Here is a 144,179-nt window from a genome sequence, read left to right on the forward strand (position 1 = left end):
GATAGCTCGTTTATAGGCACAGTTTCTTAAGACAGTGTGCACATTTCGCTATCAATTCTGCGTTTTAATACTGCATTTATGTCACAGCTATATCTGCTTAATATTAAAACGACATGGAAATTTGACTATTTTCCTACATGGGACCTTTAAAACACTTGTTAGTACCATGTGATTTTGAACATAGGAACTTAAAAGGCGGGACAAACTGAGCTCTGCTGGAGAGTGTTGCATTTGCTTTGAAAAGTGAGTCACGTTTTTTTCCCACCTCAAAAAAAGCATCTCTACTTTTACTGGCTACACATACACCCTGTGTGTGTCGTGCTGGTGCTGCTCCTGGCCAGGTAAGCACTAAACAGCAGCAGCACTGGCAGCAGCAGGTTCAGCAGGTATATCGACTGTCAGCAGGGAATGAGTGAAGGCAGATGAAGTGTTGGTCCAGCCCTCTCCACCTCCGCAGCAGCAGCAGCAGCAGCAGCAGCCGCCGCAGGATCTCAAGATGGTAGCAGCGGCCACTTCTTCGCATTCGTCGGAATCTGCCGAGTGGATTATTTGTCTGGATAAGAGGTATTTATATCATGTCTCTGCAACTCATTATAGGCTACTGTGCGAGCGACGACTGACGGAATATTAACGCGATTTTTATTTTCCTTTGGAGCCTGGGCGGTATGTTTCAGCAGCTGAATTTAAACATTGTCGGCTTTGTAGTTTTAATTCCCCAAAGGGATTAAAACTTGATGCTTCAGAGTTTGAATGAGGGCGTCAGTGAACGCGCCATGTGTAGTCAGTAAGGTTACTGCGTTCAGGACACGGTTTGGATAAGGGCTTCAAACAATAACTGTAGCCTTTGGCAAACTAAATGACAGGTGAGATGTTGGAACAAGGCTATGTAACAAGGCAAACTTTGGGCAGGCGTCTAAATGCTGTCAAAGGGTTTATTTATACCACATTAGTCACAGACTGTAAATACGACATGACCCTCCAGGTGTTTCCAGTCACTTACTTACTGTGATTATTATTAGTGTCCAAGACAAATACTGTGATGCCTATAACTGTGTGCACACAATAGGCTACATGTACAGTATGGATTAATAAGAGCAACTAAGAGTTTAAAAAACACATGTTAAAAGAAGCTCCTATGTCATTATGCTTTTTTAATAAACAGGAAAGGAGTCAAACTGATGCTATTGCTGTTGATGCTTTGATAATGCAGTATCCTGACCCAAGGGCGTAGCCTGGGGGTGGGTTGGGGAGGTGAGGGGTCTACCCCACAGAAAATAATTTAAAATTTAAATGTATCTCTTATATTATTTATCATAAGCAAGCACAGCTATACTGTGTAGCTACTACTGTCTACATGAATTACACATGCAGTGCAGCATAAATGATTGACGCTTTACTCAGACTTTACATGAACTATCGGCCAAACATAACCATGGGCGGATAATGAGACAGTGGGCCCCTGGGCACAGGCATGCAAAAGGCCCCACCACCTCTCCCCCAGAGGAGCAAGACACACAGACTTTGTGGTGGCTTTGCCTCTTTTTATTGTTGTCGTTGTTTTGTTGTCAGCATTGGTTTGTGGTTTCCTGTCTCTTTATGGACAGTTATTTTTTTTTCCTTTTTTTAATCATTTTGTGTCTTTATGGTCATTTTTTGTCTCTTTGTGGTCATTTTGTGTATCACTGAGATCTTTTTTGTTTCTTTTAGTTCATTTTTGTTGCTTTTTTGGTTGTTTTTTGTATCTTTGTGGTCATTTGTGTCTCCTTGAGACCATTTTGTTTCTTTATTTTGGACATTTTGTTGTCTTTGTGGTCATTTGTGTGTCATTGAGGTCATTTTTTGTCTTTTTGTAGTAATTTTGTGTCTCTTTGAGATCATTTATTTGTTTTGTTTTGTTTTATCTTTGTGGCCATTTGTGTCTCATTGAGGTACTTTTTGTTTCTTATTTGGTCGTGTTTTTTGTCTCTGTAGTGATTTTGTGTCTCATTGAGGTCATTTTTTGTGTCTTTTTGATAATTTTTGTTTCTTTTTTTGGTCGTTTTTTGTCTCTTTGTGGTCATCTGTGTCTCTTTGAGGCCATTTTGTTTCTTTATTTTGGTCTCTTTTTTTTACTCTTTGTGGTCATTTGTGTCTCATTGAGGCTATTGTGTTTCTTTGTTTTGGTCATTTTTTTGTCTCTGTGGTCATTTGTGTTGCATTGAGGTCTTTTTTGTTTCTTTTTGATCATTCTTGTTTCATTTTTGGTCTTTTCTTGTCTCTTTGTGGTCATTTTGTGTCTCACTGAGGTCATTTTTGTTTTTTATTTGGTCGTTTTTTTGTCTCTTTGTGGTTATTTGTGTCTCATTGAGGTTATTTGTGTTTCTTTATTGGTCATTTTTTTGTCTCTTTGTGTGCTTTTTTGCTTGTTATGCACTGTTTTGCAGGTATATTATGTAACTTGGCAGTTCTTTTGCATCTGTCTGTGGTATTTTTGTGTCTCTTTGTGGTCTTTTTAGTCTCTTCCTGGCCAGAGTCTTTGAGTGACATTTTGCAGGGCAAGGCCAAGGGGGGCCCTGACATTCTGGGCCCCTGGGTGTGGGCCTGGTCGGCCTTTTTAGTATTCCATCCATGAATATAAGAAAACAAAGACATTAATTTCCTAATAATTGTTACAGATGGGTGTGCATGTTTGGCTGTAGTAGAATAGCAATTTATTAGTAATTTATTTTATTGTTAGTTTTCATCAACATATTTTAAAGGATTTGGTACCTTATGTATAATCTAACACAGTTCAGGATGGCAGCCCTGCATATTTCTCTTTCAATACACAGCAAGATGACTCCTGAGAGCAAAACTATTGACTAAAATCCATTAAAATACTTAACATGCCATGTGGATAGCTCTGACTAAATTCTGCCCTGTATCACTGTACAACACTTGACCAGCAGATGAAACTGCATGAACACCTGCCAGAGGAGGTATTAACTCATCAAGCAGCTGCCTGCAAGAGGCCGCTTTAAAAAGTGATTTAATAACAAGAGCTGATTTTGAAAGCTACAACAGATGAATAGGGTCTTTCATGTGTTCATGAATCATCGTTTTGCATCACCACTGACAGGTGCAGTGTTGCAAAACTGTATTGTACATGTCTGTCATTAACAGCAAGAAATTACAATGTGAGCGACAGTGTACAGGACATGCACATAAACTGATTGACTCCATTGTGAGGGATTTGTGAGAGCACTTTGTGGTGTATACATTTTACACTTTGAATCCACACACTCAGACTCAGAATAGTGGTAAGTGAGCATTAGTGCTTTAGCAGTCAAACGGGCTGGACGTTGGATACAGCCCAGGTGTAAGGGGGAGGTCGTGACATAGAAAAGGTCCAAAGTGCATCAGCTATAAACAGCAAAGTGACGCAGTGTGCCAGACGTGTTTACACAGTAATATCCTCTGGTTAGTCCTAGAAGCCACCTGGGTCGCTCAAATCGAATGCTTCTTTTATGACTCACCTTTTCCGAGCAAATACCTGCAGCATGTACACTTCCCCTTCGTGGTCTGTTGCTAATTTTAAAACGCATTTCCTCACTCCATCTGAAAACTTGGTAAATTTGATACAAAATATTAACGGCCACAAAACCCACAAGTGTACCTTAAACTGCTTATATTGTCACAGTTTGATGCAGAGATCTCACTCTTTACACTCTGGAGCAGTTTCCACATTGTGTTGGAAACATCTGTCCTCACTTGGACTCAGAATCAGCACTTTTTCAAAGCTCTTGTTTGTTGACTTGGTTGGTTTCCAAATAGACACCTTGGCTTTGAAACTCAGGCTCCCACACATCTCTCTGTTGCCTCGCTGTCCTTGCTGTGTACCGTGTTTTGGTAAAGTACGCAGTGCTGAAATAATGCAGGCCTCCCCAGTATAAGATATGGGAGATGACCAGGGGCTCTCAGGTGTGATTATATGGTCCAATCACAACAAGCAGTAAAGAGATACTTCAATGTGACTACTGTGAGTTGAAAGGTTGCCAGGGAATACACAATAAAGCATGATGAAAACACTCCATTGTACTATGACAGCATGGATAACACAGTACAATAAATCATTTTCAGGGCTACATTAAGTCACAGGATTATTGCAGCGGTGAAGCAAGCGCTTGTTTCCCTTCCTGAATTATTGATGCTGTTTGGTTTCATGTCTTTAAAGGATGGAGATGGATATGGATTCAAAGGTGATGTAAGCTACACTGCAACCACCCACACGTTACATCAGAGGCTCCAGATTGAGTGTAACAAATTTGGGGCATACAGGCAGCAGAGGAATGAGATGGATCAAAAAAAAAAAAAAACCCAGACACATCTGTGATGACATGATAAGCGTTCGTTTTCTGCCACAGTTTAGGTCCCTCACATTGTTAGTCTCTTTTTGCATGATCCACCTGAAATAAATTGTCAGTGAGCAGCTTGGTGAGCAGCGGCCGAAAGTGTCATGTTTCCCAATTTAAATGAAAACTAAAGGAGATATTTACAAACACTTGCAAAGCTGTTTGTGACTTTTCAATAGTAAAATCCTGACTTTTAATGTTTTGCATTGACTCCATAAACACTGAAACAGCTTTTATCTCAGCCTGAGACCCTCTAGAATGACTGATGGTTGCACCTGCTGCCACACAGCTAGTAGTCATTAACCCTCTTGCACTCACTGTAGTCTTCTGTAGTTTACACTTAATGGTTAATTTTCTCCTCCATTGAGTTTTTGACCTTTTGACCTCATGCACATAGCACACCCATCAGCAAATAAATAAATGTCACAGAGCTTTAATTTATTTAGGATTGTCAGCATTAGTTTTTATCTGTAGCACACATTTAGTTCTTCTATACAGTCTTTGTACAGTCACACATATGTTTGCTTTTAGATACGTTTGCTTTGAGTCATTCTAATTTAACAGTTTTTAATGTTACCATTGCTGAGGCAGCTGCTGCTGGAGGGAGATCCTGGCAGGCTGGAGCAAAATACGCGCACCTTAAAGCAGAGCTCTTAAATACTGTGTACAAGTGTGATGACATCTTCATCTGGATTGCTAAGTGATCAACAATCCAGTATCATCAATGCAAAATGAAAACATTGCTACATATCATCACCTTTAAGACATATCTTTATTCTGAAATTCTGATGGCCTGTCTGTGTCACCATTTCTGTCCAAGCAAAAATCTTTTTTCCTAAACATTCAAACAGTGATAGCGGCCAAGCACCAGGCAGGCAATGGTAAGCAGCCAAGAAAAAGACAATAAGGATTATACTGATCGTCTCATATTGATCACAGGTCGGTGTATTAAATTGAATCAAAATTGTATCATGGCAGATTTTGTGATATCAGCAAATATGGTATTGTTGTCCAAAGAATCCACACAATAATGTATCATTACTTGTTATTTACACCCCTATTAAATACAGGAAGTGGCCAACTAGACTTTTGTGTCCACCACATCATGGGGGTATTAGGATTTACTGTTTAGAGATTTTGTTTATTTCCGTGGAGTATATTAGTGTATTTGTACTTTATTTGCAGTCTTGGCAGTAGTGTTTGTCTTTGTGTTACCCCTTTGTTTCAAACATACTCTGATCAGGACTTTGGTGGCTTAGTGGATAGAGCAGGCACCCCACATACGGGTTTGATTCCAGCCTGCAGCCTTTTGTTGCATGCCATTCCTTCTCCCTCTTTACCTTTCACACCACACTGTCCTGTCAATTAAAGGTACTAACTATGTTCCCTTTTGTCTTCAGTTTGTGAGGTCATCGAGGGTTAGTTTAGTTCAGTTTCTGTTCAGATTGCATTGTTTAGCTGGTCTCTCTTGTGGACCCAGATTGTTGTTGCTAATGATTCATTTTTGGTTTGAAAACAACCTCCATTTTGACTCTCAGATATTAACAAATTATTTTATTGATGTCAACACACGAAAGGAAAAGTTAAAGATGCGTGTGTCTTTGACGATTGGACTTTGTGTCATAATTTCACATTTGACAGCAACAAGATTACTGGCTCACAGAGCCTGAAATCTGTATGGTTGAAGTGCAAATTGTGAACACCCTCAGAGAAAATACTCCTCCTCCCCCTGACTGAAATTCCGCTAAGCTTCATTACACTGGCATGTCACTGCAGTGCTGCACAGGAAGTGACAAATGAACAGAAATCATTAAAAACACTGTCATTAGCATTCTGTGTGTGTTTCTTTTTCCACTGCTGTTTGCAGCACACACTTGTTTGTTGTCCAAACTCTTGAAAACCACAGCAGAGTACAGTTATGACATCAGAGATAGTGTTCCTCAGGGATAAATTGGTGTCACATCCCTCCTGCAGAGCTTCACATGTTTTCAGAATCCAGGCCATAAAGCAGTTATGCTGACTCAGGCTCTGCAGCCTATTTAGGTACCTCACTGTCTGTACATTCATTTTCACTGTCACCTGTACATTGACCATTTTTCTTTTATTTCTCCAGACCAGCAGAGCGCTCTGGGGAAGATGTTGACATAATCCTGGCACGCCTGAAAAATGTGAAGGCCTTTGAAAGATTCCACCCCAGTTTGCTGCAGCAAATTTGTCTGTGTGGGTTCTATGAGTGCCTGGAGAAAGGCATCACCTGTAGGTCAAAATACAGGCTCTGAAACAGCCATGTTGTGTATCTGATACCAGTATAGGAGGGTGTTACTTTTAAAAACATGGTCATTTTTTTTGGACTGTGCTGTGTTTTTCAGTGTATCGCCAAGGAGACATAGGCACCAGCTGGTATGCTGTCCTCTCTGGTTCAATGGATGTCAGAGTCTCAGAGACAGCGAGTTATCAGGTACGACTGATACACATCTGTCTCTTTTAAAATGAATGGTAATTTAGAGTGCTAATTTACTAAATATAGGCCTAAATTTGCATCATCCTCTAAATTCTACAATGCTTCTGTGAGGATATGAATGATTTTGTCTTGAATCTACTGGGGTGAAGGAAACCAACCATTCAGAGTTGATGAGTGTCCAAAGCCCCTTTCCCACACAATAAACCCACTAACACCTGCTAACATCTGGCTTTTGTATGTTATCAAATGACCCTTGAGAGGTCACAGGTATTTATAAACTCCGGGTCCAGTTGGCAGAAATTAAAATACTAGAGCTGGGTGATGTGCTAATTTTAGCCCCTTTACCTACGAGATGCAATGACACACTGCCACAAAATACCGTCAGTCTTTGTCCAAGCAGCGCTCAAAAGTTGTTCCAAATTAGTCTGCACTGAGTTTGAAAGAGAGACTGAATGAGTAAGAGATATATAGAAAGAAGTAACCACCATAACATTTTCCACTGGCCTCCATGCTGTTTCCGTCTGTTTACTAACCTGTTTCCTGGCCTGTTGGTGACGTTGAACGTGACACACCAGTGGGAAAAAACAAAACAGAAAGGCATTCTCATCTGCAAGTTTTCCTGTGTTTAAAAACACGTAAACTTACACTATTTTGGAGAAAAAAGGGGTATAATGCAGCTACCAATCATGTCAGTCACTGCTCGTGAATTGTCAAACTGTCAAACTAGGCAGTGCTGATCAAATATGAATCAAGCTTCTGTTACTGCATTGCCTATTATATTTTCGTGTACTGTTTAGCTGTATAATGAGAAAGTTGGTCGGTGGGCGGTGCTTGGTACTTTCGTCAACAGTTTCCAACATGGCAGCTGGGCCACAAACTTTCTTATTTACAGCTAAACAGTGCACTGAAGTATGTGTCTGAAAATATCTGAGGCAAGAAGAAGGCAATGCAGTAACAGAATTCTGTTTCGTATTTGATCAGCGCTGTTTAACCACAGTTGACAGCTGCTTTGGAGACTTTTTGGCTCTGATTGGTTGTTTTTCTTCATCTGCAGTGGATTCTTGCAAATGCCATTAGAAGCAGGATGAAGAGGTGGATGAGCATGATTTTCCTCATAGATTATCTGTCACATGTAATGCTATATGAGTATAGTGACAGTTATCTGACAGAATATTATTTTTAATAAAAGTTACCTACTGTAGCTTTAAGCTGCACCTGAAATTCATCACACATGCAAAAGAATTCACATCAAACCTTCAGCTTGTTTGGAGTGTGGGCTGGAGAGAGCATTTTGCTTATTACATTAGGGGACATTACTGAATAGGTTTTAACACTGCAGCTTCACACACTTCGGCCTGGCTGCTGATTGGGGTAATTTCTTTGCAGACTGGAGTGTATCCATCTATCTAGAACAAGTGTTCAGATGATTGCCTGAACACCCCTTTCCAGCAGAATAGGGATATTAGCATTTTACAGGTTCCTTGTTTAGCTGATTGTTTTGTCCTCATGAAGGAATGATCCAGGTGGAGCACCATCACTCTTTCTGTTACAGGATGCTGTTACTATATGCACACTGGGCACTGGCACGGCATTTGGGGAGTCGATCTTGGATAACACCCCTCGACATGCCACCATTGTCACAAGGGAATTCAGTGAGCTCCTACGCATTGAGCAGAGGGAGTTCAGGTCTTTGTGGGAGGTGAGTATCTCTGTCTGCTCCATCTGTATCATCCTACAGATATTCTCTGGCTCCGCTGCAGTTTGTGACACATCTCTGAGACTAACTCAAGGTTGGTGCTTTGAGAGATCTGAAAAGGCTGCTAGCAAAAGATGTCCAAACACAGTCTGACATTTCCTTTTAGTCATAGGACTAACATTAGAGACATTACATAAAGATTACACGTCTTTGAACAAAAATGCCAAGGATGCATTTAACATCATTTTCTAGAATGAAACTTGCCCAGTCCCAGATGTCTGAATCTCTCCTGAATTCTCCCTTTTTGTTTTTAGCAATTAAGATAAAGAGGAGAAAGAGGAGATAAAGAGGAGAAAACAACTCAGCCTGATTATAAGACAGGAATAAAATGGATATTTTTATTTATTTGAATTAAAAATGTTACTCTTTTTACGTCATTAAAAAGCACAAAGGAGATCCTTAAAGGGAAATTTCAGTTTATTTCAGCCTGTCTCCTATCGTCCTAAATTTGTTTCAAGTGACTAGTGACATAAAAATAATAGTTAGCATGTTAGCCGTTAGCCTAGATACAGCTGGGGCGCATAGTAGCGTCAGACCTGTTAAAACGTAAGTGAACGGCCAACCTTCAAGTGCAAAGTTAGTCCACTAAACAAGCTTTTTTTCCACCAAGACCACCTCATATCGTTAGGATAAATGTCAGAGAACATACAGAAAACGACATGTAAACGTGTTGTCTTACCTTACCGGTGTGGTGCCATGTTAGCTCTGCTTTCCAAAGCGCGGCCGAAATATATCTCGCGAGCTCTAGATAAAACCCAGCTGGATACTAACGTTACTCCAGGTGGAGGTGTCTCGTCCTCGGTCACATCCAGACCTTGAAAATAAGGCTTGCAACAGAGGCATTCCTCTTCTGTGGGCACTAGGGCACAGCATTCACAGGTACACCACCAATCTCCAGAGCTACGCAGCCTTGCAGCAGCCATTCCTCCTCTCTCGTCCTCTACCTGTTACGCCTCTCTCTCTCTCCTCCTCCGTTCTTCAATTTCACAAAGCTCTTCGTCAGTGTATTCTGGCTCAAATAAATAAGGGCGGCCATCAAACTCTGCAAAATCAAATTCCTCCTCCACAAAGTCGAAGTCTGGCAAAAAGTCAGCCCTTATTCTATAAATTTTCTGCCTTCCAGCTGTTGCTGCTTGTTCTCGCGATATTTCGGCCCCGCTTTGGAAAGCAGAGCTAAATGGTAAACAGAAGAGCTTCATGAAATTGAAGAATAGAGGAGGAGAGAGAGATGCGCAACAGGTAGAGGACGAGAGAGGAGGAATGGCTGCTGCAAGGCTGCGTAGCTCTGGAGATTGGTGGTGTACCTGTGAATGCTGTGTCCCAGTGCCCACAGAAGAGGAATGCCTCTGTTGCAAGGAATGGGACCGGTTGCAGCCTTATTTTCAAGGTCTGGATGTGACCGAGGACGAGACACCTCCACCTGGAGTAACGTTAGTATCCAGCTGGGTTTTATCTAGAGCTCATGAGATATATTTCGGCCGCGCTTTGGAAAGCAGAGCTAAATGGTAAACAAACATGGCACCACACCGGTAAGGTAAGACAACACATTTACATGTCGTTTTCTATATGTTCTCTGACATTTATCCTAACGATATGAGGCGGTCTTTGTGGAAAAAAAGCTTGTTTAGTGGACTAACTTTGCACTTGAAGGTTGCCCGTTCACTTATGTTTTAACAGGTCTGACGCTACTATGCGCCCCGGCTGTATCTAGGCTAACAGCTAACATGCTAACTATTATTTTTATGTCACTAGTCACTTGAAACAAATTTAGGATGATAGGAGACAGGTTGAAATAAACCGAAATTTCCCTTTAAGAGAGCTGTATGTGACACTCAGAGCATATCTATGATTGAGAGTCTGGGCCGGGATTGTCTCCATACGGCTCTCAACATGGAGGTGGCTGAGCTGGTGGATAGCAGCTAACAGTGCTAACAACATGAACAGTGCTTATAGAGCTTCTGTTGGTTGCAATCTGCAACCTCACCACTAGATGCCACTAATCCTACTCACTGTACCTTTAAGTGCAATGTCAGGAGTTGGTTAAGAATGAAAATAAACCTAAAAATTTAGAGGAAAAATTACAGGACATCCTTTAGATAAGTCTTTAAAAGTGATACAGGTGGAGTTCCTCAGGAAGGTCGTTCCACAGCTGATGAGCCCTAACAGCAAACGCGCGTTCCCATTTAGTCTTTAAGCATGATGTGGGAACACTCAGCAGGGTCCCGTCTGAGGGTCTCAGGCTGCGCACTAGTTGGTATGGGGTCAGCAGTTTGGATATATATTCTGGGACCAGGCCATGAAGAGCATTAAAAACAACAAGTACAATCTCCACATTAATCCTAATGGATTACTAGAGATGGCTGGTTAACAAGGGAGGTGCATTTTTTCATTTTTTAACAAGGGGGTATTAAGAAAATGCCTAATGACTAGCGTGGTCAGGACAGTGTCGTTAGTGGTAAGCACCATATGAGCACAGTGCAGAGCAGTGGCAATTTGCTACCCAGTGGGACACACACACAGACTCACATGCACTAACATGCACACGTGGCCAGACCAGCAACCACAACAAAGAACATAGAAGCTTGGACTGCAACACACACAGAGGGAGTGTTACTTTACTTTCTGCTCAGGACGCCATCACTCCACTATATCTTTACATAGCAAGTAGTTGTTTGCTGCTACATTAATGCCCTGAATGTCATATACAGCTCCTTTAACAGCTGTGTGGGTTGTTTAAAGGCAGCAGGCATCTCTCTTCATTCACCCTGTAATTTCTGATGGACTGAGGGGGCTGCTGTGAGCCAGGGAACAGCCACCTGTCTTAGTTTGTTCTTGTTGGAACTGAAGTATTGAATGTAAAACCTGTGACGAATTGAGCTAAGTGCAAGCCAGAGCGTAGGTGGCATATAGGCAAGGTGGCTTGTGGATTTGTGGAGGTTTTATTGTCAATTGAATGTTGGCCCCCCCTGCAGGAATATCATGAGCTGTCGATTCATTTTTACCTCTAACCTTCAGCTCAGGTTTTATCAGGGTGTAGAGATTTTATGCTGTTTGACCACTAGATGGAGGTGCAGTGCTGAAGAGAAAGATTGTTTCTGCTTCTGTGTGTTCAGTGGAGTCTTTATTGTATTCATTAGTTCACAACGCAAGTACAACACAGACCAGACTATTTCAATAACATATGAAGGTGTTTGTTGCAGTCTCAGGACAAATATGAAATTCAGCATCCTGTATTTGTGACAACAAAGATAGTTTGAAACAGTGTTGTTTATGATTGGTCACTATTCATCCCTGAATCTTCTGCATGTTAGTCGTAAGGTGTCATGCTGTGTCGAGGCCCCTCTCCTCCCTCAGCTCCCCTCTGCTTTAGTCGCTGTAATAGGCTGGTTTACAAAGAGACAGCCCATTTCCTCTGGGACTGAAGGGCATGAGGGGCTGTTAGATTATTAGCTGTGTGTCTGTGTCAGCGTGCTGGCCAGCAGCAGTGTGACTGGAGACTTAACCCTGTTTGGATGTGGGAGGATCACGTGGAAGTACTACCAAGCTACACATTTCACCCCTGCCCTGAGGCGACCTATTCAGTAAGGTGTGTTTCAGATGAGGTTTTATTGCTTCTGATTCTGGGCGTCAGAACATTGTTGTATCTTGTTCTCAGATCTCTCTGGGCTTGGTTGTTTTGTGATAAGATGACACACTGTGAGGAGACTGTTAAAATGTAGTTTGGGTACAGAACAGATATAATGGGGCTGCTTTTCTTTGGACTGTGTCTGGAAAGGTGTAAAATTATTTTTCAGTCACAAGGTGCATAGAAGATGTAAAGTATAAAGAAGCTAAGACCCTCTTTGTATCACAAGCTTCAATGCAGCTGCAGTCCTCTTATTTTTTGTTTCTTTCCAGCTGACTTGCTTAAAGGAATACTTCACCTCATGTTACATTGAATTTGTGAAGAGAATTTTGTTCTTCCTTCATGCCTTTACAGTATACGAAGAATCCAAAAATGGACAAAAGTCTTGATGAATTGAATAAATGAGACTTGGATTATACTGCGCAAGTTGTGTGAGAGTTTTTTAAACAGATGTTTTGATACAGTTTAGCTATTGTTTAATGCGGCCCTTTTACTTCAGCCATTTTTGGATTCTTCGTTCACTAAGGAGGCATGCCAGAAAAAAGTTTTCCCCACAAATTAGACGTTACATGGAATGAGTAATTGATTTACAAATTATCATTTTTGGGAAGTGTTCCTTTAAGTGACTAAATCAAACTGACCATGTTATCACCCACTGTATCAAGTTACAGTCCACCTCTACTCAAAAATGCATTTTAATTATTGTTACTTCACTTGGGTGTATGACCTTCACTGTGCAGAGTGCTGCATGTTCAGAGCTTGACACTAGAAGACTGTTCTCACTTTCATCTGCTGAAGGTCAAAAGTTTCTCTGTGCTCATCTTAAATCGGATTTTAAGACGTGTGTGTGAGCAGGATTTTGTGACATTTAATTTAAAGGAGCTATATGTAAGAAATCTAAAGCAAATAGTCATAAAATCCTCCTAATATGTTACAGAGACTAAGGAATAATGTTCATAACATACTGATCTCACGACAACAATAGTACAGCCAGAATATTTGCATTTAAAAAACATTTTTACAGTCCGCAAATCATGTTTATGTTTTGAATTTGTGTTTTGGCCTGTTGCACCACCCACCTCCGTCTACCAGTCACACAGTCAGTAGAGTCTCAGCATCAGTTACAGTTACGACTGAGCTACAGCAGCACGGCAAGCAGCATTAGCAGTGTCCCAGTACATAGCATTGGCAGTCGGCTCCTCCTCAGCTGTATCCTGGCAGCAGCGTTAGCAGCAGAGAAACTGGACTTGCTCAAACGGTCCGCTGGAAAACCGAAGATCAAGGACGTGGTGACGTGGCCTTGCCACGGCAGCCGTCCGTGGGCAAACAAATCAGTCTCCAGTGTGCCACTGTCCAGCAACCTTGAATCTGTAGGGGAGGGGGGGCGGACATGACTCGCGGCAGTATTTTGAATTTGAGTGCAGTAACCGTTTTGGCCACATTCTTACATACAGCGCCTTTAAAGATGCTTTATTTGTCAATCCACAAGAAACAGTTACTACACAAGGACATTTTTATACAGTGCAGCTGAAATGTGACTTTTTTCGCATATTTCTCTTTCTACATTCATTTTTAGAGGGGTAGGGTGGGGTCAGCTCAGGGCACCTCAGCAGTGCTCAGGAGGTGAACTGTCACCTCTCCAGCTGCCAGTCCACACTCCATACTTGTCCGTAGAGGGACTTGGCATGGAAGTCTGAGGGTTGCCAGTCCATTGAGCCACTGTCGCCTCATCATTACAACTAGTTAGTGTGCCAGTCATAGTTCAGTATGCATCTTACAGTAGTGGAGGAGGTATTCAGATTCATTACTGAAGTAAAAGAACTGATACCACACTGTGAAAATACTCAAGTAAAAGTCTTTCATGCAGAATCTTACTTAAATGGGAACACCACCTAAATTAAGAATTACAATATGTTATTTCAGTGGCATAGTAAAATTAAAATAATATTTGTGAACCTGAGCTACTCTATCAAAGACAGAAACCACAGAAGTAAGTCTCAAACTTATGATGTCATCAAGTATAAAGTCTGGAGCTGCTCCATAGACAATGTATGGGAGCTTGATTTTACAGACCCACTGAATGTGTGTTTTCTTTTTTATACCCAAATGAACTTATTCTAGTGTTCCCAGCTCTGAAATAGACTTTATATCCCTATAAGATCACACATTTTAGTTTTAGCACTCTACTTTTGGGATTTGGGAGAGAGTTGATCATGTTTCCTAATCTTTTTGGGCTGTGCAACATGGAGTGTAACATGGAGTCTTACAACAAACTTCATCATATTACATCATGGTCCCCCACCCAGTGAATGTGTTACAATGTCACTATCCTTTTCCATTGAATTTCTAATAAGCTGTACAGTAAAATAACATGAAATCTGACATGGACAGAGTCAGCGTCATCCTGGACAGGAATCCTTTGCAAATTTGACCTATCGAGTATTTTTTTACTGACAGTTCAAATGTGAAGAAATAATGAATGTTATAATGTAATTTGAGCTGACTTTTCCTTTGAGTTTCTCAAAAACTGTGCAGTTAAACCATATGAACATTTGTATTGTCATAATTCAGGTCATCCTAAACAGGAATTTACTGGAAATTTCAACTAACATAGCCTATATAAAAAAAGGTTTTTATGTAAGGTCAAATATGGTTACTTAATAATAAACTTTGGAGCTCAATTTTTAAATTAAAGTACAATAGAATAACTTCAAATTATAATTGGATTTCATAAAATGTGCAAAAATAATGTCATTTTATTTGGCATAACAAATGTCAGAAATTATTGCTGGACTATAGGTATTTCTTTGTCCTTTTTGGCCACTCAAAGAACCCATACTGTAACGCCAAGAATAGATAAGCATCAAAATCCATGTGGTGGCTGGCTTGACCACTTATTTACTATCAAATGTTCTTCTTGATAAAGGCCAGGGGCAGGCCTTAACAAAACAAAACAATATAAAATATGCCTTGATGAAAGGGCACTTCGGACATCAAGGGACAAAGAGGCAGCCCCCCTCCCAGTATTAGACCATAGACATAACATGTATGAATTTTAGAATGGATGTAGTTCCCCTTGAAGTAAAGGTATGGAATAGAATAGATTAGAATAATACTTTATTAATCCTTGCGGAAATTACTTTGTCAATGTATATAAGTATTATCAGGTCAGTTTACTAAAGGTGTCAAAAGTAAGTATTTATTCTGCAGCAAAATGTTCCCAGTGAATTTTTAATATTATATATATATATGTATATATATATATATATATATATATATATTAGATTAATATTACTTCTGCATTAATGTGTTGCTGTAGATGTTAAAGGTTGTGCTAATTTTACCTTCTTTATATACTGTCAGGGAGGTTAATCTACAGCAATGCGTCATATTCTGTAAGAACATCATATGTTTGTAGCGTTGGTGTCCTGTGAGAACCACTCATCTCTGAAAGGTCAACTTTTCACCGTGTTAGAAAAACAGTCCTGTTTTCAGCTCTGTGACGATGCATTTTACAGATGATCCAAGAAGGTGTATTTCGCCTAACATACAGGATGATTTTCTTAACATATAAAGGAACATTTCAACCTTTAGTTTATAAAAAAAATATTCAAAATCCACACCTCTGGATAAACATGATTTTCACTGGACAGGAAGGGTATGAAAACATGTAATCTGAAAAGTAACTGTCAGTTGTCAGACAAATGTAGTGGTGGAAAAATACAATATTCATCTCTGGGATGTAGTTAAGTTGAAAGTAGCATAAAGTACAAATACCCAAAGTATAAGTACCTTGAATTTGCACTTAAGTAGTGCTCGAGTAAATATACTTAGTTACACTCCACCATTGGAAACCTGAAGCCTCCAGTGCACATACACTGAGAATGTAATTTAATTTTTGTGTTGGAAAAATTTTTCAGAGACATTGCTCCAAGCAGAGTCCTTAAACATATGTTTCCCTTTAGAGATGTTTGCATCAGTTTCATCACTCCTGCAGTGCAGCACATACTCACTCTATTTGCCCCCAGAAGTGTTTTCAGATGTGTTTTGCCCAAAAACCATGACAACTATTTACAGCATTAGCATCAATACATGGATCGTCTGTTGTTAAATGTGCTGAGCTGGCTTTGCCTCACAAGTTGGCCAAGCTGTGACTGAAGGGCTATCGAGTCAACATTCACATAATCAGCTTGCTGACAGAAAGTCGTTAAACTAGCTCCCAGTATTTTACAATTTGTTGTTAGTACAACAGTTCCACCAAATTATTCTGCCTGCCACTAGTGCTCATTTATTCCTCCCAGTGTTGCCGCAATGCAGAACAATTGCTTATGTAGTATCTTGTTACTGGTGGCATCAGACTTCAGACTTTATCTGCCAGTTGTGATGCACTGTGGCGACAGACTTCCCTGGGTGTCTCCTCTGACTGTTTAAATAAATGAAATTCATCTACACCATGCAGGCTTTTATTAAAGCTGAAACACATTTTGTGGTGCATGAAAAACCTTAAGCTGCAGGAGATCAGTGTTTTTATTGTTTACAGCCCCGAAAACCAGGGTGAGCAGAGAAATACTCTGTTGACTGATGCCAGCTCATGTGGGGAGATGGCAAAGCAGTCCAACAATATGAGTACACATGAACAACTCTCTCCTTAATCCAAAACCTAGAGTGCTAAAACTCAAATTTATGATATCATCAAGTATAAAGTCTGAACAGCTACATAGACAATGAACTGTGAAAGATGTTTTAGATGACACTTAGAGCACCCAGGGGGTTTGAGTATATGGGTACACAGCTCAGTCGGCAGAAGAAAACATTGGCATTGTACGTTTCTGTGTTACATTCATATCAACATTTCTCAACTGATGAAACATATAAGCTGATTTTGTCACAGGGAAGTGGAGGGAATTGCAGATGGTGTGTCACCTAAGCAAGATGCCTGTCAAGCTGCAGACCACTGTTCGAAACCAACAAACGATAACAAACGGATATGAAGACGTAAAGATGAAGTTTAATGTGAAGTGTACAGATTAACAGATGATTTGTGTCTTCAGCGCCTAGACGCCAGAGGGAGATTATTTGTGATCGTGGGACATCCGAGCGGCAGCAAGATAAATCCCCCCCATTGAGTCCAGACACTGGTGGATGTGGTGGTGGCTGATGACTTTGGCTGATGACTGTTGAGGCAAATAGAGGCTGCATCCGAGAAGACTAGGAGATGGAGAAGTGGAGGGCACAAACAGCCGCAGTATGAAAGGACTGCAGGCAGAAAAAGAACCATATTTAAAATGAGGAGCAGTGAGATGATAGGCTGAAGGAGAGGGTGTGTTGCTGTGTGATTGCATGATTGTGGATCAGCTATTGACAGCCCGAAAGCCAGAGATAGAGCGTGAGCATGCGTGAGAGGAGTGAACAGCAGGGTGAGGAAGAAGGTTACAGCCTAAGAATAAAAAATATTGACTTCCTGACTGATCTTTCGTTAGAGCTTCATTTGTGGCACTGAACCTGGGTGTTTTCAGCAGCACAACATGACGTTTCCCAGAGGCGGTTGTGGAACCAAACCTGGGCATTTTTGACCAACCCATCCCTGCTTTTCCAGTGGCTTTTGCGCCACCAAATGTTGGAGTCAGAATACAAAACATGATCTTTTTCTAACCATAACCAAGTGGTTTTTGTACCTAAATCTAACCACACCTTCACCAGTGTTGTTGTGAGATGTAGTTTCAACATCTGCCTCCAAGATAATGTAAAAATGGAATGCATTTGTGGTTTGCAGAAACATGCAATGCAATATATTTTGGGGGGTTGGGCTGGGGGTACATTTTCTGTTTCAAAACTGAGAACAAGACAATACACTGAAGTTCATTTGGGTATAAAAAGGAAAAACATTCTGTGGGTCCACAAAATCAGTCTTCACATCATTGTCTATGGGGCAGCTCAAAACTTTATACCCTATGACGTCACAAGTTTTATACATACTTCTCTGATTTCTGGCCATGAGAAATAATTGATTGAATGTTCCTAGGCCATGGAAGTAACACCTTGGAATTCTTAATTCAGGTGTTGTCCCTTAATGGAAATGTACCACCCATCCTGCTTCAAGTTGAGGAGGAAGCCCTAAAACTATCTGTGTGTTCCAGTGCCTGTACTGTAATACTGTTAGTATGCCAGAAAAACATAGTATGTTCCAGTACGTAGTATGTCAAACATTCCAGGATATCCTACTGCACCCGATCACATTTTGCAGTCTGGAAGCCAGCATGCTCTTCTGGCTATTCCACAATCCTGGGTGCAACAGAAGATTCGTCACACACTGTAGACAGATGACAGCTCACTTACAGCTGACAGAAGCCAATTTATCAATTAATCAAGCAATCACAAACAACGGGTCATCCACCAAACGCAAGATTGGAGGTCCAATCCCTGGCTCCTCCAGTCTGCATGTTGAAGCATCCTTGGGCAAGTTGCTGAACCCCGAATTGCTCCCAATGGCTGTTCTATCGGTGTGTAAGTACGCGTGAATGTAAATGTAAAAGCGCTTTGAGTGGTCAGAAGACTAGAAAAACGTTATACAAGTGCAGTCAATTTATAAGTTAAAACTACATTTATTGCAAAATAACAACAGCAGAGCTCTCCAAGTTGACCTAGGTCTCGAGCGACCTTTGCGAATGGTGTTTTGTTGTATCTCCAAGGTAACGTTAAGTGGTAACATTAAAATCTGCTGAAATCTTTACTTCAAATATCATGCTACAGACTGCGACGAAAATATAAACAAGAGGGTCAAAGTTCAAGGCAGGATTTTATGAGTATGCCCCAGTTGCGTGCGTACTCCTTGGAAAACTATGTACTTTGTAAAGGCAGCTGCAGCACGTACTGAAAGTAAAAGGAAAAAGTATGCGATTCAGAACGCAGAAAAAGTTCCACGCCTCCTCCTCCTCCCACACAGCTCTGTCCTCCTGTGGCCGAGCACTCTTACAAAACTATGGCAGAGTGAGCACAGCATTGCCCTAATGAACCAATGGATGATATTATTTATTCATGAATGACCATGTCAATTATTCAGCGCATATCTTTCTCCAGTTTTTGCTCTTTCCCCCTAAAATCTTTATGGCATTGTTCAGTAAATTTGAGGATATGTATTCGTATTTGTTTCAGTGTTTCTTGCATGTTACTGTGGTGTAGGACAAGTACACATGGCAAAGTCCCTGCGTGTATTAGTGTCTATGAGTACCACTCATGCATGCAACTTGAACATTTATTTTCTTATGCTGCTGACTGTTACAACCTCTGGGAGCGAGCAGCCGTGTGCTGTTTGTTTAACAGAGCAGACATGAGCCGAGCTCAGCACACACGGGCACGCTGACCGAAGCTTAGATGGCCTGATCATCAATTTGCTCTCGCCTTTGTTTCCTGCTTCCGATGGGCGCTGTGATTGAAACAACACAATTGTGATTTTTTTAAAGGCTCATAAGGCAGCGGTCATACAGTCACGTCATCCTGCATGTGAACAGACCAGCTTTCTGTATCTGGAGGCTTTGATATTTTGGTTTAGATGTGACAGATTACACATCATAGGAGGTCAGTTTTATGAGCACTGCACATGTTTTGAGTAACGTTGTGTTATAAAAGCTTTGGGTTGTGTGTATTTCACATGTTTAGGCTTGAAGCATATCTTTTGGGTGCTGAGCAGAGAGAGTGGGTGGGATTGGTGTGTCATCAGTCCATAGAAGAAGCCTGGTGGGCAGCCAGCGGAGAGGACTGATGAAGAGGAAGTGGCAGGGACGCAGCGTGCCCTCTGGTGTCTGAGGATTGGGTGGAGGGGGTTTGAAAAAACAAGGCCACATGGATCCTCTTGTGTCTGAACACCCAAGTGCCACAACCAGGGCTGGAATCCCTCAGAGCACACAGCGGATATGTGCACAGAAAGAGGAGGAAGATTATATCAAAACATTTGTTTTATTCCCTTATCTGTGCTGGCAGAGTTGTTACAACATCAAAAGCCCAGAATCTGAACTCCAACATGTAAACTGCAGCTGGCTGTGCAGGTTTTATCATCAGCTCAGTTTTTGCTTCGGAACTCAGTCCGCAAAGTGACATGTTCTGTTGCGGCTGCTTTTACAGGATTTTTGTTTTTTGATTTAGTAAAATTTAGATAAATAGATGATATAGATCAAAATCTCTTTTTCAAAGGAGCTCTGGCCATGAGAGCTGCAAAACGCTACAGTCCTCCAAAATAAATACAAACATTAAAAAAATACATAAATAAAAATATGCGCTTCGTCTATTTTTGACACAGCCAGTTTGTCCTGTACTATATGTGAAATATAGATACAATATAATTATGTGGATAAATGTATTTTAAATGACTAAAACAGCAACAAATCCTTGATCATGTCAATCACAACAGGACTTTGCAGGTATTAACTTCTTCTGTAGACTTTAGCACAACAACATAGGAAATAATAAATACAATTTAAACAGATAAGATAAAGAAACCATTTAACTACATTAACCTACTGACGTTATTATAGTAGAAGCACATTTAGGACAAATGACCGAATCAACAAAATCTGCAAGTCTAAATCGGGCAGGTAAAACTCTCCACTTGTAAAACACTCCTGGTGTGGACCGAATGACACTGGGTGCCCTTACAGTCAAGATGGCAGCGAGATGACAAATACAAGTCAAGTCAAGTCAAAATTTATTAAAGAGTGCCGAAGTCCTGCCCCTTCCGGTAGAGCTCATGGGACCTTAGATCGGAAAAAGTATGAATGGCAGTGAATGGGGAGAGCAATATTATCTTTTGTTCCCGTTTGAGTTGTGACATGAAATCTAAATATGTCGTTAATGAATTTAAAACATACATTTTAAGGTCAAGAAAGTCATACTTTGTGGTGAAACTGTTGATATATAAGCTTTTTAATTAGAAAGACTCAAGAGTACACAGGAGGAGTATGTGACGTCATAGCTTTCGCTCACTTCCTGCAGCTTGGCCTCCCCGCTGAAATTCCACTGTTTTATGATTAATCGATTTGTGATTGAAGATGTCTGTGTGTTTTGTGCCAGGTTGCAGTCACTCCAAGCTGCAGGAAGCGAGCGAAAGCTATGACGTCACATACGCGACTGCCTCCTGTGTAGTTTTTCTAATTACTTAAAATGTATGTTTTAAATTCATTAACGACATATTTGGATTTCATGTCACAACTCAAACGGGACCAAAAGATAATATTTCTCTCCTCATTCACTGCCATTCATATTTTTTCCAATCTAAGGTCCCATGAGCTTCAAACAAAACAAAACAAAAAACAAAACAAAAATAACATTGGCACTTGTATATATAAAAAACTAAACATAAATTGATGCGCACAATGACTGAGGGATGACAATGACTAATACAGGGACTAATTGATCTCGGAACGTCCTTAACTTCAGTGGATCATAACATGTACAGTAGGGAATTAATCTGCAGTTGCTCAGGTTCATAATAAAACCAAACTCTTCTATGGATGTCAGTTTTTTTAATGACTTTGGATGTCAGTTAAAGGCCACCAAAATGTGGCCAGTAACTGACAGTAAAGCTTGTTGTTTTAGCTAAGATAATTTCCGATAAAAAAAAAAACACCCCCTACCAGCTGTATCAGAGGAGTGAGGAGTCAGTCAGTAACAATATAAAACAGTCAATTTAACAGGCTTTTCAACAATTGTGAATTGCTGTAACCCCAAGAGGTCCTTGAGCACACAGTCATACATGTGTGCACAAAATATGAGGCTGATCGGTCCAGTAGTTTGCAAGATTAGCTGCCGACAGACCGATACACGTGCTCACCAATACTCTCTCTCACGCATGCACACAGGTGACCAAGTGCATGATCCCCTCTGGGCTTAAACTTGGTGGAGATAACAAAACACACAGTATCAATAAACCGTATGCCTAAAAGTCAGACAAGAAGAAACAGATCTAGCTAGGGGAGCAATATCAAAGTCCAACTGAATTTGAGTCCTGATCCTTCACTATGAATTAGCCTGTTCAGCTTCAAATAGCTGCTGAGACATGCCCACAAAGATACGAGGGAGGCTGACCATGGATAGGTCACTTCTGGCTCCAAAATACCAAGATGGTGATGGCCGAAGTGCCGAACTTAAGGGAGTTGACAAAGCAATGGGTGACGTCACGGTAGCTATCCATTATTTTATACAGTCTGTGGTCTGTGCAGGACTGATAAAGGCCACTGAACTTTGGCGTAAAGGGTGCAATTGTTAGTGAGAACTTATATCCAGCTGTTGCGAGCATTGGGCAGAGGCATGAATGTATAATAGATCATCATAGTCGAGCAAGGGAAAGAATGTAGCTTAGCCTGTAGTGCAGAATAATGCTGAACTATAATCATTCGGCTGGCACACAAGCTCAGCTTTCATCTTTCATATCATCAGCTTGTTTATGCGTTTGCACATTTGTGTCATTTGGCTTAGTCGATCTGTATCTTCAAGTCAAACCGCAGTGTGCAGGAGCTGACTAAAGTGAATTCAAACAATAAAAACACTAAATCAATTTCAAATGTCAAATCAAATTTGTTACTGGCACGGAGCGTAAAGCAGGAAAATTGAATAGTATGTTCTCTCTCCAGTGCCTCAGTCCATCATACTGACATCCAAAATACATTTTTATAAAATTGCTTTGTCTTAAATTTGTGCCTGTTCAATACATGGCTTAATTCCATCAGATTCAGGATGACCAGTGTCAGATAGAAGATTAGACTTTATTCCCATCACTCGCAGTTTTACTGAAATGTAGCAGCTGAACTGTTTGGGTTTGTTCTATCAGTCAGGAGTAAGAAGTGACAAGGTGTCAGACATGTTGAGTCAGTGACGCACATCCACACCTGCTCCGGACCGTCTCTTCGTTTCCTACACATCCATTCCTCTTATATATCTCATGACTCAAAATCGGGCTGATGGAAATGCACTCATTTATCACTTTTTGGATGTTTTTACTTTTTGTTAATGTGACAAATGAAGATTGTCATATTAAGATAACACCAAATGCTTTGTATAAGGTTATATTTAGAATTTTTGCAATACAAATGCGGTATGAAGATTTGTCACCTATGAAAAAAAATGAAAATAAATAAATAAATAAATAAATAAAATAAAATAAAATGTCCCAATTTTAGTCAAATTTGCTCCGTTTTCTCTTATTAAATTCACTGTTGCAACCTTTATCAGCACAACGATGAAGCTACATGTAATTTTTAAGTGTGAGTGTGATTAGGGTGATTTTAATTGTTTCTTTTCTTTAGAAATGTTCAAATATTTCACTTTTAAAGAAAGTTAAGTTCGTTTATACTGTCCGTTTTATTAGAGATTCAACATTTCAACATGAACCTTCGTCAGCCACCAAACTATCAATACAAAATAAGGACAACTGGTTGCTCTGTATATACAAACATGCTCGTGGAGAACAAGAAACAACAGGATCGACAGGAAGGCAATCCAGGCACTCTGAAAAAATGTACAAAAAATCCTCCAACAAATCAAAAAGACGCCTGAGGGATCGCCCCGCTGAGTATAAATTAGCCATTAGAACAAGAATTTGCGACTACCCCATGGCTAGACATTTCAGTGAACTTCATACTGCTAATGATTCCTAATTACGCATAGAGGGCATTGAACACATTAAACCTTTGGTCAGGGGGGTGATAGAATTCAAGTCAATCAAAGGGAAGCTTTTTGGATCCATCATCGTATCCTGGTCTCAGTGAGGCTAAAGACTTCAAATGTTTTTTGTGGTTCGTCGTTGTTCTCCACAAGCTTCATCATTTTTCTCACAGCCCATGTGTTAAGATAGATGTGCATATACTATATTTATCTCATGTTACTTTTCATTATTGTCTTTTTGTTTCACCTGTCATGCCATTATTTGGGTTGCGTGATGGCCTCCGATTGGTTCCTGCCACAATATAGATGGGGAGCCCTGACGAAGACCTGCAGTGGCTGAAACATTTCTTTCAATGTTTTAGCCACTACAATATAGGCTTTTTAATATTTCCTTCCTCGTTTTTCTACATTTTTTCTGAGTGCCTGGATTGCCTTCTTGTTGATAAATTAACGGCATCTTTAAAGCCACACATAATCTTCCTAAGCAGATAATTGCATATTGCAGATGTCTGTCGGCAGCATTATGCCGGAAGCATTCTGGTTTCCGTTTGTAGTCAGAGTAGTATTGACCAATCGCGCTTGAGTGGCAGGTTAACAGTCCATGTGAAGAGCAAAAGCGGCAAAATGCAACCTCAGAATTCATTGACAGTTGTCTGACAACAATTAAGCTTTTGATTAGGTTTTTTTAAAACTCATTTTTTATTTTCAAAATTCAGGACCACACATTAAAACATACAAAAGTACACTGTCATCTTCAACGACCCCCCTCCCCCCATATCTTCCCGCTCCCCACATCCACATTCAGCTTACATAATCCACTTGCACTTTATGGTTGGGAAAAAAAGGAAAAGTAAAATAAATAATGATAATATAATAATGAGAAGGGAAACTGAAATTACAGATAAAACAGGGTATACAGGTCAATAATTACAAAGGGTCAGGCATAATTATACAGGTCTCCATCATTTATCGAATGTTACTAAGTGTAAGTAATGAGTGATCTTTTCCATACGATACAATTCCTGTATTTTGAAACCAGACTTTATGAGTAGGGGGGTCTGGATCCAGCCAGCTAATAGTGATACATTTGATAGCTGCAGTTAACAGAATCTGGAGAAGGTAAGTATGAGCCCGTCCTTCAATACCGTCTGGTATTACTCCAAGTAGTGCCACCATGGGGTCCCTGGTCAAGTCAGTACCAAAAACATCCCTGAGCGTTACATATATATGTTGTCCCGAGTCTTAAGCTTTTGACATGCCTAGAATGTATGAACATAGTTAGCCGACATCTCACCGCATGCCCTCCAGCAAGCACCAGAAACAGAAGTATCAACTTTACACGTTATATGAGGTGTTCGTACAGTAAGTTTCCATCTGAACTCTCCACATTTGTTTGATCTGGTGACAATGTGGGGCCCTGAACAGATCTTATTCCAGGTCTCAGTGGGAATTGGTTCCGGTAATTGTGGCTCATTTTCCCATTTGGATTTAACATAGCGGGAGTCAGTCCTATCCATAGACAAAAATGCACTTTACATACTGGAGACAATTTTGCCCACTGAGTTATTCATTTGTAGTTTCATGAACAACCTTTCAATTGCCTTAGGAGCTTGAATTGTAATCTGTCTGTGGAATATTAAATTCATTTCTTATTTGTTCGAAAGACTTCATAGTTAAAAATGTATTTGCATTTACACTCAAATATCTGTATAAAGAGATTAGCCAAAATTAGCGGGGCATGGAAGAGGAAGTTTTGGCCCAGATATCTGTTGCCTACACCAGAACCTCCAAAATATTGGTTGTTGCCCTCAAAGACTTATCGTCGTCAGACTGATAGCCACACGCTCCACCAAAAACAACCCACGAAAGATAAAAGCAAATCTCCAACAGCTGATACAATAACCACATCGATTAAAATGAGACAAACAGTATATGTCAAAATATAGAACTTTGAAACTTAATGTTGGGGAGGCTGACATATTTGAAGTGCTTGATTAATTTCTGCTCAGGGAGTTCAATGCAGCTGTCTTGTGGCTTTGATAAGTAACAAGGTCAAAGATAAGACGCCATCTGGTCTCTGTCCTTGAGAGGAAGGAGCTCAGTGATAGGAACAGGATACTGGATGGTGCCGTCTGTACACTTTAGAGTTGGATCGGATGCTCGAAGGAAAATTCATACGTTTAACTGGATTCTGAGAAAATGTCTCCCTGAGGGGTTTTAGGTCGATTACAGCAGCAGAGACACTTCGGTAATATATGTTTTTTATACATCCTGTGAGACTCTGTTTTAACTCTTAGTTTGTTACGGTGGCTCCGCTGAAACTGAGAACTGAACAGCTACTCTGTGTTATGTGTGTAGATTGGCTGATGCTTGAGAGAGAGAAAGAGGGAGGGAGAGTTTGAGCATGCTCTCCTGTGCGCTCACTGACTGGAGTTGAGTAATCACCTAGCAACTGCTGCTCAGAAGAGTCAGCGGCTGACTGGCACTCTGCTTGGCTGACACAGTCTGCTCACTCTGCTCTCTGAGTGGCGGTGACGGAGCTGCTGGATCATGCTGGACCACGCTGGATGTGACCCATGACTCTCAGAGATGGACTTACATGCTTGGAGTGTTTGTTAACGCCTGGATTAAGGTGGCTTGGAGGACCTTCCAGTCATTAACAACAATAACAGGCTGCATGGGACGCTGGTAGCACCTTTAGGTAATCTTTGCCAAACTTTTTAACAATGCAATGCATGTTTTGCATGAGGAACGCTGGATAATATGCGGGGAAAGTGAAATAGGATAGAGATTTGTGCAGAATTGTTCTTGTTCTTGTTGCAGAACTATCTGAAAATTTAGAATTTTCAAGTGTAAAAGTTTAATCAGTGTTTTTCATTCCCTACTACATATTAGAATTGAAGTGTTTCTCTGGGAGGAAATCTAACAGAGCAGAAGTGACACCCTTGGGAGGGGTTTTCCTCCCAATTGTTCCCCCCAAGTGGCCTGAAGTGTGCCTGTCAGAGTTCAGAATAATCAGTGACTGCTTTGAGAACAGTTTGCACTATGTAAGTTATGTAATCCGGGGTGAATTATTCAAAATACAGCAGTGCATTCATGCACATTGATGCTCACAATGCAATAACGTGCTCAAGCATGAAAGACCGAGGAGGAGCTTGAACTGCCCTGAGACGACTTGGTTAATATCTGTACCGATCTGATAAGACTAAACTTATCTGTGGACTCTTTAAAGCATGGCAACCACATGCATCACATAGGGATATTATGGACTCCATGGTGACAGCCTTCACTCTGTTTTTATACATGAGATATACAAGGGAAGAAATAGTATAAGACAGGGTTAAGGGATATGTAAAAGCTGTCCTGCTGCTGGGAACAGTGAAGTCAGTGTTTGGGAGCAGATAAGCATAAACAGTTGACCGAGCTTCACTGGAGGAATAAAGAATGGCACATCTGTTATTGCAGACATTTGTAAACCCCCTTTTCATGTAAGGATAATAGCCGTGTGGTGATGAATGCAGGATCATACGCTCGAATGACTCTGAGACATCCGTATACGCTACATTTACCTGATTATTAGTCAAGAATATAAAGTATTACATATTTAAACTGTGTGAACTTACTATGTCTCAGAAAATGTTTTTTATTTTGAAATCATTATAAAAAAAATTCCCTAGCTAAGTTGATGGTATTAATGTCGCCTGTAATTATTGGGCCAAATATGTTCATTGAAATAATTTTGTCAGCCAGAAAATGAGTCTCCTTTGAGTCAAGTTCTAATGCTTTTCAACTCTTACTACAATACCCATGGTCTATTTACTGTATTTTTCTGAAGCAAGTGCCACAGCCCAGCCACATGCTCCCAGTTATCTCCATGATCACAGCAGTACATGGCTGGCTGTGGTCTGGTAGTTTGAGCCCTTTGGACGGGTGTGACATTTCTTCTGTTTGAGTCATTGTTAAAAGAAAAATATAAAAAAAAATATGGAGCTGTGATAAACCGTTAAAGGTACAAGACTGTGAGCTGTTTTAAAATGTCAGAAGTCAACAAAGACTTTAAAGGAGAAAAGTAAGAGACATCAGTCACCAAGCTTAAAATTGTTGGCTAATGTTAAAGATGACACTCTGAAGAACCCTGTTACATCCAGCTGTATAAATCAGTTCACTTTCTGGGTTAATATTGGATGAATTTAGCGACACAGTGCAGTGACTTTTTACCAATTATTTTTCTGAATTTGCCACAGCTCTGACTCACATGTCTGTCTGGCACTTCTGCCATGCTGGTGTTGGTGGGTACTGGATTTAAAAGCTACAGAATTTATTTCTTAAAAAATAAAGCTGAAATCTTCTAAAGCAATGGCCAGAATGTAACCATTTAAACAGCTGTTTACATGTGACAACCACATTTGTTCACATAAATATTTTCAAGTTGCTTTAAGTTGTCCCGACTTGATCTATAAAGAAATTCGTCTTAATCCTTTTGGGGTCCGCAAACCACAAAACCGTTTTGCTGTTAGCAGCCAAGTAACCACAGATGACATGAATTAGCCAGAAAAAGCTGAATTTGAATGTGTTTAAAAAATGGAGACACATGAGTCTGGTAAATGTAAAAATTTGATGTTGTCATCTGTCATCTGTCATAATGTTCACATTGAACCATAGGCTATATAAAGATAATTGGATGTAGCTACCATGACATTACCCAGTCTGTAGACTCCTGTTTTGAAGCCTCAAGTTCGGCGTTTTGGGTGTTGCCATCTTGTTTTTGTTGGGGTTTTTTTTTTTGGAGCCAAAAGTGACCATATTTGGATGAGAGGGTGGAGCTGTGGAGGACCGAGGGGTGGACTCATAGACTGTAAAGGTCCAGTGTGTAGGATTTATATTGGCAGAAATATAATATGATATGATAAGTAATTTCTCTTTTCTCTCTTTGTTTGTTTATGTATAATCACCTGAAAAATAAGAATCATAAATTGATCACCTTAAAATGAGCCGTTTATATCTACATAGGGAGCAGGTCCTCCTCTACGTAGATTGCCACTTTGCACCACTGGGGCTCTACAGTAGACACTTGCTCCAGATAGGGCCATTCATGTTTTCATGTTTTTTGCATCAGTCACTGTAATTAAAAGCCCATCTGCAATGAGCGTTGTCAGAGAAACGCTGATTTGTAACGTGGACCTGCTTTATTCAGTGCTTCTACCTGTTTTAGTCACAGTTCTGTTTATTTTCGAGAGGAAGAGATCTCTGCGGATAATTTGGCTCTGAACGCTAAGGAAATCTTACTGGGAGTAGTTTTAGCTGGTTGCAATCTGCAGTACCTCATCGTTTGACGCCACTACATCTCCCTAAATTTTACACACGGTATCTTTAGCTTTCATAAAATGTAAACAGATGAGTTATATAAAAATTCACCCCCGTTACAGTTGTCATAAATGTTTTTTTCACGAGGCTGTAAACATTAGGGTTGGGTCGGTATGAGAAAAAAAAAAACGGTCCGGTTTTTGTAAAAAACTGCATCAAGTCGGTAATACCGGATTTTCGCCACTTGGGGGTGCAATTGACTCATTTAAAATAAAAAACGACCTTAGGACAACAGAGTGACAGTAACAAGTTGTTTCTTTTATTCCTTACAAATAAATTTTGCAGCTTACTCAATCAGTGCAAACAAGGGTTGCCTCCTTCGTCTGGCTCAAAGCCAAAGTGTTGCCATAGTGGCACATTCCTTGATTTCGTCGAGACTCGGCCGTACTATAAGCGGAGCGGACTCCATGTAAAAATGTCCGTGAAAAATCCCCGCGATGTGAAAAATACATGCCGAACAGTCTTTTGTGTGACACTGGTGCGTAGAGCGAAGTCCGCGCGGTTGTGCTTTGCGCGCACAGGGCTTGTGGACCTCCGTGGCGTCCGCTCCGTGTACGTTCTGCCCGAGTATGCGGTCCGGTCGGTCTCAAAAAATAAAACCCGGTCCAAGATGACCGAATTGGTATCACCGAGAACCTACCCAACCCATAAACATGTTTATTTTTGCTGTAAAGTTCGGCATTTCTACATGGGGCTCTGTGGGGATTGACTCGCTTTGGGAGCCAGCCTCAAGTGGCCATCAGAGGAACTGCAGTTTTTGGTGCTTGGGTGTTGGCTTCATTTTCCAGCCACGGATGCTGCTTGCATTTAGCATAACTCTTTAGCTGTTGTGTGTGATCATTTCAGTGTTTCTTTTTTTATGTGTTCCTGGATCACTGCCTGTCATATTCTTTGAGCTGTGTGAGCTGCTAATGATCTAAAACAATTTTTTGGTTCTCCAACTCCAACTCCTCTCCTTGCCAAAAAAGGAGGAAAATATGTGTTGATGTTTCTGCTGTCTGTCAGTGATGGATTTTATGTCAGGTTGAAGGGTCTGTCAAAGATCTTCTATTGGAAAACACAGATGTGATGGTGTGTAGACTCCTACCTGTCCGATCGTATCACTTCAAACACATCCTTCTCATTGTGTAAGTGTTTGTAACACCTCTCAGAGTAAATCAGCTTGAAGCAACAGATCATGATCCGCTCTAATGTGCTGGAATCAGTTTAAAGAAATTACACAACAATGCGTAAGATGCTATAAGCCGTCTGAGGTAGCTGTCTGGATGTCAGATCGAGACGGATTATTCGACCCAGTCGAACACGCCTAAAGGTGTATCTGTGCTTTACACAGCGTGTGCAGTCAGGAACATTTCACCACTAAAACAAAGGTGGACGTTCTGTTCAGAGCTGTCTGTGAGTCCCTGAGGAGCTTGTTTGTGCCTTATGACTATTGACTGTCCATTTGTCAGTCGATGCTGATGTGTAGTAGCATCTCGGTGGCTTAAAAAGCATTTATAGGTCTGTTTTCCCTCTTAATACCCTCTCTGTCAGTATTATGGTTATAAAGTGGGAAGCAGCTGCACAAATCACACCAATGGTTGTTTTATTGTGACGTGAAGCGTTGTCATGAATATTTGAATTTGCGTTTTAAGGGAACATGGTATGCTTAGTTAGCAAGATGTACATCTTTAAGTTGGTGTTTCTGTTTGTCGCAATTCAAGTATATCTGCAGTTAAAATATCTCTACTTGATATTCAAAATAATTTAATGCTCTAATGATCTTCTGAGATTAAAATGATGAAGGCTAATGTGCAAATGATTCATTCAAAATAATAGACTGACATTTTGATACCACTGTCTTGACTATGAGGGTGATATGATGAAGATGAAGACAAGAGCATGACTGCATCGTATGATTATTCTGATTATTTTATTAATCTGCTGATCCTGCTGGTCCTCAAAATCTCAGAACGTTGGGAAAAAAAACTCCCTCCTAGTAAAGCCCATAATTACATCTTTGGATTCAAGGTATCCTCATGCAACTGTTGGTGTGACATCCTACGAATTAGAGCCCGATGAGTAATGTCTAAAAAAAAAAAATGATGTAAGTTATGTACTTAATGTAAAGTTACATAGGCTAGGGTTCGGTTTAAGAAAAGAAACATGGCAATAGCGTACCTTAAAATAACTCACACGTTTCTGAACACTGGTCTCTTTGGTGGAAATCGTGTGTTTTGTGACCTATCCATCGCCCCAATTTGCTCTTTATAGGGACAGCTTCCCTCTTCATTCCCATCATCTTACTGGCCTTCCCAGATAACATGGGTTATAGACGAAGTCCTGGCTCATGATTATGTAGGATATGTATGAATTGTGGTGCATTACATTTCATAGGAAATTGTACGAACAGTGCAAAAAACCCCCAAACAAACAAACAAAAAAACGCCTGTCAAATGTCATGCGTTGTCTGACCAATGACCCTAAAGATATAAAATATATAGAAAGGCTGAATTCCCTCATTTGAAGAATTATGTGTGAAAAAACTGACCTTTAAGGATAAATTGATCTTGAACATTGTTTTTTAATATTTCTGTTGATCGATTAATCGATCGATAGATTTATCGACTCGAGGTTTTAGGGGAGACAGATAATGTATGAAGCATAAAAATAAATACATGCATAAATAAATAGGGAAATAAATAAATACCTGTATAAATAAATATGTAAATAAATAAAATTACAAATAATACATACATGGATATATAAAGAAGTATAAATGAGTTTAAAAAGATGCATGAATAAATTAATAAATTAATAAATAAATATGGAAATAAATTAAAAAATAAATAAATAAATAAATGTTGAAATAAATAAATACCAAATGTTGAAATAGATAAATACCAATGTATAAATAAATAAATGAATATATAAAAGTTGATGATTAAACAGGACATAAACAAATAAATACCTTAACTTTATTTCAACATTTTTGTACAACTTCATTTATTTATTTATTTCTGTTTGTACGTTAATGAGGTAGGAGATCCTAACATCTGCATTTTTTTATTTCCATGTTTATTACAGCATTTATTCATTCATTTCTATATTTATTCATCTTTTCAATTTTTTTCTGTGTTTATTTATTGATACTTATGTCATTTTCAGCCTTGATACAGATAAAATAAGCCAATAGACAAAATAAAAAAATAAAAACACACTTAAAAAGTCAGTGCCTTAATGGCGAGCTGGAGGTTGTAAAAGAAACAAATGTCATTAGAGTCAGAGACATCATTACTAACAAAATAGAGACTGAGTGCTTTTTACACACCTGATGGTCCTAAGCCTCCTCTAAAACACCATCTCCACCCTGCATACAGAATTCAACCCCTCAGAGAGCGCAGCTTTATTGGCTCAGAGGGGCTGAGTTCATTTGTTCATGTGCTGCTCAGTTTAAGTGCTCCTCCCTAATCCTAAATCCTTTAATTGTCAACAAAGATACACAGATTATTGACGTGACTCTGCAGGCTTCAGTTCTTTTGAAAAACTTGAAACATTTAAATCTGTTGTTTGCATGTGTACAAATCCCCATCTAAAAAGACATTTTAATTATCTAAGTGTGGCATTAGTTGGCTTTAAATTATATCTTTCAGTATCTTAATGAGCAGCCAGTCACTCCTTAGTTTGGATTAGATGATGTGGTTTAAAAACTGAGGTCACTGAGATGTTTCTAAACTGCTTCTTAATTGAGGAGAAAGAGCTATGTGCCCCTAAAGGTTTGCTAAACTGATTAACTGACTTCAGGGGGTAGAATTGAATTTAAAACATGACCTCTGAGAGTAAATTACACATCAAGGAGCAAATGGCTCTGTAGTTGTAGCTTTCGTTCAGCCTCCTCTGACCAGATGATAGGAAGGTACAGAGAACTGGTCGGTCGCTAAGTGGTCCTCAATCAGCTTTTTATCGACTCACAATGTAGTTGCTGCAGTGCATAATCAGTTTTTGTTTGTCTTTTACCACAAATTAATCTCGAAACATCAGTCAACATGACAAATTATTTAAAAGTCAGATAGATAATGGAGTTTTAAGAATCAGCTTGTCATATAATATATGCTAAAAGTAGCAGGGATGCCTTTGTAAAGATGCAGAGTTGAGGTTTATTGTTAATCCAAATATGTTGGTGTATTCTGTTAGCTAACATATGCTAAACCCAGCTTTTAAACACTGCCAAGAGGCCATCAGCTATAGTGTATAAGGCAATATATATATTTTACGGCTGATTGGCTCTGGTTGGAGTGACCCATTTGTACACTGTGTCATGAACAAAACATGACATTTACAAGAGTGCATGGATGCAGTATGATGTTCGTTACATAACATCTGTGGTGCCTCAGGGCACAGTGATGGTATAATGCATATACAGTTATACTGGCGTGCTCTGTTGGCTCTGTGGCTCTCTGCATCTTGCACGACATTTAGAGGCAGTGCTTTAAGACTGATCGAGAACTAGACACTGATACTGAGATTTAGAATTGAGCCTAAGTTATATTTAATGTGCTGCTGTCACATTTTTACAATTTTTACAATAAGCATAACAATGAATCAAAATGATTATTACTCATTGACCTGTCTTCCAATTGCATGTTAGGCCAAATGAGGACGAAACATCAAGACACAGCCCACACCCACATCAGCTTTGTTCTTTGTCCTCAAAGCCTGGAGACAACTGATGTTGATGGTTGATGTTTTTTGGGTGGTGGGGGCCGGGAGTGGGGACTGTGCTTTCATTAGACAGCACAATAATGAGAGGCAGAGACAGGAAATGTTAAAAGACAACAAGGGAATCTAGAACCAAATTGGGGACATTTACACAAACCACTGCCTATGGGTTAAAAATTGTGTAGCAGTACTTAATTTTTTCTCTAAGTAAACGGTTTCTGTTGAAATTGTTCAGGGGAGATTATGATCATTTTGGAGGCTGGCATTTGTTGTTTGTTATACTGACGGTTGCTTCTATTATTTTGTCCACCCCATTTATATCAATGTGAGTGGACTAACCAATTAAAGGGATGGTGCACCCAAATATGAAAATTCAGCCATTATCTACTCACCCATATGCTGATGGAGGCTCAGGTGAAGTTTTAGAGTCCTCACATCACTTGGGGAGATCCAAGGGGAGAGTGGGTAGCAACACAACTCCACCTAATGCAGGCTTATGGCGCCCCAGATTCAAGCGTGCACATGTGAACGCGGTGCCCAGAGAGGCAGTTAGAGCTACAGGCTACAATGAGGCAGAGTTCAAATGACGTTTTTCCAAACAACTTTTTATGTCGGGGCTTCAGGACACTTGGATCACTACGGACAAGCAGCATGGAGATATTTTGTGGTTTTAATTATGTGTTTTTGGACATTTGAATCTGGGGAGCCGTAAGCCTCCATTGTGTTGCTATCCCCTCTCCCCTTGGATCTCCAGAAGTGTTGTGAGGACTCTAAAACTTCACCTGAGCCTCCATCAGCATATGGGTGAGTAGATAATGGCTGAATTTTCATTTTTGGGTGCACTATCCCTTTAAGGAAGTATTTCTTTCAGGGCTGTTGTATGAGACTGCATAAGTTTTACCTTGGTGTACGTAATAAACTGGCAACAGAGTGTATAATAATATGACAGTCACAGGGTCATATTGTACATTTTGTTGATGTGTTTTACACTGTTGTATCGATACTTTTACTTAGCGGAAAAATGTGAGTACTTCTTCCACCACCGATGGTGTCCCGTGAGGCAAACTTGAAACAATATCTTCAGCCAAAATCTCAGTATTTATCAAAAGAAGTACCAGCTGTGAATGTCGGCTGATGAGTAACAGCGCGTTACCTCAGACACATTTGGCCATGGTACATTACCTTGGCCTCAAATGGCCAAGTTGATAAAGCAATGAGACACAAAGACAAAGTTTTCTTTACCTGATTTAAACACTATTGCTGTTTTTATGATGTTACAGTTGTCTTATTGTCACATAATGTACTGCAATCTTTGTACCACCATTCTATAGCAATGTGCATGTTTTATATTTTGTGTGTGGTTTAGAACAGTGGTTCCCAACTGGTGGGTTGCGGTCCAAAAGTGGGTCGCAGGTCCATTCTTAGTGGACCAAAAGTGACTTATAAAAAAACACACTTTATTTTGAAGTACTGTGAATTTCCAACACAGAGCTTTTATTTTCCAGTGCTGTTTCCTGATGTAGAGTGAGTGACTAATGGACAGCTACAAAGTTGAGGAAGGATCCTTAATTTTAAAGGATGCATGTTTGTTTTCCACAATTTTTAGTGCATAATTCGCTAGAATTAAAGACAGGGCCTCGTCAATCACGTACACCTGAGCACTTGCTAGTCTTTTCCAGTGTGTGTTCACTGAATGCTATAGGAGGGAGTCTTGCCTAGCCTCTGTAGGACCCAACTTGGAAGGATCTGTCCTATCAGGGAAGCAACCTTGACTTTGAGAAGCACGTTAGAGACAGCAAACTAGCTTGATGACATGGCCAAACGCAAGTATGACGCTGAATGTGTCAAACTGTGTGGACCTTGAACTGATGACTAAGGAGCAATCTGGAGCCTGTGGCTGGACCAGTTGGGAACCACTGGTTTAGAGCACATGCTTCTGTAAAACTGGTCATTTCTGCTCTAACTAATTTGGTTTTACATTGTCTTTATTTTTCTTTATAGAAATATCATCAGTGCATGGCTGGACTGCTCGCCCCACCCTATGGTGTGATGGAAAGCGGTTGTAGTGCCGACAGTAAGTATTACATTTACATTTCTGACTGGTTTAAACTCAGAAAATTACACATTTAATTCATAAGTTTGTTACAGTTTTTTTGGTTGTTGTATTAACTTGCCATTGGAGATCTGAAATTATTATTTGAACATCAAATCAAACTTCTCATTATGAAGTAAATGTTGATTGCACAATGTAATAGCTATAGAAGAATGACACCATCAGCGTTTACACTGGTTCCCTATAAGCTTTGTTCTCTGTCTGCTACTGTGTATGATCTCCAGGAAAAACAAAGACGTGATTTATAGCACAAAGGATGTGCATCAGCTTTTGTGCAACCAAAACAAGAGGTTGCACAAATGTTCAAATGTTGCAGCTGGTGCATAAAGTTTGATAGTATGTTTGGTAACAGTGTTACATCATCAGAAACAGGTACAGCCGTCCATGTGGTTTACTTTAGGCTGCTTTTATATCAGTTCCTCAAAAATTCAAAGGTACAGATGAGAAAAAAAAGTAAAATTAAATGTATTTCAAGGTTTGTTTGCAGATTGTCCTCAATGTAAGAATTTATCAAGATGAAAAACACTGTTTACAGTAAATGGCATCACTTTACTTTATAAATCTTCCCAGAAGTCTTTGATTTAGTTTGTGTAATGTGATTTCACAATTTTTAGATAGTTTTATGTAAGATAAATCAAACCATACTTTTGTCTGTCTAACTCCATTACTGCCCGACCCTCCTTCATTATTTTGCGTTGTGATAAAGGCTGATAGTTTGATGTCTGCTTTTCTGTTGCTAGTTAACTTAATATTAACTTCGTTTTGCTCAAGCAGAGCACTTTAAAGTCATGCACCATAAGAATGACAAGCGGCAGTGAAAAAATCCAGAGTCTGTCGGCTTCCTGGCAGCTTGTTCACTGTATGCTGTAATGTATTTTTTAGATCATAAATGATGGGCACATTTTAAAGAAAATGCTTCTCTAGTTTGTGTTCTGATCAAATAGGATGTGATTGACTACTGTTGCCCTTTATGCTGCTTTTAAAAGTTAATGTGTCTGCTTTAGTATTCATCATTGTGACGTGCTGTGGAGCAGCACTGTAAGAGCAGAGCTTGGAGTATGTTTTCCAGTATACAGTACAGTACTTATGGCACTTACAGTTTGTACGCTATGCATGGATACACCAGAACAGAAATGACACGAGCATCAAGCAGCTGGAGGCTGATGCACTCTCCTGTGCAGTGCATCCACAGCAGCTTAGTGGTTTTGCAACTGTAGTGGCAAAGTCGAATGAATTAAACATATTTTAAATAGTTTTCTTAGTAAGAACAGCGCAGCGTTTTTACAGCACTTAAGAGGTGGAGCTTTTAAAGTCAGCATTGTTTCATTCAGTCATGCATTCACTCTCTGAGCACCTCTTGAAGCACATGTGTTTTTCAACACTCAGCTGTGACATGCCAAAACTAAATTTGATCTTTCTCCAGCAAATTCAATTTTAGATTTTTGTGACTTATCTTGGACTCATCTCTCACATGCACACTGTTTACTGCATTTCTATCGATGTGATTAGATTTATGTGACACTTGAATGAGAGCCTTGATGTCACATGGACCAGCGTGGCAGCATCACAATAACGTGATGGACAGCTGTGGTAACTTCCCAAAAAACAATAACAATAAACAAGCACAGATTCTATTCAGGCCCACAGTGTAAAAATAGAAATGCAGTCCAAGAGTGTGTAAGAGGATGAGAGTTTTCAAAACAGCCAATAATAGCGATGTATTGATTATAAAGTGAAGACTATGTGGTAACCTACAGAGAATCATCAGCACCAAACAGATATGACTAGAATCCAAATCACGTAGGTTTTCTCGAACAACGAATTTGCTCTGATATTTCTGGCAAATTTGACAAGACACTTAAATATAGGTTAGAAAAATTACTATAAACGTAAAAAAAATTACTAAAAAGATTTTTTAAAAAGATTTGTGAATAGCTGGTGAACATAGTGGAGCATTTAGCAGCTACCGAGGCAGATATTTCCTTCATGAGTTGGTAGAGACCAAAAACAGAGCTCAAAGAGAGTGAATATTGGACTAAAGGCCTTGACGCACCAAGCTGGCGGTCGGCTGTTGCTCAATGTCGGGCCGTCAGTGACCAGCCCTGTTGACACTAGTCAGCTTTTTTTATATATTTTTTAGCTGTTGAGCTCTTTAGCAGATAAGGTGCAGAACGTACAGTATGTGTTAGTTGGCTGTAGTCTTTGTGATGTGTTCAAGTGCAACATTTGTTTGAGACACAGGCAACAGTCGGCCTATGGTGTCACCAGTTCTTCAATGTTTGTTTGGTGTGTCTGGGCCTTTAGGTTCATCAGAAACATGTCTCCAGATAAATGATAACATTGTCCCATAATGGCTGGATGTGTAAATAACTGTTTACAGACAAGAAAGGACATAAAAGATAAAAAAAAAAGATAATGTTGTGTACAACTTGTTTTTCGCTACCCCCAAGTGGCCAAAAAATGTAGTATCGCAGGTGTAATGTAAGTATTATTCTCAAGTTGAAAACTGAAGCTGACATAAAATTTCCATCATAACAAAATGCAGCAAATCCTTGTCATTGTTTTCCCAGATGACAAATGTAACTCATATTGTGATTCATAGGTATATTTTGATTAAATTAAGGGCAACTAAAAAGAAAAGTAGTACTTATTACTGTAGTCTCTGTTGTCACCACTTTTCCTTCTTTGCTCAAACATTTCTAATGTTATCAAACCTTTACTAGCAACATTAATAACCTTGATTTTATTGCTGAATGTGTCGGGCCTTGTTTTAAAACAAACTGTCAGTTCGTAAAGATAGCAGCTGACCCTTTTCTTTATATTTGTATTACATTTCTTTCCCCAACTTTTCCCTGTTGAAAATTGTTCGCCCAGTGGTTAGGTAGTTTAAAAGGCTAACACATGTTATGCAACATGAAGGTAACAATAGAAAAATCTTAACGGCAAAGAACTTAAACTAGGAAGAAATGACACAGAACACTGTGAACAAAATTGTACAGATCGAGATACAGATGAGTTTCATGCCTGGATGTGTAGCCAGAAGCTTGATGTTACACTTCCAGCTATGTTCCACTTTCCATGAATTGTGTGGATTCTGTGGTATCAGCAGTGCAAGAGGCACATCTAAGAATAGCAGTTTTCCCCTGCAGATACAGTTGTGACTGAGCAGCTCTGACTGATTATACTGTTTGTCCTGTAGAGGAACTGTACAAGCTGAAAGCTCCTCTGAGGAATAACCACTGAGAGCACCCTACAAACCCTCTGCTGGACTGTCACATCTCCTCATTGATTTCCTTTTTGCTGCCCATGTACAGTAACAACAAGAGTGACAAGAGTCTAACAGCATCTTTATTTAAGGAGAACAATAAATTAGAACAAAATTTTCAGTCAAGTTTTGTTAAGAAAGGAAATTTTCTCCCAAAGGTAAAGCCTAAATTATGTACAATGTCAGGACAATAACTGAAAATGAGAAAGTCACTGAAAGGAAATTATATTAAATCAGTGACTGATAAAGTTATGGGTATTTTTCTGGTTGATAACAGAAGTAAATGGCATATTTGTGCAATTGGAGAAGCACAGAATAGATTTAAAAGGGCAATACAATACAAGACGATGATCTGACAATTAGAGATAACTGATGTGAAGCAGGGCTGGGCAATAAATTAGTTTTAATTTGATATTGTGATATGATTGGATATTGCTATATATATTTCACGATATTGTAAGTGTTGTCAATTTCTTATTTTAAATGCTGCATTACAGTAAAATAATGTAATTTCTTGAACTCACTCAGCCTGGTCTAAAAGAAATACATGAAACAGACACAAAGTCACATTATGTAGTGGTGGAAATCAGACTGACAACATGAAAAACAATGCTAATGCAAAGTCAATGAAAATCTTTTGTCACGGTGGACACACAAAAACAGTATAAAGCTTGAGAAACTTCTTCGTATGACAGGTGAAAGAGGCGTTGGGATGGGTCAAACAAATATTAACTTTAGACTTGGACAGCATTTTCATGCTGATGTTAAAACAAAAATCAACGTAGTTATGTGACATGTTAGACTTCACATAACCACACAATGTACTTTATAAAGGTACTTTACATAACTATACAAAGTACATAAGTTTATGTCACTTACATCTCATGCGTAGTTATTTTAAAAGAAGCCACAATCTTTTCCTAAACCTAACCAAGTCATTTTTTATTATCCAAACCAAATGTCGTTCTTCCTCTAAACCCAACCAAACTATGATTGTTTCACAACAAAACTGTGACCGTTCATAATACACCTTGCATTGACATTGTTTTTGTGTTCATCCATTCATTCATTTTCCGTAACTGCTTATTCTGCTGGGGGCCACTAGGGGCTGGAGCCTGTCCCAGCTGACATTGGGCGAGAGGCGGTATGCACCCTGGACAGGTTGTCAGACTATCACAGGGCTGACACATAGAGACAGACAACCATTCACACTCACATTCACACCAATTCAGAGTCACCAGTTAACCTGCATGTCTTTGGACTGTGGGAGGAAGCCGGAGTACCTGAAGAAAACCCACAGTGACAAGGGGAGAAGGAACCCCCAGGAATCTTCTTGTGCTTACCACTGCTCCACCGTGTCGCCTGTTTTCATGTTTCAATTTTAACACTTGCCATTTTGCATATTTTGTGAGACTGTGTCGACTTACCAGACTGTTCTAGCTGTTCTGTTATTTGCCTTTACCTACTTCCTCATGATATCCACATTACTGATGATTATTTATCAAAATATTATTGTGCAAATATTTTGTGAAAGCACCAATAGTCAACCCTACAATATCTGAGCAATATCAATATCAAGATATCAAAAATACCCTGATGTACGACTTCCCTCACATCACCCAACCCTACTCTGAAGTTTCGAACAGCTGATCATCAGAAGAATCTGATAGTTTTGCATTAAAACATGAGGAATGAGGACACTCTTGTTTTCAGCCTTCAACTGTCAACTATTTCTTTATTTTAACATCATATTTAATCTGATTATATAAACAATATTTTGTGGTTCTGTACCAACTTACTTTTAAATTCATTTTCAAGTGGACTTCACACATGAACAAACAGATGCAGCTTGTTGTGTACATTTTTGCTATAGGAAATCTTACTTGGTGGCATGAATTACTCGATACTGTATGCTCTGGTTTTTTCCAACACTTGGACCTGCAGGTGCTCCGTACTGAACATTTCATCTGGGGTCAGTTAGAGAATAGGGCTCTTTTCTGAGTGATCTCTGTTTGTCACTTAATGATTATACTCTTTATTTTTGTTTCAGGAATGCCGGACAAAGAGAACATAAGCAACAACTCGTTTGTCTCAGTCTCCAAGCATCAGAATAAGGTAGTTTGCCTGGCACACATGAATTGTTTAAATTAATTATTATTAGTTTAAAAGACGTATAGAGACTGAGAGGATGTTGGCTCATTGGGCGTGTTCCTGTCTCACAGGGAGTTATTGTACGTAAACATTTTGGCACTTAAACCTTTAGGCTATAACTCATTCTGTGCTGCTGTTTCGCCTGACGTAACAACATTCTCTCCCGCTACTCGCCTCTCCAACAGAGGATGGAAAGGAGTGTACCATGTGAAGTTTGTTTAAAGTTGGTCTATATATAAACAACGTGACTGGAGTTTTTGTCTCCACTCGTAACACTTCCTGTCCCACCTTTCTCCTGTTGTCGTTTCCTGACTGCTGGGCAGATAACGTGGCACTACGGCAGATTAATGCCGCCCTGTGCTTTGCTTCTACACACTGTTTAGTCACAACATGGAGACAAGATTGCTCTGTTATGTAAAAGCTTGTTTTTATGTAACAAACAGCTTTAGTTTACCTTAACACATATAAATAATAAGTATGAAAGCCCAGCCTCTTTGCGTACTGAGTGGACTAATTTTCTTGTAAATAAATGATGAACTTTAAAGCCCCCACATAAACGCACGAGTCACGCCGCTCTCTGAAGCATGCTGAATGCACTTTAAATGTCACAGCCCCCCCAGCCCACCCAGTGGCCCCAGTGGGGAAAAAATAACAAACAGAAACACATTTGCATACAGTCATTCATAATATCTGTGTCCCATTTGAGCAATTGAACACATCAGTCAAGAGACTGGTAACAGACTGTTACTTTAACCGAGAAGCAATACAGAAAGCCACAAGTTCAATTAAAGTTGACCGCTAATGTCAGCTGTGAGTTACACAGACATCCTGCGGCCCACAGTGAGAGAAAACCACTTGACTTGTCCGACATGTTGTTGTTCCCCTGATGTCTTTTATTGCCAATTACTGGACTGTTGTGTTCCACATCAACAAACCTTTCATTTCACCAGATTTTTGTGATGTTGAATTTTGTGTCATCAGAAGAGCCTCAGTGTCATTGTCGTCCGTGATGTGTTTTATTTCAACTCCTCTTATATTTGGTTTCATTTTATTTTGCAGAAGTCATTCATTGAAAGTCCAGCCAAATCCCACCTTAAATGCATTTCTCAGGTAGTAAACACGAACAACTTTGTGTACGAAGGGACCATTCATTACCTGTTTATGGAGCAGGCTCTCAGTAGGACTCTACTGTGCTGAGGTTTAACTTGAATCTGCTGTGCAGGTCCCCTCTGAGAAGATACTACGGGCGGGGAAGATTCTCCGTAATGCCATCCTCTCCAGGGCACCTCACATGATCAGGGACAGGAAGTACCATCTGAAGACGTACAGGTTAGTTGGCACCTTAATTTGTTTTTAGATTTCTGGGTGATGACATCATTCAATTCAATTTAAAATACAATATTTGTTCCTCAAGAGGCAATGTGAGGCAAACAAAACACGATTCATTTACACACAATCTAAAAATACAAATATGGAAAGAATCTGACTGAAAATCCCAAATCAGATATTTTATTACACATCCTATTATTTTTTCATGTTATGTAAAATAACCAGCTGTAAGGTTATGGTGGAGAAACAGTGTTTTGCCCAATAACTCAGGGTTCTGAAAAACTTTTGAAGACAAACTTGACAAAATTATATAACTGGGTGTCCCTTCAGATCTATTTTTATTTTTGTAATGTTCTAAGAGACGTATATCACACATCAGAGGTATATGCTGCGGATTATGGATGCACGATATTGTCTTTTCTGCCATTATCCGATATGCTGATATATATATAACAACTTATCTGGCCAATAACCAACACTGATATCGATATATCTACTTTTTTCCCCACCTAATTTTAGTGATCATGAAGTCTCTTCTGTAGTGGAATTAACATCGTATCATGCATGCATACTCTTATCGTTATGGCCCAACAGCAGATGAAGACATGAATTAAAATGCTTTTCAGTGTATGTAATATTCAGTCACTGTGCAAAATAAGAAAAAGCATGGCAGTGCAGGAGCTAAGCCTATTACTTGCAGCTACATGCATGTTTCCCCCGGCCTGACCTGGCTGATGTGCTTCACACGGTTGGTGCCACAGCTTCCTTGGCTGTGTCGAGCTCAGACAATAAGCTGCAGGTTACAGCTGCCGAGCAATCATAGTATTTATTCACACCACCAAACACAGGTTGAATAAGTGACCATTTCTTTATCTTTCACCTGAACTGAATACACAGCTTTCGGCACATTGCATATTGTCCCGCGCCACAGCAGTCAAATCCTTTTGTCCTTCTGTTGTGAAACACCTGATGGCAACAATGTTGTTCCTACCTTTAGACACTAATGCTCAAAATACCCACACAGCGCTGCTCAGTGTACATATATGGTAAATACAATTCATGTCTGCAGAATAAAATAACATTCGGCTCTTACAGGCCGGTTCTAATAGCTCATTTTAAAGCCAGTATCGGCCGATGTGATATGATATGATATGAGCATTCCTATTATGGATACTCTCTTGATTGCCAAGAAAACTACTTGGACCACACCCATCTTCGGACTTGGCCTTCATTTTGATCTTAGCTAGACACCTGCACAGTTGCAACACCTGAGAAAATGCTTGAAACAGCTTCTATGTTAGTTCCTGGGTCACCAGGACCACATTTTGCTATGATGACACACACAAAGAAACACACATGATCACAAGTTGAAAACAATATCAGATGCCGTGACATTGGCATGGCTGGTAATGATAACTGTGGACTGGAAGGATGCAAAGCCACTGACTGTAACTCAGTGGCTGCCAAGTTTGCAGCCGAAAATGGACACTTTTATACAAAGGTGGACCTGTGTTAAATTGTACCGAGGTGTTTCATCAAGTTAGATGGGTCGGTGTATCAAAACTGGGATAATATAATGGAGTTATGCTCTGCTGCAGATGCCCCGTTCTGTTAATGTCTATTTTTTTTAATCTGTTTATTTTATTAAATTTAATTTAATAGTTGTACTTAATAATTTATAATAATAATAACAACAATAATAATAATAATTTGATTTATTTTATTTTATTTTAGGGAATATTCTGCTCTGTTAAAAACATACAATAAAATAAAATGAAATTACATAAAATAAAATAAGATATAAAAATGAAAACAGTGTAAAGATTAAAGGAAGAGCAAAAATACAAATGATAATAAACACAATAAAATGTAACATTTTGGTATTTATTTATGTTATTTAAACCCCTGCTTCTTTTATGACAATACCCTGTTTAGAAACGACAGAAACAAGAACAGGCAAATTCAATTAATAAAAACAGACGAAACATATTATAAATCCACTCAGCCTTGTATAAGATCTAATGTAGACCTTTCCTGTGTATTCCAGGCAGTGCTGCGTGGGGACAGAGTTGGTTGACTGGCAAATGCAGCAGAGCTCATGCGTCCACTCTCGTATTCAGGCCGTGGGCATGTGGCAGGTGCTGCTGGAAGAAGGTGTTCTCAACCATGGTGAGACTCTGTGTGATGTCTGCGTCTGCACCACATGTACACGCCAAGCACGTGTTAAATGAATTCAAGTCCTGCTGTCTGTGCCCGTGTTGTTGTGACGCAGTGGACCAGGAGCTGAGCTTCCAGGACAAGTACCTTTTCTACCGCTTCCTAGACGACGAGCAGGAGGACGCTCCTTTCCCCGGCGAGGAGGAGAGGAGGGAGAGCCAAGAGGAGCTGCAGGACACTTTGCTCCTGCTCTCTCAGATTGGACCTGACGCCCACATGAGGATGATTCTGAGGAAGCAGTAAAGCGATCACCTCCTCTAAAGCAGTATTAAATCAAGTGAATCAGTGTGATGGTGTTGTGATTTTGTTGACATATTTCCTGTTTTCCAGTCCATCTGAAAGAACAGCAGATGATTTGGAGATCATTTATGAAGAGCTGCTCCACATAAAGGCGCTATCTCACCTGTCCACCACTGTGAGTGCAGGTTCTCTATCTTATGTGGCCATTTGAACCCTGTCGTCACTGTGCAGATGCTTCTGTCTCTTGTGGCAGTAAAAACCACACTCAGCTCCCCAGACTCTTGCCACACTTAAAGGTCCTGTGTGCAGGATTTAGGGGCATCTATTGGCAGAATTTTCATCAGTGTATAATCACCTGAAACTAAGAAGTATTGTGGGTTTTTTTACCGTTATGTTTGCAAGCTAAATGCTACACAATAGATCTTTAAGAGCAGAGTGCAGAAAAGCACATGCAAAAACCTGATCATCACATATTTATACATGTTTTAATACATGTTCTACAAGTAAAATCATCAGTGTGCTTTGCTGCAGGGATTAAGTCAAAATGAAAAACCAAGTTATGTGAGAGCTGCTGCAAACCGCATCCCTGTTTTTTATGGATTTTAACTCATATTCAGTTTTAGGAAAAATCTGTTTGACATCGGCAGGGTATTGACTAGCAGGAGAGTAAAACTTTGCATGATTGTACTTCATCCTCTGTTGCACTGGTAAGTAAAATGATTTGTGTTTATATCGATCCTCCTGAGTTATACATCCATCTCCGCCCTGCAGGTAAAGAGAGAACTGGCGGGAGTGCTGATCTTTGAGTCTCATGCAAAGGCAGGAACCGTGTGTAAGTAATGCACAAAAAAAATAAGTGATGTGACAATTAAACGTGTAAATACATTACAGAGTCAGAATTAATCCTTTGTGTGTTTTCTCTGCCAGTGTTCAGTCAGGGGGAGGAGGGCACATCATGGTACATTATTTTGAAGGGCTCAGTCAATGTTGTCATCTATGGAAAAGTAGGTATTTCTTCAGATTATATCATTTTGATGACTTGTTCTGGATGCTCTTATCAGCAGATTGAATTATTGGTCAATAGCTGATCAGTATATGTGTGTGTGGCAGGGCGTTGTGTGCACTCTTCATGAGGGAGACGACTTTGGAAAGCTCGCTCTTGTCAATGACGCCCCCCGTGCCGCCTCTATCATTTTACGAGAGGACAACTGCCACTTCCTGAGAGTCGACAAAGAGGACTTCAACAGGATTTTGAGGGTGAGTTTAATATCTGTTGAACACCCTCTGATGCTTTTACAGTAACATTTAAAAGAAGCTATACTGCCCTCTGTTGGCAAAAACTCAGCAATACAGCTCAGAAACTTATTCAGTGTGTCCTTTGAGATGATACTCCGGCCCTCTGCACACATTAGCTTAGTCATCTAAACATGAAATATGTTGGTAATGACTTGTACTTCAACTTAGTAATGGAAAGCAGATTTGGGGTTAATTAGCTGTGGATGCAAACTTGTGTGGAAAAAAGTCCATCTGGGAGTTCATGAATTTCCTGTTGAGGCTCAAAATAGAGCAGCAGAGATCTGACAGTGTGAACTTGGATGTGAAAGAATGTGATGCTCCGCAAGGTCATTGATGTAAAGACATTAGGAACGTAGCAACAATGATCATGAGAAAAAATCAATTTTAAATTGCTTGATAGATTGATTGATTTTCTTTATTTTTGTCATGCTCACAAAGTATCCAACCTACATGGACTAACAAGACACCAAATGTACATTACAGTGATATGTGCATAATTACAGGATATTTTACTGCTCAGTCTAAACAAAATGTTCTGCCTTCTCTCTCAAGCTTGCCAAATAAAATCTGCTAAAAAAAATCCCTTCCTGAAGCAAAGCTGATGTTTTTCATAGCCAGGCAAAAAAAAAAAAAAAAAAGACATATAAAAAAAGACATCCCTCATGAATGATAGCAAAGCAAAAAAAATGAATCTCATTCTCATTTTCATCACAACTCCTTTTTTCTCATTCAGTATATTTATGATTATTATTATTAGTGTTCCATAGTAAGAGCACATTTCAATAATTCATAAAGCAACAACTGTAAACAGGAACAGAAAAATACATTTATTAATTTATGTGTTTATACAATATCCCACTCCCCAACCACCCACACCTAACCTGAGGGAAACAGACATGTACGGAGGACACTACAAATGACACCTCATTTATGCAAGCATGGATGAAGAACATACAACAAGTATTAACATGTCCACATGCGCCTACATACACACATACACACTCACACTTCCACTCACAGGAAGCAATATTATAATACATATCTTAATAGTAATAACAGTTACAACTCTTCTAAATAAATCTTGCCTGTTGGCGCCGTCCAATGGAGACCACCCAATTCTAGAACATGGGGGTCCTGAACTTCTTAATATGGCTTAATGTGGGAGTGTTTTCCCATAAGCTGAGACACATAACACTTCCCAAGCTGCACAACCAACAACAAAGCCAGTAAACCAACTGAAAAAATACATTAACACAATCCACAAACTTCTTTTTTTTTTTTCAAATGAAACTTTTAACCATCAACCAATAAACCCCTTGTAATGGCTAAGTCCTATACTGTAGCCACTACTGGCTGCTAATGCTAACTCGGCTACGTTAACTGTTTTGATGTGCACTCAAAGAAAGCGATGCGAGTCCTCCTTTAGAAGTTAAAATAATCCGGTAATTTATTTTCCACAAAAGTTTCAGAAAATCCATACAGCAGGCAGTAACGTCACATCCCACAACACAAAAATAATAACGCGGATTACTTCACAAAGTACAGTGAGCGCAATTTAAAACTATTTGCTTCCCCCAAATTAGCATGGCAAACCCATAGACTGTATAAAAATACCAAACCCTGTACATTTGTTTGAACCCGGTTAAATGGCCTGAGTTGACCCCAGATCAGCAGCAGCCGCCTCGACACCACATACAGCCCCCTAGTGGTACGGAGGAACCAATGGGTAAATAATAAATGATAACTTAAATATGGCTCATACACCCCTTAACATACAGTTTCAGCATTTTTTCCCCTGAAGCTGCTTTAACGTTGCCAAAACCATCTTATTTCACACTGTCTGACATCATCACATTCCTATAATTTATAGGCTCTTCACTGACGGTATTTTATGTTTACACTGACTGAAATATTTTAACCCAGGAATCCTATTTTTTTAGCATTATTTTTTGGCTATTTGCCTTTACTGGATAGGATAGTTTAAGCATGAAAGGGGGTGGGAGTGGAGGGGGGGGATGACATGCAGCAAGGGGCTGCAGGCTGTTGTGGCAAGGATATTGTCTTTTGTAGTTCCTCTACTTACTAAGCCACCAGGTGCCCCAGGACTTCCAAATTTTAGGGTTGCACTTTTGCACCAAATCGAAATATTCCAGTTGCATTATTTTATACACACTTCACCAAAGTTCAGGCTGACAAATTTGTTATCTTTGGAAACTTGAACAATGTTTGGCTGCACAGAGTGACTTTGTAAAGCACTGACCTCCCCAGTGTGCCACTTCCTGTTCAAGAGGTTAACCAGTCTGCTACGTCATGAGAGGTGTAATGTTGTGTGTCTGCAACAATAACACTGAGAAAATAATACAGCACCTTGCAAAAATGATAAGAAGTTATTATGTTTTTAATCTCTTTTTAAATAAATTCTCATTGCATAAGAAGTAAGCATCACCACCTGTAAGACTCACAAATAATATTTGACATCACCTCATAATCATGAACTTTGTTTAAGCCTCCTGCTGGCTGCTGTTAGCGTGGTTGTGTGCTGACTGTACACCAGATCAGCCGACTAATCCGCTCTGCTCAGTGACCAGAGCCCGATGTCATCATGCCACTGTCTCTACAGCAGGGAAAATGACGGTGAGAGGAGTCAAACCTCTCTGCAATTTTTAGATGATTGTGTGATGGTGTAAACAGTGTGCTCAGTTTATGACGTGCTATTCTCGGTCAGTTGTGGAAGAGACAGCTCACATTAACTAAAACAGAAATAGGCTCAGATAGAACTACACACAACCTCCCAGGGTTGTAAACATCATTACAGCTGTTTCTTAGTCAGCGTGCACATCATGTTGCTCAGACTGTGTATTAAAATGCATCACTCACGTGTGTGTGTGTGTGTGTGTTTGTCTGAAGGATGTGGAGGCCAACACGGTGCGTCTGAAGGAGCACGGTCAGGATGTCCTGGTGTTAGAGAAGAGCCTCGGCAGCAGTCGCACCTCCAACCATGGAGCTTCGTCCTCCAATTACAAGTAAATGTACACATAATCCACTGCACCTCACGTCACACAGGAAAGCTTTAAGTACAGTGTGTGTGCCCATGTGTGTGTGTGTCTGTGGTGCATCTTATGTAAAAATTATGATCCATTGAAATACTAATTTATAATTGGCAGGTGCGTCTTATAATGGTGTCACTTTGAGTTCCCCTATTTAGCATCCATTTTCTGACCGCTTATCCTCTTGGGGGTTGCGGGGGGGCTGGAGCCTACCCCAGCTGACATTGGGTGAGAGGCAGGGTACACCCTGGACAGGTCACCAGACTATCACAGGGCTGACACATAGAGACAGACAACCATTCACACTCACATACACACCTACGGACAATTTAGAGTCACCAGTTAACCTGCATGTCTTTGGACTGTGGGAGGAAGCTGGAATACCCACGAGAGAAAACCCACGCTGACATGGGGAGAACATGCAGGCTTTAGGCCCCCCCGTGACCCCTAACAGGATAAGCGGTTAGGGAAAAAGAATGAATGAGTTTTGGTCTTTTCTTTGGATCTATTGACAATAACGAAAAACATAGAGCATCACCAGTCTTATCCTTAAAAGCATTGAAAGTATCTGGTGAATACTGGACTCAGTCAGTGTGACCAGCAGATGGAAATGCTCCCCGACTGTGCGGGCACGATCCTGTGCACTGCAGTCAGTGAGATTTATCTTAGTAGAGGCATCTGTCACTGTGCCACGGTCGCTGTAATATTGAGAGACACATTAATGGTAATGATGGCCTCAGCTCCTAGGGGAAAAGAAGGCCTGGCAAGTCACAATTACTTGCTCGGGGTCGCCCTCTAATCAACTCAGCTCCTCACACATGAAAGTGTAAAGACTGCGGGGAAGACACAACATGTCTCGTGCAGCTCCCTCTTGTGATGCTGTTATCAAGTAATGAAAACAACCGAGGCTGGATTGTGTTGATTCCCCTTCACTGAGAAGATGCCCCTACATTTTTATTTTAGCTTCTCTGACAGCTCTTAGCCCAGACTCCCCTTAATCTTCAGCCGGGCCAAGAACCCTGTGATTGTAAATAGGATTGTTATCAAATGAAGCAATCACAGACACACGTTGGAGTAAGACAAATCAGTCAAGGGCCAAAGAGGTGTCACGGAGCATTAAGAGCCAGTGTTTCTTGATTAGTGAAGGGTGTGTTTTATCCCGTGTTCCTTCAGATACAAGGTAATGTCGGGGACCCCGGAGAAGATTTTGGAGCACCTCCTCGAAATGATGCGATTGGATTCTCAATTCACAGAGTCAGGTACTGCTCAGCATGCCACATTTAGCGTGTCACATTAGTGCCATCTAATACAATCTATCAGTATGATGATCATTTACTGTGAAGGGTTTTCTTCTGTGCAGTATTCTCTCTGGCTCCAAGTTTCTCTCCCCAGTCCTCTGCCTGCTGCTCTGCACTGACCTGTTTGTTCTCATCTATAATTAGCCACACGTCACAGAGCTGATCTAATTACTCTCGCTTGTGTGGATACATATGGTTTTCATTTTCCTGCAGAGGTGAAAGAGACAGCGCCACGCAGGATCAAGGCCTTGTGGCTCTGGATGCTCTTTGATCTGCTCTTACGCAGGTGTTTGACATAACCATCTTTTTTTAATTACAGACTCAGCCTTAGATGACTTTGTGCTCATGCACTGTGTCTTCATCCCGAACAGTCAGCTATGTCCGGTGTTGATGGCACAATATCCTTTCAGCACAATGTTACGTAATGTGGTTAAATGTGAAACTGAGCTGGAAAAAAACCCTCTTCCTACTCTGCTCTGCTGAGATTGTTTTGATCTTTAACTGCTGTGCACCTACCATGCCCAGGCCTCGCAGGGCTCTGAGCAGGAGAAGCTGGACTACACATTTAACAACAAGCGCAGGGTGATCCGCCTGGTGATGCAGTGGGCTGCTGTACATGGAGATCACCTGCAGGAGGAGGACGTCTCTGTGGCTTTCATAGAGGTCAGTCTATTAGGGTTTTCTTGATACCAAAAGATTTATATATCAGTACAATACTAGAAAAAAAAAAAAAACGTGATACCAAATATCTCCTCTGATACAATGCCAAAAAGAAAAATAAGTCTTCTCTTTTTTCTTATTAACAACTTGCACACAGTGCTGCCACAGAAAATGTCCCTGAACACACACATTGTGGGTTTGTTACTAAAGAGATCGTCATAACAGCAACAGGATGAGAATGCGGTTGATTTTCTTCCCCGTTGTTTCATCTGTGCAGCCTAAATGAACACCTGCCAACCAATCAGATTAAAGAATTATCAGTGATAAAAACTGATTTATTTCAGGATTGGTTTGGGGATTCAGAATATGAAGAACTCTTATTAAATGTTACATCATGATATAATGTTTGCAGAGTTATGTTGATTGTTATTGCTGTTTATACCTGCCCTGAACAATAAGGCGGGGCGATGACTATTAACTGCATTTTCAGTTATTCAGTGTCTATGATATGAATATGGTACTTTTTGTTTACTAAATGCTTATTTATATTTAGAGCTTGTTTTGCTTTGCAGGAGTTTCTCATGGCGGTATCTCATGATGCCAAAGCGATTCCAGCCCTCAGGGATCAACTAACAGAACTGGAGAGAAGTGTAAAGCGAAGGTAAGTGAATGAATAAAGGAATCTTAATCCTAAAGTTGATCATCTGTATTTATCATTTTGTAACCACCATGGATTTAAATAGTCTGGTAAGACCATCCTGGTGACCTTAGCTCAGAATTCTGTGTCAGTCTGGCCCCGGGGTCGCCCCAAACACGTTCAGTGGGTGGGAGTAGTCACCTTGACAGACAAGGACCTTCAGCCAATCAGTGCAACAAAACACCAGGAAATATCTTCATGACCAGAGGAGCCAGCTGATAAATCAAGGACTTGCCAAATCCACTCGGAAGAATGGCGAAAACTTCGTTTACTCCGAGAAACTTAGCGAGTGTATACTCCATGTTCTTGTTTAACTGTTGTTACTGACTCAAGTTCTTCAATTACTTTACTTATTGCTGTGTTTACTCTACTAGGGAGCAGGTGCTGCCATTACTGTTCTGCAAGCTGCGGCCTGCATTTTACATCCTAAACTACAACACAGTCCTTGGTTGGCTGCTGATGTTGTCAGCTATGATGCCATTCCTTGATTGGCCACAATCGGTTTTTAATTTCTGGAAATTGTTTAGGGTGGCAGCAGGGCCAGAGTGATACAGAGAGCGAAACCATAGACTGTATATAAAAATGGATGACACGTCTCCACTTACCCTCACCATACAAAAGGGCAGCGCCACTGAGTGCGAACCCACCGACTGGCTCACATAATTGACAGTTATGTTGTTGATGAAGTTTCTTGGTCATCCAGGTCATATAATCTTAAGTGCTATATTGTTATTGTTATATTATCCAAGGGGCTACCTTATATCTGACTTTTGACCTCTTGGATGAGAGGCGAAACAGCTTCAAGAAACTCAAGCAAGTCCAATTACCTGCAAAACAGCACTTAAGAATGTCGATCAGGTTTTAAAACCCTGGTTATATAGCATTAAATAACTGCTTAAATTCAAACTTATAAGAAAAACAACCACTTAAACAAACATCAGTGTGATAAAAACTACCTTAAATGACAGAAACCATATTTGGAAAATATTTATTTTATGTGTACTTTGAGTTTTTAGTTTGGCCCATGTCCCATCCACTAACATGGAGAAGGTGGGTTTTATGACCCATACTGCAGCCAGCCACCAGGGGGTGAACAAGATATTTCGGCTTCACGTTTGGTGGGGAACTGTCATGCCATCCATCTTTATTTACAGTCTGCTTGTAAGAGTTAAACAGGGTGTTGAGTTATGTCACATCATTTGGATGATCTCACCAGGCTAGAATTTCAAAGGAACAGTCAGGATGCTTTATTGTTGCTTATTTTTTCATGTTGTAGTTCTGAAGATGCCAGAGTCTCACAGAAAAAGGTAAGATACTGAATCTTTCCCTTTCAGGTACAAATGTATGTGCAGATTAAAATGTGTTGTGAAAAACTGTCATGATGCCTGAATCTGTTCAACTTTGCTACAGCACAAAGTCCTGCTGCGGCAGTTCAGTATGGGAGACGACAAGCTTCAGAAACGTCAGCCCATCAAGGGTAGCGATGAAAGTGAGTAACAGATATGTATCATACAAGGTTTGTCCCAGACTATGGATCATAATTGTTGCTGCCAATGTTATATCTGTTACTTGAAACTTCTATTTAGTGTGTTTACCTCATCAGTTCGTTATTAGGCAAACATCCACGCCTGTTTGGTTTGAGTTTGGTTGCTGCCTGCTTCTGTTTACTATTTAAAACTACGGAAGACAGAGTAGTTGTGCGCACATCCAATCCTGCTTTATGTCAGGTGCTGGATAATAGGGGTCCGTGCAGAAAGAAGAAGAAAATCCGCACACTGAATTAGAGCTCCCAGTAAGTTTTTAATGACTAAAAAAGCAACATTTCGACCCAAATGGTCTTCCTCAGGCAACTTCAAAAGAAAACTTACTGGGAGCTCTAATTCAGTGTGACTATTTAAAACTACACACCCAGCTCTGTTGGCAGAAAGGATTTCCTTAGTTAATGTCGATTCTATTTCTGAGTAAGAGGATATGAGTCATTGGTTATCTTACCTTCCTCTGCATGGTAAAAGAAAGAAAATAGTTCCTAAATGAAACAGCTCACAACAAGGTCTGTGGATTATCTTTGGTAACCAGGTCATGATTTCTGGAAAGAGACATTGCTGTTGAGTTATTCAGATGTACAGTATTTCTTGGTGCTTTGAGCACCACAAGCTGAGTGCCATCTAATTCCATTATATTTGAGAGAATGCAGACATCTCTACAGCCGATATCTCCACCGTTCGGCAACTCACACCAACATGATCTAGATTGATAGAAAGCACTACAGTTAAGAGGAAAAATATGTAGTTTTGATTTTGGAGTGAACTGTCCCATTAACCTAGTGAATCCTAATCTTTTTGGTTTATGACCTCTTAAGATGAGGCAATGTGTGTTGTTTTATTTTGGTCGAACTGTCCAGGCTCCAGCAATATTATGACTATGGTTAACTATTAATCTTGTGAATCATCCCATGTCCCTTAGGATTTACCCAGTGACCCTAAAACTACTGCATTAAACCAACTGCTTCAACACTCCTTCTTTCCGTCTTGCTGACATTCCCATATTTGCTCTGATTCATGCCTCCAGTTCTGCTCAAAGTCTACTGCTGTGACCACACCTACACAACGATCCGTGTCCCTGTGGCCGCCTCCGTCAGGGAGGTCATCAGTGCTGTGGCTGACAAGCTGGGGTCGGCAGAGGACCTGCTCCTGGTCAACCTCAGTTCGGCAAGAGGTGAGAGCGGCGGCAGCTACATGTTAATCAAATTATTGGAGCTGACACAAGGGAGAGCCCGAGCAGGATGATATACTAATGAGTCCCCGGCTGATTTAGTAGGAAATTAGCTTCCTTTCGCGGGCTGCGAATGGCCGTGACAGTAGGTGCTAAAGAATGGCCTTTAAAGCAGCTTGAGAAAACCCTGAGCTCAGTTTTTGTCATGACATTCAGCACAAGGCTGTTGATGTTTGTGGCTGCTCTGTACTGGAGCGCTGTTCCATTGTTGTCTGCCAGAAAGCGCTAATGCAGCTCTTACTGGTCCACACTTGACCTCGCACTTTCCTTATCGAAGGCAAGTAAACAGATACAGAGCTGAAGCTGCTCTCTTGGTAAATGGTAAAAGTATGTCAAGCCACTGTGGTGATTTCAATGTCTTAAGTCAAGAAAAGTGTCCTGCCGACAGATTTGAGGGTGTAGGTTTTAGGGAATGTGCCATCAGTAGACTATAAGTTGTACAGTAGGTGCGTGATGTCAACATATTGACCCAGGGAAACATTGAACATTTTACTGAGGGAAAGACATTGCTGGGAACCTAAAACCCCTTAAGAGGTCTCCTTAATTAGTGACATTAACCCTTTGAAAAGCAAATCGCCTTGATTTCTTTCAAAAACCTGGAAAGAAGACTGAGCAAGGAGAGAGGAAATTACCCTAAAAATTTGTAAGAAATTGGTAAAAGGAGAAAATTCAAAATGTGAAAATTAGTAGGGTAAAAAAGGAAAGAAAGTTAATGACAAACAAACAAACAAAATAAACAAACAAGGACATGACCTGGACAAGTGCTTAGAAATTATATTAAAGCTACCCTGTGGAGTTTCTACATATAAACCAATGTCCGTTACATTACAGCCACTGCCAAACGAGTTATTAGGATTATCATTGAACGCATCTCCACCACACAACAGTCTCTGGTTTGCTTAGAAGCGCTATTGCCTCTCAGGAGCGACATTCCCGCGCTGTCGCACAGGAAATGACACATTTGACGTAGAGTTCAAAGAGCGCATGGAGGCGACGAGGCTAGCAGAGTAGCTACTTTGTAACATAATTTTAAATATGTAATATTAATAATATTTCTAGATATAGTATTTCTCTAGTTTTTAAATTTAAAAAAAAATCTCAGTCCATTATTTTTGGCACTCTGTGTGACATTTCTCACCATGTTGCTCATTTTCTTTTTTCCCATGTTGGTTAAAATACTTGCGAAAGGCATCTGTAAGCAGCACAAGAAAAGTGGTGTCGCTCCAGGTTTCAAAGGTTAAGAGGATAATAAGGGGAATGTAGGACCCTGGGAAAATCTCTGATCTTATGATGGTGCTAGAATTTAGGTTTATTTTAAATTTAGAATGTTAAATTGTCTATGAAATATACATTGTAATGTGATGTAATTTCAGATAACGTCCGCATTAATTTTTGGCCTGCAGCCCTCCGTCCTAATTCATTTTTTAACCTTTTTGGGAGGAATTTATGCACATCAAGAAGCTAGATGAAAAGTTAAGATATCAACAAAGTTCTTACAATTCATCCTAATATTGATATAAATGTCTGTATAAGTTTCATGGTAGTCCATAAAGAAGTTGTTGAGGCATGTCACTAATAAACAGATAGGTTAACCTCATGGTGGCGCTGGAGAAAAAGTCAATAGATTACCAAAGTCTTTAGGTTTCATCCTCTGGGAACCATGAATGAATGTACAAAATTTGGTAACCCATCCCACAGTTGCTTTATAAAGAGATCAAATGTTACATTAAGCTGAGAGTGTGTAACATTTTCCATTAATTAGCAATTAGAAATTTACATTTTTTTTAACCCTCGTGTGTTATGTTTTTTGTTCTGTAGAGAAAGTCATCTTCAAGCCCAACGATGTTTCAGTGTTCTCCACTCTCAGCATAAATGGACGCCTGTTTGCCTGCCGGAGGGATCAGCTGGATTCTTTGGTGGGTTAATCTCTAATTACACATCACATTGTTATCATATAAAAGAGGGCTCACTGAAGCCCTGTGCATAGCTGTACATCTCTGAGACCCACTTTTTTCACATTATATACTGCAATTGTTAATGCTTTTAGAATCCGGCTAAGTTTTAGCAACTCAACAGATTTATTTATATGTATACATGGGAATGTCCTTATTGTGTGTATTTATTGTAAAATCAAACAACAGTATTTACTCTTATAAGTAGCTCAACTGCCATCTTGTCTTTTCTTTTTTTCTTTTGGCACATATTTATGGCACAGGAAGACACATGCCTTTGGTGGTCTTTGCATATATATTTTTAAATTGCAAAACAAGAGTTCCTGGCATCACTTGCAGAATTAAATATAATAAATTGCACTTAAGGGAGTGGACATTTTTTCAGGTTTCAAAGTAAGAAACCCTGTATAAAATATAAAAGGCTGTCTCTTGTTTTCTAGACCCCCTTACCCGAGCAGGAGTGCTCTTCTACAGGGTTGTTGGCCAGCTTTGAGCTGATGAGCTCTAAGGATGTGGCTTACCACATGACTTCCTATGACTGGGAGCTTTTTCACTGTGTACATGAGGTATGACTGTGAGACCAGGTGCCATCAGCAGAGCTGGTTCAGTACACCTGGCCTGTTTGAATGTTAAACATGACTTAAAGTGAATTTGGTTTGGTTAACTTTGATTTGATCCACTATTTTGTGTTTGTGTCTAATAGCTTGAACTTGTCTACCACACATTTGGGAGGCAAAACTTCAAGAAAACCACTGTGAACCTAGACCTGTTCCTGAGGAGGTTTAATGAAATCCAGTTTTGGGTGATCACAGAGATATGTCTGTGTACTCAGCTCAGCAAGAGGGTGCAGCTTCTCAAGAAATTCATCAAGATAGCCGCCCAGTAAGTGAACGTTGTTTCACTATCTGTTCTGCTTTTTTTTGACTCAGCGTGCAGTTTTGTTTATTCACTACTCTAAAATACCTTTTCATGTTTTCTGTCAAAGCTGCAAGGAGTACAAGAATCTGAACGCCTTCTTCGCTATCATCATGGGACTGAGTAACCCAGCAGTATGCAGATTGACTCAGACCTGGGAGGTGGGTATCTGTCTGTGTCAGTGGTGTAGTCAAGACCACCTAAACCGAGACCAAGTCATGACCAACACCAGTGTGTATTGAGACTGAGACAAGACCAAGACTTTGAGGGGTTTGAGACCAAGTCAAGACTAAGACCAGACCAGTCCCACACTACATGGCACATACAGACAATAAATAAAGATTCCTTTTATGTAGTCACATTTCATTACTGAGGATTTGGCTGGCATTTTCCCCCCAGACAACCACAACTTCTTCTTTTGTCTCCTGTATTCACTCTCTTGGAGTGCGTGTGAAGGGAAAATTCAAATTAGAAATGAGTCAAGTTATTGTTTGCATTTGAAGCGTGAAGTTTTACATCCAATCACAGTAACGCCGTTAACAAATAAATCAGACAATGTACAGACAGTTTGTTATTCTGATGAACTTCTGGTTAACTTTAAGTGTTGTCTTTTTTAACAGAAACTTCCCAGCAAATTCAAGAAGTTCTACGGGGAATTTGAAAACTTCATGGTAAGTTGATAGGACTCATTTCGTTCGTCAAAGCCTCTCCATCTTGAAGTCAGAGTGTTTAATGTCCAAAACCAGCAATTCTTGCACTGTCAGCTAGTCATGTGTGGGTTTAGCTGCATCATCCTCTGCTGGCGCCGTGATGGATTTGTTTCACACAGTGACGGCAGATCTCAGAACAGTGTGATTGTTTCCACAGGACCCGTCCAGGAACCACCGGGCGTACCGACTGACAGTTGCCAAGCTGGAGCCTCCCATCATTCCCTTCATGCCGCTGCTGATCAAAGGTCAGTGTCATTCATTTAATGGCTGTTTATTTTTAATGTAACGTCATTTTATGACGCAGTTGTTCTGTTGTAGCATTGCTTCTCCAACAGATTTAACCATCTCAACAATTGGTCTCTTCTAGACATGACATTCACTCATGAGGGCAACAAGACGTTTATCGACTATTTGGTCAATTTTGAGAAAATGGTGAGGCTCTGAAGGTGCTGGTTATTGTGTAGATGGTGTAATTTTTTTAGCCACTCAGTTACTTGATGATATCTGTCGCTGATTATAGCTCTCTGTCTTCCAGCGGATGATCGCTAACACGGTGAAGATAGTGAGATACTGTAGGAGCCAACCGTTCAGTAAGTGTGCATCCCACATGAAATATCAAATGGTTAGATAACAAACAATACAATTAAAGGTACTGAATGTAACTTTTTACATATTGAGCATAGTGTTAGTTCAGGCAGGACATGATGTCAAGCTCATGCCAGCTACATCAGCTGATCTCAAACAGCCCAATCAACTGATGGAGCAGCTGATTGATGGAAGGGAGTCAGCTTTAGCCTTAGGCTTTCTGTGTAGGCGCATGGAAGGGCAGGGAGGATTGCGCTCTCTCTCTCTCTCTCTCTCTCTCTCTCTCTCTCTCTCTCTCTCTCTCTCTCCGCCTTAGGCTTTCCTTGTATACGCATGGAGGGGCAGAGAGGTGAGCTCTCTCCGCCTTAGGTTTTCCGCTTAGGTGTGTGGAAGAGGCTTTTTGCTTAGGCCTATGAAAGGCAGAGAGGCCCCAGAACAGAGCCATACTGCCAAATATAATACTGCAAATGGAAATAAAGTTTTCTTTGACTAAAGTTCCTGACTGAAGTATTAATTGTTTTTAATTATCAATGGATAACCTAAAAACTGAGTTACCTGACTTTTTGCCTGTGATAGCCTGTGGATTGACTTCTATATAAAGGACATGATGAACCTTATTTTCCAGTATTATATCAGCAGGATGCTGGTCAATCACTCTCAGTCCTGTTAGTCACTATTGGGGCTGATGCAGGTGCTCCCTTGCAGCTATGGAGGGTGCTAACTGCAGTCCATGTAGCAGCGTCAGAGGTGTTACTAAAATCAAGTTAAATACAGAACCTTTAAATTACATTTGATTTCTCTGATGACGAGTTCTCTGCATTTTAACATTTTTACTCTTCCTTGTCATTAAATCAGGTCCAGACTCACCTCTAGCCAGCAAGAACCACCCAGAAATTCGGACTTACGTACGTCAGCTCAACGTGATCGACAACCAAAGGACACTAACTCAGCTCTCTCATGGACTTGAGCCCCGCAGGTCTTGAAACCACTCAGGGACAGAAATGTTACACTCTGATGCTGCTTCACTACATGACATATGCTTACATTGGGATGAATTTACTCCAACACAGGCAATCATGTGGAGGACCTAATGACGTATCAGATAATGAGATATTGTTTGAGATGCCTGACTTGTTAAGCCTTTTATTACTGTAATTTGTGATACTTTAACAACAGTAATTGTTGGCGGGTGAAGTACCTCTCATATCACTGTGCTGCACCATCATCTCCAAGACAAACAAGAACCACAATTGAAGGAATTAACAATCTTTGGGGGGGATCTCATTTATCAGATTAACATTTCAGACGTAAACACTATGTGATGCTTTAAAAACTGCAAAGTCTTGATATTCCTGATATTCAGTTGTTTCGTATCTTTTGTATCAAACAATATTTATACATATTTAAGGTTGTGAGAATCCTATGTGTTGTAAACTGTACACAAATATTTATTTTGACATCAGCATGCAAAGAGTTACTATGATTGTTTGCCTTTTTATTCATGTGAGCACATTTCTCTTTACGGTAAATGTCTGAAAACCTTTTGTGTGCTGAAAGTATTAAATATTTTAGACGTATTTGTGTCACATTTTCATTATTGTTCTGTTTGGCTGTTTCATTAGTATATTTTTTTTATAAACATAACATGTTAAGACAGTAAAACAGTCGTAGTTTGTTGTTTGATTTCCTAAACAAAAAGTTCTCAGTTTCCAAACATCTCAGACTGACTTGTTAAGTTACTGTATGAGCCAGTTTCATTCAGGTTTGTCAGAGCACAATATTTGAGGCAAGAGAAGGAGAGAAGGAGAGGCGTGATTTTGATCTATATTGTCCTGGTCTGAGAAGCACCGACTTCCAATTGCAGAAGGGCTGAAGCGCAAGAGATTCCCTCTACCAAAAAAAACAGTATCCACCAAGCAGAACAGCCGATTTCACTCACTGGAATAACCAGGGGTGTAGCACCAAAGTTTGGGCCCTATGCATAAGCAGTCTCTGTTGGCCCTTAGCTCCTTCTGTCTTGATTCATATTTTCTTTTTCTTTTTTCTTTTAACAAAGTCAGTTTGCTTTCTTTATATTTCCTATGTTTCTTTTCATTTTCGAAACCCTGATTTCTCTTTCCTGGGTAAAGACATGACAGTGTACACTGGTGCCCCAGCTGCATAAGCAGTCTCTCCCTTGGCTTTCCCTGCATTAAGAGATAATCCCATCTATGACTTTCAGGGGTGAGAGGGGCCTCAGAAAGCTTCCACTTTTTATATATAAATATAATATACTATGTATATTGTTTTAATATAGTATCTATATTTAAATAATAATATACAGTAATAATTATTATAATAATATAAACAAGACAATAAAATAATTATTATAAATGAAATGATATAAATAAGCAAATATGAATAAGCTTTATAAATAATTTAAAATATAATAAATTTAATATATTTTCCTTGGGTAGCTGAAAGGAAGTTAACAGTGACCAATGCTGTTCTCGTAGGAACAACATTAGTATAATGATGATGATGATTATAATAATAATATATGTAACATAATATATAATAATACGTATACAATACAAAAGAATTAAATAATATTTGCATTTGTATAATATGTATATTTATTATATTTATATAATCTTTATATTTAAATAATATTATGAAATAATAATAATGATAATATAAAATAATTATTATAAATGAAATAATAATATAAATAATCTTTATAAACAATATAAAATATATTGGAAATTAACAGTGACCAATGCTGTTGCCGTAGCAACGGAATATTTCAGCGGGACTGACTGGTCCGCGGCCTGCACTGGAAACACCACCGTCCCAGGACTGTGTCTAAAAACACACACACTGTAGGAACCTGGAGTGAGTGTGTCCCGTTTGGTCCGGCGGGGGGAGCTGTTGCCATCGGGATAGTGAGTGTAAAGGAGTCCAATCCAGTTCATGCTGTCCTGCTGCTGGGAGAAGTTGTGCAACCAGTAAAACAACCGCGGAGAGAGTGGAGACGTAAAAAAAAAAAAACGTCACACGAGATTTCCCGGAACTCTGAACTTCTCCGGTTTTCTCACTGAGCGGTTGTAGGAGCTGCTCTGAAGACGGAAACTTAATGTCGGTATGTATGTTTACAGACGTCAGAGAGGAAGAGTTAGACACAGTATTTCAGATGGTAGCTTACAGGCATCCATGTGAATAACACTTAGTATGATGGTCGGCATGTTAATGTACAGTAACGTACACATGCTATATGTTATATTGTGGCTGTTGAGTGTGAAACGTAAAGCAGTGTAAATCATGGGCTTAGATAAGATAACAAATACGGTCATTATAATACTGAAAGTGATAGCAATGCATGTTAATTACCACTTTCTTAGTTGTTGATACAGAAAACTATGCCCTTGGTGTTTTCATTATGACATGTTTGCAGTGCAGCATGTCTTTTTAAAGCCATGTAATGTTAGTAATGCAAATTACCCTAGTAATCTAAGCTACACAGAGCCTGATCAATACCTAACCATGCACTCTAACATCATTGATTACTATTTATGGCAGTGTTACTAACATCTGTATGTGTCTGCTGGGAGAAGTTGTGCACCACGCTGCGGACTGTCACCCTACTATCTACCAGCTCTGTGTGATTTATTTTTCATTTAGTTTTGATTACATTAACAACCTGTGGTTTGACATATGGCTATCAGGCCGTCATTGTTTCAGTGTTTGCTATTAGGTGAGAACTGGCAGGAAGGAGAGCAGGAGTGCTCCCATATCCCAGTAACCCTGGCTTCTTGAGTGGACGGACAATGCTGTGGGCTGGTCCACTGAGCAGATTGCTGTGAGGCTAAGTATAGCATGAATACAAGTATATCAGTAGAAAGCAATGGGCCCCCCCTTTGTGACAATGGAGGTATTTCCCGCTGGGACAGAAAGCAATCCCAATGAAGACCCAGGTAACAGCCTTTTAAAAGCCGTAATTGCTCAGCTTGAAATGGGAAACCTATGAACAATACCAGAGCTACAATTTCCTGTAATGATGGAATTATGTCTTTTACAAGATGCTTTTATGCTGTTACAGACAAACAAAAGGGTGTGATAATCAATCTGTGTGGACTCCAGTTTGGGAGCATTACGTTTCTAACCCTGGTTTACACAAATAACGCATGTACGGTCTGAGAGAATATGAGATTTTCTCTTTGTTTTTGTCTTGAAACAGTCAGAGACAGTGTTTTTTTTTTTTTGCTCCCTTCGCTTGTGGCCTTACTTGTACCGAACACAGTAGACGGTGCTGGAATAGTGTGTGACTTTGGCTGCACGATCACAACATACCAGGCATGCCATCGTCCTTATACAAGCAGAGTCTGGACCCTGAGCTCATTGCTTACTGGTACTGATGATGAGGAGAGTGTTGTGGAGCAAAGAGATGACAGAGATAAACCCGGGGATATCACACTGATACATGTGGAATAATCCACAGTGGCCCACGTTGGATCGTCGTCTAACCTTCTCACTCCCCAATGGGCTGTTTCAGAGTAAACTATTCTTTGAAGCATCTTGAACAGCAGGAGTACGTTTGTTTTACTCTACAGGACTTTGTTGAGTGAACCAGACTTCCTTCCTTCCCTGTGACCCCCCTCCTCAGAAGCAGACTTGGTGCTGAGCGTCAGTATGAGATGTCGCCTCCAAGCGCCTCTTTCGTGCAAATCAAGTTCGATGACATCCTCTTCTACGAGAACTGTGGCGGCGGCAGCTTCGGGAGTGTGTACCGAGCCAGGTGGATCTCCCAGGACAAAGAGGTGGCGGTGAAGAAACTGCTGAAGATTGAAAACGAGGTAGGAGTCATAATTGCCTGAGCTTTTCATATACTTTTTAATTGTCAGCATAGTAATCATTTTAATTGCTACCCCATTTAGCGGGATGTGGTGACTTCTGTACCCCTCACTCATGGTCATTATACACTCCCACTCACGAAAGACACAGTATTGCCAAATGAAAGAATGTATTTGGCCCAATTACAGCGGTTCTTGAGATCTCTTTGAAAGCTCGGGCTCATTGTCTTACAGACAAAAAAAGAATTATCTTTGAAATCTTTTCAGGGAAATTGCATTACATCTGTTGGCCCGTGATAGGATGTTCAGAAAGTGATTTATGGTTTCTTTTATGAAATTGTAAAAGATCACAGATATCCATTCAACTTCACTCAAGTGTTGGAGAGATGATTGTTCACTGAAAATAATAATGTAATCCTTTCACATTGAACCAATTGTTCATTTAATTACAGTGTTTGGCTACAATTAAATGAATTGGTTTTGTCAGGTTTCTCTTCATCCTAGGAGTGGTTTCACCGTGATCTTCCTGGGCTAGTATGTTATAGTAATTTGTTACGCAGCTTTGTTGAATATTCGATTCTGATTGGTAATTACAGCATTATATGGTCTGGTATTTCTAAAGAGCAGACCGTTGCTATGAATAACAGACCATTGTTATGGACGCAGGTCTGATCATAGATGCTTAGCGGAATCAATAAAATCATTTTGAATAAGAAGTGGCAGTGTTGGTCAGAATTGGACAGTCCACTACTTTGGTCTCGATCAGGGGTAGGCAACCTGCAGCTCTGGAACCATATGCCCCGCTCCAGTGGCTCTCTGTGCCTTTGACAAAACATATCACATGAATCTTTTTTTTTTATTTATCATTGTTATTGTCCTAAAGAAATTCTTACCTGCATCATATGTCACAGCTTGGCACCTTTTCCTTTAAATTTCGCCAAACCTCAACAGCGGTGGCTGGTCTTGAGCCTCGCTAACTAGTCTAGCAATGGATTCCATATCCATAAAAGTAAAAGTCTCAGAGGAAAATACAGAATTTAACAGTGCATGGACAGATTTGTTTTCTTTCACTGCCAACGCTGCAATCTTCAACTATCAAATAATCATATATAGCCCACTGCAGAGGCGCCATCTTGTAGTAAAACATATTTTTGAATGCTCATTTAGACCTATTCTTTATATTGATAGGCTAATTTAGACTTAATACCTAGTCTTACCATAAGGCTTTAAATGTGTTTTGTGGCTCCATGTTTTATAGATTGCCATGAAATTTTCTACAGATGGTTCCAGGTGGATGACTATTACTGACTTTGGTGATCTCCTGGGTTTTTCCTCTAGCGCCATCATGAGGTTGACATATGTGTTTTTTGGACTGTACTTGACTCACAATTATGGCAGTCAAATTGGATTTGGCCGTTCAATTGAAATATTTGACTGTTCATTCCCCTTTTCCACAGAGAGTTCTAGAGTTTGAGCAGGGTTCTCTGGGATGTTGAGGGTGACAGCAACGTTTATATGGTAAACAAGCCAAGTTAGCCCTCCGAGGGAATGCATGCTACCTACATTAACAACGGATTGTAAATGTGCAACAACATTTTTTGCTGAAATTCGTATTGTATGAAGTTGCTGTGAGCTGTAAATTCACCACGTCTAGGCAGAAGGCACAAGATAACATTATCTCATAGCCTGACCGGGCAACTGCCTCGGTCTCACTTAGACTCCCCCTGGGTCTGGGTCTGCAGCTGCCTGTACTGGAGAGCAGTGTAAAAAGCGATGAGCAGCTAAATCTGGGGAACCGAAACGGTCTCAGAAGTACACTGCACACTGACTGACAAAAACAAAAAATGACTGCTCAATTCAAAGAGTTTCAGTAGACTGAGGGGTCTCAGACTCATGATTCAAATCTCCAACTATCAGCCAGTCCTTGGGTTTTTTACTGAAATGTCTTAATAACTATTGGAAAGATTGCCACAACATTTGGTACAAACATTCATGATCCCCAGAGACCAATACTTTAACCATTCATCCAGTACCATCACCATGTCGGAATTTCATTAATTTTTTCAATACTTTGGTTTGTGACCAAATACCTGCAAAAGTAATGACACTGACTTTCAGTCAGCACCCTGTAGCAACTCAGATTCAGCCAGGTGAACCCCACTGCCTGGGGTTCAGATCCTAGACTGCTTGACTCCCTGCCAGATCAGCAAACTTTCTGTTGCTGCTGTTACACAGGTGTGACCCAGACCTTAATCTGGAGTTTGCACTGGCTAAATTCCAGTTGTTACAGCCACTATGGAGGTCAGTCTTCAGAGCTGTGGCTTGCTCTTCTCCCTCTAAAGTAGTCTCCTGGGCGGGGAGTGAGGCGTAGGGACTGCATGGTGCACTAGCTAGCTAGCTGAGCTCATTTATCTTGTCTTATTTGTGTGCGGTTAGAGAGAGAGCAGGAGGGGCTGAGGGAATCAATTTGTTGCACGAAACTCTACAATGAAATAAAATGTATCCATTTTAAATACTAAAAAAATAGAAAGGCCACCACAAATAAAAATAAATCAATGTATGGAAAACACTGCACTGATATGATGATGTTCAGACATTTGCATAGTAATCTGTTATCATTAAAAAGTCCTGTTTTCTTCTTGTGTGTTCATTGTTTAGGCTGAAATCCTCAGTGTCCTCAGCCACCGGAACATCATCCAGTTTTATGGTGCAATTGTTGAGGCTCCTAATTATGGAATCGTCACCGGTAAGATGTTTTTCTAAAGCCTTCATATTTTCACCCTGTTACGAATACAGTACGTCTCAATGATAACGGTTACACTACAGAGCTAGTGGGCTATTACGATAGAAAATGCAGCAGCTGAATCTGTTTGCATCAGTTGCAGTTTGCTTAACACTGAATGGTGCAGAGGTTTCTATGGAAGCATTAGTCAATGCCAGAGGGTTCAGGAAGTGCACACATTGATACAGTAGTGGTGTGCCCCTGTTTTTGTGTGTGTGTATTTAGGGTGGAGGCTGAGAAGAATAAAGCTCATGTAGCAAGGGGCCCTCAGTGTCACTGCACAAACTTTCACTTTACTGTGGATGTATCATTTAAGTTTTATAGCATTTTAAACCCTCTTCTGCTGCTGTTTTGTTTCTTGTTGTAATCGCAGTGATCTCCCTTCTCTCTTCTGTAATGATAAATCTCTACAAATCTCAACTGGGCTCTTTTGTTTTGGGAAGTGTTTATTTTTGCAGTATTGCCTATCATTTTTTATACCCACATACTGGGCGCTGTACTGATGATGCCCCAAATTACAGGTTAATGATAATTAACTACACAGGAATATTAGTATATATAATTAGGGCTTTAACTACTACTTTCCAATTATGATTAATCTATCAGCTTTTTTTGAAGATATGTCAACTGTTAAGTCTATAAGATGTCAGGAAACAGTGGACAGGAGTGCCTTGGTAGCCAAATGGTTGCAGTGCACCCCCCATAACTGCAGTGTTTGATTTGGCCGGGGACTTTTGTTGCCCCCTTGTTTCTTGCCTTGCTCTTCACTGTTTTCTGACCAGTGAAGGCAAAAATGCCAAAAAGTTTCTTTAAGAAGAAAGAAAGAAAGAAATTAGTGACCAAATGTTCATCACAGTTCCTCAGCACCCAAGGTGACATCTTCAGATTTGTTTGATCTTAAGCAGAAAACTCCAAGATACTCAGTTTACAATGACATTTTGAGCAAATGCACACATTTCAGAAGCTGGAAACAGTAAACGTTTGAAAATCTAGCTTGATAAATGCATTGGAACAATTAATGGATGGCAATTAGTTTTTTGTCAATTGACTAATCAAACAATCAACAAATCATTTCAGCACTATGTGTAACTGAGATTTGATTTCTAGTTGCACAAATAAAGAACATTCCATCCATCTAAAAACAAAACAAACAAACTCTTAGCCTTCATGTAGACAGGAAGTTGTGTTATAGGCTCACATGTTTACTCACTCTACAGCACAACTTTAGAGTCTCTTGGGGTGGATGAAGAAATACCGTTTCTGTTTGCCATAAATAAAAGGTCTGTCACATTCAGGAAACCTTGTGACTCACCACAGGTCATATGATTTTAATGCCATGTCCATAGTGATTGCTCGCCTTCCAGGAAAAAGTTAAAAACACAGTCAGGGAAAGTCAAAGCAGCCCTTACTCACATCCTGAACAGGGAGTATCGCCTACCTAATCTTGTGCACTATACACAACATCCCCCATAATAATACATTAGATGACAGACTCTTTTGTCTAAAACACTTTATTCTAAATGCATTCAAACTTCATAGGAACAGCAGCTAGATGTCATCAAAAATCTCAGCCTAAACAAACAAGTGCTGTAGAGATACAGCACAAATAAGTACAAGAGATACAAAGTGTATATAGTATATAAAGTATATAGTGTGCAAATGAAACTACACGTTTACTGAGAGAATATAGCTTAAAATTTAGTTAATTTTAGTTTATTTGTATTAGCTTTCTGGCTAGTTTGGCAGTTGGGCTGAGACTTGGATATAGGAGTGTTAGACAACTTTTCATCAAAGTCAATCAGATCGATTTCCGTTATCTGTTAAGCTGAGCAGCCACCACAGACTCTACAGTTACTTCAGTTGTTCCACTATCTGCCATTTCTGCTACTGTGGTTAGTTACTGCAATTAACCTATTTTGATTCTCTTCAATAACTGGGGATAGCTACCGATATCCTCTTGCTATTTTGGTTACACAATGGTTGACGCACTTCTTTTGAGCCGTCATTTTCCTGGGAGATCGTACCTGGTGGCAGACAGTATTGCATAGTGAATGTGAGGCTCATAGGGAACAATTCTAAACACCGATGGGGTCAATATTTTGTTGCTGTCAACATTTACGTACTTTATAATGATAAGTTCAAGCAAAAAATGTCTATTTCCATTTTAAATGAAAGTGCTCAAATTATAAGCCCATGGTAAATAAAACAACAGTGGTAAATGAATAAAGAAAACATGTCAAGTAGATAAATCTTTTTTTCTATATTGTCCCATGAAGTGAAATTCGATATGCATACATAGTTAACATTACCACACTTACAAATACAACAACAAGTCAGAGGGGTTCCTTAAGACCACAAGACACTCATAGATAATAAAAACCATAAACCATTAAAACACTTTAAATAACAAACAAAAAACTGGTATCATTTAGATGTGAGGTCCTTTAAACTGTAATTTAATTTGGCAGTGTTCAGTGTTCCTTTATTTTGTGGATTAATTGTTAGAAACACAAACACCAAACCTGTGTTTCAGCTGGCAAAACTACAAATAATGCACACACAGTGTTATGTTTTCTACATTTACAAATTGTCCTCAGTCAAGTGAAAAAGATAAAACACACCATCATTAAAAAAAAAAAAAATTGTTTTATGCAGTATAACTTTCCTGTCATTCACATCAGGATATATATTATTTTCTACATCACACAAATTTAAAAAAATCTTCCTGTGTGATGAGGTCATGCATCTTAAGCATGACCTCAGTCATCTCAGGTCAATTCCACAATTTCAATAACCTGAAATATGTCCTTTTATTGAGGAATGGAGAGTTGGAGAAATATTATAAAACCCAGCAGCAATTGTGCAAGGCAGTAACTGCTGCCTTGCACAATTTTACACTGGAACTGATGTTAGGCAACTGCTGCCTCGATAGAGTTTCCCATCATAAACTCACACAGCTGTATGCCTTCCAGGTGTATATCTTTTTATGCTTTAATTTTTAGCAAACGCAAGGTAACTTACCTGCTGTCAGTTTTCATGTGACTTTACTCAGATTATGGATTCAATGGTTTTGTATCTCTGCATATTCATATACTCTGTGTATGAGCCAACACAAGTGAAACAGATTTTTCTTAAGAGAAAAAAGTGACATGACTGTCATGTAAAATCATGTTCTCAGTGTCTGCAGCTGCATTAAACTTTATGCAAACCATGCTTTCTATGTAATAGCTGTTTGTAAGAGAACTGTTAAAGGGCAACACCACCTAACTTAGGGATTCCAATATGTTATTTCTATGACCTAAGAAAGTTTAATCAGTATTTGTGAACATGAGCTACTCTCTCTCAAGGACAGAAACTAGAGAAATAAGTCTCAAACTTGTGATGTCATAGGGTATAAAGTCTGGAGCTGTGTTTTGTGGACCCACAGAATGTTTTCTTCCCATCCATCCATTTTCAACTGCTTATCTGAAGCTGGGTTGGGGGACAGCATGAGCAAAGTATTCCAGACGTCCCTCTCCCCAGCAATGCTTTCCAGCTCCTCCTGGGAGGCATTCCCAGGTCAGACGAGATATGTAGCCCCTCCAGTGTTTTCTGGGTCTGCCCCGGGGCCTCCTTTCAGTTGGACGTGCCTGGAACACCTCTAACGGGAGGCGCCCAGGAGGCATCCTGATCAGATGCCAGAACAAACTCAACTGACCCCTCGTAATGCGAAGGAGCAGCGGCTCTACTCTGAGGGAACTGCAGTTACCGTGCCAAAACTACAGATCCATCTCACGCTCAATTCTACCCTCCGTTGTGAACAAGACTCCGAGATACTTGAACTCCCTTGCTTGGGGCAGTAACTCACTCCCAACCTGTAGGGGGCAATCCACTGTTTTCCGCAGTAAACCATAGCCTCATACTTCGAGGTGCAGACTCTCATCCTTGCTGCCTTACACTCTGCTGCAAACCGCCCCAGTGCATGCTGGAAGTCATTGTGTGATGAAGCCAACAGAAAAGCAGATGATGTGGATGCAATTCTGAGGTCACCAAACCGGACCACTTCCTCCCCTTGGCTGCATTTGTTTTCTTTTTTATACCCAAATTAACTTTATTCTTTTGTAGTGTTCTCAGTTCTGAAGCAGAAAATGTGCCCATGTACTCAGGACATTCCCCTGCCTGTGCTCAGTGTCATCTGCAATATCTTTACTAATTAATTGTCAATGGAGCAGTTTCAGACTTTATACCCTCTGACATTACAAGCTTCAGCACTGTAGTTTTTGGATTTTGGAGAGAACTGTTCATGTTTAGTAATATTTTTGGACTGTCTCAGACCACAGGAATGACATGTATGAATCTTGGAAATGGGTGTAGCTCCTCTTGAAGTGAAAGCATTTGAAGTTGTGATCGCTAAAAACGATGCACATGGCACATGGCAGCTTATCGGCTGCTGCAGTAGTGAAAGAGTTCAGTTTTGTTGTCAAGGAGCTGGTCACTTTCTCTGTTTATCAAAGCAGAATCTAATTAGCACCAGATACAGGAAAAATGTTTATGGCCATCCTGTTCATGCCATGTGCACATTTATCAGCTCTGTTATAAATTTCCTCTGTCTGTTGACACACAACATCAGACTGGGCAGTTCCGTCTTTCTGTTTGAGAAACCTGTTTATCTCTGTTCAACTGCATGAGTTTAACCAAATCCGCTGTCACTCAGGAACCTTATAAACCTAATGAATGAAGGTTAGTTGTTGTTTTGGGGTACAGGTACATTTGCTTGTACAATACACTGCAAGGCTGTTGATGTTTTTTACACAAACTGATTCAAACTTGTCTGTGACATTACACTAATAAATGATAGATGATAAAATGGAAGTGCAGTTTACAACGGAGCCACAGGCAGCCATGTCATCCATGGAATGTTGATGAATGTGTTAAAGTACAAAGTGCAGAAGCAGACAGGTCTTCACTTGCACACTCAGGTGAAGTCAGCTGAGTTGATTTGTATGTCTCCTGTCAGCCAGCTTTTGCTGCAACGCTAATAAAAAAGCCATGCAAAATCTACACTCGTGATAATAAAAAACATTGGTGCATTTTATGATTGTTTATTAGACTCCTGTCGCGGCGCCCGTGCATGTTTACATTACTGTGTTGGATCATGATTGGGTTATTATGCACAAACAGAGGTGCCCTGCTGTTTCAGCTGGTATGATAGTGCTTGTTTATTTTTATTCAAGGGCTTTACCTCACAAGACGTCTGTCTGGATTTAGCAAATATGTTGATTTAGCTGCTCTCAGTATCTTTGTGGTTAATCAAATCTTTAATCTGTATGTTTTGCACAGTTTTGTGAGGGGGTGTTGGAAAAGGCTGCATGGTTGTCAAGACCCATAAGAAGTGCCCTATTTGAAGTGTATGAAACTTTAGAAAACAGAGCAGAAGGGCTGTTATTTTGTGTTCTAGATATAGCTGATAACATGTGGGCTCCTGAGGGAACAAGATGGCTCATAGCGTTCACTTACACTGTGATAAATTGAGCTCATCCCCAGCGACAGGTCAGTGACAGGAGCAAACTGTAAACAACACATTGTCAGCTGGCTTCCAGCAGGCGTCTGGCAGAATTTCAATTCTCAATTGTTTTCACGTAATGCTCTTACATACTGCACTCACATGTACAATGTAACGCCTCAAGAGAACAGTTTTGTCACTGTAAGACATTTTAGCATCACAAACTGTTAGTCTCTCCCGATGATACAAACTCAAACATAATCTATGTCTCCACAGAGTATGCGAGTGGGGGATCGCTGTATGATTACCTGTCCAGTGCTGAGAGTGAGGAAATGGACATGGGGCAGATCATGACATGGGCTGCAGAGATTGCCAGAGGTAAATGTGACAATTATTTTTAGTCAGTAAATAACACCTGAACAATTGTGCCTGTCAATAAAGTGTCTTTGTATAAATTAATTAAGCCTTTACTTTTGCAGGGGTAAGTCATTCAGAGCAAGCTCTTGCCTGTTCACAGTTTTACAAAATAACAATAGGTTACACACCTGGTTGATGATGCTAAAATCCAATTTAAGAACAGCAGTTGTAATAAGTAACCGATAAATATGACAAATAAAACAGATAAAATTTGTAGGAAGTGCATTTTTAAACTGAAGGAGGATGGCACAGTATTTTTTTGGATAGCAAACTCTTGTAATAAAACTCTGTTATGTTCATATTAACTGTCACCAGTGTCATTAGTCAGAGGAAATGAAGCCTAGAACAACAGTTTACCACATCCTTCTTCTGTAAAATATTTTCTGTAAAAAAGTTAACCTTGAGTTCAAGCATCTTTGTCTTATCCTTACTTTACAGTATTATGACATTCAAAATAATGTAAATAAATGGAGGGGAAAAAATGACAAAAGCACAAACTTGTTTTATTTTTCATATTTTTGTTTAATGCAAAATTGAAATTAATGGTTTTGGATGCAATTAAAACTGAACTGTAAATTATTATGGACAAGATCAATTGTGTCTACAAACAGAGTGTCTACAAACAAATAGAATAAATAATCATGAACTGATACAACCCAAGGTCATTAATCTAGGCTGTTAAAAATGAGAATACCCAAGATTGAACCCTGAGGAACACCTGGATTTATGTAAAGCATTTTAGTGTTCATATCTTTAGCTACAACACCTTAAAAAGTGTTTGTATCCTGTCATATCCTAAAGTCAGTTTTTATAAGAATCTCAACATATTATAAAACATTTTCAACACTTTCAAACAGAAGCACTTTGTTATTGAATTCAAACCCATGGAGTTGATGGAGAGGAAGGAAGCAACCAGACATGCCTGCATGGGAAGCTTTACGCTACCCTTACCAAAGACCACTGCGTTAAAGAAAACTGTAATGGACAGAGCCATGTTGATTTGGAATAAACTACCACTGCACTTAACCCAGGTTACTCATAGGATTATTTTTAAAAAGAAAATAAAACAGCAATTATCAAAAAAGACATCCGTTTTACCAGCATATGATGTAATGTTTGTGAGGATTATGTGTATTTATGACACTCACTTGGGTCAGCAACAGTCAAATGTAGTTCATGCAGTTACATATAATTTTGTGAGCCTGGGTTATGGGCTCTATTAGTCGTCACTGTGGTAACGACTGTTGGGGATCCTGAATAAAGAATGCTGAAGTGGTACTGCACTGAGGTCTGAAAACCAGACTGTTTTCAGCAGGTTAAATCATACATTTTGGTAAGAGGCAGCCATTGCTGTGAAAATATTAAAAATGTTTTACAAAGCAAAAAAGTATGATTAAAAAATAGGACACGTACATCCCCGAAGCCCACTGGGTTGGGTTCTGGATCACAAAGTATCAAAAGCTTGAAAAAAGAAAAAAGCGATCCGCACACCAAAAGAGCTCCCATACGCAATTTTTTATTTTGCGTGATGTTTCGAGCATGATGCTCTTCCTCAGACTGCTAAATTAGCAAATAAAAAATTGCAAACAGGAGCTCTTTTGGTGTGCGGATCGCTTTTTTCTTTTTTCACGCTTTTTTTTACAAAGCAAAAAAAAAAGTTTGACTTTTTGCTGTGGGCTTAAGTCCTGATTTGTTGCAGTCGGTACTGATGCTCACACTGGCAACCAGTGTTTGTGTGCTTTAGTGTTTGCGGCACTGTAGGTGCACTTTTACACTGAAATATAAATAAACAAGAGTCAAGGAGGCTTGATTTTGCTGATTATTGACTTCCTAATAGTACACATTTCTACATAAAGCAGCTTGGGCTCTCCCTCAGTGCTCTTCTACGCATACAGTATTTCAGACAGGATGAAAGATGCATTATTTTCCACCAGTATATACAGGAGCTTCCACTGATCTGCTACTGAAAAACATCTCTTTATTTCCACTTTAGGAATGCACTATTTACACTCAGAGGCCCCCGTCAAGGTGATCCACAGAGACCTCAAGTCCAGGAATGGTAACAATTTTGATTTCCATTACTCTCTTTTTGTGTCTAAAACAACATTAATTCCTATATACAGGAATGCTTCATATTATTTTAAGTAAATATTGACTTTTATTTTCCCTTTCAGTTGTTTTGGCAGCAGACAAGGTTCTCAAGGTAGGTTTTCACTATGACTTACACCCTGTAGAGTTTCATCTCAAATACATTTTGCGGAACAGTAAGCCAACTTGAATAAGGCGATTTTTGTCTGGTGTCTCAACTTTTATCTGAAAATTTGAAGGGAATTTGAGCATGATACACTGCTGGTATGTTATTTACCTACAGTATGTGGACACAAGAGGGCAGTGACTAACTTAGCATGTTCAAGAAACCACTGACAGTATTACGGGGTGCTTTACTGTACAGTAGGTGCTTCGGTGGATGAGACAAGTAGAAAGGAGATTTAACAAAAACTCATGACAATATATTGTACCTTTTAGAGTTAGTATATTATAGAAAGCTAATCAGGAACTACACATATTTCAAAACCTCTTCTGCATCTATCTGATGTATCATAGAGCCACATTTTCTGAAATGAAACAAGCATAGTGTGCCAAATTGCAGTGACGAAAATAGCCATTGAGTCCAGGCCTGAATGATGTGATTAGAGTACAGCAGATACCCCCATTTGTAGCATTTGCCAACACCAGCATCAGATGCACACTTACAGATTATTATAGTCACTGTTCTTTTCAGTAGGAAAAATACACTTCTGGTTTGATTGGTGCATAATATTTACATTTTTCTATAAATGGTGGGTATGGATATGAAATTTTGATTTAGGTGCAATTGTGATGTTAATTCTGCTTTTGTCATCTCAGATCTGTGATTTTGGGGCATCCAAGTTCCTGACCCACACAACACACATGTCCTTGGTGGGCACGTTTCCCTGGATGGCTCCGGAGGTGATCCAGAGCCTGCCTGTGTCTGAGACTTGTGACACTTTCTCCTACGGTGTGGTGAGTGACAAGAAGGACAGGAGGGGAACGCAGCATTATCATATCTCTAATATAATTTTTAGGTTTCACATACTGTAGATCATTGTTTTGGCACGTATTACCATCGAAGAGTTCGAGCCAGCAATCGTCTGATTGACGCATAGTGTGTAGGACAGTTTCCCTTTTTCTGATAATTGAAAGTAAGTTCTGTGGACAAATATTCCTAAATGTTGCAACCTGGGAAAAGTGGCAACTAGAGGAAGAACAGGATGGACATTAAGGAAGATACATAGAGACATGAAAAGCATAGGGAAACTATAAGTAGCCACCTGTTTCAGATGCATCTGAATATATATGAACTGAACATATGTAGATATTTTAAATTTAATTAGAGGTCTCCTAAATCAGTTAAGAGTCTACTATTTGGCTATCTAAGAAGCAGTTTTGATGGAGTATACTGCCCCCCTTTAGCCCGCAAGAAGTTACTTTTAGCTTCTTTATACAAAGTTTCTAAGTTTTGCTTTTTACTTAAAATGTTATGACTCATGATTTAAAAGTTTAAAAGACTGCTTTGCTTTGAAGTTGTGTTCATGCTGTTTTGGTTATTCTACAAAAAGTGTCATCAAATCCAGGAAGAAATGTATTCATTATGGCACATTAAGATCACATCCAGAATGGATGATTGACAATGACAGTGGGACTCACAGCCTGAGACGACCCATTTATAAAATGCGTTTTTGCCTTAAAGGAACAATTCAAGTGACAATAATGCACTTTTATTTCTGTCTGTAGAAAAATCCTATGTAAAATTTAATCATATACATTCAAAACATTTGTAGAAATTGCACTGAAGTCACTCATGGCATAAAAACACAACAACCGTCAGTCAACTGGTCCTGCTGATATTTTCATTTCTGCATTTCCCTCTCTGCTTAAGTGGACAGTAGAAGTTATTGTGACCTTTGCAGAAGCCTCCTGGAAACTTTCTGTCTTTCTTTTTTGGACTCTTTTGTGAAGTTGCAGCTAAAGATTGTTGGAAGTAGTTTCAAAATGGAAACCAGTTCCCTTTAATATGCTTAAAAATTGCAGTTCTTATTATACAAGAGTAAATCACTGATATAAATTCCGATGAAGTAACAAAATTTCTGCTTCCTCTGAAATACAGTAGGTAGGATTTTGCAAGCTAAACAGACAATGTTTATGATTGCAATGAGAGCTTTTTATGCCAGAGGTACTGCTAAATGATTGCAGACTCACAGTTAGTATGAGGTTTCCCTTCTCAGACACTTCTCTTAGGAGCTGAATTCTATAGTAAAACACGTACATGTAATGAGAGGCAGCTGGCAAGAGCAGAAATGCAGAAATGCAGAACACATATACAGTGGAGCCCTTGGGTTTTTGGACAAATGTTACTCCTCTACCTTTTCATGATCTAATTTTTCAAAGATGTTGACGCAGGTTGTTGCTGAATACCACCTGAGAAGCATCTAAATTAACATGGGAGTGCTGTTATTGTGCTTCAGAAATCATGGCAGCCTTTAATCGTTGTTGGAAATCTAAAATTAATATTTTTGTCTATTTTGTATGTTGCATTTTATCTTCAACAAAGACAGAAAAGTGTTTTTGATTACACATGCTGCAGAAACAGATAAAAGCTAATTATCTGCTCAGCAGGATTTATGTGTATTTATACCTTTTTTTCTGGGGCAAAACAGAAGATTTATAGATGTTGTGTACATTGACAGAGCAAACGCATTATGTATGCATATAATTTTCCAGTATTAGAACTTTGTTTATATACTGACCATGGCTCTTGACTTCTGTGACAGGTGCTTTGGGAAATGCTCACCCGTGAGATACCCTTCAAAGGCCTGGAAGGTTTACAAGTGGCCTGGCTCGTGGTGGAGAAAAATGAGGTACTCCAGCGTGTAATTATACGTGTATATACTGTATATGCATTATTCTGATACATACAAATGCAGTGTTTTGTCAAGAATTGTTCCTAACTGCATTTTCACATGATTTTACTGTCATTTAAATCTTATGTCACTGCTTGAGGTTAAAGGTGTGACACACAATGTTGAGGAAATAGTTTGACATTTTGAGAAATATCCTGTTTTGCGTTCTTGCTGAGAGATAGATGATAAGATGGATACCACTTTCATGTCTTCATGGTAAATATGAAGCCACGGCCAGCAGATGTTATCTTAGCTTATCTTGGTTTTAAAGGGAACCTACTCCAATTTTAAAAATCCATATTCCTGTGGTCTAAGACAGTCCAAAAATATTAGTAAACAGGAATAACTCTCTCTTAAATCAAAAAATTCAAATGTGTGATGTCATTGAGCATCAAATCTGGAGCTGCGCTATAGACAAAGAATTGAGAAAGATGTTACAGCGACTCAGCTTTAGGACATTAGGTACATCACCTGTTTAGACAGCTATTTGGCTTGTAGCAATGTCAGCCGGGCAGTTTGCTAGCTTGCTGTGGCATTTTCTGGCAATAGTCCTCTCCCCCCACCGAGCTGGTCTCATATGATGCCCTGACACACCAAACCGAAATCAAAAAACTAGTAGCATCACCTCACGTTGCCTCAGCTAAAAAGTTGCGCTGAATACGCTGCAAAGACTATAGCCAATGGCCAGCTAGCACGTACACTTTGAGAAAGGAAATAACTCTTTAAACCAACAGGAGGTGGTAGTCTGTGTTCATCATTCAAAAAGGGAAACCGCAAGACTGTCAGGATGGATTCAAGATGCTCGTTAGCCAGTTAGCACATTGACAACACGGCCCGATTTTGAAAGAACAGAGCATATTTACTGTAAAATAATAAAATAAAAATAATCTTATCTAATATGACAAGTTTATTTTGATCTTACATCCTCTTGACTTTAGTTGCTTGTTTGCTTTCATCGCTTCCGGTTCTCTTGTGCACTGAGCTGAACTGTTGTTCCCCTAACTCTCTGCAAGAAAGCGAATAAGTGTGTCTTCCAAAATGTCAAACTATTCTGTTAAATCAGCTCCCCTTCAGCTCATCCTCCATCTGACTGTGTGTTTCAGAGGTTAACCATCCCGAGTGGCTGCCCTGCCAGCTTTGCTGAGCTCATGAGGAACTGCTGGGCAACAGAGCCAAAAGTGAGCGAGCTGATGAATTGCATTAGCATACAAATTGACAACATATGTATGCTTTTATTGAATCCTACAGAGCAAATGTTTGTGTGTTGATTTAGGAGAGGCCAATGTTCAAGCAGATCCTCTCTACTTTGGAGTCCATGTCTAATGACAGCCAACTTCCTCAACAGTGCAACTCTTTCCTGCACAACAAGGCTGAATGGAGGTAATGTGATCAGCCATTCTCCCAGGCCCAGTAAATGTATTTATAACTCTCCCTTTTTTCACCAATATACTGCCTCAGCCTAAGGAAATGTGCAACTGTTTTCAAAGAATGATGTGGAAATGTAGCTGATGGGGGCCGTGAAATACAAAAAAGGACTTGAGATCATGCATATAGATCTTTAATAATTACACTGATAGCTCCATAAAGGCATGAAAACCTCCAAAGAATCATCCATCTGGATATACTTCCTCTCTTTACCCATAAGGCCCTAAAAATAATCACCATCTTTTTCAAGTAGAAGTGTTTAATTGGGTTGTATGAGCAGCTGGAGGTTTGGTGATGTTCAGCACAGCCTGAGTCTCAGCTGTTACTTTATTCTCTGTCTGCCTCTCTGCGGGGCTTGTCTGTGCTCTGAGGTTTTTTTTCCTTAGAAGTTGTGCTGGTGGTATCATGTCCAGGCAGCCATCTGCAGGTGGAGCAGGTTGGAGTGAATTTCGCTGCTGGAAAACAGAAACTGAGAATGTGTGACACAGAAAGGCGTATTTGTTGTAGCTCAAGAGGTTTGATACTGTCAGCTTAGCTGGCGGAAAGTAAAAGGAGAGGCTTGTGGGTGATCGGAGCAGGAGGTAGCCTCACCAGAAAGGGCGGAGAGATGGTATGTTGACCTCAGAGCACTCAGAGCACTGTTGGGCGTGATACTATTTTTCTCAGGTAGCTGAATTTACACCACCCAGAAGTTAATGAGGAATAGATAAAGCACATAGTGCAGACTTGTATGGTTAAAGTGCTAACTATAGCGTGAAGGATGCTTGAGAGGGCTAACATCCATATTGGGTGCTCAATATAGTGATATAGTGCTTTGGTACGATATAACAAGACTAACAGTGTTCAGTCATGCTACTGTAGCTGCACTGTGAGGCTGTACTGTAGACTATAAAGATTGATGATGTGACAGCCCTCCAAAGGTGGAGCCAAAACGATCTCGATCGCCTCCTGGTGGCTGGCTGCAGTATAGCTCCTAAGCCCCGCCCCCTCCGTTTTAGCAGAAGAGTCACATCAAATAAATAAAATTTCGAACAAAATGTTTCCAAAGATGGTTTCTGCCATTTTAAATATTTATTAACACACTGATGTGTGTTTAAATGTTAGATTTTCTGGTAGGTTTGGTTTTATTTAATTATTTAATGCTATTAAAATGGGGTTTGACATCAAGATTGACAGCTGTGCGTGTGTCAGTGCTCTCACCATCAGTGGTGCTGCTCACAATTGGCTTTGCGGGTCTATTAGACGCTACTGTGAAGACTCTGGCTCCAAATGACCACATCAGCATAAGACGGCAGTGATGGGAGGAAGTGAAGAGACATGGGTGCTTGCTAACATCAGAATGCTAACTTGCTCACAGTGATAATTTTAACATTCTGATGTTTAGCAGGTATAATGTGGAGCATGTTCACCTTCCAATTTTAGAGTGTTAGCATGCTAACATTTGCTAATTAGCACTAAACAGCCGAGGCGGGTCACCACTTCCTCCCACTGTACAAAAGGCCAAAATATCCCAGGCTCGGGCACTGACACAGCTGTCAATCACGACATCACACCTTTTTATTAGCCTGGTAAGACCATCCTGATGACGTGAGCTGAACATTCTGTATCAGAGAGCTTAGCAGAATGTTTACATCATTAGGACGGTCTTACTAGGCTACCTTTTTATACCATCAAATAATTTTTTCACTTTAATACAGTCTATGGTCATAAATTAAAGTATTGGAAAAACTGGCCCTAATTATAGCGCCAGATAAAATGTAAGACAAGTTATTAAAATTCAGTCTTAGGAGGACAGGAATAGACCAAAAAAAAAAAGACGGTTAACATGTGTTGAGCAGTGTGGCAGACAGTTAAACCTCAGTTTTAGTTTCTAAGATCACTGGTTTTAATTTTCACACTCTTTGCTGTTCTTATTGTATGTGATGTAAACACCTTCACATAAAAGTTGCCATTTTATCCTCACAGTCATTGTTTCTCGTCAGACCCATTGTCCTAGTACCTACAGACTGCACTGTGCATTGTTTGTACAAAGATCAAATCTCAAGCACTTAAGAGTGTAACAGTCAAAAGCAGCTGATATAATTCAATGGTTGCCATGTCTTACAACCACTAAAATAATGTATTGCGTGATCTAATTGTTTGGCTAAGAAGTAAATATAGACAGTCACATTAGTTAAACATCATGTAAAACTTCTCAAGCGCCTCCTGTTACACTCTGGATCAGACCAGTTTGGACAAAATAAGAACAGACTTGTCATTTCCTCGACTGTCTTGCAGCTGTCTGGGTAAAATAGTTGAAAAAGAGCTTTAAAAAAAGGGAATTCTACAATTCACAGGGTGAAGCGAAATGCCAAAACGTTTGTCAGGAAAGTGGGAGGTGAGAGAGCAAATTATTTGGGAAGTTGAGTGTTGAGTGGAAATTGTTTGAAGTGAGGCGCGTCAGGGTGGAGTAACCGGGAGGAGTAACCGGGAGGAGTAAGGATGGGCTTTCCTGCCTGGGCTGCATGTGTTTATGAACAGAAAGTGTGAGAACTAAGTTTTTGTGGGGCTGAAGCTCAGCATGGATTTCCACGACACACTGTGCAGCCCCACCTGCTGGGCAAAACAAACTTCCCTCAACGTGAAGTAAACATGAGACACTGTCCTGTCCTTGGCATACAAAGCTTCAGACACACACTAATCACCTTCTGACTGCAGGGTATCGCTGGTGTTGTTTACAGCTTTATTTGTGTTTTTGTTTTGGTGTGTGTCACTGCTTACTGTCCTAGTGCTCTAACTGTGCTTAATTTCACTATTGTTTACACTGTGTTGTTTAAAAGATAAGGCTGATTATATTTAATATCCAAAGAACAAATAAATCCCAAAGAAAGAAAACAAAACTTAAGCTTACCTCTTAAACCCTGCTGACCTACCAGTGAGTTACTCATCACAAGAAACTGCTGTGCAGCCAAACATTGTTGTTCAAACCCTCTTGACTTCACTTCAAATCCTAGTGGAAATCCCAAAGTTGCCAAATATTAACATTTATTGGAATGATGCAGCCTTAAAAACCAGTTAACCTCATTGTTAGCATGTTCCTGTGTCAGTGTGGTACTCCGGCTTCCTCCCACAGTCCAAGGACATGCAGGTTAATTGGTGACTCTAAATTGTCCGTAGGTGAATTTGAGTGTGAATGGTTGTTCATCTCTATGTCTCAGCCCTGTGATAATCTGGTAGCTTGTCCCGGGTGTCCCTTCCTCTGGCCCAATGTCAGCTAAGGTAGGCTCCAGCCTCCAGGGGATCCCTAACTGGTTAAGCAGTTATGGACATTTAATGAATTAATGAGTAAACCTTAAAGCTAAGTAAGTCAAAATAAGAACGGAAAACTGTATTTTTAGGGGTTCAACCAGACCAATGAGCCACCACTGTGATACCCTAGGTCCCCCTCAGCGTCATTTTTGGATGCTCAAGGATGGCGTGTCATTTTACACGTGATACATGCATTGTGTCTTTTAAAAAAGCTTCTGTTTTTATAGGGAATGTACACTGTCAGCTTCTTAAATGCATACAGCTGCTTAAAAAATAAATTCAGAGAGAGGTAAAAAAAACTTTTGAGGTTCATTTCCTTAGGTATAGGCAACAAATCCACCTGGTTAAGATTAGAAAAAAACAACATGGTTTGGCTAAATGTAACGTCATGTGACATACGCATGCTACACATGCTAGCACACCACATTGATATTAAAATTTTTGGTTTCACACGGGATACGAACAACAGTCTCAAAGTATCGTAACACAAATCTTTGGTGAATTGTTGACGTTGCTCTGTTGCTCCATACCACAGGTGTGAGATCGAAGCGACACTGGAGAGACTTAAGAAGCTGGAGAGAGACCTGAGCACCAAAGAGCAGGAGTTGAAGGAGCGAGAGCGCCGTCTAAAGATGTGGGAGCGCAAACTCATCGAACAGTCCAACAGCCCGGTGAGTTCTTCATTATCCCCTCTACACTTTTGGTTCACCTTCACACTCAGGAAAGCCACCACCAACCATCAAGTGGTCACAGCAGCAGCAGCATCTCACTTTAACACTGCTGTTCAAATGTGTGTTTCCACCATCACACTGGGAGAGGGACAGAATTCCCCTGATCTTCTCTGGGGTGATGTGGAAATGGGAAAGCAGTGAAACGAAAAAAGAAAAGCGTGGAATGAGAAGTAAAGGGGGAAAGCACATTATGAGAACATTATGGGCAGTGTATATTATTGGCAGTACTTCATTTATGTGCAGTGTAGTGCATGGATGCCCAACAAGGACATTTGCATCATGATGCACAGAGTAAAGCTGCAGTTCTCACTAGCATTCATATTGAATTTTGAGCATTGCAGAACTGCAGTTCACGGCTTTGCTGTTTGTTTTTGTTCCCCTGCATTGTGATTATTTGCATGCAAAAGACACGGCGGATTAAATTCTGGTTTTCCTGGTTTGCACTTTGTGTTTCTGTAAACAAAAGTGGTGTTTTCTCAACACCTTCTGTGACCCAAAGCCACAGTACAGTATAGATAACTTGAACACTTTTGAATTAAGTTCACTGAAATAATTTCTAGTGTGTCATTTCTTTTCCTGTCCTCCCTGTATTCTGTTCTGCTCTGTTAACTTCCCTTTGCTGTCTCGTTTTCTTCTTGGGTGGGGGTTGTCTGCTTCTCATATTTACACTTATATTGTGGTTTACAACTGATTACTCACTTCCTTTTCTGTTCTATCCTCTCTTCTTCTCTTACCCGTGTCCCTCCTCTCTCCACCTGTCTCTGCCTCTCAGCTCTTCTTACCTGTGGCAAAAAAGATAAGCGCTAAGTCGTTCTATCAGTCTAAGACGGAGGAGTCAAACAGTTCACAGATGTCGTGTCAGATCACAACCTCTGGTAATGAGGAGGTGAATCTGCAGTCAATGATGAAAGGCTTTGAAGACGTGTTTTCCTTGGACTTTGGCCGGCCTGTCCTGCACTCAGGCATGCAGGTCAACATGCAGGCCAGGCAGAACTCCTCCGTGTCGAGCTGTGTCAGAGAAGGACACAAAATCAACATGACTCTGGGGATGGGACACTTCACTTGGTCTGACGACAGTGAATGAAGCTCTCCGACGCTCTGTGTTGCCGCAGCTGCATCTGTCACAAACTGTAATCCCACTTAACGCATTATTGGTGTTGTAGAAGCTCTGTTTGTAATGAATTGCTTGTTAAGTCGTGATTATTTTCATCAATAATCATGACAAACACCGTAAATCATATCTTGGCTTAATATCTGTTCAATTTATATTCAGAAATAGCTCAAATTGCACAGAAAGATATTACAGAATGTATTTGTAGCCCTCCACCTATGGATATTATGGATGTCATTTACCGTATGCCTAATGTACTAGATGTATAGTGCCATGCTGTGAAGAAAGAGCCACGTGAGCCAGTTGCTTAGAGAAGGCCAGGCTTTTATGATGAAGTGACATTTTGCTGACATTAAGATTGGCCAATTTGTTCTGGATGTGGTGGAGTGCAGTTGTTGAGACGCAGTCTCTTACAAGGAAGAGAAAGTACATGTTTTTTCCTCTGACTGACCCAGGTTCAAAACAGCAGGAGAGGGACTTTGCTGTGTGACTGTCAGCTTCATTCTCTCATTTTACATTTTACTTTTCAAGACAGGCTTCTTTTCTTAGGCCTATGTTTTTTTAATTAAGAAATAATTTATATAAGAAATAGGCTTGGGCGGTATAAAGGTATTACGGTATACCACGGAATTTAAAAATCTCGAGGCTAAGATTTCAACACGGTCAAAAACACAAATGCTCCCCTTTCTATTAAACTGATACAGAGATACTGTATTGAGGTCATGTATTATAGTGCACAGCACACGCCTCCAGAGGTCAGTGTCTACTAGTGGAACAGGCAGCTGGGGGGAGAAAGACGGTGACTGCGAGCGGTGGGGATAACGTTAAAGGAAGAGTGAAAAGAAAAATGCCAGGGTGTCCATTAGCTCACCTGGTAGAGAAGGTGTCCCATATACAAAGGCTGTGTCCTTGCTGCAGTGGCCTCAGGCTCATGACATTCCCCCTCTTTCTCCACCTTCCATGCCAATACTGTCCTATCGATTAAAGGCAAAAAGCCCAAGAAATAAGAAATTAGTATTCAATCATATAACTTTATCTTGAAAAGACGTCTTCCAACTTCACAAGCAATTTATTGGCTTGATTTTATCCCACAAGTCATCTCCATTCAGCCCAATGCTGTGTCAGTGTCCACTGTGGCTAAAAGTTTCATCAGGTACCATAAAAATAAAATAGCAAACGCTCTGTGCTGGAAATTCACTGTACTTAAAACTAAAGTATGTCTTTCACAAATTTGACTTGCGCTCCATTCAGAATGGAGCCAGACCCATTTTTGGACCGTGACCCACCAGTTGGGAACTGCTGAGCTACACAATGACATACATGCTGCAATGACTTCTGTCACCAGTAGCTATGGCTGTGCTTTTTTATTTTTAAATAAATTTTAATATAAATATCATCATACACTGTATACCCCGATGAAGTGGGTATGAAGGTATGAAAAACTAGATACTGCCCAAGCCTAATAATAACAATAGTTCTGTTCTTAAAGACCTCATTCAGAAGTCACAGACACTATATTTTTGCCTAATATAGATTTTTTTAATAGAATATTTTCCTTCTGTAGACACATTTTACATCCAGTGGCACACCATATTGTCTAACTGAATGTTAGCCTGAAGCCCTGCACTTTACAGTAGAGAAAATTGTATTAGCATTAGTGTTCAGTTAGCTGTTAGGCTTCATCTGGGGGAAGGACATGCTTCTTTGAGCATAGCCCATTAAATTGTCCCCTTCGCTTGTTATCATCAGTCAGTCTCATGAGGATGTAATCCTCTGTATTCCTGTGTTGTTGCTTGTTAGCGTCCTGCCATGAGCTAATATTCCTATTCAAACATCGCCTGCACTCCTGTGCCATCAAGCCCCACACACACTAGACTAGATATAACAATTAGCACAGGCTCTCACCAATATTTACATTTCCCTGTGTGAATGCCAGACACTTCAGAAACATTCAGCCTACGCACTCATCTCCTGGAGGTTTCACCAGAATCAAACGACCTGCAGCTTCTTGATGTGACTTATTTTCCTTCGCTGTTTTGTCAATAAATGTGTTTCTGTCAACTCTCTGCTTTTCTGTCTCATGAGGATTATGTTATATGACTATTATTATTACTAAACCTTTTATGATAGAACACAGAACAAAGTGTGACTGATACCATTTTAATAAGATTGTGAAATATAATGCTTCACCAGATGTTTGTGTCGAACTGTTTTCTTGTGATTTTAACTTCATGCCACTTTGTAACTCCCTGTATTCAAGGTCTGGTTACCCATCATCCACTTAGTCCACATGGGGGCAGAATTGTGTGAACTAAACCCAACTCAGAGTGTTTTTTCCCCTGCAGATTCCACACACATAAACACAAAAACTCCCCATTTTGATTTGGAGATAGTGCTTTGAGAAAAAAGGCATGGCAGCGCATTTTGTGAAATACAATATGCTGCCTGAAAAGTGATGTTAAGTCACTCCAGTGAGACTTTTGGCAGCGGCAGAGTGTTTCTGAATCTGTTTACTTCCGAACCGCAGCACTGGAGGAGGCGGAAAACGCTGCAGGGCTGAGTGGCTTTATGAGGCGGCGGGGCTGCACTGAAATGTATGGCAGCGACTGTCTATTGAGAGCGGCATTCAGCTCATAATCTGAGCTGTTATCAGATGTCGTGGGAAGAAGACAGTGAATGGGGGATTACTCATTCATTTAGTCATCTTTCCTCCAATTTTCCATTGCATTATTTCTGTCATTACACACCAGTCTCATGATCACAATGATGAAATCTTTATTTTGGCTGGCAAGTTTCTGCCTGATTACATTTAATGAGCAATAAATGATTTATCATTCAAACAGATCACGTTAGATCAGTCAGATGGACATTTCGGTTTGATATAGACCATTAGAGGCAAGTCGTCTTAATCGCACAGCACAATAACCGGAAAAGTAATGGCTTTGCAGACACGGAAAACATGGCTATTTTCCATTTTAATAACATTTACTTAAGTCCTGTAATTTTTACTATAAAATCTGAACACACACATGTTTCATACTGTCTGTATCCATCTATATTCTGTTGCTGTTACTTCTATTTGTCTTTTGTCTTTGTGCAGTTGCTGCCAACTCTTGACATCTATACATGGACAGAGGAGCACGTGGTCAGTATCACTGTATTTACCTCACAATGAATATATTAATTTAGATTTTCACATTCAATTAAAACTAATTCATCACCATTTTATTCCTTTAGTATTTCTGGATGCAGCAAATATTTGGCGCAGGTTGGTTAAATTACTGTATCTTTACTCCTCGACTCTTGCATCTTCAGCCTCTTTATTTGTGATCTGCTGTTTAAAAACTGGGCGTATCCTTCTCTGTCTCAGGGGAGGGCACATGTGGGATGCAGCTGTATGCTGACCTGTTTAAAGAAAATCACATCACAGGAAAGAGGTTGCTACTGCTCACAGAAAACGACATGCGGGACATGGGGGTCAAGTCCAAAGGTCACGTCATGCACCTCAAGGCAAGGCATCCATTAACCACAACTGTCTTATTTATTTTAATCCGTACATAATTTACAGGATGAAATCTATGCTTATCACCTCTGCCAAGGAGGTTATGTTTTCGCCGGCATTGGTCTGTTTGTCTGTTTGTTTGTCTGCAAAATAACTCAAAAAGTTTTGAACGGATTTTGATGAAATTATCAGGAAAGGTTGATAATGGGACAAAGAACAGATGATAAAATTTTGGTGATGATCAGTTGAAGTGAAGTGAATAAAATAATAAAATGGCGGGAAATCCGAGCTGCTTGGTGGAGGTCTGCGCTCTCCGAGTGCTTTTCTAGTTGATACTTGGACTTACAGTAAATCTCACATTTTCTGTCTTGCAGGGTGAAATTGAAAAGCTAACGAATGATTATCTCGGTTTAGTCCACTTCCCACCGCTGCTGAAGGTATTTAAGTTTCTTTTTTATCATCAGGGAAGAGTTGTTTTTTTATTTCTGTGCATATTTGGTGCTAATACTCCCTTTTCTTCTCAGGATGAGCTGGAAAAGGAGGTGGAGAAGAGTAAAACTGTAAATCTGGAGTTGGTGTTTGGGTACCACTGGAAAGCAGGAACTGGGGAATCTGTAAGTTTGTAGTTAAGTAAAGTACACACTCACACACACCGACTGTATCAACATTATGCATTGTGTGCTTTAGATGTTGTACACCATTTGTTCTGTGAGATGCAACCCAAAAAAATGGACAATGACAAATTGATTAATGTACTTTGATAACTGAAGGTCCAGTGTAAGGGTCTTCAACGTTTTTCAGGCCAAGGACTCCTTAGCTGAAAGAGAGATGGAGCAGGGACCCCCTACCCAAAACTGAGTTGCACTTGAGACACTTCTCCGAACATTTTTTAGTTCTCTGTCTTTGTGCTTTCCTGTAGCTGCTAAGTCAGCAGCAGTTGTAGCATGGCTAGGTGCGTTAGCCTCCTCCTCTGCACTTTTGCCAGTGTCTGTCAGATTGTCCTGCTTGAAAAGTTACAAAAAGATCCATAATGGCTCATGAGAATGTCCATACACTTGGCATAATAATACAGCTAATTGGCCAATATGTTGCAGGAGTACGTAACACTAACGAGTTCACCTCACCATGCCGCGCTGTGATTTAGCATTAGCTAACACAAGGATTCATGGGTAACAGTTAGCCTGCCGTGCTGTGAACTGTAAATTAAATGGGTTTTTTTGTTTTTGTTTTTTAAATAAATAGGCTGATTTATCTTTGCTAACGTGTTTGATTCGTGTCCATGTGTATTTTCATACCTATTTACATTTTTTTATACTAAATCAAAACTTAAATTAAGGCTTAAATTAAACTATCAAACAATAATTTGGCGGCCCCCCTGTAAAAACTCTGAGGACCCCCTAGAGATCGTGGACCTCCTGCTGAAGACCCAGGGTCTAGTGTGTAGGATAAAGAGGATTAAGGATTAAAATTTCACTTTTTTTATCAGAAAAACATCTGAAATTTGTTTTGCGTCCCAGGATGTCAACCGTTTCACATAAATACACATAAATCTAAAAATACAAAACAACAAATCATACTACAAACGCTACATATCACATCAGACATTACTAAAAGTAGATGCATTGCAACAAATTAATCAGTCCTATTACATTCAGTTTTTGTCGCAGGTACACTGATGCTACTTAGAAGCCACACTCAGATGTAAACGGTTGCCAACGAGTTCCTCAACCTGTTCAGTCGAGCCTGTGGGACTCTAAATGTAGAGGTGAGGCTGCAGAACTTAAACTGTGTGCCAAGCATGTAGGAGCACTACGGTGGCTGATGCAAAAACACGCATGGTCCTATGTGGAGCCAGCATTTGGTTTGTCTATTCTGGGCTACTGTAGAAATAACATGGCAAACCCCTTGGTAGAGGACCCACTCCATATGTAGATATAAACATCTCATTGTAAGGTAATGAAAACACAACTTATTTTCAAGTGATTATAAACTAGTGAAAACATAGTTATGAATGTGTGTACTAATTCTGCCAATATATGTCCTTTATTCCTACACACTGGACATTTAATTGTTGACATCTTGAATAAGTCTGGTAATAATTGTTCCTTTGTATATAGATGTACAGAATCATGTTTTGCCTGATTGAATCAGCCTCCTTGTACTGAAGCTGTTTGTTCTGAGAATTCATGATGACGGCTGTTACATTACACTGACCATTGAAGGCATCACTAGACATGCATAAAACCAGACAAATAAACATTTCATTCTCAGCCATGTACCACATCCACCTCGACTTGCTCGCAGCCCTTTGTTAGGGTCTCAAACTGTGGAGAAAGGGTGGCTCTTCACTTGCTGTTTGAATTTAATCAAAAATAGCCCATTTAGCCAGAAGTCATTTTCTTTTTAAAAGGCAAACGTTATTTAATCTTTCAGCTGTTCATTGTCCCATCATAAATAGTCCTCTTTCAGTGTGTTCGGCAGGGCTGAAACGAGCCTGCTAATTGCCTCCCATTTCTTCTGACATGTGGTGGTTTAGTGGGTAGAAAACACAGCAGGGAGAAGGAAACAGGAGGCTGAGAAAATGAGAGCTAATTATTTTCCCCTGCCTGGTGTCAGGTTCCGTGTCAGCCTTGTTTTTACAAACTGGAAGGTTTTTTGCACTAAATAAAACAAACCCGCACTGCATTTTTTTTCTTCGCCCCTCTTTGCTGGCGATGTCATGGAAGCAGCTGCACTTCTCAAAGACAAAATGAGGGCCTGCGATTGTGCGGCCACCATCTGACAGCCACTGAGGGTCCCCTACTAATGAGGATATCACCGTGCAGCCAAGTGAAAGGTGCTGAATTATGTATGAGTTGTCATTAGACGCACTCGGGTCCTAGGCATCATTACCAGACATTGTTTCTGCTGGAGTGATTAGACTAGCATGGACCTGGGAGCCCCGGTGCGACCGTCCAGTGCCGACACCAGGCCAGCGCGGGGCCACTGGTGTGTTTCTGAGCCAGAGGCTTGCTGAAGCTTCCCCTTTGAGCCGTTTCCAGCCCCTGGGGACGATGCAGGAGAGGGCGAAGGCTCCTCAGACGAGTGTGTTAGTGCCACTCCTCTGATGTCTTTCTCTGTGATCACTACACAATGGATTGGCCTGTGCCATGAACCCAGTGTGGTTAAGCGGTGACCTGTGGCTTCGTGGCCGGCTTTTGGGGATTGGCAGAATCATTACTGCTTCGTCAGCATTCAGTATGCAGGAGAAGAGGGCTGGGGAATTGAGATTTGTGCCTCCTAGTGAGGATTTGATGTGTGCCGCATGCAGCAACTCATGAGGAAAAACCTTCACCCTTATCACCTAAAATCGACTGAAGAAACTAATCCTGGATCCTACTGAGAATAATACTATCAAATGTTTGACTAGAATTTACAATGTCTGCATAAAAGTCTTTGCTTTTACTGTTGTTATTTGTTTATATCTCTCTGATTCAGTAATTTTATCAATGTGACAATTCCCTCTGCAGCGTAGAGACATCAGTGTAGCTCTGGTTTCCACTCAGATTAGTTTCCTAAATAAGGTGCATTCGATATAATTTCTCATTTTTAGTCCCCTTGCAATTTATTTATAATATTTTTGTGTTATAATTTCTGTCCTCCCCCACAATGTGAGGCTTTGTGGCCAGTAACTCACCACTACCATCAAACCACCTCTAGGTTGTGCTGTTGGTTTATATACACGAGTAACCAAGTTCTCCACACAGAATACTGCAATTACAAACTTTTCCCTACAATCAAGTGTTTCTGAGTGCACCAGACCAGACGAACACTATCTCACCATTTTTCTGTCTTTCAAGGACTGCAAATGGAAAATGTACATGGAACTTGACGGAGATGACGTCGCAGTAACTTACATCAAAGATGTCATCTTTAACACCAACAGAAAGGATGTGGAAACCCTGCGGATGACTAAGGTGTCGTCAGAAACACACACAAGCACTCATGTTTTAATCAGTGCTAAATATTGTCTTTGTTGCTGACTTAACTGGCTGCATTTTACCTGTAGGATTGTAGTCTTGTGGTTGCTGTAGTCAGATTTATTACTTCATAAATTAATGTCATTGCAATGCAGCCACCATTTGTGATGGACAAGTGGATCGTTGGGATACAGCCGAACCAGAAGGTGGACTACACAGTCAATTATGAGGTGAGTCATTTCAGAGGCACCTCACAAAACAAAGCAAATAAATCAGCCATTTGAAATTTGAAATTAAAACATTCATCAATCACAAAAAACCTGTGCAACAAGTATACATATTTTTGACACTTATTTCCTTTTCCAATTTTCCTTTTCTTTTGACTTCACACTTCAGAATGATGTCAAGTCACCAAAGTCTACCAGATACAGCTGTCCAGTGAGGTGGAGTCACAGTGGTGGACAAGATGAGATAAAGAACGTGGAGCTGGTCATCGAAACAACACCATCTTACATTGACTGGCACCCCACGGACAAGGCTTACTCTGGTAATTGTTTTATTCATAGTGAGTGTCAAAGCAGCAGTTTTCATTGTTGGACAAATAAAGATTGTTGCTGTTGAATTTCCTCAATTTAATATATCACAATATGTATTTAACAGTATTACACACAGATGTTCTCCTGTTTTTATTGATGCATGTCCTTCTTTTTTAGACATTGATCCCACATGGATGTACAACGTAAGGCAGAGGCAGGTGATGACCCAGAAATCCCTGCAGACGACTGCACCTCTGACTTCCTTCACTAGCTCTGAGGCCCGCACTCTGCCTCAGTTCCTGTCTGCACACGAGAGCCAGGAGTCTTCTTATGCTGCAGCTGTGCGTCGCTCTCCAAACCGTGTCCATGGATCTTCTTGGATTGACTCACGCAGCTCCTCGCCAATCGCCAGCCTGTCGGCCAAACTCTCCCCACTCAATCTTGGGTCAAAGGGCAGCAGCCCTTCCAGCACTACGTCAGAGAGCGCCTCAGAGAGGGAACGAGATCGCCCACTCAGCGCCGGAGCAGTGCACGACCAACGCAGAAACCGCTACTTTGGCAACACATTAACTGTGGGAGCGGGGCAGGGTAGGGGGCACGCATGGACCAATACTAGAGGTAACTATATTCATAATAAAACTAGCAAAACCTCACGACAGCCAGGGAGGCCACGGTCCAACAGTTACAGTGTCACACCACAGAACCGCCCCTCCATGATACCAGGTATATTGTCTGTGACAGAAAACTCCGGCGAGGAAAAAGAGGGGGGCAAAACCAGCGACGGAGGGTGGATCAAAGTGGAGCGACAGAAAAGATTACCACGTCAGGACAATAAACAAGTCAGAGGTCGGCCGAGGAGAGGGGGCAGGGGAGGGCGAGGCGGCGGTGGAAGAAGCTAATATGGGCCACACATGAACTGACGGCTTCTTAACATGTCACGCGCTGAAGGTTTTACATTTGAATTATGTCTGCTTACATGCTGAAAGATGAACTGATTGTTGTAAGAGAATCACACTGATGCCTTCGATGTATATATGTATGAACATAAGGTTTTATTTTTTAAAAACTGGCTCCTGTCAGGTTAATATAAATGATTTATAAGTATTATTAAAATGGACAATTCAGTCCCTGTTCATCACTTTCTTCCTTCTTTTAAATAGCAGATTACAATTTATTTATCAGCCTGGTTTTTCTCAAGTGAACTAATAAACAGTTATAAACACCCTTATCCATGATGATATATTTATTTCTTCAAATCCATACACTCTGAGTTGCCTTTTAAGTCTGTCTCTATCTATGGAGTATTTTTAGGTGGATAGATAGATAGATAGATAGATAGATAGATGGCTAGATAGCCAAACACAACAGTTTCACACAGAGAACATGATTCTGTTCCTATTGTTTGACAGTGGTCATATTAAATAACAGGCCTTTATTGATCCACAGTGGGGAAATTCAGTATTTGCAGCAGCACGAGAACGGGAACAAGTACAGATAAATACAGAGAGTAAGAAATAAATAATAAAAATATGAGAATAGAAGTAAAAAATTAAACTATACAAGAGTAATTAAAGTAATTAAATGTGACGGTGGTGGGATGTGATTAGTAGCAGCAAAATCAGCAAGGTAAGGCATATATAAACAGCATACACCAGAGTGATGATGTGATTAAGGACACTTAGTGTTTTAATTAATATAATAGACATAGTATAATGTAGCCTAGAAAAACAGCATATTAACACAGCACAATATATTAGAAGATATAGGATATAGTGTAAGGACATGTACATTTTAAAAACCCAGAAGTGCAAAGTTTCATAGCTCTGGTGGTGTGCCCCACCCCTGCCTCCTTCTTCATGCTTCATACCCACTTCCTGTTTGTCTCACCCTGTTTTTGTCTTTCTCATTTTTGTTACCAGCCGTTAGTGCCACCTTTTATCATCAGCCCCTTTTATTCAGCTTTATTAAAATAAATCCTCACATCTACCTGTTTCCTTTGACAATAAATCTCCCTCCTTGTATTTCTTTATGACCTGTAACCCACATAAAGTTTGACTGAAACATTCATATTTTATGAAGTCTGGACAAAGTTTGATATATTTCATTAATGCTGTCTGCTGTAATGTGAAAGTTGACAGCTGAATTTAAGTCTGGAAACTAAATAGCTCTTTAAAACGTGACCTATTTCATAGCTGCAGAGTTGCTCAACATTTTACCCGCCTTGCATGCAAATTCTCAAATAAAAAATTCGCGCCAAAGCAAAGAACATGGAAGCTCTCATTCCCAACATGCGTCAAAAATTATAAGTTTGTAACATTTGATTACTTACAAAACGATTGAACATATTTCACAATCATACTAACGAATTTTGGTTATGAATTTGGCCCTTTTTGTCTCACAAAAAAAATTATAAATTTGTTAAACTGCGTGACTACATTCTATACATCTTCCAGGACCTTCCGGTGGCGCGGGAAATGAACAGAGTGTGAACAGACTGCAGCGGCGGGACTCACATTGTTCACTGCAGAGCTGCAGCGCTGAGAGTTTGTGTGTCTCTCTGTGTGTGCTGCTATTATCACAAGAAAAATGCCCTCCACCCGCTCCAAGGTAAGAAAACATTTTCTTAACTTTTACCACCGTCACAAATACTGTCCAGTGTTATCTTATGATCCTGTCAGGACCACGTTATTACAAATAGGTCACCATTTAAACCCCACGTTTCCTCCAAGGGTTAACACTAGTTATTTAATGTTTAAAGTTTAACTTTACTGTCTCCAAACATGGTCAAATTAAGGGTTTTAAGTTATAAAATTTGGTGAGATAAGCTATTTAGTTAAAATAATGTTGCACCACCCTCCTTTAGTCACTTTAATGAATGTGCAAAAGTTAAAAACTGTAATGTTAGTTTTAAGTTGCAGTGACTGAAATCCATGTTTGTTAAACTGAAATATGCATGAATCATTTTAAAGTTTCTTAAGTTACATTGTTTTTGGTTAAGTGTGCCAACAGGGGTGTGTCACATAAAGACCTGAAGCTTTTGTCTTAGTCAGTGAATTTCTAATGCAAGTCCACTGATAAAAATAATCAATAATAACACTTTAACTGATTATTTAAGTTATTGTTTATGTAAAAATGAATTTAGCTTTTTCAACATCATTTTTTGCTGGTTTAAAATATTATAATAGCCGTGTTAAACTATACTCTTGTTGGGTTTTGAACAAAACAACCAATGGAAACATGTTTATTTAGGTTTTCTGGCTCTTTACACACCAAATGATTATTGAGAAACTAATTCATAACAAAAATAATCCTTATTTGTTCCCCCATCGTAACCCATCCGAAGCATGGTCACATAAAGAAATCAGACTATTAACTTTTTAAATATTGATTCAGCAGTTGGTGCCTGTATTTGTAACACAGCCTCGGGTGTTTGCACAGTTCAAAGGTTAATGATATCATTCTCTAAGGCCGGTATACTCAGGTGAAGAGCCAACAGTGAAGTGTGATAAACTTTACAGACACAGACACTCCTGTGCACTTTTACAGCTGGTTATAAAAAGACTTGTGTCTTCTAAACGTACCTGTTCTCATTCACAGACACTGGCAGCCCAGCTTCCGTCCACTAGGATGAGTCTGAGGAGCTTCCGCAGCGTCCCTCTGGTCCCGATGGAGTCGTCCTCTTCATCCTCTGACGACAGCTGTGATAGCTTTGGCTCTGATGGAGGCTTTGCGAACACGGTAACGATTGAAATCTCTGAAAGTCCTCCTATTCCTATCAAATGGTGTTGAATGTGTGGGTGTCTTTGCAACTCCGTCTGATTGTGTCTGTGTTTCAGAGGAGCGGCTTAAGACAGACGAGGAGGACGCTGGAGAAGCGGAAGGTGTTTCTGGCGTCATCGGAGGATGATACATGCAGCGGGTTTGAGGAGAGCGTCATCAACCGTCAGATGAAAGAAATGGTGAGTTTTTAGCACAAATACAGTTGCAACGTATTTCAGAATTATATCAGGCGCTAGAGAAGTTATCTCTAATCATTAACTGTATTTCTGTTTCAGAAAGTGAACTCTGACTCTCCAAAACGTGGCCGCAAGTCTGCCGTCCTGAAAGTTGCCATGACGTTCCCCACCAAGAAGACGGGCAAGAAGAGGCCTGCATCCGAACCACTCCCTCAAACTAAAGTGAAGGGCTCTGACTCTGACGAAGAGGAGGAGGAGAACTTCATGAGCAAGAGAGCCTTGAACATTAAGGAGAACAAAGAAATGGTACTTTTATCTCACATTATTACTCACAACATTTGGTGCTAAGAGCTGAACTTTGACCAGAACAGCCTCTATTTTTATTGTGTCCTATCAACTCATTCATTCATGACTTACTCTTTCAGCTTGCAAAGCTCATGGCAGAGCTGAACAAAGTGCCTGGACTCTTTCCGAGACGGATGGCCATGTCCACATCCACTACGGTAATTATCTGAATCTGTCGTAGCACGTGTCGCTGCACCAGTAGGGCTGCTACTAACATCTATTTTCATTATCAACTAATGTGCCAATCATTTTCACGATGGATTGTTTTGTTTTAAACGTCAAAATGTGTGAAAAAATGTTCATTGCAGTTTCCCAGACCTCAAAATGACATCTTTAAATTGCTTCTTTTGTTCAACAACAGTCCAAAACTCAAAGACTATCATACTTTTAATACACCGTACATCATTAACTTTCATAAATGACAAAGAAAAGCAGCCCATTGTTACATTTAAGAAGCTTGAACCAGCAAATGTCTGACATTTTGGCTCGAAAACTCAATAAAACGATTAATCAATTATGAAGATAGTTGGCGATTAACTTGACTTATCGTTGCAGCTCTATTATCAGTGCCCTGTATTAAAACTATTTGCATTTCTTCAGCCTCGACAGCCACCTCGGCGCTCCATGGGAACTCCAGGATCTCTTAGAAGAAACCCGGAGCGTTTGTCTCGACCTCACACGCGCTCCCGCTCACTGGTGGACGGACCCCCCAGCCCACCTCCAGAGGAGGAGCCCGAGGACAAGTTCAGCCTGGTTCGCAAAAGCCGCTACTATGAGGAGGACGATGAGCCAGTAAGTGATATCACAAGCAGTCTGCGTGTTCCTATTTTACTTTGCATTATATTCTCGTGATGTACAGTTCAGGCATTAACTGCATTTATTTCCTGCGCAGCCCCGTCGCCGTACCTTCAGTGGCATGAAGGCCATCCCTCACATAGTGCGGCCTGTGGAGGAGATCACGGAGATAGAGCTGGACCGCATCTGCACCAACGTGCGGGAGAAAGTCTACAACAGCTCCACTGTAGGTGCCACATCCACTGTGAGAACATTTGAACATTTCCTTATTCTTCTTCGCCTGAGCATAACCATTGTTGTTTTATTTTCAGGGATCCACTTGCCACCAGTGCCGCCAGAAAACAATCGACACCAAAACCAACTGCCGCAATCCAGAGTGTGTCGGGGTGAGGGGCCAGTTCTGCGGCCCCTGTCTCCGTAACCGCTATGGAGAGGAGGTCCGAGATGCTCTGCTAGATCCGGTGAGCACCGAAACGTACAGGATTGTATTCACATTTCATCCCATCTGTGTGTCCCCGACTAACCTGTTAATCATCTTTCCTTGTAGGAGTGGCAGTGCCCGCCGTGCAGAGGGATCTGCAACTGCAGCTTCTGTCGGGCCCGAGAAGGTCGCTGTGCTACGGGAGTGTTGGTGTACCTGGCTAAATATCATGGATATGACAATGTGCACGCCTACCTGAAAAGGTGACAGGAGCATTTCCAAATTAAGTGTTTTGTTGTTTTTCTTTTGAGACTTAAACGTCTGTTTATGACACTGAGCTTCTCTTATTTTCACCACAGCTTGAAAAAGGAGCTCGAACAGAGCAGCGACTGAATAGTGGAGGACGGAGCTGATCCTGGACCTAACTGATGTTCTCTGTGACCATTTCTACATTCGCACAATCCTTATGTTGTTCATTGCGTTTGAAGCATTTTAACACAATGCTTATTGTTGTTCACTTGTGAAATTTCACTTTTTGAGCGTTGACTGACTTCTCCAGCCTAAAGCTTGTTCTGCTTTTGCTCCCAAACACAATTTCCCTGCACGTTATAAAGAGCTGAGCCATTTTATTAGACTGGTTGATCATAAGCTAAGGTGGACCAAAAAATATTTTAAGAAAATGTCACAATGTTAAGGTATACGATGCAGGATTGTCAGTTACTGTTTGTAAACCCCAGTCACTTTTGTCTGGCGTTTCACCTCACTATAGTGGTGTCTTTTCTGCGCTTTGTCTCTGGGATGCCTGCTGCTTATGATCTGGCACCTGGTCCCTACCTTTTTATAAACGCCCCGAACACAGGAAATAGAGGAGAAGGCAAAGTCTCTGCAGAAAAACACACCGCCACATGCTTTCAGGGTCATAAGTGATGATTGAGACTGCTCAATACGTCTATATCCTGCATAGTATATCTGTAAATTGTTGACATTAATCTGGGATCTTAAATGTTTTAAGACAATAAGTGTACATATTTCCATAGCATGTAAAAAAAACCCATTTTATATAGGCTTGTTTAGATGATGTACTGTATTTTACATTGTTTTAAATGTATTATTCTTACACTGCCCACTTGGACATGGATTGGCCTTCAATGAATTGTGTGCCATTTTTTTTCTAGTTGCAAATTTATGCTTGTGTTTTTACAAGTTGTGTTGCCTTTTTTAAAATCTGCTTAAAGTGTTGTAAGAAAAAAAAATGTTTGCGTTTGCCGGGATGTCCTGCAGAAATGGCCCGATGATCTGCATGCTGCTGAGGTGGCGCAGGTGGAAAGGGCACAGACTCTGGGGTCCACTGCCTCTCACTTCCAAACTAAGAGGGAACTGTGTGATATACTACAGCGCCTGGTTAAATATCCTTCATTAGATAACTGTCACTAATGGTGTGGAAACAATTAGCACACTCTAATGGGAATCTCATACCTGTAAATCATTTTATCCTGTTAAAGCACATTCTCGCTCTGCTCCAGTCTCTTTGGCTCATTTTCTGCCTTACACTGTTAAGTAGGAATGGTTGAAGGTGCCACTGAAGTGGCAATAGAGTTATGGCCTGCATTTTCTGTTCAGAAGTGCGATACTCTACGCGAAATGACATGGAATTAACCTTTGTGTCGCTCATCTTTGAAATGTACTTCATTCGACCTGCACCAGGACACACTCTGATTATATGATACTGTTTCAAAATAATCAACGGTTGAGATTTCTTTTTCAGTGTAATGGCAGGTGGAGGTTATCTCACTGCTGCTTGTGTTTATCACACACTTCACTCTTAACAGGGAGAGTGATGCCGTACTGTTGATTGGGATATCTGTTATGGTGACGCTTTGCTTTGTGCTCATCGGGTTAACTGTACATTTTCATTAAAGCGTTAATCACTGCAGAATCGTGTTATCAGTTTTCTTTGACTTGACCATCACTCTATCCAGAACACTGGCAGCTGTAATTACTGTTATTGAAACATGGGGGAGAAATCCTGAACGCTGGTGGGGACTGAAGCTCTTAAGGAGCTTGAAGGCTGAAGTTTATTAATGTTTCCACCACTATTAGTCAGTATTAATGGAAAGTCTGCGTTCTTTAAGGGCGTAAAACATGTTAACAGAGTATAAAGTTAACACTGTTCTTGTCTGGGGCTGTCACTGAACTGCATGTATGAGCATTTTAACAGGTCAAATCACAGTTAACAACAGCATTGAGCTGCATTTACAGTAAATAAAATACAACTAACATGATTAATTGGCAATTTAAAAACATCTAGTATTTAAAAATGTGACTAAGTAGTTAATAGTATAGTTGAGAAAATATTAAAAACGGCCCAATACAATTTTCCAGAAGCCATTTTTGTTTTATGTTTTTGCTATTGATTTTGTTTTTGCTTGATTTATGTTGAGAAGTTCTTATGTTTGCTTGTTTACCTTTGTATTTGCTTATAATGCTTATTAAGGTAAGATTATATAAGCTTCCCGTACAACTTTATTCTTTTTTATTGCTGTATTTCTGCTGTTCTATTTTATTCTGCTAAGATAGAAATCGAGGTGACATCTGAGACCGACTGCCCAAAGACCAAAAAAGGCTTGACTACAAAGATGCATAAAATCCTCAAAATTAATAAGTTTGAAATTTTGAATGTTTGGCATTTTGCACGATAAAAGACCCGAAACAATCATCAAAACGGTTCATTATTATTTTTCTGTCAATCTGATTTTTTCAGCATTAAAATCAAGGATGGTCAATAAACTATCACCCAGATTTTACCACCTGTGCTGCACAGTATTTAAAAGACACAATCATATTTGTCATTGCGGCAGGAAAATGAGTGTGCCGATTTAATGTTCCTGTGGTTTTGGTTTCACAGCAGCTCTGAGAGGATTTACTCTGTTTTTACACTAATAAATAAAAGTACTGTCTGTTTGTGGTTTAGGGGTCATGGTGACTAACACGTCTGCCATAGGGACGATGATCTGTAGAGTCGTGGACAAATGTGCAAAGGGAACTTCACATCATCACCATGACTCACCATCCAGTGTTTTAAGCGGTGTTCCTTACTCCACTGGTCCTCCAGGTCGAGTCTGCATACTGTGGTGACTTGAGATTTTCACACACAAAACATCAGATAGCCTCATAATAACTTTATTATAACACATCCTCATGTGGGGAACGTCAATTCAGGTATTTTTTAAAGTCAGATTCAAATCAGACTTAATGTTGGCCGATGCTATGTGTCATCTATGATGCTGCATAACCACAAAAACCTTTAATATTAATGTTTTGAGCAGATCAGTCAATGGTAAAATGGCACTATAGTGAACACACACACACACACACACACACACACACACACACACACACACACACACACTCAAAATTTACTTTGCCCATCATGTTTGTCTTGACTTGACTTGATATTAGCTCAATCTGTGTATTCTTCAGAGGAGTTGATGTGTTGCCACAAGAAATTTCTTATGACACATTTTGGGTCACTTGAAAGTCCAGCACACACGAAGAGTCATGCATTTTATAGCAAGTACTTTAGTTAAGTTAGAAGCGTTTTTGTCATATGTACAGCCCTCACAGTTAAAGGTTAGCTAGCTACTTAGGCCCAATTTGAGCCTATCATGTAATATTATTGCATTAAAGCAACTACAAGGAACTTTTATTTTGTGTTGATGTTGTGATGCCTGTGGCAAAAGCAGTAGTATTTTCCTAGAGTGAAACCTGCATTTCCCATGAGCGCCACTGCCTTGTGTCATAAAGATCTTGATCTCGCTAGTGCGTGAATTTGTTTCAGAAGCAAGTGTTGTTCTTTGGGGAATTTTTTTTGTCTTACTCATTACTGATTTTGCCCCAGTTTCAGCCATAGCCCCACAATGAAACATCAATAATAGTTTTCTCCAAACTGCTTCCTTTTAACTGGCTAACGTAGCCTATTACTCAGTAAAACTGTGCCTGGGAAAATTTAAATATTGGCTCTTCTTGTCTGCGTGCCATAAATCATTTGGTCTGATTTTGTGGAGAATCAGACCAGAGACCAAGCATTAAGAAAAACTATAAAAAGAAAAAAAAAGAAATTGTACTTATTTCCTTGCTGGGAGTTTGGTGACAAGATCAATAACACTGTCATGCTGGTACTGTATAAATGTAGCTGGAGTCAGCAGTCAGTTAGCTCAGCATAAATACTGGAAACTGTGAATGTAGTTACAACAGCTGGTCAGCTATCCTGGATCTGTCCAAAGCTAATGAAATGCACCTCATGCAGTGACTTCTGGACCCTCCTGTGGTTGCCTCGCAACCTGTGCAAGGCCAAGACATATAGACCACATCACAATGTTTATTCACAGAAAAATCCTGCGTCGCGTACATAAAATCAGACGCTGCTTCAACTGGTTGGTTTTTAACCATCTAAAATAAGGCCCTCCTAAAAATAAATAAATCAGTATCAGTTTAAGTGTATACTATATTTAGAACATTTTCACTGCTTTACCTTGCTGTCAGACAGCCTTGTCTGACAGGGAACTGAAGGCGTTAGCACAAAGCTATCAGACCCAACTGACAAAAACAATGATTTTACCTAGCATAACACTGAGTTGCTGGTCTAGCGCTGCCTCGATTGGTTCATGCATGAGGTAAAGCAGAGCAAATGTTCAAATATAGCGTACATTTACACTGATTTAGATTTTTTTTAAGTGTCCCAGATACGTTTTGCTGTGGCCCTGTTCACAGCAGTACATTGCTTGGCTTCTGTGCCGGTAGATTTGGTTTATCAAAGATAATAGCAAAGCCACAAAGAACATAAAATAAACACAACAAAAAGTTTGGAGAGGTCAGACCACTGCAACTATGTATCTTCAAATGTTACAGTTACGGTTACAAGTTGACTGATTTTACACATCTGCGCAACTGAAATCAGTTGCCAGTTGTCTACCTAGAAGTGACTGTTGTTGTTAGCTTGACGTCGTGGTGATATAGTCTATTCTGGCACATAACCTGTCATAAAACTCTGAATTGTTTTTACATTTCACCTTTTTTATGTATCAAACAGATGGCATATAACATGTTAATGACTTTTAGAGGGGGCTGTGTATGGATTTCGTTACCTTCACAGAGACCATGCTAGCTGTTTCCAGTCTATGCTAAGCTAAGCTAACGAGAGTGGTGTCAATCTTCTTGTCTGCCTCATGACAAGGAAGAGAATAGGTGTAGGCCTATTTCCCAAAATGTCAAACTGTCCCTTTAAGGTTCGACCTAGTCATTGACTAATCACTTGATTATAGTCGAATCAAGAAATTGAGCACGTTTAACATTTATGTAGTCACACTTTGAAGTGACTTTGTGTGAGTAAGTGACAAAGTAACGTGACTAAACAGCTCATAAGATCAAATAATTGCCAATTTACATATTGCTGATAAGTCGTCTTCTATCATCACTGCATATTTCTAATTAAGTCTGCAAATCTTGTGTTTATTAATTATACTGTTGACACTACAATGAAACAAAACAATATATTAAAATTCAATTGACACAACAATGAACTTAATTTTTAAAAAATATCTTGTCATATTTTATCAGGCACACAAAAAGACAGATACAGCTGTTTTTGAACTGTCCATTTCCCTTTAGATATAAATATATGAGTAGAGCATTATATCTGAATGCCTCTTTTATAATAAAATTAATGCAAACACTAATTATGGTAAACGGTTAAAAATGTTATGCAGTTGAACTGACACAAAAACACAGGCTTCACATGTAAATGCAGGATTTACTGCAGGGTTTCTGTGTCGCACTGCATTAAAAAAATGGTATACAATTAAAATCATCATCATGTGAACACTTTGTGAGGTAAGAGTACAACTTCTGATAAACAACTCCTCTTTTTCCCCTCCAAAAGGAACATTTCAAAAACTATTATTAGTATAATAAAGATGCACTTGAAAATACTAGTCCTGTATTAAATACCAATGATCATCCACTTTGGGGTGATGAATATTTAGGGAAGTAATTGTTTACAACGCTCAAGCATTGAGCTGATCTGGTAATCAGGCTATGAAATACAATATTTATTCATTAGAGCAGATTTAATGAGGCCTTGCGGCGCTAATTATGAAAACCAGTGTAGCAGTAAATGAGTAGCGCACGGTGGCGGGCTGCGGGGTACCTGTAAGGAGGGACTGGGGGTTGAAGTGCCCTGAGTGCCATGGCACACTGAGCAGCAACACACAGCCCTGACTGTGGCCGTCCAGCCCACAGCCATACATCACCGGACCTGCAGACAGGTCACAGATGGGCCCCACATCCCAGCATGCCCTGCTCTCCCACATCCAAGTATTAAGCCTGGATTTCCCCGAAGCATCTTAATGTCCAGATTATCTGTTTTATCGCACGACAAGAGAGTAATCTCAGTACAGTGGTGCTTCAGGTGGACGTGCTCAGCGCAGCAAGGCTTTTAAATATTGTGTCACTGATCTACTGCCAGCCATAAAGCTGAAACAGGTTGAGCGCTTTTTTTTCTGCAGTTTCTATTTGTATGCAGGTCTGAAGATATGTGGTAGGATTTCACAGCATAATATGGGTTTTGATTGACTGATATTTTCATTATGGCTGCAGGGTAGCGTGAAGACTGTTAATTTGCTTGGGAGTCCTGCAGGTCTACGGTGATTGTAGTAGAGCCAGAAGAAAAGCTGAATAAATGAAACTCACAGGGCACAATCACAATCTGTGGGTCAAAATCAACTGATTAATTATAATTTAGAATCAATCTGTCAGGCCTCTGTAATAAACACCCTTTCAGGCTTAATAACCAGCTTTACATGGTACAAACCTAACATGGTACACCATGTAAAGCTAAGGTATTATTACAGGGAACACATACAGGATAATTGGATAAATACTTTTCTGATAATAAAATGAAGAGTTTTATCGACTGTTTCTGCTTTTTGTGACGCAGAGCAAGACTTTCCACACAAGAATCTGCCTCTGACCTCCACATCCTGGAAAGTGTAGTGAGGAGAGTGCTGTTAAATGCACAGTGAGTGACTCTGGGTGGCAGGAGGCTTATGACATGTTCCTTTCCTCCTGTTCCAGCCTGCAAAGTGATGGAAACAGCAGTTTGGTCCAGGTGTCAGGGACATTATCAAAGAAAAGGGCTGCCTGCAGTTGCTCCATCTCACAGGAAATTGCCAACTCACCCTAACAAAGAAAGGCATAAGTGCACTTGCTGCTGCCTTCAAGGGGAGCGTGATAAGATGACATTATAAATACAGAATTGTTCATGGAGGTGGAGGGGTAGGCACATCAGGCAGCTGAACTTGACAATTCTGTTTTTCATGTGCGACACGCAAAGCCTGTATGGGTTTATCTAAAACAAAATCAGCTTCTCATCCATTTGGGATTCACACTTTTCGTAAATATGTTAAGCTGTAATTGTGGATGTTTGTATTTGAAAGAAGTCGCAGCTTCATGTAGTTTACAACTTCAGCTCCGGGAGGAGTGAGACAACCGGCAGGGGGAAAAAACGGATAATACAGAGTGTATGAAAATTATGCAAATAATCTCATGCACACTTTACATACAGTGTGTGTGCAGTGTATAGCAGGGATGTTCCTAACGACTAATTTAGACCAGTCGACTAATCTAAAAGTATGAAAACACTCAGAAAACAGCCAAAATCAAGCACAATTTAATCTATAAGGTTAAACATTGTCCAAAAAAGCATCACATATATATTTACATGTATTACAAGAGGTATTTGAAATCACATATTTCATGGCCAAATTGAATTTTAAATGACGCTGAAATGTGTGGCTTTATCAACACTGCACATTATCCTACAAAAAATTACAACAAAACTAATAAATAACATTTCTTGAAAACAATATTCTTCAGAAATTGTTTTTAGGACCTTTTTATTACAACAGAATTTTCATTTGATGCACACAAAATAATCACATAAAACCAACTTGTATTTCAGGTGCTGATTAGCGAGAGTAGCAACTTTTAATCGACTAGTCGACCAGTTGTGCACATCCCTATGAGTTTTTAGTTGATGCACCTTAAAATAATGTGACAGTTATCCACTTTGTTAGCATGCACTTTGCAGTAACTGAGGCCATAATGTCTCAAAAAAAGAGAATACCAGACACCAAAGCTGTTACCAGTTTTCATGTGATTTGCCAAGTTTCTTGTAGATTTCTGATATGCCAGTTTCCTTAGGAACATCTGACACCCTCTCAGACTATACCACACCCCTGACTTTTTCAGCATCTTGCTAGCATACATATATAGTGAGTAACTGGTGAGCTGTAAATAATAAAAACTAGCTTTCATGTTTCTGCACATTGTGAAAAGCATACACCACAGTGAGAGTATTTGATATGTAGATTTTAATTGAATATTTCACTGCACACAAAGTTACCATAAACATTGAGGTTTTTAAATCTACATCTCAATGCTGGTGCTAAATAATGTGGACATTTTGTAATGTAACACTGCTGCTTCTTCTCATCGTGTGGTGCTCAGTCTCATGATACATAGTTCTCCTCAGCACCTGAAGGGGGAGCTCTAATACAGGCAACTTGCTGCACTTTATCTTCCTTCAACTTTCAACAAGTCCTCAGGAAGTGGCGGAGAAAGTAGAAGGGCTATCAGAGCTTTACCTCACACATCACATACATTAAATCAAACACAAAGGTACTCTGCAAAGCAGGAAACACTCAAAGGGTCACTTAATGTGTGACAGAAATTCACAACACCTTCTGCCTTTAAAGAAGAGGTTGTGATGGTTTTTGCTCCTGCAGCACCGGGGCTGAATATTCAGCGATGTGACAGGAGGACGATGACATTGTCTGTGCACAGTGTTGTGAAACTTCACATTAAATTCTCTTAAGGAGTCCAGCAGCACACTTTGACTGTAGGAGGGGGAGGTGGGTGTAATTATGACCAGGGGAACACAGGGCTGTAATCTGTAAATCTATTCTTACCCTAAGTGAGAACTGGTACATTGGATTGATTTTATTGAGATCATACATTATAAATGGGGCATGGAGGAGCTTACAGCCTTGAGATGGTGGTGCTCACGTGCTTCATTAATTTTTACTTCATTAACTCTCTCCTTCAGACCCTTCAACACACAATTCATTGCCGGCCATGAATCCAGGCTACAGGCAAATGGACAAGCCTGGGACGACTTTCAGCGGAGTGGATACACTGAAGTAACGCTGTCAAAACAAATCAGTAACACATGAAATATACATAACCCCGGATCAATCCGTATTCATGTGCGAGGTCACGTCTTTTTCGAACTTGGGTGGCTTTACATAAAAAACATGTTCATAAAGAATAAAAGTATTCATTCCAGTCACAATAAGATGAAGTGCTGTATCAATTTAGCTGTCAGAAAGTCATTACAGCCACAGAAACAAAAAGCATGGAGACAAAAACACTGAGGAGAAAAGAGTTCACTAGAAATCTTATACATACAGTGTTAATTCTGCTATTGACAACAGGGCATTTTAGGACAATTATGAGTGTCACTAACGTTGTTTTCAAAATGCATCAGTGACTGGTTTTAAATCCAGTGTGATAATTACAGATTACACACCCTTGTCCTTACTGTATTCCTGCAGCGTGCTCACTTACTTCTGTGTTTACCACTTTACAAACCAATAGGTGCTGCAGCGGTCGCTTTTTGTTTCGCAGCAAGGAATTTCAAAATTCCCCCGTGGGCCCTTTAGAATGGACCATTTGTTTAATATTATAGCCTTAAACCCAACAATATCAATCAGTCATGAAAGCACCTATGCATGCTGCTCTGCCCTGCGTCACCATTAACTCCAGACAAGTGATGGCCTTCGCTGGTTTGCAAGGCGAGAGGAGGGAGGGGTGGTAAAGAGGGATAAATGGATGGTGTTGGTTTGCTTTTGACTTTCTTTTCTTTCCCTTTTTTTAAGTGATTGACCTATTCAGCAACAATGGGAGCGTGTGTGTGTGTCATTGTGAAAAATCAACAGTGGGTGCAGAACTCTTGAGAAAAGTTGGAGTGAGAGGATTTTTACCGAAGCTGCAGGTGAGAAACAGTCTGTGGCAGAGAGCTACAGCTGGATTATTTAGTTTTGAATTAAATGTGCATCATTTAAGATTCACCACCTCCAGATATTTTAATACATGTAAAAAATAATCTTGGAATAATGATCTGTGTCTGAACAGGGCTTTTTTTTTTCCATTGAAAAAAGTTTCAAATCCAGAATCTATAAATATGCAAACATGTTTCATCAGTGGACACAAGATGCCTCCAACTTCATTCATTCCCAGTGTATGTGAACTGTAGGCTTGGACCATAATAAAGTGGTGCAGGAATGAGTCCTAAAATCTGGAAATGAGTTAGCATTTTAGCACTCTCGCTTACCCCTTCTCGAAGTCGATGGGTTTTAGATGCCTAAACTAAAGTCTAGAGATTTTCATGTTTTATTCTACAGGGTTCACACATTTTCATTGGCAGAATTTAAAAAACTTTACCATGACTTTTCAAGGACCCATGATGAATTTCCACTACCATTCCCAGTGTAGGCTATGACACGAACATTGCTCCATCTCAAAACTGTACAATTTCAAAGTGGTAGCTCGGCATTAGATATTAAAACTTTGGAATTCATGACCCCACATGTTAAATCACACTGTCACAACTTTATTTTTCTCCTATTCAGCCTTGTCAGATTCAAACAAAATATCAGTCACATGAAGGGAGAGGCGGAACATGGGGAGAAAATGGAGATACGCAATGTCAACATTGGGACATCTTTTTTTTAAATTTATTTTTATTTTTATTTATTTATTTCGAACATGTAAACCATACAGCACTGAAATCAGACAAAAAAGTACATCTTAGAGCTATGCTACATCAACAGCTACAGAAAATAAATTTGCCGTTACATGGAAGATTATCCATGAAAGATTCGTTTCAACTTTCAGGGATTTCACTAATGCCATGACATGAAATTTCATAATTTTTCCAGGTTTCCCATGACCGAGGGAACCCTGGTTCTACAACATAAAATATGTCAGTAAATACCCCACATGTGAATTTTGAGGGTTTTTATGTGTCTTAAAAAGGTGGTTGCTAACAAGTGGCTAAATGACACTACAAAGCGTCATCACGCCGATCATGCAACCATAGTGTTGTTCGTCAATAGCCTGATGTTATCTTTTTATTTATGCCGATTGCATTTACACTTTAAAAATCAGAGAAGTGGTTTTCCCCTGTGAAGATATGTGTTATATTAGTATCATAAACTCTTGTTAACTACAGAGATTATTCTCTGCTATAATCCAAATGTTTTGGCAAGGGAACCAGGGCAAAGGTAACTTTTGGATTGGCCTACAAATAAACTTCAACCCATCAGAACTCTATTGGCTGCCAAACTGGTAATGCTGTCACAAATTCTTGCTGATATGTACACGTCTTAAACTCAGATTTAAGGACAACTTCTCTCCTTTGGCAAATGAATGTGAAAATCTAGTGTCAATCTGCATGGTGAAGGTCAAACATTCACATGAAGACACAGAAAGCAGCACATATTCTGAGCAGAAGGAGACTGAAGATATTCTAGAAGGAAACTTTAATTTTATGAAAAAATAATAACATGTTGAGGATACAATATTAACAAATGCCAAATCCGAGGCTTTCTAAACACAGCATTTGTATGTAGCTTGAGTGCATCCATGTCGTTACGTGGAAGCCGTGAAGTTGTTCATGCTTTAAACCTGTTGTCAGCCTCTTCCCTCACTGAGCATGAGAACAACACACATCAGTGAGCAGGCGCTAAGTGCTTTTCCTCTGAGGCAGCATAAACTTCTTAACATTTCAAATCTGTTACGACAGCTGTCCCGGAGAACATTTGTGAGATCTGTTTCACCACACATGTTGAAATGATGATTCCCTCATTACATTTGCCATCAAACAATATCTCCAAAGCTAACAGTTGACAAAATCCAGTTAAAACATTCGGAGGGGGAAAGCTCTTAAAGGAAGAATTAATGGGAGCAAAAGAAAAACAGCTCTTAGACAATTAGCACCAGAGACCACTCTATAATCTTAAGATTATTTTCACCACTTAAAAAGCAGCACACATGGTTTATATTGTGGCGGGGCAGAATGAACAACACTTGAGTGGATTTGATTTGGTCTCCCTAATCTGCATTTCCTTTAACATGCCTTTCTTCTGTTCCAAAATGTCAGCGTTGATCAAATCCAGCTGGAATAAGCCGGTGTGTGTCATTGCAGTCGAAAAATCTTTCACAACATTTTTCCCAAGAGGAAACAATAAAGCATTTGGTCTGAGGCTGTGTTTCTAGTTGTCGCCTGTGACTCAATGTTTATTTAATTTTCCTTTGTGTGTTTTTCTGCGCAAATCCTCTTGGAATAAAGATGGAATCTCTAACATCATATGTGTAAGTGTTGCAAAGATTTAGCCCATATAAGAAACATCAGGGGCGTTAATAACAGTGCAAGCAGTGTGGTTGCAGTGGGGCCTATGAGGTAGGGGGGCCCACAGATAAAGCGGGCCCCCCAACAATGCACAGGGTGGAGAACGGGATGCAGATCACCATTTATGGAATACGCCATTTGCCCTATATGAATAATTTATTGTTATCTATGGTATATTTGTCATATAGAGATGTGCAATGATGATATTTGTTGATGTTGTCCAGTGTCAAGTCTCTATTTCATCATGTGACGAGACGAGATGATATACCGCAGCTAGTTTAGGCGCAAAATCTGTCAAGACTGACAAGCTGAGTACATCTGCAAGCCGAGCGAGCAGCCGTTCAAACATAAAAGCGGCAGTAAGAAAGGACAAGAGAGAAAAGAACAGGAGGAGAAAATAGCAAAGCTGTGACTCTGTGTGTGTGTGTGTGTGTGTGTGTGTGCTTCATAACTTGTATAACCATAGTTACTGCACACATTATATTTTTTGGGTTATTTATAAGTCACCACAGTAATTCATGTTGTTACAGAATAGATGCGTATTTTAGCAGGAATAATTCCACATTCTTATTTTGGACTTACAAAATGAAGTTGTATTATCACATACAGTAAATATTTCTTTACCATTAATGGCACTAAAACTAATATTTTATTCAGCAGCGTAGGTTTTCATGTGTGCTTTTAAGTTGCTATTTTATGTCCCCTTTGCCTCAAGTGAGAGTCACTGTAGTTCCTACCTGACATTGTTTTGCGGGGCAGGTGTGAGCGTAACAGACTCGAGGTAACACCCTGAACCGCTGATATACTGGGTGTCTTAAATGGCTGAGTTTCAAGGATGCTACGTCATCAAAGGACTGTTGCAATGTCAAGGAGAAGAGTCCTTCTTTCAGAGGATTTTCAAGGATGCATGTGTGTATCCTCAGCGGATATAAAGTACCCATAATTCTTTGTGCACGATTTGCTGGAAGTGAAGGTGGGGCCTCTTCAATGAAATCTGCGCGGCGGAGCTCGGCAGGTTTTGGATAAATATGTCATTCTTTTGGATTAATATAATAATATTAATATTTATTATACAAGCATGAAAAAAAAGATTGACAGGAACCTCATAATTTACACTTTCCAATGTGTCCACTACCAAATAATGAGCTGTTCCCAAATAATGTGATTTAGATAAAACATTGTCGTTGTTTTGGTTTCAGTTGGTGTATTTTGGGGGAAATCGCGGTAAGAACGTCCACAGTAAACACATCAGAATGTCCTGCAGTTTCAAAGCATCACTCGCTAGCCTGCTCCAATGTGTGCTCACCGAATGCTAGGAAGGACTCTTGCCTTGCCTTTATGGGATCCTTCCTTGGAAAGACCTGTCCTACCAAGGAAGGATCCTTGACTTTGAGAAACACCAACTGTGGCAGCACACTTTAAATTTATTTCCTGTATCTGTGTCACGTGGGTTTCGCTACTGCCCCGCCCCTTTAGGAGACTAGCAGTGGCTCTGAGTCCATTCTCCATTCATTCCAATGGGAAAAGTGACCCGAGCACAGATTGCGACAGTTTCTTTCATCCCATAGTCACTTAAGTAAATATTGGATCCACTTTTCACAAGCGCCAACCCTTCCAAACAGTCTGACAGTGAAATGGCATTTTTTCAGACAGACAAAATAGGAGAAGATTAACTTTGTTCAAGACATGTCTCTGTTTTGGGGCGTTGGTGGCTTAGTGGTAGAGCAGGCACCCCATGTACAAGGCTGATGCCACAGCGGCCCGGGTTCGACTCCAGCCTGTGGCCCTTTGCTGCATGTCACTCCCTCTCTCTCCCCCCTTCCCACTCATTTGTCCTATCAATTAAAGGCTTAAAAATGCCCGAAAAAATATCTTAAAAAGACATGTCTCTGTTTTAGCAATGTACTCTCGCGAGATCTGGCGACGGAATTTGTTATTTACGCGACAAGGCCCGAACGCAACACAGGCTCTGCTCCAATTGAGTGTGTGTATAGTGCTGTGCTGCGCTGCTGTGCGAGCAGCGTGTTACACACTGTGTGCGATACAGAGAGCAGAGGAGATTTATAAAGGCGTGACCATGTAGAGACAGAAACGATGCCATAGGGGATGTTGCCCAGGGCGCCGTTTAGGCTAGAACCGCCACTGCACTTAGGAGACCGGCGCAGCTTGTAATGTGCTATCTTTGTTGTAGAGTATCTTTGGTAATATGTATGGCAGTTGAATTAATAGGGAAGCTGGATGGGCGCTGTCTTGCCGTATTTTGGTGTGAATTAAAGAAGATAAAACAAACTGTAGCCCGCTTATTACCAACAATCCAGAAGGCCCGGAGACCAAACAAGAAAGTAGGGTTACACTAGTAACTAGCATGCACTGGGGCCTGTCCTAACTTACTTATGCCACTGAGAAACATTACTATTTACATCAAAATTAAATATCATCTATCCTTAAAATCGTATGGATTCTCATTTATTTGCGCAAAAAAAGGAAAAAAATCTAAGACCTCCCTGATACATATAGAGACGTCTCACTGATGACCCAAAAACAGACAGTCTATTCTCCCTGTATGAAATTATGAGTTAAAATAGAGTGAAATTAATCTGCAATTCATTTTTCTAGAGAACCCCCAGGGCACTCAGAAGGGCCCACAGGGGGCCCCAGGCCTCACTTTGAGAACCATTATATTGGATCTGGTTAACAGAAACATCCCAAAGCTATGTTCATTTAAATAACACATTTTATTTTTGTGGATACAAAAAAAAAAGAAAAAAAAAAACTGTAATTGCAAAATGTGAAATTTAACCCTGGGGCTGGTTGCTTAACCAAACATGCTTTGGCTGGTTAGGCTTAGTCACAGAGGAAATGTCTGGCACACAGATTGAATTTGCTCTCTCTGAAGTCAAAGGCAGGAAAACAATTAAGTGTCTGCCGCACATTTCACTGTGTACCACTTGACACAGTTTTTCACATCACTGGGGCAATTGTCTGCAGAGAGCGTCGAGACAAAGCCATTACTTCCAATGTCTGAAAAAAAGATGGCATTGTTATTTTCTGATTTTGAAACATTTCAATTAAGCCACTGATGGAGATAATAAACATAATGGTGGGAGACTTGCACTGTTGTCTTTTGTGCTGTCACGTCCATTTTCGGGATGCTGTTAAACTAGAGGTGCATCAGACGGAGCTTTGGTCCCAGAGGTAGATAGGTGTGTGTGTGTGTGTGTGTGTGTGTCTGTGTGTGTCGCTATCCTCCAGAGCCCCTTCCCCTCCTCAACCTTCGTCTTTCATTCAACGTCGAGTCCTTTCAAAACAAGGTGAAGTTCAGCAAAGTTTCTCTGCAGAGATGATCAAACAGTCACATCACTAATGGCGATGGGTGACAGGGCCAGTGAATACAGATCAGCTTTAATTGTGGTGGGTCTTACTGCCACTGTCTGTCAATCTGAGCCTTTGAATTGGTGAAAATTTGCTCTGTTCATTCTGTTAAATGACGTATCCAATTAAATGCTTTAGAATTCATGATCTTCAGTCAAGGTTAAATGAAAGCAGTTACTCCTGTCAGTAAGGTGATTAAAAGCTGACTACATCAGGCACATTTTGTGCAAAAATTTAAATTTGGAGCTAAAGCATGAATCTTTATTCATTATGTGTGCGGTCCTGCTATATAAATGTCCAGCACAGTCGCTCTTAATCACCTTGTTCATTTTAAATCTCACTTTAGTCCTTTTTATTAAAAGGCATCCCGGTATTTAAATGACAGTGTTTTACATATTCAGATGAAACTGCGCACAATTCAAAGAACTTTCTCAACACCAAATACGCCTTCAAAAAACACTTTTTAAATTTTTTTTTTAATACCACAAAATGCAGGTTAAGACCTTGATATCCAGCCAGTTTAATATAATACAAAATAATGTTTGTTCCATTACCTTTTTAACTATGATTGAAGGGATAGAGCAATTCCTGCTCAGCAAAACAAAGAAAAAAAAAGCTTTTTGACAATTGGTTTAAATGAACAAGTGCAACACAGCAAGGAAATTAATTTCCTTCCAGCAAGATGAATGTTGTACCAGGTTATTAATGAGCATATAATGTGCTTGTGCAAGTAAGTTTTCTGTGTGGTGATGAATGTGACGAAGGAGGTGAAGAGCATGTTGACTAATGAGTGTTGTCCAGGGATCTGATCTCAGTGCCCACAGGGGAGAAAGCCACCGTCTGGATTTCACACTCCACATGATGTTAATACCCCGAGGTCCCCCAGTCAAGACGCTTGTTAAAGAATCACCTCTGTCATTTCTGCGTTCCCTCTGACCCATGCAGATCCAGGTTCACTTTACACTGTATGTAATTGAAAGTTGTGCACTTCTTAAATTTGCTTTGAAACGGCATTAACTGGGGATAAGAAGTCAGAATCAAAGTCCTCCTCACACCACTGAGGCTGTAACCTTTAGTAACTGCTAGTAACTAATGAGACAAATAATATTTTATCTTAAGGATACCAAAGTTTTTTTGTATCTTCAATAACATATATATAAAAGAAATTCTATTTGGCTTACTTCGTCAACGTAACAGTAAGTGAGTTAGTCTTAACAGACATCCAAGTAATCAGGCAAATTAAAGGGACTGAGATTTATTATTCCCTTTGTCACAAATACATTTCCACCTATAGGTTGTTCCCTTAAAGATGAAGTTGAGTTTACACCTGTAAACTATATATTATGAAATGTATATAGAAGATGTAAAAAATGCTTTTTAGAAATACTTTCTTACACCAGTAGGAACTGTCATGCGTAGACAGTAACAACAAAATGCAGTGAGTAGTTTGGGGACTGTAGTGAAGCAGCTGCCTGAGGAAGATAATATGGTACAGCAGTATTTTAAGTAACCTAAAAATAATCATTCAGCTCCCACCTTTTATAAGATAATTACTAACGCAATATATGGCAACTGTGAGGACCTCAGACATATCTGGCAGAGGGATTTAAATTAGAACGTGATAAGGATTCTTGGGCAAAGATAATCTCCAATATCTCCTTGGCTACTGGAAAAGTCAAGTTAGACCTGAGTATAGAGAGTGGGTTAACTTTATGACAGAGAATGCATCATTTGAGTTAATGATGAATCAATTTTTGTCTTTTATAAAAGGACTAAACATGTCATAGGAGCTGGACACTGTGCTGAAATGTACTACAGTTGTAAAATACAGATGGAGACAGTGGGCTTTTGCTTCCTTTGCTTTGGTTGTATCATAGGGACCTTTTTTGTTTGTCTGTTTTCAGGCTTATAGGTCACCTGATGATATTAGGTTTGGTGCTGTGGTGATGGACCTTTGATTCATTAATGTTGTGTTTTTGTTCAGTCTGTGCTGTTTGTGTTTATGTATTTGTCTTTTGTGTTGATGTTCTTAAAAAGGAAAAACTTAAATGACAAACTGCAGAAATACTGAGATCTTTTATTTAAGTTAAAGTAGCAATACAGCAATGTGATGATGCTCTGTTACAAGTAAAAAGTCCCTCATTCAAAATCTTACTTACTAAATTACTTACATTATTGGAAGCAAAAGATACTTAAGAGTAGTGTTGCCAAAAATACTATTTATCAGTAAATATCAATTCTGAATATTGAATAATAATACAGTTTGCCTTTTTCTTTAGAATCATTAAACCCGTAACAGCTGCACTTTCTTGCCTTCTCTTATTGTTAAGAAAGTCATCGTTGTCATGTTATCTTTAAATAAAAATGATATGCCCTCAATGTCAATTTTACTCCATGGTATCAAAAAAGGTATTGAATATCAATATTTTTCAAGGTATTGTATCAAAATTAGAAATTCTAGTATCACAACAGCACCAGTTAAGAGTGTACAAACCATTTGGAGGGATATATTTTTCATAATTATTGGAATATTATTACCAATTTATTGACATGTACATGTCAGCAGCAATTCAAAGTTGTCAATGTGAAGCTAATCTTAACAATTTAGCTCTACGTTTGGATAGTGGATAGTTTACTATATTGAAGCTACTATACAGCTTTTTTTAATGTGTTTTACATATTAGAAATTGATCTGTAACCAGTGACTAAAGCTGTAAAATAAATGTTATGAAGTAAAAAGTGCAATTTTCCCTCTAAAATGTAGTGAAGTATGAACACAAAGCAGCATACAATGGAAATATTCAAGTAAAGTACAAGTATCTCATAACTGTACAAAAATACAGAACTTGATTGCATGTATTTAGTTAATTTCCACCACTAGTAAAATGCACATGTGGTTTTGTGTTCACATGAAACAAATCTACAGCTAAAAATGAGCCACAATTGTGAAGTATCTTCATAAGTCTAAAGTTAGTTTATGCACGAAATACCAAAATAAAATCGTTCATATAAGCGGCGTTGATTTGACTCATGTTATCTAAGAGTGTGGCGCAACTCGTCGTAAAAGTTGCAGCAGCGGCAAACATTAAAGGGAACAAAATGAATCCTCTGCATTGAGTCCTTTAGATGCATAATGGGACACAGGCCTGAGGGCCAAGATGCACATTTGAATGACTGCCAAATACGTAAACTAGGCTCACTCAGGGGTTCACGGTGAATAAATAAGGCTGTGGATTACATCAAATCTCTTCTCAAACCACTACTCCTGCACGCCACTCCCAGTGTAGAGACCATTTAAACTCTAGAAGGGGCCAAACATCAGCAGTTGGTCTCCTTTAAACAAGTCTGACTAAAGTAGAAAAATAAATAAAGCCTCCGGCGCTCTACTTTAATGTATTCAATTAACTGGGGTCCCTCTAGAGAACTCCAGCGCACACTTGGATAAAGAGAGAGCATATCGCCTGGAGATGAATACGCTGAATGCACTCATTCTGAAGACCATGATTGGAAATCTTCCTCAACAGGTTCTTACTTAATTAAACTTCCCTTCATCTGACTTTCTGTCGCTTTCGAGGGAAAATTGGGAGAGGCATATTGAAAGCCAGGGAAACTTTGTTCACTATTGCGTGTTGTTTACAGGGGCAATTGGGGGGACTTGTAGGGCCTGTGATAACCTCCACCATCACTGAGGAAAGTCAACTCAGCCTGAAAGAACAGAGAAGTATATAAAACCTCCAATTCAATCATAGACAATTATGTGGTGAAATGAGAGAAATTCAGCAGCCGTCAAGTCTGAGTGGGAGGGATAATTATCTGGCAGTCATTACTGCTCCCATAATAGCATTTAACGACATTCATATACTGTATGAACATATTGCGCTTGCTGGAAACATGTAAGTTGAAAATAATCAGACCAAGCTTGGAAATATATGAAGTCCTCTGTATGCTGGGAGATGTAACATGTTCATAATGTCCTTGAGTGAATGATGTGTGTTAGTGTGAAATTTATCTAATTATCTCGAATGTGTCTCGTGAGAATCCATTCAGCATCCCTTTGTACCTTATTTTCCCTCTGCAGCCCCATTGTGCAGCAAAGCCCCAACAGAGTTTCCTATCTATTAAAATCAATCTCTCATCACATCGCCTACATCCACCATTCGCTGCACTTTTTCCATAACAAATCAACTTAATCAAGCTCATTAAGTGTCATTATTAGCTATTTATTGTTATCTCCCTCAATGTGGCGCTGACAGGTCCACCCCGCCCACGCATGTCCCCCCTGATACCGGGACCTTTTGCTTGTCACAACGGCTCCGCACTCATTTCTAATTGGCCTTTATTGTGTTGTTCTCCTAAGAAAGAGGCATCATCTGCATCGCGTGGAGCATCTCCTCGCTGCTCCTCATTCTTCACAAGTTGCTAAAAACAAATCCCCTGAGGAAATAATGCACCGAAATGAAGTGATGTGGTGCAAGGACGTGGAAAATGGGCATGGAGAAGGTGCCCCACATTCCTTTTGTGTTTAAGTGTGGTGTTAAACAGTGTGGACGCTCCTTAATGCAGCATGGCGAATGTATTTCCACAGCTGTCAGGATGATGGACAGAGGGGCGAGTCTCTCCGTTGCAGCGGCATGCCTCTACCTGCACACAATAGACCTGCAAGACGGGAGTGTAGGCTGCTGAGACAGAGCGAGGGAGGAGATATATATGTGTGTGTTGCTGTGGAGGAGGAGGAAGAGGAGGAGGAGGGGGGCTTGAAGGGTGCGGGGAAGTTTGTCCCATCGCAGGAGTTATTAAGTTTGTCTCTCGGACACACTTGGTTTCACCAGGGTGCTCGTCCCTCATTCATAATAGATGCTAATCTGTTCAGGGCTGACTGATGACAGAGCTTCCTGCCCTTCATAGAATTAGTCCTCAGCTTTATCAAAGGACCCAAACTGCCTGCTAATTAGACTCATTTCCTCCAGCATGAATTATTTATTTCCATTGTAACTGATCAGAGGCGATTGTGACGCATCATGCTGCCACCAGTTTTCACACAGATGCGCATGCCACCGCAAGTTCTCTAAACTCTTAGCTCAGTATGTGGAGTTTAATGGGAGCAGGGACTGGTTCAACTGTTTCCTCACTGAATGGAGGATTACATAGTAGTTTGAATGACACAATATTAATGAGCAGGTAATATTTTAAAGAAGTATACTTCATTTGAAAACTGTCTTTATGTAGTGCTTATTTATTTAAGAGTTGATTCTTGTGTTTGGTTGTTACACCTAAAAGATAGGTCCAATTTTTTAAATTTGTTTTAAAACAGTTCTCACATATCCAGAGATGGAAAGTAATTAAAAACATTTACTCAAGCACTGTAACCTGTATACAACATTTACAGCACATCTGTGATTCAGATTTTCAGCAAACGGTTCTCAACATGGAGGTGGCTAAGGCGGCAGCTAGCAGCTAACTGTAGTAACAGTGTGAACAATGCCAACAACCAGCATATGACTGCAGAGCAGACTGCAGGGATTATCTAGCTCGAGGGATACACACACAGGGGCCCACGTGCCCTTACATGCATGAATGGCTGGACTGTCTACTGCAACAAAAAACAGAGAGGCTTGGATTACAACACACAGTGGTAGTGTGACTTGATTGACCCTTCGCTAAGCCTCTCCCTTAAACAGTCACTGTCCAATCCTACGTTAGCAACCGTGTGTGGCAACCGAGAGGTCCATCAAGCTTTCAGCAGAAGCTAATATGCCGAAGCGGCATGCATACGGTAACATTACCTTCAAGTCCGACACCTGATACCCAAAAAGTGTCGAAGGTGGTGTTGAATTTTTCCCCCTCCCCAAGCCCAAGACCCAAGGAAGATATAGCTAAAACGGTGTGGAAGACCACACGAACAACTGAATCCAGCAAAGATCAATAAAAACACCTATGTTTGTTCCAAGTTAAGATGCTAACTAACGTTAGCTAATGCTAGCTTTGTGTGCTAGCTGCTCTCCCTTTGTCTGCCCCAAGGAGGGAACATAACTCAACATTAACTTAAATTGAAACCATATATTGACTTACCCTGCTGTACAAGAACATTCTTTGTCCTTCACGTGAAGTGTCAAGCTGTGTCTTGCATTGCGACTGGTGAGCTTTTCCCTCTATTTTAATGTTCTTGTGATTTATACTCCGCCAGCAGATGATATTGTGAATGTAGCTCTCACATGCATATTGAACACCTTTCTGTCGGCTTCCCTCTGGTATCTCCGAACAGTTTTTCCAGAAATGTGATGTTATTTCCTTTGGAATATCTCTCACTGATATCGCTGAAAACTCCATATTTCTTATGCTAGGAGCGAAAGCTTGATGAACGTGGCAACAGTAACTAAGGGGGGCGGGGCTTAGCGAAGGGTCAATTCTCTGCTTAAGATGCCATTACTCCACTATGTCTTTACAAAGCAAATAGTTCTTTGCTGCAATATTAATGTTCTAAATGCCATAAAGACAATTTCTGAGTTGTTCTTTACTCAAGCATTCCCATTTTCTGCTACTTAATGGCCCGTACACATGCCGACTTTTTGCAAAAACTTTTGAAAAACTTTTGAAATGCAGCATTATGCATGTCATGTCATGATCACAGCAGCTAGATATTTTTTCTTCCATAAATATCAGTGTATCATAAATATGGAGGCAACGTTAACCATTTTAATGAATGACTACCCAGAGTTTTACATCTGTCCCACGGACAATAATTTAGGCCTACCACACACTTAAGAGATAATGCCTGGAAGAAGACCAGCCCAGATTTTCGGTTGTCTGGTAAGCGGTGCTAATTATAGTCACTTAGCAACTTCAGATGTCTTTGCGGCCTTGAAAGTTGGCACCGCTATATCTCAGAGGCAAATATTGTAATTTGTACTCCATTGCATTTATCTGATCACTTAAGTAACTAGTTACTTTACAGATTCAAATCAATAGTACAAAATAGAATGAAAAAATGAATTATGATAAGACTATTGATTGCAAGAGACATTTACAAGCTACCTGGCTATATATAAAATAAATAAAATAAGCTACACTTCTACCTGCTGCAACATTAAAGTATAATGTAATTTATAATGTAATTTTATACAGCACATCAATAATAAATGTGTATTATATTTTGGCCAATAATATGATAAATATTGTTCTGAAATGGGCAATTTTGCTTAATGAGTACTTTTACTTTTGATACTTGAAGAATATTTTGATGCTAATATGTTTGTACTTTTACTCAGGTAAAAGTTTAAAAGCAGAGCTTTTACAAGAGTATTTCTGCACTGTAGTTGTGCTACTATTACTTTAGTAAATAATATCCTCACCCACCACCATACCATGCCAATATGAACATTAAAGCAATTTCTGGTTGTTGTAATCATTGCTCTTGTTCAAGATTGAGTGCGTAGGATTTTGAAACACATTGATTCTTCGTTTCAAGTGATTATAAATTAGTTGTGAATATTATATTTCAATTCTGCTAATAAATGCACCTAAATTCTTTAATACTGCGCTTAAAGAGATCACTTCCAAATGCTATTTTAACACCTGAGATGAGGGACAAAACCAGAGCTAATATGAGGCTCCAGTAGTTGAATTTAGTCAGATCATCCTTCTGTCTTCTACAGTTACAGACTTCCTTTTGATACTGTGAATTCAGCTCAGTGAGGTAACACTGTCTCAGGAAACAGAAAGATTTTTGACCAAAACTTTGCAAAATAGGCACTTGATTTGACTAATCCGATCATATTTGTTTCAGCTGATCTCTAAAAAGCATTCAAGAATCAGTAACTCACACTGTAAAGAAGAGGAACAATTACAGCACCCAACAATGCTTTAACATATGGGCATGTGAGCACTGTATCAAAATAGTGTTTAAAAATGTAAAGCAATCCTTTAAATGAGAGACACTACACAAAGTTACAAACGCAGCCTTCCTATAGCAACTGTATGATGTTACAGAGTGAAGGTTTATGGATTTATTCCATAAGTTCTGTTCTCCTCATCAAAACATTCACTCCCTAATTACATCTACTTAAGCAATTTTGTCGCGGGAAAAAAAAAATGTTGTGCTTAATTGCATTACTATCTGGAAGGCAGAAATATGCAGAGCGAAAAAACGTATAGCAACGTGAGGGAACTGCTAATTAGTCAGATATTTGGTTTGCATTACCAAATAGCACATTACGCCCCGCACAGATAGGAGGCTAAAGAGAGTGAGGCTTCTGTTCTTGAAACTGTAATCAAACAGAGACAGATGTACAGATAAACACTAGAGGGAAAGTTTGGAATAATTGTTCATCTGCTCTCTCCGTTTACACTGATTCTTCTTCTGGGAGAAATCAGCTCGTTGCAGACGCTTCCCTCTCTCTGATTTCACATCTATAGGTGCGAGGTATAGGGTGTGTGTATGTTTCCGACCACAATACCTGCTGATAAGGTTAATAAAAACAGTTCAGGTATTACAATGGCATAAAATGTGCAACAGCTGAAATATTCATGATGGAGTATTGTGCTGCATTTCAAAAGCTTATATTTACAAATCAGCCCAATACAGTGTGCTCCAGAAGCCTGCCATTTTCTCCCTCAGAGGGGTTCTGTGCACAATAAGGCTCAGTTTCATCTCACAATGTGAAAGTTTATTCAGACATGGAAGTGGTCTTTTTTTTTTTTTTTTTTTTTAAAAAAGATGCCCTTCTTTGCACAATAACACTTAAAATGCTCTTTTGCCTGCCATTTTCACACGAACAATAGAAAATTATATCGAGGCAAGGAAAAAAAAATCTTTTTATAATGAATACCACATTTAGTGATTGCAAATAATTGCGTTAAGTGGCTTATTTGCCTTAGGTCGGGGAGGGTGACTCCTGTATAACTAATATAAGGATGTGAACCCTCACCCTCACTGATGAGGCCTATTCACAGCTCAGCTGCCCTGTGCCCCCTCCCAGCTCCTTATGCTCCAACCTGATGAGGAGTGTGTTGTTAAAGTTTCAAAGCAATGGTTTCACACAATGATATTCATCCCACTGTTATGGAAGTAACAGGCCGGTGCTGCTTCTGTTCGCAGGCTGGTGGACAGTGTGGGCTAAAAGCACACCAGAAACTGTGTGACAGCATTATTCACAAAATACAAAACCTGCATGTGATCAGTGTTAAAACTACATTAGTGAGTAGAAAGAGCTAATGTGTGCTTAAGTATCCAACATTAACTGAAATCGTGGAAATCTCATTTTTAAAAAACACTTCCTGCATTTTTATGAATCACTGACTTTTTGAATCTCTTAAGTGTAATGGTGGAAAATTACATATACTTAAGTACTGTACCACAAAATTATCATTTGTACATCAGTTATTCAGCCCAAGTTATATTAAATTCTTGAAGACTTTGTTTTTCTCGCATGCTTCCACAGTGAATGGAGAATCATAAAACTAAGAAAATTCTTGATGAAGTAAAGTAAAGAGGTGTTTAACAGTAGCCAAACAGCGGGTTTAAAAACTCAACTCTCATTTACCCAGTCATATGCTGTACTTCCCAAACACATGCATTTTCTCTAAAACCTTAGTATTAAAGACACTCCTCCATGAGCAGTCTCACTCACAGACAAGGAGTACACCTGAGCAAGCGCATGCATTTGAGAGATGCTCAATGGAATGCAAGTTCAAACGTGCATGTTTTCCATGACATGCTACTCATTTGTGGAAATGTTTTAAATTGTAAGGTTCTGGCAAAAATGCATGTGTTTGGGAAGTACTGAGCACATTGGCACTTCATTGGCAATGGTAAGCCTCTGGGAGCAACGGCTAAAATTGCATATATCCACTGTATCCAGCAGAAATCCGGGCCAAGACTTCTTCTTCTGTGCGTCAGCCATTTTGGCTAAAAAGCTAATATACAGCTAAATCATCATCAGGTGATTTTGCAAGAAAAATAAAGTTTTCTGGGTGAGTAACTGATGTACAGATGATCATTTTGTGGGTGAAATATATCTTTAAAGGACATACTTTACTTGCTGGGCAGAAGGGTTTTCTTGAAGGTAAAAAAATAATTATTAAATCCAAATTAACACATTTTATAGGTGTATTTTGCATTACACAACGTTTAGTCTTCCAATACCAATATGTATGATGTAAAAAAAAATTTCAGTGACTTAATTCAAAGCTGAGTATATTTCTGAGGCACTTGTACTTATTTTTTATGTTATGCTTTCGTTTTATACTCTAACTTTTTATTTTTCTTCTTTTTTTAACTCTAAAATTTTACTTTAATGTTTTCATCATAGTTATTTTACAGATTAAAGTTTTACATACAAAACACACAACCAGCTTCTAAAATACAATCATTTGTCCTCAATTAGCTGCACCATTAAAATGCTGCTGACATGTTACTGCATCTGATAATTCAACAATATAATACCATATCACTCTGCATAATGAGTACTTTTACTCTGATACTTTAAGTATTACTGATAAAACCTTTACTAGGGTTACAATCGCTTCTCAATGTACAACTTGTACTTGTAAATAAATAGTTTTAAACTCTTTCTATTAGTGTAAGAACAAACCTTTACATTGTGCTGCTCTCAATCTGACAGAATAAACTCCTCTTTTGTATTTTCTTTTGAACAATTCATGTCATATATCTTTCACTCTGGCCTGCAGCCCACTCTAAAACAGTGTGAGTTAATAAATTCCTAATCCCAGCAGCTGTAAAGAGGCGGATGCAACATGTTTTCCAGTTTATTGTACCTCACACTGAGCTGTGTGTGTCTTTTTTGAGAGTGGAATGAAAACTTTGTAAGATAAACTTCAGGGCAAAAAAAGGTTTTCCACATGTAGTCAACATCTGTTTATTTCCCCCTGAACACTTTAGCATGGTCTTGAAGCAATCTTCTGAAAATAAATTGTGCTGTCTATTATTCATGGACACACGCCATGCAACATGAAGCCCTCTATAAACACAGTTTCAAAACAAAAAAACTTGATCTGTTTTGTTTTCGGCGCTGACCCTTCCCATTTGGCTGTGCTCAGTTACAGTTTACCTTCCAGAAGAAAAAAGGCCTTCATGGATTATTAGCGGTATTCTGGCTGATGGTGGAAAACAAAAATATAGAAATGATTGTGCACATTGTCCTCCGTCTGAAAAGAGATACCCAGGGAAATCATCAAGAGAACAAAAAAACAAAAAAATTCAGGATGCTGCAATAATTACTTTAGGGTATCCAGTACTCTCTCATGGAATATATCAGTGGCCACCATGTCTGGGGTCTGACCCACAGTTGCTGCGCAAATCTCGAACAAACAAGGGACAAGAAATGAACCTCCCATTATGGACGGCTAAAACAGTCCCTGGATAAAAATATTAAAGCGTACACAAACTGACCACCTGGACAGTGACCACGCAGACTGTCAACAAGACTCTACTGTATTCTGTTAAAATAAAAAGGATACAGTGCTGCTCGTAATTCATATAGAAGCCATTTAGTTAACATCAGATGTTTGAAAGTTTTTATGTCACAGCAGCTGAGAGCAGAATTACAGTTTGTTCATATAGCAGGGTGCAGATGTGCCACTTTCTCAGAATAATTATCAAAAATCAAGTGTTAGCGTTGCTTCATTTTCACAGAGACAGAAAGTCTGACATGGCCTCTAATTCTGTAGACAAAGGAGGATAAAGATGATCATCAGATAACAGTAATGCTATAATAAATTCAAATTGAAAGCAATTTGAATCTGTAAAATGTACAATTTAGAAATTTAACTTGTTACATAAATGTCACATTTAGATTTGACAGAATTAATGTTTCATATACTTTGCCAAATCTCTCTCTGAATTTAATTTAAAGGGTAACTGGTATTTTTCAACCTAGACCTTTGTTTTCCATATTTTTGTGTCTAAGTCACCAATGGACACAACGATTTTTGAAACTAGTCCAGTATTGAGCAAGACTACATTGCAGCCTGTTTCTCCACAGTTGGCTGCAGCAAACACTCAGGCTGAATATCCACTAAAAGTGCCTGTTTTTGCCAGTGACAGGCTCACATTGTTATGTTACATGTCTGACAACATTATGGAAAGGATCCCCACAGAGATGGACCTTTCTGTTAAAGAGCAAGATCCTTTTGTTTAACCAGAAACAGCCCCGAAGTCTCTATCTCCAAACCCACCAGGCTCCATTAAAATAAACAGTAATTTAAGTGTGTGTATAGAATCAGCATATTTTCACATCTAACTGGGTGAATTAAGAGTAAATTTGAACCAAATCAGAGTTGGTGATTGTTGAAACAGTGGAAAGACAAACCAAGATGTTTTTTGTGAATTTAGGTTTTCTGTAATCTTTGAATGAAGTGTGTTTTAAATTGATTAAATTACTGTTTATTTAAATGAGGTCAGGTGAGTTTGGGGAAAGCAATTTTGGGGCCACTTCTGATTAAACAAAAAGGATCTTAGTCCTTAACAAAAAGGTCTGTCTCATTAAGAATAATTTTAATAATGTTGTCAGACACTTATAATAACAATCTGAGCCTGTCAGTGGCAAAAACAATCACTTTTACTGGATGTACACTGATGATGCATACTTGTCCTGAGTGTTTACATTGCAGCCTGTTTCACCACAGTTGGCTGCAGCAAACACTCGGGCTGTATGTCCACTAAAAGTGCTTGTTTTTGCCACTGACAGGCTCAGATTGTAATGTTACATGTCTGACAACATTATGGAAAGGATCCCTACAGAGATAGACCTTTGTGTTAAAGAGTAAGAACCTTTTTGTTTAACCAGAAACAGCCCCAAAATCTCTACCCCCAACCCACTAGGCTCCATTAAAATAAACAGTAATTTAAGTGTGTGTATAGAGTGGAAGAGTGGAATGACAAACCAAGACAGTTTTTGTGAGTTTACTTGTTCTCTAAATCTTTGAATGAAGTGTGTTTTACACTGATAAAATTACTGTTTATTTAACAAGGTCTGGTGGGTTTGGATAATTTCGTGTCGGTTTCTGGTTAAACAAAAAGGATCTTACTCCTTACCAAAAAGGTCTGTCTCATTAAGAATAATGTTGACAATGTTGTAAGATGCTTATAATAACAATCTGAGCCTGTCAGTGGCAAAACAATCACTTAAAAAAAAAAAAACTGTTGCTCTCATTACTTACTTAGACACAAACTGCTGCTAACTTGCTTTACGTCCTTGCCCGTTGCCAGGCAGCCAACTCTGCACTGGTATGTATACAATATCTATTTTATTAACAGCATGGCAAACTTTCTGTTGCATGGCTTATGTGTTAGTGCACATGACCATATTGCTTACCTGTAATGTTTTTTATTAAGACCAACATAATGACTATTGTATTTTATCTACTTTCTATTGCTGCTCTGCATGTCTGAATGTGATGCTCATCTGTGTGTTTGTGCTAACATGCTGTTTGTTGTTGTTGTTGTTGTTGTTGTTGTTGTTGTTGTTGTGTTATTGTATTGTACTGATGCTCTTCTGTTGCTAGTTGCTTTGCATGGCTTCTGTTCTATCTTGAGAATGTCTGTTTGCTGTAGTAAATCTGTTTTTATCTCTCTATGCCGTCTTAGTCCTGTGAATTTTATCCTTTTATTGGTTTTAAAACAACTTGCCAACAGACTGCAGTTGAAAATGAGCCAACTGGCTACACTGGCACATTTACAGAAATGTTGATTAATGTGTCCTTATAAATAAAATAAATGAAAATATGGTAAAAAAAAAAAAAAAAAAAAAAAAGGGTCCAGGTTGAAAAATACTGGTTACGCTTTAACTTTGTGAGTGAACAGATTTTTATTTTGTGCATGTATGCATTGTAAATGTTTTACCACCGTGCTGCCAAATACTGTATACTATCATCCACTATATGAGCATTGTTCAGTGTTTGATAAATACAATATGTAAAAGCAATTAAAAAGGTGTTTTAGGGTGATTCACCAACACCACCTCCTCTGTTTGATGCTACACTAACATGCAGGGGGGTGGCTGCTGATAAACCCACCAGATTGGATAGATTTTCTGAATTAGTCAAAGTGCAAATTAAAACAAACAATATCTTGAAATGTGAACAATGTTTTCATGACACGTTTTTGATCATGTATGCAGAATGAAAAACCATCGAAGGCATCCAATCTGTTCATTCAGTGTTGCTGGGTATTACCTATTATTTAGTCATCATGGAGCTACTTAATTCTTAATACTAATCTATCAACTCTATCATAGAAAGGTGACTTCATCGGTGTTTAACTGTCGACATGCTGCATGTTGGGAGAAATTCAAAAGGTACTTTAGTCTCTCTCTTCAATCTGTTGGACCGTCTGACCTGAACGCTGCTGGAACATTTGGGGGAAACTTAAATTTCAAACCACAATACATTACCACGAGTGCGATACATTTTAACATGAATGCACTCTGCAGGAAGTGAAGTACACATTTTGGCAGCGGTAGCATCATACTGAGCTCACCGGGACTGTAATATAAAGGTAGAATATTTCCTTTTTATCAGGCAATCATCTTCAAACACACCTGAAAGCATTTCAGCCGGAGGTTACAGCACATTTATCAGAAATACAGCTTGTTTCACATTTTACAAATGACAAACAAGGCCTCCAATAATCTATATACTGTGAATGGACATTCTTTAATTTTAGATTTAACTGAAATCTAATCTTTGTGAACCATTTAACAACTCCATGTGTAGAAGGAATGCTTTTATCTGTAATTTATGTGTAAATCTACATAAATCTAACAGATCAGACGGTGTGATTTCTAAGATGATTAGAATAATATGTGTTATGGGGGGTTGTAGAAAGGAGGAAAGTTTTGCAGTTCATATACAGTTCATGTAGTCACCGTAGGAGCCAGCACTTAGCCTATTAGGACTAGTGCCTCAGCAGCACGCAATTAAATGTCTCCATGCAAAATGAGCACTCAGGTCATGTTTAATGGGCAGAGAGCTAATAAAGGTTGGGCTGAGCGGGAGGAGAGGTGACTCACCCTACAGTAGCAGCCCAAAGGTGTCGCAAAGACAAGAGCAGGGTTGCCGGTTGCCGTGCGGACTCCGACAGGCACCCTATCATCTTCCTGCATGGAGACACATCTCATCAGCAGCAGCAGCCACGAGCCTGCAAGTACACACAAACTGAAATATGAAATCACATCAGCAAGTTGAGAGTGTTAGACAGAGAAAACAATTGACATCAGATTTTCATTGTTCGACTATCGTGGCCTAAAGAGTTCATGTTAACGATATTATCACGATATCTGTAGAAAATTAAAATAAATAATAACAATAATGCTATCAGTAAAATGTATCTTTAGGTTTGTTTATTGTGTGTTTTGCCTCTTTTTTTATATAGGAATTACACTCCAAATACAAATGTAGGGAGGTGGAGAAGGAGACCAAGTGAAAATAGAAAGAAACTAAAATGATTTAAGAGGCACTGGATTATTTACACAATATTATCATGTGCGTACTATTAACATGATATCAGTAATTCACTTTAAAAATATCATCACTACCGGTGTATCCAACCCTGTCTCATTCCCAACTCTGTGGTATGAGACGCCCCGGGAGGTGTGATTTGTTGACGGTCTGGGCAACTACTGTAGCATAGAGAGCAAGAAAATCTGCATAGGACAGGGAAACTCAGGTCTTTCACCCAGGAGCCTGCTGTTTGTGTCCTGTGTGTAATCAAAAGTCAACTGACTTGTTTTAATAATGACAGTACTGAAAGGAAATTAACTATTTCCTTTCAGTACTGAAAGGAAATAGGCAAAATGTATAAATTTTGTGTATGAGTTATTGTTTGTGTACTCAAACTCTACAAGTTGTAAATGACCGAAATAAATTCACACTGTATACTAGTATATAAAGTATACTATGCTACGATGTCAAACTATGTTGCGTGATGTCATATTACATTAGTAACAAACTTATTTTAAGCCAAACCATGGCGTTCTTCTTTTTGTTAACCTAAAGACAAAGTTTCTTATCTTCGTTCTGGCTTTATTTTGAAAGAGTGTATACATTTAATGTGCAGAAACTGTAAATTTCCTGTGAAAATGGAAGTTTATTTTGAAAAGAGATGATACATGTAACAAGCGTAACTTTACACGCCGTCCCTGAATGTCCAAAACTGATGCAGGAGGGGTACCTAGTGCGTTATATTCTCACACGACAGGTCACTGACGAAGTGTCTGTATTGGATGAGCTGGGAATGAGAATGTGTCGGTAATCATAAACAGTGTTAGGAGGTTACTTTTGAAATGTAATAGGTGACAGATTACTAGTTACCCTGTAAAAAATGTAATAACTAATGTAACTATTATCGCTATTTAATCACTGCATAAAAGTAATGTAACTTATTTGATTATTTCTTGATTAGTTTTCTAAAAAATGTTTTAAACTGAACAATAAAGCTTACATTTATTTTGTAATTTAATTACATGTTACTGTACTAGTTGCGCTGCAACACTGATCATGAAACCCCTAATCCACATATGGAGACAGATACAAACTTAAATATAATTCTTACACATGTACTCAGATGATAAGTTCCTTTAGTTTCAGCTGTTGTGATGTTATGAATGTGATATCTGCTCCAGCTGACACCTACAGTATTACTGTTGGTGTTGTGCGTCATGTTGGATGTTTATCAGCTGCAGCCACACATGTTCCCAGTAACAGTGTAGACAAAGAGACAACATGACACATAACATAAACCTTTGAGTCGATACTTTGCTTTTTAATGGAGAAAGATGAAAATATCAATACCAGCTCATTTACAAACGCGTTTTGTTGCCCAGTTACTTATAGTTAATTGATTTTAACAACCGCATGGGAGACGTAGCGAGAAATCAATCGAGGGGCCAAGTTAAGTGACTGCGTGACAGCTCATATTGTGGCCAATGTCGACATAGTCTAATCTGAAAAGACAATAATCCAAAGAGGGACAGGCAGGAGGAGTGAATATTACGGCCGAGCTTGACAGCCCACTTCCCTCCACAACAGCAACACCAAGCTGTCTGCCGAGAAAACATGAGATGAAGTGGAATAAATTCTCCTGGTAAATGTTATTACAAACAATATGCCTTCATGAAAAGAAAGAGGGACGAGCAATCTGCGCCGACTGACCATTCTGCGAACCGTTTATCAGCCTGAAATGCTATTTCATGCATTAATACTCCACAAACTGCATCCCCCCAACACTTTCAGTACAAAAGCCCTCCGATTTATGATTACCAGTCAACTAAGCAATAGCCTGTGGCCCCCGCCGACACACCACTTCCTTTTACTTCCCCCAACGCCAGCTCATCTCAGGGCCCCTGCAGGTTCAGAGACAAGGCTGTCAGGGTAATGTGATCAAGGTGGATGCAGGCTGAGAAAAGCTAAATCGTGGCTGGGGGATGACATTCTTTGATTTTTAACCATTACAGAGTTTTCATAGAGCTGCAGTCAATTTATTTTATTTATTCTAATGAAGAGCATTAGGAGTGCCATACTGTGCTGCACTGCACATTGATCGCCTCGTTAATCACACTTTGCAGACACTCGCAAATCAAGTTCTAACAGCAAGCACTGAATCAAGTGCAATGAAGCATAAGCTCCTTCACAATTTATGATCTTTCAAATTGCATCTTTTCAACCATTAAATTGCAAGATACCATAAATTTTTATCCTCTCTTCTTCAGTCCTGGTATTGATTCTGTCGTGTGAAAAATAGAAGAGTAGTAAATTCAGGCAGTTAGACAAAATTTAAGCCTGGTCTACAGAAAGGAAACTGAATGGCACAAGGAAGGCTGTTAATTTGCCATCGAGAACAAATATCAGGTGTGATAAAAATTTAAAAGTCCAACAGGGGCTTCAAAGACGTGGCTCAGATGGGTTTCAGTCCTCTACAACCTTGAGTTCTTTTACTTCACTACCTCTGAAATGCCAGTGCACCTTCAGGGTCTTTTACCTACCATTTTTTAAGATTAGGTACCTGATGTGCTGCAGAATTAGAATTAAGTCCTCACCATATATGAAAATGACCAGCAGACACTCACAGATCCTGCAGTTTCCACAGAAGGACAAACCACCAGTGGTGAGGACACGAGTATCAGCAGTTAATATATAATGCCATATCTGCATATACATGCATACAAAACCAATTTTTCACTTTCTTTTCTTGCCTGGAGCAAAAGTAGCCAGGCTTGAATATAAAAAACTCAACACTTAGAGTGGTCATTACATTTAACCTGTGAAAATCTAAAATGGTTCTTACCTGCCCCATACTGTTCTCAGAAAATGGCATAATTGTTCTCAGATTGCATCTCACTCGCACAAAGCTGTAAGGAACACTTGTCAAACAATACAGTCAAATTAGTTCTCTGTGATTGAGCGTGTTGAGGATCTATCCAGTACATTATATATCTAGGAAAAGAAACAGAAGTGCCACGAATGAGTCTCAATTACTGCGATAAAGTAAAGGAGAGGCAAGAAAACCAGTCAGCGGCTTCCAAAAGTGAAGGGTTAGCCTCTTCACGTCTGTACAGGGGCCAACTGTTAGATTTCGTCATGATTGGAAAGAGCGCCTGCTGTTACATGTGACGTGAGAATAACAATACTTGCATATAGAGTATGTGTGTGTGTGTGTGTGTGTGTGCCTACATATATTCATATGTGTGTGTATTTACTGGTATATATATATATATATATATATATATATATACATATATATTAGGGAGTGTTGCCATATATTGGTATTGATGATGATAATGAGATATTGATATCATATTTAAAAAGACATATGATGGTATAATTTAAATAATCCAGTGCTTCTTAAATCATTCACATTTCTTTTCCACACTGCAGTTGTGTTAGATATGATAAGCTCAACAAAATTAATGAACAGGTCAAGTATGAAAGTCAACACAAACTGGGATAAGTCTTTTCACAAGCTATTCTTAGACACTTTGCTGTCACATAATTTAAGTTAAGTAAAAAACGTACTCCTGTCCTAATTTACATTTATTTCTATTCTCATCCACCGCCGATACACACACCTGACAGACGAGAGCGAGACACTCAAGTGACAGATATCGCAATAATTTCATGATTATGAATTCTTCTCTTTTTTTTTTTAAGTTGATATTGTGCTAGCTTTTCTCTCTGGCACAGACACATACACACAACTATATCTATCTCTATATATATACATATCTATGTATCTATAGGTATACAGCATTTTGTGCCATTTTTGCCCCAAAATAGCCAAAAAAAAAACAAGTTTAGAAACCGACTGAATGAAAAAAATAGGTAGGCTTAATAAGGAATTTACTGTCCCCGACAAAACCAGCAATTCCAGGATTATGTGGTTAAAAAAAAAAAATCCACATTTTGCAGTTGTATTAGACATGATAAGTTCAACAAAATTAACAACAACATAAACTTGGATAAGTCTCTTCACAAGCTATTTTGTCAAATAATTTAAGTTCAATAAAAAACTCACTCCTCACTTAGTTGCAGAGTTGAGGATAGGAATCATCTGGCCCTTGAAGCTGGCAAATTTAAAAACATAGGTTGCAGGAATGTGAATTATGGCAAACTGAGACTGACTCACAATACACTATCTATCTATATCTTCTGTAGTGTCCTTATTATAAAGAGTTAAGGATATCTACAGTTAAATAAATGTCTGTTCAAATCCCAGTAAAGTTTTGGTTCCCTCTTATATGCCTACATACACATGCAGAAACCAAAATCAATATGGCCTCACTCTCATAGTATTCTACAAATGCTGGTTCCGAGGGTGAGAACAGAACTCGGCAAAGAAACTTTCAAATACGCTGCCCCTTCGTCCTGGAATAATTTACAGAAGGATCTGAAATTGATCAGTGTAGGGGAATTAAAGTTGATTTTAAAGGATGGAGAAATTAGCTCTTTTAGTCAATGTGACTGTCCCTAGATCATTTTAGAAATTGTACTCACATCATATTTGTTCTTGTCCTGGACCTTGTATTTCATGTTAGTTGTGTGACAGCTGTATATGTGTTTAGGCTGCTTATTTATATATTTTGTTTGTATGTTTTTTTAAATCTGATTCATGTTAAAGGATGAATCAGATGTTAAATGAGAGCAGCAGCTTGATGATTCAGGTAAATGGATATCTTAATGTAAAGTGAGGAGAAACAGCAAAAGGTTGATCCCTGCAAGTCCTTAAAAAGCTAAGAGAATTCAAATACTCTAGCAGACGCAAATGACATTTCCAAATGTCTAAATTAATCTTTTCTACTCCTTAAAACTGCAGAGAAGACAGCCTTCACTGACCTCTGCACAGAGGAAAGCAGGGCAGCCTTAATCATATAGCGCTGTGCCAGACAACTGCTCTGAAAAGGTGAACAGTAAAACTGCAGCGGCATGGCCGACGGGCGTGGAAGATAATGCTGCTCCAGTCACTTTCATGGGAGGTGCAGCCCAAGTCAGACAGCACACAATGTGACTCCACATCTTGAGAGAAAGTAACGCTGGTGAGGCAGCAAAAGTGTTTTTGACACAGACCCTCCCCAAGGGAAGGCAAATCAGTAGAGGAAATAGCACGTAAGGAAAACAAACCATAATAAAAGGCATAAAAGCTCACAAACATTGGATTGATCAGACAATTACAACCCATCTGGCTTGTTAAACTCAATCTGCTATCACACACAAGCTGGCAGTTTTTGCAGTTGGTGGTGCAGTTGGACTGTTCCCAGACCTGCTAACAGCTGAAACTTAAAGGATGAGTCTGGTGGTAATATATCATTTTATTATTATCCACAAATCCCATGTAGAGACCAAAACAAATAACTGATCCTGGTATACAAAGACAGTACAACAAAGACTGTATTTTCTGTGGAGGCTGTTTTTTGATGAGAGCTGATGTCATTTAACAGATCAGTCCTGGCTGTCTCCCGGATTTGTAGATACGGGAATTTAAATATAAGAAACAGGAATCGGCTAAGCAACACTTTCAAGGTGGTGAGTCAAATCATTGATGGGCAGCGGCTTTTCGGACAGCACTCACGGAGTCCACTAAACGTACTAGGGCTGTGTAATGGCAAGACTCTGGCGTTACAATACGTATTGTTATTACATGGGTTATGATTCAATACATTGCAATACTGTAAGCAAGGTGATATGTTGCAATTCTTTAAATAGCATTTTAAGAGGTAGTGTTGTGCCCTTTATGACTGTCTGTTTCATAGGGCTGCGTTCTTGTCATTTACACTTGCTTAATGTTGTATTGTTGGAGTGAGACAGTCAAATGGCTGAAGGTAGGTTACAACACTGCTTTCACAACACAAAATGAACTGCTGCATGAATCTTTGCATGTAAATTATTGTTTTTAAGAGTCCATGCAGTATCACAAAAACAAAATATTGAGGTACTAAAGTCGTATCAATATTTTCCTACACACCTAAAATTCATTTATAACAAATCTTAACCTGACTCTTTTTCAGGACCTCCTCCACTATGATCAATATACAGGTTTCCAAGAAGTTTGTGCAAGTTTTAATACATCTAATATGCAAGAAATGCTCTAATAACACACTGACACAGGCTGACACTTTATCTTCTTTGTCTTTGCTGTTGGGTAATTAGGTCAGAATTGAAGTGAACTAAAGTACTAATAAGTATTATTTGTGCAGCTTCAGTCTGATACACATATGTAGTATAGTGAGCCACACTGTTTTACCCCTTTTCCACCAAATTAGTGTGTACGCAAGTTTTTTAAACACACAAGAAAACCCATTAAAAATAAACAATAGCAAGAGACTGCTTTCCCATGGACAGCAGTAGACCAGTATGCCCTTCTGTTTTTTTTCCCCCAGACATGTCACGTAGATGGATTGGAATACAGGTTAGTAAACAGAAGAAAGCAGCATGGAGGCCAGTGAAGATGTTTTAAGTGCTACCTCTTTTTATATCTGTCAATTATTCAGTCTCTCTCTCTCTCAAACTTGGTGCAGACTAACCATGTTAGAACCAGAATTGATGTCACGCCAGCAAAGGGGCTAAAATTAGCGCATCCATCCAGGTGTCATATTTCCACCACTGTTGATTGCAGCCGATCAGAGCTGCCTGTCCTGGAAGTAAATGCTGATTGCAACATATTCTTTAAACATACAAGCCAGTTGTTAGTGGGTGTAAGTGGGTTTATTTGTGTCCAGTGGGAAATGGGTTTTACACGCTTGGCATATTGCCTCATTACTATGAACATGCATGGGCACTGTAGTTCACTGCAACTAAAAAATATTCCCGCACAAGACTTACTGCACTTGTCTGAGTAACATTTGCTGGGAACTACGGTGCTGAAGTGTTTAGGTAATTATTTAGCCTTTGTTAAGAAATGTAACTAAATATCTGTGATGCATTTTTAAATATTTGAGTCTTCAGTAGGAAGAAATGTCTTTGACGAAAATGCCATAGACAGTCTGGGGAAGTTACATCATAACGAATGCTTTGTTGGTTTTGGTCTTTTCATTGGATTTGTTTACAATAACAGAAATATAGAATATCTCCTGCTGTATTGGGTAAACTTCAAGAGCTTAGATGAAAGCTTAAATCTAAACAGTCTGGTTCGACATGCTGTACATGGCAGCCAAAACCCAATAAAACAAGCACCATGTTTGGATCCTAATTTGATGATCCATGACTGAGGGACGTCCTGATGCTCTGCGTTGATCTGCAGTCGCAGCTGAACTCTGTACAATGTACAACGCTCCTCTTGTGATGACTCAAATAGATAACTGGACCAAAACACACTCTGACTCTATAGGCAAGCACATATCAACAAGCACACAATAGTGCACTCAAAAAGACACTTTCACCAGGCCAACAAAGGGAGATGCTACGGGGTATGACAACTTCTTGTGAACGACAAAATGCCGCCTGACAAGCTTTCAAGGGATGGTTGAGCTCTGGCAGATTACAGAGATCTTTATCTTTTCATAAAACGGAGTGCAGCATTTAAGTGCCAATGACTGAGAATACAATCTGAATTGTAAAGTGTGTCACAGCCATTACATGGAGATGTAGGGCCAGTAATGGTGAGAGTAATTGTGTGATGACAGTTTCACTGCACAGTGACATTCTCCAGGGCATTGTCATCATCCCTGACAGGTAATACGGGTCCACTGGGAATTGGGTATGTCTTACAGTTGGAGTTTCTTCTTCATAAACACCCACCAACCCCCCAACCCATCTTTACTTACAGCTTTGTCAAACCCCAGAACTCGCAGTGGCTTTTCAATATAGCTGCGGGTCTGAGTGAGGTAATTAGATGTTAATGTGAAATAATGGAATCATGGCGGGTTGTTACATAGGGAGAAATGCAGACCTTGGCGTGATCTCTGAGTGAAAAGCACAATTGCTTAAAAATCAAAACATGCTGTCAGCGGCTCACCTAAGCAGCAGAAAATGCCCTGACTTTGGAATACATTACAATGGTAATTGCTCTGACAAAATTACCTTGTCTAAGATGAGCTCGACCAGACATCTGAGACATGCATGTCGATTGGCTCAATTTCATGATCATTGGGAGGCTGAAATCAAGGTCTTTATGTGAGAGAAAATCAACAGGGAAATTGACATAAACATCTCATCGCAGAGACTGAATGGTGGAGGGAGCTCCAGTTTTACACTGCATTGTTACGAATCTATTTAAAGTGAAGCTTTACTTAAAAAAAAAAAGAAAACGTTTTTCAGGTGGAAACTATTTAAAAGTACGACGTCAATATGCGGTAAGTGAAAATGAAATACTGTGCATAAATTAATTTGATATCTTGATAAGAAATCAGAGCATGCTGCTCCCTCTAGTGGTTAATTCACCTTTGTATATTTAATAAAATTTGTTTAATGTAATGTTTACTTCGCACAGCTGGATGTCAGATGTAGACATTACTGTCGCCTTTCTTGTCACTGCTGCATTAGATACCCAACCTGTGCCTCTGCATGTTTAAGAGCAACAAAGGAGGCTGAACAACAGCCAAGACTGAGTGAAATGACTTAATAAACAAAAACATAGCATCATACACGGACTCCACCTTTGATTGTTAGTTGTGGCTCTTTCTGTCTGGGCTTTTCTTCGCACGTATCAGGACGGGGAGAGTTAAAATGCCTCTCGTGTCTGTGATCTGATGAGGATCACCTTCATCCATTTGAAAGGTGATTTCCAAGCAAAATTGTTTCTCCGAACACATGCTGCTTGAGCCGAGAGCACATTTTTCCAGCATGTTAACAAACATGTAATTTCCATAAACACGTCCAGTAATTGACAGCTTGATTTGGGCTCTGCCAGGGAGCTGACAGACAGTTCTTGGCTGCTTTAATGCAGGCAGCACAGGCTTAAGGCCTCACCAGGCTGTAATGAGCTTCTCAGGGCTTTGTCTGGATTAGACCACCAAACACAGGAAAAAATCTCACACAAATCCCATTCAATATTCTTTATCTTGTTAGATTACACTTTGTACTGTAATTCAGAATTACAATCAAATTAAAGAAGCGAATTTCCACAAATTTTACATTTAAATCTAAATTAACTGTGACAACAGGAGTCAAGCTTTACACAAGGTGCCTGCAGACATCAGAGAGTAAGATGCTTTTTAAACCTTCTTTTGTAAAACTACATGTGATGAAATGCAATGCTGGTTTTCAGGTAAATCATGCAGAGATGTTTCATCTGATTTTTCTCTGCAGGAACAATAAAACAGGTGAGAATAAAGAGAGTTTATCTGAAACAGAAACAGAGCTGCAGGGCAGGTACGTATAAAAGATGTGTGTGTTTGCATCCCAGGCAACAGACACTTAAATTTAATGCCTTTTTAGACCTTTTCGAGATAAGTTTTGACCCTATTTAAGACAGATTTTTGGACTAATAATCATTCTCCTGTTCAAGCATTGCAGGTAAGTATAAAGGTGAGTAGTATATATGTGGTCCCGTGCAGAGGTAGGTTTTATGTATGAATATGGGTATTAAAGTGAGTAAGGTTAATCTACATTTTGCCAACAGGTATAAAGTATAAAGTAAAAAGACAGTATTAGTATCACTGGTAGGTTTAAATATGTGTAACATTAGAAATATGGACGTCAGTTTGATAAAAAGAAATTAAAAGATGATAAATCAAATTAGATAAACGCCTCTGGCAATAAAGACCTCAAAAATTCAAATTTAAGACTATTTAATGACTTTACATGTCTAATATTTATACAATGAATTAAAGACATTTTAATACTTCTTAGGCGCCTGCTAAGCATGCTGATCCATGTTAAGGTAAATATCAGGTTTATGGGCTTTAAAGCTCTAATAATTTAGGATTTTAATGATTAATAATGAAAATATCAGGCATTTATGACGAAAAGAAAAATGCATAAAACCATGTAAATTGATTATGATGGAATCAAAACATAATAAGCTCAAATGATTTTAACATCTGCTATTTTTAATGGTTATCTTTGTTATACTGACACTATGTAACACCACTCAAACAACTTGAGGTAACACCGTAAGATATTTCAATATACAATTAAATATTTACAAAAGCTTTACCTGTGAATTAGACAAATAAACAATGGTGGATTCTGTCTCGTCTGTGTGCTGCAGCTTGTCAGTGGACTCTACATTGAACCCTGCAGTATCTACAGCCAAAGCTTCTCAGCTTGAACATCAGCAGCACATTCACACATCATTCTCCTCATAAAAAGCTGTGGTTCAAGAGCAGCAGAGAGATGATGGCGAGCACAAGAGGAAAAATAGAGTCTGATAAATCTGTATTGAACAGTGTGTGAAGGATGTTAATACATATTAATGGTGACAGGAATATTTGCAAGTGAATACACTGGCAAAGGGGATTAAACATAACTCTCCATAGAAGGGGAGGTATCATCACTCCCATTCTGGCGTGGGACTCGCCCGTATCAGATCCATCCCCATGCACATTGCCAGCAAACACTAAGCCCTTATCTCTCCACTGGGCCTCTCCGGAGAGTTTACAATTTCTCGCTTCGTTGGAGCCTGAGCTGAGCTTGTTACTGGCACAAAGGCTGAGAGGTGGCCTGGTTGAGAGCACAAAGCCGCCCTCACCTCTGGACGGACACATTTCCCTCAGATAACGGACGACTTGTTGGACAGCGGCACTGGAGTGTCCCTATACATTAGTATGACAGCCACACATCCTCTGCACCGTGAGGCTCACAACAAAGTTAAAGTTCACAAAAAATACATGACACACTTACATGGCTTCGGTAAAAGATCCTTATTAACGAGTTGTGTTAGAGGTGGTGCAGGGACGTGAACTCAGCAGATGTGGTCTGGGTCCCTGGGAGACACTTTACCGTCCCGCCATGGGCGCTATTCTCTGAGGGCACAAGCATCAGAGAAAACGTCCCATTTGCTACTCGGCTGATCACGTTAACTCCCAAGGGGGTTAATGATAGGAACACAGACATGAATTTTAGGGTAAACGTCCCTTTTAACCACACCAAAATGTATATTCGCTCATTTGTCGACGGATGAGCCCATTGAGCACTTAAACTTATCAGAGTAATGTCCATACACATTTTCCAGCCCTCTGAAACCTGCTCTGTAGTCAGCTGTAAAATGAAAACCACACACACTGCTATAAATACCCCTCAGTTGTGAATTTCACACAAACAAACAACAAAAACACGGTAATTATTTTTACAGGGCGACCCTTTGAGCAGTTGAGACACTGCATTTGAGAAATCCTTCATGGAAAGGCCAGTTACAAGCAGCAAATTAATCAACGGACAACTCTGACATTGGATTAAAGCATAATGTAGTAAATTACGATTTAATTTCATCAGCAGTAAAAACGTCATGTAGTCTGATTTCAGTGATGCAAATTGAAGCAATTTAAAGTAAAATAGCTTGCAAGCTTAATCAGGAGATGATTTTACAGGAAAAGACAACAAATTTTGGGGTTAAAATTTGAATTAAGAGCCTAAATATGGATTATTTTATAAAGATATACCTGTATTCTTCCTCTGAGCATCAGCCTTGCTTACATTAACATAAAAGGCAAATGAATACATGTGAAAATAGTGAATCATTTATGTGTAGCTGGCCACAAAGAACACAGAAATCTTCTGAAGATGAAGGTACACTTTCCAGTTTGTGACTGATTCATGAAAAATAACTCTCACTGGAGCATTAATTGTCTAATAAGTCATCTAAAGTTACATTTGCTTATGAAATCCTGAGTTTAAATGTTGATACTGTGACTTCAACAGTGTCTCAGACCACATCAAAAACTAAGCAAGAGTGAATGGACATACACAGAGGCCCATAAACTCAGGGTGGGTCATAACACAACAAAAACTGCACAGATGAAGCTCGAAGTGCTTCACTGAATAAAGGTTTGCATGCGGCCTTGCTTCGCTGCACAGAGGACAATGACAACATGAAAAATATAAGTTATTCCACTCCATTTTATAAAAGAAGTGAATGCCAATATGGTTTCAGTAGGTTTTAAGTTGACAAGTAATATTGGATTGCTGCTTGTCTTACAGTAGCTCTCCCAGTCACAGCAATTTCAGCAGACATGTTGCTGAGACAGCTCCGGCATTGTTTTCTGGGACACAGTGAAATTCTATTTTCAGTTTTACTTGGTGCAGTAATTATCTGCATTGTTGGTGAGAATAAAGAAAATAAAGTGCATGAATATGTGCCGGTCAATTGGATTCTGTCAGTTCAAGCAGAATTGGGTACACAAGCGAGCAGCTTGCCAGCTTGTAATAACGATGGTGTTTGCGTGGAACAATTTCCTCTCTAAAACAGCTCATCAACAGCAGAGAGAGTCTGTCACCCAGGGTACGGAGTGACAAGTCTTCTGCATCTCCGTCTGTTATTAACATGTCTCTTACGACAAGCTCAATTATCTGACACTGCCCGTAATTTCCATTCCTTTTTCTGGCACAATGTAAAGTTCCTCTCCTTCATTTTCAAAGCTGGTCGTTTTGGATCCGGCAAATACTGATATAAGACATGTGTGGGAGGAGGAAGTGAAAACTGAGGGGAAAAACATCTGCAAGTCAGAGCGAAGTTGCTGCAGGCTTGCCAGGCCTTGATCATTTCTGATATCTGTTGTTTTAAAAAGCTTAAATGCTCAACATTTTATTTTAATACTGCTGTTTGTCGATTTCCATTTGAGCTTGACTGAAAACAGACAACTTAAATATATAACGTGTATAAATTAAGAGTCGGCATACATATTTCATTCACAACTTCCTGTATTTTCTATGACATTAGCAGATGTGAAACCTCATTCAAAAGCATGAAAATGAACAACACTGTGACAACCGGGCATCTGCTGATGAAAATCATGTGATCTGATGGAAAGCTCCTGAGCAGCTACTAAATGGACCTTGTGGTGAACTGTTTAATAAAAGCACATGTGAGAATCTCTTCCAGTTGTTTGTTCATGATGATGCTACTGCAGTTTTTAATGGTGTGACTTCTGTTAAAGGGACAGTTCACTCAAAAATAAAAAATACATATTGTTCCTCTTACCTGTAGTGCTGTTTATCAGTCTAGATTGTTTTGCTTTAGGTGTTTGAGTATTGGAGATATTGGCCATAAAGATGTCTGCTTTCTCTCTAATATAATGGAACTAGATGGCACTCAGCTTGTGGAGCTCAAAGAGGCAAAAATACATTTAAAAAACTCAACAGCAATGTCTCTTTTCAGAAATCATGATCCAGTTACTCAAGATAAACCACAGACCTTGTTGGGAGCAGTTTCATGTAGGAACTATTTTCTTTCTACCAAACTACATCCGTGAACCAAATCACTATACAGGGAAGCGTGCATCTACTGTTAGCTTACCTTGCACCACTGAGCTAGCTAAAAGCTTAGCTGAGGAGGACATCATTAATGTTTACATCTTGTCACGAGCATGAGCCTCTCATCCATGAGTAGATGCACACCACCTTCTGCACAGTGATTTGGTTGGTGGGTGTGACTCGGTAAAAAGAAAATAGTTCCTACATGAAACTGCTCACAACAAGGTCTGTGGATTATCACGAGTCACTGGGTCATGATTTTTAGAAAGACACATTGCTGTTAAGTTTTTCAAATATGCTTTTTTTTTGCACTTAGAGCACCACAAGCTGAGTGACTTCTAGTTCCATTATTTAGCAGAGAAGGCAGAGATCTCCACGCCCGATATATCCAACACTTGAACACTCACAACAAAACCAATCTAGACTGATAAATAGCAGTGTAATTTTTGATTTTGGAGTGGACTGTCCCTTTAAAAACTGCAGTAGCATCATCATGAACAAACAACTGGAAGAGACTTCTCACATCTGCTTTCATTAAACAGTTCACCACAAGGTCCATTTAGTAGCTGCACAGGAGCTTTCCTAGCCTGGAAATCCAGACTCAAATCTAGAAAGATGTTGAGTCTGGCCCTCACTGATACACCCTTGCTACCTCAGGGGCGCCACTAACTGAGGCATATTAAATGCTGCCGCACACAATTGGATAGCACGATGGCCAATCAGAGCAAAAAAATGAGGTGACGTATTCATTGCACAAAGCCCCATTTGTTTGCCTACCAGTGGGGCTAACTGATATATTATGCTTTTGCCACATCCTGTCGGAAACAAAAACGTCCTTCCTGGAAACGAAGGCTTCTAGGGCAGTCTTCTGTTCCTCTCTCAAGGAAAAAGATAAGTGTAGTTGGCTTAGCGTTTCTTCCAAAGCTAAACTGAATGGACGCCGTCCTTCAGCAGCTGCCATCTTGGCTGTTTACTTTTCGACTCCTACGGTGCAGCACTGTCCTCATCATGTTACGCCTGCCCAGAGCCCGCCCGAGATAGACTGATCTGATTGGCCCGATTGACAATTCAGCAGGCTCTGCTCTTTGGGGCCAGATTCCCGTGCAGTGCAAATTCAAATTTGCTAGGGACAGGGCATCTGGATTTCCGGGTTAGAGCTTTCCATCAGATCACATGAATTTCATCAGCAGATGAAGTTTGCCCAGTTGTCACAGTAATGTGGAATTTAATTTTTAATTTTTTTCTAAGCACTCAATCAGGATTCACATAATTATAACATAATGTCACAGAAAATACAAAAAATTGTGAATGAAATTTGGATACTGACAAATGTATTTTTTGGCGCTTTGAGCAAGCAGAGTGCCATCTAGCTTCATTATATCAGAAAGAAGGCAGACATCTCTACAGCTGATACCTCCAACACTCAGCAACTCACACCAAAACAATATAGACTGATAAACAACACCAAAGGTAAGAGGAAAATATGTATTTTGATATGGGGGTTAACTATCCCTTTAACAAAAGCACGAAAGCATTGTTGAAAATGTTAATCAGATCAGATTTCATAAGGTTCTGTAATCAGAAAACTTCCTGTGTGTAACATCTGTGACCTTCACAGTTTTGATCCCTGACCTGTGCGTAGTGTAGCTGCGCTCATTTAAACGAACAACAAAATCTGTGCTAATGAAAA

General features: G+C 39.6%; 3 protein-coding genes across 10 annotated transcripts; all 3 read left to right on the forward strand.

Moving 5' to 3' along the window:
* The first annotated feature begins 254 nt into the window (after positions 1-254).
* On the forward strand, positions 255-60,750 carry rapgef4a (Rap guanine nucleotide exchange factor 4a). 6 transcript variants are annotated; one of them, XM_049594604.1, is made up of 31 exons: positions 269-564; positions 6,484-6,626; positions 6,740-6,828; positions 8,384-8,530; positions 35,928-36,000; positions 41,355-41,419; positions 42,515-42,565; positions 42,678-42,784; positions 44,832-44,953; positions 45,057-45,240; positions 45,332-45,416; positions 46,013-46,073; positions 46,169-46,245; positions 46,352-46,498; positions 49,445-49,560; positions 50,758-50,843; positions 51,202-51,280; positions 51,395-51,545; positions 52,115-52,203; positions 53,516-53,546; positions 53,650-53,728; positions 54,808-54,954; positions 56,830-56,927; positions 57,404-57,529; positions 57,667-57,845; positions 57,949-58,039; positions 58,499-58,549; positions 58,746-58,833; positions 58,956-59,020; positions 59,124-59,178; positions 60,029-60,750. In XM_049594604.1, exons 1-31 carry the CDS (start codon positions 497-499, stop codon positions 60,154-60,156), a joined length of 3,078 nt encoding a protein of 1,025 aa, XP_049450561.1. In that variant the 5' UTR covers positions 269-496; the 3' UTR covers positions 60,157-60,750. The 6 variants fall into 6 exon arrangements, with proteins under 6 accessions (XP_049450567.1, XP_049450561.1, XP_049450562.1 ...); XM_049594605.1 differs by lacking the exon at positions 42,515-42,565; XM_049594608.1 differs by lacking the exons at positions 269-564; positions 6,484-6,626; positions 6,740-6,828; positions 8,384-8,530 and adding exons at positions 26,027-26,112; positions 26,223-26,565.
* A 1,420-nt stretch (positions 60,751-62,170) lies between these two features.
* On the forward strand, positions 62,171-93,440 carry map3k20a (mitogen-activated protein kinase kinase kinase 20a). 3 transcript variants are annotated; one of them, XM_049593245.1, is made up of 20 exons: positions 62,171-62,294; positions 63,763-64,005; positions 66,661-66,748; positions 72,543-72,644; positions 74,677-74,742; positions 74,858-74,886; positions 75,591-75,728; positions 77,537-77,623; positions 78,769-78,843; positions 78,939-79,045; positions 82,914-83,049; positions 87,321-87,365; positions 87,458-87,488; positions 87,591-87,730; positions 88,097-88,159; positions 88,247-88,336; positions 91,562-91,678; positions 91,837-91,911; positions 92,078-92,228; positions 92,395-93,440. In XM_049593245.1, exons 2-20 carry the CDS (start codon positions 63,847-63,849, stop codon positions 93,114-93,116), a joined length of 2,421 nt encoding a protein of 806 aa, XP_049449202.1. In that variant the 5' UTR covers positions 62,171-62,294; positions 63,763-63,846; the 3' UTR covers positions 93,117-93,440. The 3 variants fall into 3 exon arrangements, with proteins under 3 accessions (XP_049449202.1, XP_049449204.1, XP_049449203.1); XM_049593246.1 differs by having other exon boundaries at positions 62,205-62,294; positions 63,816-64,005; XM_049593247.1 differs by lacking the exons at positions 87,321-87,365; positions 87,458-87,488; positions 87,591-87,730; ... (4 more) ...; positions 92,078-92,228; positions 92,395-93,440 and adding an exon at positions 83,882-86,286.
* A 1,230-nt stretch (positions 93,441-94,670) lies between these two features.
* On the forward strand, positions 94,671-99,661 carry cdca7a (cell division cycle associated 7a). The gene is made up of 10 exons (XM_049593253.1): positions 94,671-94,824; positions 95,815-95,955; positions 96,054-96,176; positions 96,273-96,479; positions 96,599-96,676; positions 97,119-97,310; positions 97,411-97,539; positions 97,625-97,774; positions 97,861-97,997; positions 98,094-99,661. Exons 1-10 carry the CDS (start codon positions 94,804-94,806, stop codon positions 98,125-98,127), a joined length of 1,212 nt encoding a protein of 403 aa, XP_049449210.1. The 5' UTR covers positions 94,671-94,803; the 3' UTR covers positions 98,128-99,661.
* The last annotated feature ends 44,518 nt before the right edge of the window (positions 99,662-144,179 follow it).

This window comes from Epinephelus fuscoguttatus, linkage group LG13 (genome assembly GCF_011397635.1).
Source record: "Epinephelus fuscoguttatus linkage group LG13, E.fuscoguttatus.final_Chr_v1".
Lineage (NCBI taxonomy): Eukaryota > Metazoa > Chordata > Actinopteri > Perciformes > Serranidae > Epinephelus > Epinephelus fuscoguttatus.

Bases quoted from the DNA above. Each gene is read 5' to 3' on its own strand.
- rapgef4a (XM_049594604.1), top strand. From the start codon at position 497: ATGGTAGCAGCGGCCACTTCTTCGCATTCGTCGGAATCTGCCGAGTGG. The intron at 8,531-35,927 runs GTGAGTATCTCT...TTTTCTTTATAG, and splicing joins AGTTCAGGTCTTTGTGGGAG to AAATATCATCAGTGCATGGC. The intron at 51,281-51,394 runs ATATCCTTTCAG...ACTGCTGTGCAC, and splicing joins TGTCCGGTGTTGATGGCACA to CTACCATGCCCAGGCCTCGC.
- map3k20a (XM_049593245.1), top strand. From the start codon at position 63,847: ATGTCGCCTCCAAGCGCCTCTTTCGTGCAAATCAAGTTCGATGACATC. The intron at 79,046-82,913 runs GTAATGTGATCA...TCCATACCACAG, and splicing joins CACAACAAGGCTGAATGGAG to GTGTGAGATCGAAGCGACAC. The intron at 87,366-87,457 runs GTCAGTATCACT...TTATTCCTTTAG, and splicing joins CATGGACAGAGGAGCACGTG to TATTTCTGGATGCAGCAAAT.
- cdca7a (XM_049593253.1), top strand. From the start codon at position 94,804: ATGCCCTCCACCCGCTCCAAG. The intron at 97,311-97,410 runs GTAAGTGATATC...TTTCCTGCGCAG, and splicing joins ATGAGGAGGACGATGAGCCA to CCCCGTCGCCGTACCTTCAG. The intron at 97,775-97,860 runs GTGAGCACCGAA...CTTTCCTTGTAG, and splicing joins GAGATGCTCTGCTAGATCCG to GAGTGGCAGTGCCCGCCGTG.